Source organism: Marmota flaviventris, chromosome 14 (genome assembly GCF_047511675.1).
Source record: "Marmota flaviventris isolate mMarFla1 chromosome 14, mMarFla1.hap1, whole genome shotgun sequence".
In the NCBI taxonomy this organism is placed as follows: domain Eukaryota; kingdom Metazoa; phylum Chordata; class Mammalia; order Rodentia; family Sciuridae; genus Marmota; species Marmota flaviventris.
Genome location: NC_092511.1, coordinates 12,522,847 through 12,667,025, shown reverse-complemented (window position 1 = coordinate 12,667,025; position 144,179 = coordinate 12,522,847). Strand labels below are relative to the sequence as shown.

At 36.2% G+C, this 144,179-nt stretch overlaps 3 protein-coding genes across 4 annotated transcripts; 1 reads left to right on the top strand and 2 right to left on the bottom strand.

Annotated features, from left to right (window-relative positions):
* Nucleotides 1-12,967: 12,967 nt before the first annotated feature.
* Nucleotides 12,968-13,549, bottom strand: Msgn1 (mesogenin 1). The gene has a single exon (XM_027937753.1). It carries the CDS (start codon nt 13,547-13,549, stop codon nt 12,968-12,970), a length of 582 nt encoding a protein of 193 aa, XP_027793554.1.
* Nucleotides 13,550-37,230: 23,681 nt separating this feature from the next.
* Nucleotides 37,231-66,698, bottom strand: Gen1 (GEN1 Holliday junction 5' flap endonuclease). Its single transcript, XM_027937910.3, has 14 exons — nt 66,114-66,698; nt 60,687-60,862; nt 59,765-59,951; nt 55,977-56,153; nt 54,362-54,472; nt 51,845-51,918; nt 49,860-49,951; nt 48,327-48,477; nt 47,999-48,035; nt 47,833-47,913; nt 46,785-46,915; nt 43,847-43,908; nt 41,798-41,944; nt 37,231-41,304 (listed from the first exon to the last, which is right to left on the bottom strand). The coding sequence occupies exons 2-14, from the start codon at nt 60,845-60,847 to the stop codon at nt 39,974-39,976; spliced, it is 2,742 nt and encodes a 913-aa protein (XP_027793711.2). The 5' UTR covers nt 60,848-60,862; nt 66,114-66,698; the 3' UTR covers nt 37,231-39,973.
* A 14-nt stretch (nt 66,699-66,712) lies between these two features.
* On the top strand, nt 66,713-138,621 carry Smc6 (structural maintenance of chromosomes 6). 2 transcript variants are annotated; one of them, XM_027937780.2, is made up of 27 exons: nt 66,726-66,823; nt 74,686-74,828; nt 78,705-78,822; nt 81,285-81,390; nt 87,695-87,831; nt 88,650-88,711; nt 90,088-90,168; nt 90,906-91,007; nt 95,149-95,268; nt 95,368-95,466; nt 97,762-97,908; nt 98,225-98,313; nt 98,481-98,645; nt 99,062-99,240; nt 100,567-100,771; nt 106,915-107,029; nt 108,247-108,407; nt 111,276-111,411; nt 112,273-112,353; nt 113,431-113,601; nt 116,821-116,958; nt 118,138-118,283; nt 121,147-121,272; nt 124,381-124,486; nt 132,608-132,760; nt 135,745-135,842; nt 136,929-138,621. In XM_027937780.2, the coding sequence occupies exons 2-27, from the start codon at nt 74,691-74,693 to the stop codon at nt 137,035-137,037; spliced, it is 3,288 nt and encodes a 1,095-aa protein (XP_027793581.2). In that variant the 5' UTR covers nt 66,726-66,823; nt 74,686-74,690; the 3' UTR covers nt 137,038-138,621. The 2 variants fall into 2 exon arrangements, with proteins under 2 accessions (XP_071457455.1, XP_027793581.2); XM_071601354.1 differs by lacking the exons at nt 118,138-118,283; nt 124,381-124,486; nt 132,608-132,760; nt 135,745-135,842; nt 136,929-138,621 and having other exon boundaries at nt 66,713-66,823; nt 121,147-121,266.
* Nucleotides 138,622-144,179: the final 5,558 nt, after the last annotated feature.

The following is a 144,179-nucleotide window of genomic DNA, read 5'->3' as shown; positions in this document are numbered from 1 at the left end:
AGAAGTAAGTCTGTTTACATGTGTTACTACTGACATTGTTTGCATTCATTCCTATCCAATTTTTAAAAAACATTTTTTAGCTACACATGGGCACAATATCTTTACTTTATTTATTCATTTTTATGTGGTGCTGAGGATCGAACCCAGTGCCTTACATGTGCAAGGTAAGCGCTCTACCACTGAGCCTCAACCCCAGCCCCTATCCATTTTTGTATTGTTTGTTTTTGTGTGCTTTCTTCTCCTTCCCCTTCTTCCCTCTTTTGGGTTAATTGTGTTTTTATTCTGCAATCCCCTCTAGTGTTACACAGAGATATTCTTATACGTTAGTATTCACACTCTGATGTGCATGTTTCACTTTTAAGACTGAAAACACACAGAAACCTCAGAAGCTTTAACTACCCCATTCCTTCCTGCTGTTGCCACCACCAGTATCTTCATTCCTACTCGTACTGTACTGTGCTCACCCCACGAGGGATGGATTTACTCCCATGTCCACTACACTCCTGACTTACCATTCTTTCTTGGCTCTCAATTCATGGGGCATTGTTTTCCTTCTCCTGAAGTCTGTCCTGTAGAAATTCTTGCACTGAGAGACCATTAATAGCAGCCTGATGTTAATGGTGGTCTGAAAATGGTATTGTTAATTTAGTAATTTGAAAAAAAATCACTTAAAAATACTTATTTTTTAATGATAGTTTTTATGGTTGTCCAATAATACATTGATAATCATTTTCTGTCAGACTTGGGAGATATTAACCCAGCTTTGCTTCCTTTGCAGCAATTGAGAATTGCTGTTATTTTGTCATTCCTGTAAAGATAATCTGTCTTCTCTTTCTGGTTGTTGAGATCACCCTTCTTCCTTAATGTTTTATACACTTTCTAGAATGTGTCTAGGTGTGGATTCTTTTACCTAACTTAGGACCTACTATGTTTCACAAATCTGAAACTTTATCATTGTCATCAATTCTGAATGTCCTACACCATTAGAGTGTCTCTTTGTGGAAGTCTGGTAGATGTACAAGACATTCCTCTTGCCTTGTCCCTGCCTCTTTTTCTCTTTTCCTGATTTCCTCCCTATTACCCTTTGTGATTATTCTGTGTAATTTTCTCCCATCTGTCATCCAGCTTTTCTCTCTTTCTAGGGTTTGATCCACTCATTGCCTATGAACACTTGTATATGACTATTGTTTCAGTCAGCGTTTTTGCTGCTGGGACTAAATGACCCCACCAGAACAACTGTAGGGGAGGAAAAGTTTATTTGAGGGCTCACAGTTTCAGAGGTCTTAGTCCATAGAAGGCTGGCTCCAGATGAGGCTGAACATCATGACAGAAGAGTGTGGCAGAGGACAGCAGCTCATATCATATCAGAAAGCAGAGAGACTGATACACCAAAGACAAATATACACCCCAGAGCCACACCCCCCAATGAACCACTTCCCCGGGCCCACCCCACCTGCCTCCAGTTACTGCCCAGCTAATCCCATCGGGGATTAATTCACTGATTATGTTAGGGCAGTAACCCAATAATTTTCCTCCAAACCTTCCTAAATTGTCTCTCACGTGAGCTTTTGGGGCACATTTCACATACAAACCATACCAACTATATTTTTCACATTCAAAAGTTCTAATCAATTTTTCAATTTTTTTTATTGCTTGTGTTTCTGCTTTATGTTTTAAAATTTAAAATGTGGAATAGTTTGTTCAGTTATTGCTCTGGACCATCTAATCCCATTTTCTAATTCTATTGTTGATTCTTGCTCATGGTGTGCTTGTTTTCATTTATTATTTTGTTCTCCTATAGAACTTTGTATTGAGATTCTCATGAGACCTGGGTTGAGGCAGGTCCCTCCAGGCTGTTTGTATCTGCTTTCACTAAATAATCAAGGAATATTTGTTGGCCCAGAACCAATTTTAATGTCTGTTTCTGTGCTTGGATATCCCCAGGCCACTCACAGTTAAGCCCTAAAATTGTGCAAAATCAAACCCTCAATCTGTACGTTGTGCTAACTGATAGATACTCTGCTTTCATAAGGCTTTAAACACAGTCTCGATGAATTCTATCACGGAGAATTCACTGTAAAAAATTACTGAATGTTGTAAGTGCTATTTATCAGTTTTCAGTTTTTATTCTCAGCTGGTAACTATACAGAAGTAACTGTAATTAAAGGACAGATTCATTATAAATCATACCAATGTAAAAAAGTTAGAAATAATTAGGAGATGTAATGTCTGAAAGAAGTCCGATACCTCGTTGCTTCCTGCTTCCTTCGACTCCTCAGTGCAGAAAAGAAATTCATGTACTGCTCACTATCTTTGGCTAAGCTTACTGACTTAATATTTTGAGGGAAAAAATAAGATAATTTGCCCCAATTCCTTAATTTGAGAAGGAAATTGAATTTACTTCATCAAGAGCTGCTTAATACCACTTTCTCATATAATCGTCACATCTGGCCTGTGAGGTCTCTGTTTTGCAGAAAAGGACCCTTATCTAGAGTTAATGAACATTGTGATTTGGGTGATCTTGCTCAGTTAACTCCAAAAGCACCCTCTTCACCAAGGCACCCGAATTTCTTAGTATATCCAATTCTCTAACGTGAAATCGCAGAGCCCAGGAATGCCAGGCGCTTGAGCATCCTCTGTGTCCCTCCTGCGCTCAGATCTCTCCTTTCCGCAGTGCGCGGGGACCACCTGGAGATAGTTACCTGCTAGCCCAGAAGTGAGCCCTGGGTACAGGTTCTCAGGTTCCCAGGACCGAGCCTCCCTGGTCTCGAGTCCTCTGCAGTTGGATCGGAGGCCTGCAGGGGGCGCCTGAGGCCGCGCGGAAGCGCAGCTGAGCTGGTTGCAGGGTTGCAGCATCCCGGGCCCCTCTGCTCGGGGTAGAGCACCCAGGGACAGCGAGGCCTGGAGCCTGGCAGGGTGTGCCTGGTGGCCTCGGTTCTCGAATAGAACGAGACGGGGCATGGAAATAGCATCTGCTTCGGGGAACTGTGTCCCCAAAGACAATTCGGGGTGGGCACGCAATTGCTAAGGGGGCTTCAGGTTTATTAGACCAGACAGACTTGGGCTCAGAAGTGAGAACTTAGTTATTACTTCCCGGTGTGTAAAATACACAACAAACAAACAAAAACAAGGCTCTAGAGTTTCCTTGGCACATTTTGTGCCTTTTAAGTAGAGCCCTGTGTGAGGAAGGTTCCTCATTGCTCAGGCTCCCTGCTGCGCCCTGGGATTCCTCCTTCCTGTTCACACAGTTCAAAGCCGGGCCCTAGGTCACTCCCGATGCTCACCTGCCCCAGCAAGGGGTGGGCAGGGGAACACTGAGTAGGAAAAACTGCAAGGGCCTCCTTTTCAAGGGCTAGAGACTACAGGAAGTAATGGGAGCATTTTATTGGGTTGAAGGAAATTGTTGTTTCTTCCATATTTAAACCTCTGGGATCTTTAAAAGGGTCTCCAATCAAATGAGAAAGCCTGTCACAAGGAGGAAGCATTTGCCTTCCTGTGAAAGGAGAACTAAATTTGTCCCTCTCCAACTGCTGGGCTTTATCATTTTTCAGTGCTAATCACTGACAATACCTGTGCTCAGAAGCCTTCTAAGGAGTCATTTGTCATATGGAGTCATCAGTGGAGAGTTTCAGATTCTTTGAAATCCACTGCAGCTGATGAAGAAGCTCTGTCATCTAGCAGCCCCTGACTATGCACAGCCCCAGGAACCCTGGCACCTCTCTGAGCCTGTTTTCTCATATGTAAAGTGGGCTTATGATGCCTACCTCACAGACTTGCTGGAAATGTCAGATGGCAGCTAGGCGGGCCGTGAACACCCCAGAACACCAGTGCTCTGGGACCTATCAGAATTTGGAAATGGTGCCTTTGCACTAGTTTTACAGAGTTTTCAAAGGGCCTACCTTTCCCTTCTCAGCACTTGGCCTCTGATTCTCCCTGCTGTTCAGGTCCAGGAATGCTCTGCTTGCTGCTCCCTTCTCACCCCTCCAGCCTCAACTCTCTCCTTTTGTAACCCTAAAACCCCTTCTCCTTCACCTTCAGTCCCCAGAGAATTCCCCTCCAGAGTTTCCTAACAAACTGAGCCACATTGCTCTAATCAATTGCAGAATCGAACTCCCCCATCATTAGAGTATAAACTGTCCAGAGGGCAGGAGTTCAGCCAGGAACCAGGCAAAAGCTAAGAGACATGTTATCATTTTATGAATTTTCGGGGAAGAAATGCATCATCGTCACATATCCTGACAGAATGAGTTAAATAAAGGTGTCTGCTAAGTCCAACTCCCTAGTGCGATGTTCCAGTCCTTTATAAGCAGTACCCAACTCATTGCTTGTATCTCACCCCCACTGCACCATGTCTCCAGCTGATTCCTGGCTTTGTCCCTTTGTTCTTGTTCTGTTGCTTGAAATGCCTCTCCCCTATCAAGATCATTGCTCTAGATTCAGGCTCAGTTCCAACTCTTCCCTAATGCCAGCTTCTACACCAAACAGAATTCCTTTCCATATGTTTCAATTTGTTTCTGCTGCTATAGCAAAATATCTTACATTGGGTGCTTTGTAAACAGTGTAAATTTATTGCTCATGGTTACAGAGGCTGAGGAAATCCAAATAAAGGCAGCAGGAGTTTCAGTGTCTCGTGAGGCCCCATCTCATCTCTGCCTCCAAGATGGTACCTTGACCGTTGCATCCTCCAAGAGAACAAACTCTGTCCTCACATGATGAAAGGAACTAAAAAGGAGGCCAACAGCTCCCTTGTACATCCTTTACAAAGTCACTAATACTATCTATGAGAGCTCTATCCTCATGAATTAGTCATCTTCCAAAGTCCCCACCACTCAACGCTCTTACATCGACAAATTTCAACATATGAATTTTGGAATACACATACATGTGAACCAAAGCACCACTCCTTTTTCCCACTGCAGTTATAGATACATTTTAATTATTTTTGAGTCTTTTACTTTGGACCTCTATTATGATCATTTATGGTTGGATTTATCTCCTCCAATTTCATTTAAACTTTTGTGAACAGAGACTAGGCTTTGGCCTCACAAGTCATTATAAGGATTAAATGAGATTACATAGTTTTTTAAAAAAAAAAAAAAAAAACATAATGCTACTTGTTTTTAAATTTGAAGTATCCTGGTCACCCTCTGCCTCTTTGTCACTCCAAATCCTACTACTGATTTAGCCACCTATATGTAGTTGATAATCTGCAATGTATAAATGATTAAAAAAATGACAGAGACCCTCAAATGCCAGTGGAACAAGGAGCTCTTCTGTTTACAGCCAGCATGATAAGAAGAAACCTTGCATGCATGCATCTAGCCAACTAAAGAAGATTCTGGCCTTGTCTGCTTAATTTTTCCCACTTTGCTTCCTGGAAGAGTACTCTAGTGCTGGGCAGGTGCTATGGTCTGAATGTGTTCCACAAAATTCATAGGTTGAACTGTCACCACTAACATGATACTATTAAGAGGTGGAGGGCTGGGGTTATAGCTCAGTGGTAGAGCACTTGCCTAGCACGCGGTGAGCTACTGGGTTTGATCCTTAGCACCACATGATAAAATAAACTAAAAATAAAAGTGCTGTGTCCATCTACAAATAAAAATATTAAAAAGAAAAAGAGATGGAGCATTTAGGAGATGTTATAGTTTAGGTATGATACCTAAAAAAAAAAAAGCTCTGGATGAGACAATGACAAAAAGCTTAGAGGTAAAATAATGAAGTTACTAGAGCCTTTATCTAATCAGCACATTAGTAGACTTGAATGGATTAACTGGGTGGTAACCATATGCAGGTAGGGTGTGGCTGGAGGAATTGGGGCATTGGGGCATGCATGCCTTGGGGGAATATATTTTGTCCCTGGTAAGTGAGAACTCTCTGTTTCTGTATTGTCCCACGTCCTGAGCTGCTTTCCTCACCCACACCCTTCCACCATGAAGTTCCGCCTCACCTCAGGCACAAGCAATGGAGTTGACCATCTAAGGCTGATACCTCTGAAACTGTGAACATCAAATAAGCTTTTCCTCCTCTAAAATTGTTATGGTCAGGTCTTTTGGTCATAGCAGCAAAAAAGCTGACTAAAACAGGAGATGATTAAACCATGAGAGTTCTGACCTCATGCATGGATTTAGTGGCTGATAAAAGCATTCACAGCCTTTTATCCTTCACTTTTCACAGTGTGAAAGCAGCAAGAAGGCCCTCATCAGACACTGAATGCCAGTGTCTTCATCTTCGACTTCCCAGACTCCAAAACTGTTTGAAATACATTTCCATTATTTATAGGTTACCCAGTCTTGGGCATTTTGTTACAGCAGCAGGAATGGCCTAGGACTCCAGGTGTGGTGCAGAACAGAGCGGACACGTATGGGGGCCCTGAATGACAAGGGTCATGCAGATAGAACTGAGGAGGAACTGTTGGCAAAGTTTGGAAAAAAGATTTGAGAAAAAGCTGCAAGATACAGTGAAAGCAGGTGTGAAGAGAAAAACTGTTCTAAGAAGGAATGCTAAACACTGGGTTTCCCTTTTATAGAGATGAGAAAAAAATATAGGAAGGAAAAGTCAAGTATCTAGTAACTGAGCTATGTGGCTACAACTGCGATTGCTCATTGAACACGTCATGCTCTGAACAATGTGCTTTGATGGAGACCTGGATCAATAACCAGCTGAATGTGTGTGTTGGGTGGGGGTGGGGTTGTCTGTGGTCAAGAGTGAACTGTCCCTCCACTTGAAGAACATTCAAGCTCTTAGCCTCTCATTCCTGCTTGTTCGTTCTTTCTCATTTCTCTGTTCCTGCAGACTCACTCTGCTTCAGCCAAGCTAGCCCACTGTGATGGCCCTAAGCCCTACTGGTTTTCCAGATCTTTAGGCTTTTGCATATGTAGCTTCCTCAGTGGAGGAAGTACGCAAAAGACAACTTCTGGAGCCTTCTTCCTTGTGAAGTCTTCCCTGCATCCATTAAGGAGCACTGGCTCCTGTTCTGTCTCCTGTCTGTCTGGCTCTTGGCTGTGAGCATCTCTGCATCCCCATCATGCAGCTTGGCTGGTGCTGATGCTGGGCCCCGTGGCTGGGCCAAAGCTGACATCTGACTCTCCTCTTTCTCCCAGCCTCTCTCTTCTCCTCTGGCAGCTCCTACCCTTATGATGTTCTTCTACTCTTTTTTTCAGTGATTGGATCCTCAACCCACTGCCTGACTCACAGCTGCATGCAGAACATAAAATCGGGACTTTTGATGTTTGTTGGTATCCTTGGAACTTAAATTACTTAAATGTTTGCTTTCTTTGCTAGGAAACAATTAGGCATTCAGTAAAACTAGGCAAGAGGATCCCTAAGAATTTTTCATAATCCTTGAATTATGAAAAGGAATAGAATTATTTTCAGGGTTTAAATTTACCTTGCCTCAATGAAGGTGTTGATTGTTCTACCTATGCACACTGATTAGATCAAGAATTCATAAGGGCTTAAGGGCTTGAATTTCTACCACCCCTCCATACATGAAGATATTAGTTGTTTTATCTGTATGCTGATTAGATTCAAGAATTCAGAAAGACACCATGCAAAATCCACCTTGAAGAAATGCAGCATGGAGCACATTTTGAGGTTGCCTTTGGGAGTAAAGTTTAGGGCACAACTGGATTTCCTCAGGAGCTGGGGAGGGGGCAGATGAGTTTAAATATGAGTCCTGATGCCAACTCTGTCATGTATGAATAGTTAAGATATTTGACCATCGTAAGGCTTAATTTCCTCATCTGTGCAAATGAACCCAGCAATCCCTATTCAACCTCTTCTATAGTAAGTTTAGGTAAGAGTTAAATAGGATTATGTGTATGAAATGCTTTGTAATTGCTAAAGCAACAAAAACACACACCAGTGTAGGGAGATAACTAAAGAGAATGAAAGAATATTTATGCTCCACTCCACATGGGGAGAGAGGATAAAGAATATCACAATTTAAAATATGCTCTCACTTATAAAATCCCAATAAGGTGTCAGGATACCAAATGCAAATCTTCTTCACCAACTCATGGGAAAGGCTTGAACAGGTAATGTCAATAGTTTTGTTCTTTGCTGCATTTCAGCCACATAGACTTAGCGTTGTTGAAGAAATGGGTCAAGCAGACCTGGGTGGCTCTGCCCCAATTATGTGATCTTGGGCAAGGTAGCATGACCTTGGGCAAAGAAACGTGATCTCAAGCAAGGGACACATCAAAGGATAAATCTACCCCTGGTTTCCTGGGCTGAGAATAGCCAGGGCAGCCCTTTCTTTCTTTCTTTCTTTGAGGGGGGTCGTGTACCAGGGATTGAACTCAGGGGCACTCAACCACTGAGCCACATCCCCAACCCTATTTTGTATGTCATTTAGAGACAGGGTTACTTTGCACCTCACCAGGGCAGCCCTTTCTAAACACATCCTTCTCCCGTAGTCCCTGACCTCCAGCCCTGCCCAGTCTTCCACTTCACCTTGAAAAGAAGCAAAAGTCAGAGGAGACAGCATAACCAGAGGGGGAGGTCGACAATTTCCAAATCCCAGAGACAAACAAATAGCTGTCCATTTCCTGAACAATTCTCAGAAATCTTTGTGCTTTCTTCTTGTTCAGAGTTCAAGGGCCTTTCTGGGACCAGAATATTAAGATCCAGTCCTTCAGGCAGCTCAGGTATTTCCTTGGTAAGAGAGGCCTGTTCAGGCTCCCACCAGGGTAGGAGGGAGCAGCCAGCTCTGGTTCCTTTCAAAACAGCCAGGCTGAAGCTCACAGGGCTCAAGGCCACGGTGGGCCCAGGCCTGGATCCCTCCCACAAACTCAAGTATGTACAGAAATTGTCAGGGATCAAATGGTACCTCAACTTAGGCGATATAACACACTAAGCCTGTGTAATAGAAAATAGTGTAATAATAGTGTAACCCGGAAAGCACAAGCGTATTTGCATATGTTTTCTTTTGCTGTTTATAATTTTTTCTTTCTATTTTTTTGTGGTGCTGGGGATTAAACCTAGCAAGTACTCTACAACTGAGCTATATCCTCAGCCCTTGCTGTTTTAAAATATATATATATATATTTTAACATCAGAGTAATTCTGTCAACTTGTTGAGTTGCCCAGGATCCCCCGCCCCCTGCCTTGGCCTCACTCCTGATTAGCTCATGTGTCAGAAACTACAAGCAGAACAAAGAAACCTCAACCTGGTGTGAATTGTGGAACACTTTATTGAACACAAATGAACAGAAGTCAGATTTCCTCTGCAGATTAAGAAAGACTCTAGGTGCCAGCAGAGGAAGCAAAGGGAATTTCTGAGGAAACATTCAGGGCAGAGGCAGAAGTTCAAAGGGAAATAATTTAGAGGGTGAGATAAACAGCCCTTCCAAATGTTTCAGTTGGTGAAAGAAATTAGGTCCCCAGAGGGAAGGAGGGAGGGAGGGAGGGAGGGAGAGAGAGAGAGAGAGAGAGAGAGAAGGTCTGAGCCTCAGGACTGAGCTGTGCTGAAAGCGCTCTCTCAGGCCAAGCCCAGTGAACAGAGCGTCCTTGGAGCTAACCAGGCAGCACGTGCAGGTGAAGAATCCAAGTTTTGGAGAGCAGAACTCACTAGCAAACCATGTGGCTTTACTTTGCTCAACCATCCTAAACCTCAGTTTCCGCATCCTAAAAATAGGAATGATAATTCCCACCTCCCAGCATTATTATGAGGGCTATGAAAGAATAAATTGGAAATACTGACCACGACACAGTAGGCACATGGATTATGGTTCTGCCATTCTCTCCCCATCCAAACACCAGAAATACTTACTCCTATTCTTGAGCTTTGCCCAAGCCAAATGCTTTTAAGCACTCCCTAGAGGAATCAAGGCCTGGCCCGGCCCTCCTCCCTTACACAGGAAGCAGCTTCTTTGGGAATCATTGCTGTAGGGGTCAAATGCTTCTGTTCAGCCTCTGTCCAGGGGAGGGGCTGGGCTGCAGGCAGGCATCTGGGGAGGACTCAGTGGTATTAATGAGACAAGATTTCTGGGCAGATGTTTCCTCCCCAAAGCTGCCATCTTCTCCTGGTTTTCCAAATGCCCATCATCCAGTGTGTCCCATAGAAATTTTGTGGGCAAACCTAGCAACAGGTAAGTCTGTGACTTTGAGGGATTTTTTCAAAAAGTGAGAACAGTAGTTCCTAACTCATCCACAGTACTTGGTCCCCCCAGGACAATCAAAACTTCCCAAGCTATTTATAAACCATTCTTCAACCCGAGCTTGAAAAATCAAAGCCAAGATTATTTGGGTCTCACTTGTTTGAAAATGTCAAAGAAAATAGCATTTTAACTTCAAGTTAATTTTTGGACTAGCTGATTCTTCCTCACTCCCACATTACCATTCTCCCTACTCATCCTTCTCTAACACATAAAAGCACAGTATACACATAAACAAATGCATGTGTACACACACACACACACAAATACATGCACATGTGCATATACATACACTCACACAATATTATACATGCATAGGGTAGAGTCTCCTGGGAGAAAGTATCGACATTGCCCAATGTTTCCTCGTTTCTTCTCCACACCACCAAAAATGAATAGATGGAAAGCTAATGAAGTTTTTATAAGTAGTATGACATTAAAAACTATGACCCCTATTACCCCCTGATGACAAGATAAAATATTCTTCAATTATAAAAACACAGTCAGAAATAAAGTTAAATTCCTTCCACGCACTATAGAGAAAAGTAAATTACAGGTATATTAAAGATTTACATAAAATTATAAAAATAATTTGAAAAACTCAGGAGAACATTGAAAAGCTTTGGAATTGGGGAAAATAAAGCAAAAGGAAAAACCATACAAGTCATAAAACAAAACAGAGATTTGATGATAAAAAAAAATTAAATGCTTCAAAGAGCAAAAGATACCACCTCCTATGTATTACATCATAAGAAAGAATATGCTAAAGTGATAGACTGTAAGGAAGTACTTCAACATATATATTGTACAAAGAACTCTCCTAAATTAACAAGACGAGACTCCAGTAGGAAGACTGCAAAGAACATAAACTGCCAAATTATAAAAGAGGAGTCAAAATGAATAATAGTCACATAAACTTAAAAATATGTTCCATCTCAATTAATAAATAGGAAAATAAAAATGAACACAACAATGATGAAACCATTTTTTATCCATTAAAAATTCTTAAGATTGATAATATCTAATGGCAATGTGGGACAGATGGTCTGTCTCATGATATTAATAGGATATAATGTAAGTAACCACAAACTTCAGTGAAAGTGATCCAACAGTGTTTATTAAAAATTTTAAGTGTATATACCCTCTGATCTAGGAATTTTTCAGAGTAATTAAAATACCAGTGGACAAAGATAATTGTCTATAATATTCATTACAGCATTTGGGGGCAATAAAAAACATGAAAAAGACTTAAATGTCGTTCCAAAGATGCTTCATTAAAGAAATTATGAAGGCCTGGGCTGGGGAACATTGTTGGAGCCTCGGCTTTCCACAGTACTTTCCACATGTGAGATTCTGGAAAAGTCATGCTTCAACTTCCCCACATATAAAATAGATATAATAATGGTACTTACATCACAGATTTATTTGCCTTAACTTGGAATAATTTTTACTGCAAATTGCTGAGAAAAAAAATAATTCGCAGAATTAAAAGTACTCTAAAACGTATATATGTTTATATTTACTTGTACATATATATATCAGTCAAGAAAAAATGTAGGGGGAGTTATACATGAAATTGTGAACCTGAAAACAGATACTGATGGTTAATAATCATAGCAAAAAAAAAAAAGGCAGCCTTACAAAAGTCCAGTGGTTTGGGGGAACCTCTTTAAATCAAGGTCCCTTCTCATTGTCCTGTGCATTCAAATTAGCCTAACTGGGATGCTACAGACACCCCCAAGACATGGACCTCATAGAGTTGAACATTTGAGCATGGGTGCATGTGAGGTGGAGGAAGGGGTTGAGGAGGAAGGCAGGAGATTTTGGTGAACAAGTAACTTCCTCTGGAGGGATTCAACACAGGCTGGAGTTACCATTTCTGAGCTTTTCACTTATTACCTATGGGATTTTTTTTCCCAAGCCAATCTCTTCATTTGAGAAATAAGCAAATGAAGGGATAAACGGGTCATATGGGTCATATTCACACCAGGCCTGAGACCGGGAGCTTCTGCACTCTGAGTCCTGCTGCAGGACTCTCAGTGCTGGGCCTCCTCAGCCTTCTCCTTCTTTCTGTGCCCTCATTCCCTGGCACACAGGTGTCAGTGGGCACAGACTTCTTTTTCATGCCTCAAGACAGGGGCTCTGCTCTTTAAGATCTTCACTTTGTCTTAACTGGACCATTTGCCTCTGACTTCCTATTTACCATAACAGCACAGCAATTCCTTCTGCATTTAAGTGATTTTGATCCTATCAAAAGTAAAGGCATAACTTCTGTTGAACACACACACGCGCACACACACACACACACACACACAGAAACAGGAGAGTTCTACCTCTACTTCGCACAAAACTTTGTAAGCAAGAATCCAGGTGTCACACTGGACCCTGTACAACATTCGAGCTTAATTAACAACAGAAAGAAAGCTCCCAACACCAAATGGCAGAAGATTAATTGTAACTATTTTATCTTATTGGAAAAAAAAAAACTGCATTTAAAATGCAGTAACCATTTAGAATACCTTGAACAAACACAGAAGGACAAAACAGTCTGTCTCTTTGCAAAGGATGAGAATCCTGAGAGATGGTAGGAAAAACTGGAAGCAACAGTTTCTGTTGTGCGGCAGGTTGGTGTTCTGGCTGCGTCAGGGAGTCAGACGGGAATCCCTCAGAACTTCTCAGATGACAAGATTACCACACTAACTATACACAAATAATTCTATGCTGTTGTCCCAAGAGATACTCCAGGTCTTTAAAGCTCCTTTACTCTCCCCAGGGAGACTAAAACTGGCCAGATGCCCCAGGGGTAGAGCTCACACACTCTGGGGCCTGGGCTCTCGGCCGCCGTTGAGGAGGTCTGTGAGCTCGCTGATGTACTTGATGGTGTATTTGAGTGTCTGGATCTTGGTAAGCGGTTGGCCTCGCTGGCTGTAGACAGGTGGCAGGTAATTCCGAAGGGTGTGCAGGGCATCAGCCAAGGTCCTCATTCTGAGCTTCTCCCTCTCGCTGGCCTTCCGTCTCCGCTGCACGGACATCTTGACTTTGGGGCCCTTCTGGGCCTTGGGGCCACCAGGGCCCTGTAGGTAGGCAGGTTGGAAAGCTAACATATTGTAGTCCACCTCCACTAGGCCACCGGCCCCGTGGCTGCTACAGCCATTGCTGCTCCCATTGCTGGCCCCGCCATGGCCACAGGGCAGTCCAGCCCCAGCTGGACAGGGGGAAGAAGAATAGGACTCCAGTGATGGAGCTGGGGAAAGGCTCTGGGAGGGGGAGGCCCGGCTCGGCTCAAAGGGCCCGGCCCTGTTTTTCCAGTCCCAGGAGGACAGCAGGCTGGGGCTGTCCGAGGAGTCCAGGCCATCCTCGAGGCTGAGGAAGGTCTCTTGCAGGTCGTCCATGCCCCAAGACAGCTGCGCAGGGAACAACTCCTGGCGAGTGAGAAAGAAAGTTCTGCCGCCCAGCCAGAGAGGAGCTCTCTTTTATGGTGGTGGGGGAGAAGTGATGAAGTGGGAGAGAGGGCCGGGTGGAGGGAGTTCAAAGGAAAAACCAAGGACCAAGATGGAAAATGAACTCTTCAGGTGTCACTTTCTCCTCATTGATAATTAGCATCCTCCAGCTAAAATGTCTTTAAACAGAAAGGCCTCCAAGAGAAGAAAAAAGGAATTATCTTGTTGTAACTAAACCAATTAAGGCTGCATAACTAGACTTAGCATTGTCCTGTGGAACTCATTAATGAGGAGCCAAAGAAAACAAACCTGGGCATATGCAGCAAGTGGCTGAAGGCCCTGGTGGAGGAGAGGAGAGTGCCTGAGAGGGCCGCTGGGCCACTTCATCCAGACCTGGCTATTTCAGAATAGATGGGATATATTGCTAGAGAAGGGGCATGATTGTGGGACAGGCAGCTCCTCTGAGCCTTGATTCCCCCCATGTCAAAAGCCGACAATATCAACTCCTAGGGCTGCTGGGAGGCTAGCACACGGAAGACACGCAGCGGTTGCTTGCACTCTGGCAGGTTTTCCCTGGTTTTGTAGAATTCAGACGTGTCCTGAATAGTCTCTACTTGATGGCAAAGACCAGCAGCTCCAGTAAACCCAGAGACTTAGGAGAAGGAAAGATCCTTCAAGAAAGTATAAAGCTCTTCCTGCTTTAACTGAGCAGATTTGGAGTCTCCATAGCAAACAGATGCCAGAAAATGGAAAATTCTTGAAAGCCAGGGAGTATTGTAAGAATACCTGGCATTTAGCCCCCTGAAGATCTTTTTGAAATCCAGCTGTGGAGTCACACCTTGTTTTTTGAAATGTATAGGGGAAGTGTGAAATTAACAAGGGAGCCTGTTTTCCCCACCACAGCTCCAAATGCCACTGAATGTGTTAAGTTGGATGGCCCTGCTAGTTTGCTTCACTTCCTATATGCTCTGATAGACCCCGTATTTCAGAAAAGGAGCCTCAGATTCCCCATTTGTCCCACAAACATAACTTATTCTCCTTACAACTATTTCTACCAATTAGTACTAACCTCAGAGTCACAGTGAGTTACATTTTTGAAGTAATGTTAACATGTCCTTCAACATGGTTACTTAATATCCTTTGTAATTATTTAAAAGTAATGTCAGTGATCTAATTAGAACATTGATGGTATTTTTAATTAGCAAAGCTCAGGGAAGAAATTTGTAGAAGAATGCTCTTAATTTTACCATTTACTAAAGCATTGTAAACCCGAACCTGAAAAATAATACCAGGGAAATATAATAAGTGTAGTCAATGATTCTTCTTCCTTTTCCTTCTCCCTTCTCTCCTTCCTCAACCCTTGCTAAGACACCTAGAATGTGTATAAGTATTTAAGCAACATCACACATATTATAACTAGCATTCATATAATAAAAGCCCAGTATTTACAAATGAAGATGCATGAGGCTCTCAGAGGTTGAGACTTAGTCCCAACCTCCCTGATAGGAAATGCCAGGGTCATTAGAAAGTAGTATGACAAAATTCTCCTGGAAGACTACAAAACTTGCACTATTTTAAAATCTATTTTCTCTATTTTAGTTGATTGTGGTAGAGGCAGGTGATCTGAAGGTGACTCAAAGAGCGTGGATTCCCAGTAGATGTAAGGTGGCTGGGTTGGTCACTGCCACCAATAGGCAGGCTCTCAGTCCTTTTAATATAAATCTTACAGTTTACCTGGAACACTATCTCCATTCCCAGACTCTGCATTTTTTCCCCTTTTTACAGATTTTTTTCTGAAATTGCTATTTTCTTGAAGTTCTATTTTGGGGCATTTTATTTCCTAAATGAGACAATACCTGCCAAATCCTTGGTAAACTACATACACTTAGTAAGTATAGGGTTTGTTATTGTTGCCACTGTCTATTCATTGTCAAACCACCAGGACCAGAATGACTTACTGTGCTGTGACTCTACCACTCTTGACCTCTGGCCCAAATCTCCCAGTGCTGCTGGCCCCAAAAGTATTCTTAAAATATGGCAACTACATGGCTTATAAGCTTCTCAATGTACAGTCTCTCTCTGGTAATAATTGAAACACAGCCAGACTTGCATTCACCCCACTTGTCTCCCAAAAGTGTTCTATCTCAATCCTAGGAAAATAAAGGTGAAGGATAGTATCATACCATTGGCACTGAAAGGCCTAGGCTTAGGGACACAATAGCTGTTTTTTTTTTCTGTCTTCATTAAGAACAAAGAAGCACTGGAAAGCCTAGAGTTCAGCACACAATAACTGGGTTTTTCTGACTCTATTAATAACAAGTCTAGACTGGACTTGATAAACTCTTTTGGGAGAGGGTGGTATAGTAGAAAGAGGAACCAGTGGTCAGTCCTTTGGAGCAAATGGCCCACCCTCTCAGGGCCTGCATGTCTTAATTTGTAAAAGGGGACAATAATACCATTTTTGTCTTCTTTGTGAAGATCATCTGACAGCTGAAGGGAGTGTTGAGCATTCTGCTGCAGGGATGGGAACAGAAAATCCTAAATTGCTGACCTTCCAGAGCTTTTTCTTAATTTGAAACTAATACAAATTAAGTGCTAAGCTTTCATATTCAGCAGACTATATATTTCCCACATTACTGAGTTATTGGGATATTTAAATATTTAATTTAAATGACATTCACTCAACTAATATGTATAAGCTCTTATGACTATAATTATAACAGATTGTATAGAGGCCGCTAACCCAAGGCCTACTCCCAAGACACCTTGAAAAATTTCCTGTTCCTATTTTCCAAACAGTGGCATAGAGCAACAGGTTGTCTTAGCTCCTGACTCCTGGGCCTTCATTTTAACCTCTGTGCAAATTAGAAAATGCTGAGCTTGGTTTATTTCAGCCCTGCTCACCTCCTTGACCAGTCACCTTTGTGTAAGACAGGCCGCAACCTCCCCAAATGATGGCCTAGGGACCCCCTGGCTATGTTCTTCCTCTACAGTGTTAGCATTTTTAGTGTTTAGGGGCTATTCAAACATTGGTGGATAAATAGAAAGCAGTAGTGGTGGCAGGAGAGTAGCTCTTGGAGTCAGAATGAACCTGGGTCAAACTTTACATCTGCTGCTAAATAACTTTAATCTTGGACACTTTAATCCAATCTCTCTTAGTTTTAGCCCCATCTGTACAACTGATACCCCAATACTTGCCTCCTAGAAGATGTTCTTTTGCCAGGGCTATAAACTGTCAGTTTTAAGTATAGTAACTGCTGTTGCTGTAATTATCAACTATATGTTCAGGAAGTTCTTGGTCCCTTGAGTCAAGAGAAGTTAGAGCAACAATATACACATTGACCAACATATTGCTCCCGTTTTCTCTTGGTCTCAAGTCACCTCTGTTTGGAAATCCTCCTGTGAAAATTAGTATCATCCTACATACCATGTTACTATAGCTATGAAGTTATAAAAAAAATAAAAATTGAACCTGGCACAGTGGAGCACACCTGTAGTTCCAGCAAGCAGGGCTTCAGAAAACCCATAGACCAAATGAATAATCATCTTCTTAGTTCCTTGCACCATGCTTAAGACCTAGCAAAATAATTATCTGTACCTTCAAAGAATTTCCAAAGTAATTAGGGGAAATAAGTCATATCTATGGGTGATATTGTCACCACCAACCCTGTTTTGCTAATAAGAAATCAAGGCTCAAAACAGTTAAATAACCTGCCTGAAGTTCTGCACCCAAACACTTGGTAGCCCCAGGATTAGAAGGTGACTGGAGTTCAGGATGTTCACTGCCAGCTCTGCTGCCTCCTGAAGACAATTGGAGACATTAGCATGACCGTCCCTGCAGAACTGTTAAGGCTGGGACTCAAGCTTGGGCTGGAAGACTGGCCTATTCATTCATACAGCCAGTGTAGACAGAGCACCACAGATTAACCATGTGCTGGGCACTGTTGGTGCTAAAATGATGTCCAGCAGTACCCTCCTTATCTTCAGTTTCATTGTTGGAGGTTTTAGTCACCCCAGGTCAACCATGGTTTAAAATATTAAATGGAGAATTCTAGAAATAGACGTTAAGTTTTAAATTATACACTCTATATAGCAGTGTGATAAAGTCTATTCTGTCCCACTGTATCCTGCCAGGGACATGAATTGTCTCTCTGTCCAACATATCTGTGCTATATATGTGACCCACCTGCTGGACACTTAGCAACCATCATTGTTACCCGGTTGACTGCCGAGGTACAACAGTGCCTTGCTGAAGAGACCCTTGTTGTGGCCTTCTTCATTCACCTCGTCATTCACTTCATTTCATCCCATGGGGTCTTGGAATGGATTCCCTGAAGATAGCCTATATGGTAAGTTTGGACCTTCGTGCCCTCATTCCTAGATTAGATGACTGCATGAGACATGCACCCACACAACTACATTCTGTCCTGGACAGTGCACAGGCCCAATTCTTATAGTCCAGGTGTGCACACATGCAGTCTTCAGAGACACTGCTTCCTTGGCCACATACACAACCCTGCCAGTGATCAGAACAGTAAGAATATAATAGGAATAAATTTATTCAGTGCTAAGTGCTCACTTCCTGTAAATCTTGCAAAAATCTTTTTGTGTTCCTATTTTAAATAACAAAAAAACTGAGGCTTAGAGAAGCTGAAAATTTTGTTCCACATGACAAGAAAGAGGAAGTGGAGGAGCATGACTTAGACCCAGGGGTGCTGCTGACTTCAGTAGCTCCAGACAGTCAAGAGGGAATTACTCCCTTGGGAAGAGAGAGGTGAGAGAGGGTTTTGGAAGGCCCCTGTGCACGTTGCAAGGTTTGCATTTTCTTTACAACTCTGAGTTTACGATTCCAGAACCAAGGCATCTGTCTCCTGCCTGACATCACCACCATTTCCAGTATTTTCTGTAGCCTTGAGCACACATATTATCAAGCAGATGATAAAGATGGTATTTACGCTTTTTCCTATAATTGAAACTTTTAGAAAGAATATTTTATTCTTTTATAAATCAAACACATTATGCGTCAATATCAATAATAGTAATAACACTTTCAATTTTCCAGTACTTAGAGTATTTCTCTGTGCTGGGAAGTAAACCAAAGGGCCTTCCTTGTTCACACTCTTTCTTACACAATCATCAACACAGGCCTTACCCTCATCTTATAAAAGAGGAAGCAAAACTCAAATGCTGAGGATGTTGTTCAAGGTCATGGGGCACAATGACCACAATCTCACTGTACCACTGTGCCACTGAGACACCCATAGCCAACTGCGGGAATGTCATCAGTTCTTGCCCTCTGAGCCTCTCTCCCTTTGACATTCAGACTCCTGGCCATGAGTGTCTTGATTTCCAGCTGGTCTGGCCACTGCGGTTTTTGCCCACCCTGAGCACTACACATTCCACCACCTTTGCATCTTCCACAGTTCCTTCCTCCAGCCAGTCATGCAGAAGCTACTGGCCAGCCCAGTTCCTGGCCTTCCTGCCAGCCAAGGGACCAATGTTAAGACAGTCGGGAAAAAGTTAGAAACTTGGACTCCTTCACTCCATCAGGCAGTGTTAGCACCAACTAACATTCAACAAAAAAATAGATGTTTCTGTGGCAAATGGAGTACAGTAGTGTGTGTGTGTGTGTGTGTGTGTGTGTGAGAGAGAGAGAGAGAGAGAGAGACAGACAGAGAGAAAAGAAGAAGAAAATAGCTAAGTGCGATGTGATATCCTCCCTATGTCCTTGACCTGGTAAAGAGAAATGAAAGCAGCACTCCCCTGTGTGGTTACTGGTCACAAGCTCCCATGTTGTCAAAGCTGTGAGAGATTCAGCACATCCACTGTGAGGTCCTTTAGAGCGTGACTTTGTCACTGCCATCATGCTCACTATAAACCAAGGCAATAGCAAAACTGTTGGGAGCTCCTGATTTGAGTTTGTGGCTCATTGTAAAGGTTAAGAGTAATATTTTGGTTTCCCTCTCTTTAAAAATGACTTGTAGTACATCACACAGTATGTGAAGTAGATGATTTTTCATAATCCAAGCCTTCAACCTGTGGATAGGACCAAGCAGCAGACAATAAAGGAATGAAATAGACTCAGTTGATAGAACAGACAAAAGACAGAAGAGAAATATGCTAAAATGTGGAAATTCTTTAGCACAGAAAGGAAAAACCACTGTGGACTTCTCCAGCCATTCCTGAAAATCCTCTCACTGAGAGTTACGCTTAGTCTACCCGTTAGCAAAAGGTGTTCCTGAGGAAGAGCAGCGTCCTCCCTCTGGATCATCTGAGAGACTTCCTGTCTTGTGAGCACGTTTACAGTGTGCACTCCAGAGCAAATCTCATCAGCTCTGCACAGTCAGAATGTCGATTTTCTTTGCCCAATGAATGTAGACAGAGGCCAAGGCAGCATGACTTTCTCTAAAAAGAATCAACCCCCAGGTATCTATGTCCCTGCAGGGTCACTGGCCCCTGAATCAAAGCCTTTTTTTTTTTTTTTTTAATATCACTAAATATGTTCATTTGAGGAAAAAAAAATGCCCAGTCACCATGTCTGCCATAGTGGGCATTTATGTGGAAGACAGGGGGGTGGCAGAGAAACATCAGAGCAGAGGAAGGTGCAATAAAAAGAGGAAGCAGAAGCTAATTCTCCCCAGAGACCATCAGGGAAGGATGTTTTGGTTATTTTTATTACAAAGGAATAAGAAGCCGCTCATCTTGTTCAAAAATTTTAGAATGTCAACACGTATCCCATAAAGCTGAGGTTTTCCACCAACTGGAGATGGGCAGTATCTTTGAGTGAGTCACCAATAATTCTTCAGCAACTGGTTAGCAAGATTTAAAAAAAAAAACTCATGTGTTACATTTACACCTACTTCCCCTTTTAAGTCAGATTCTTTATTACCACTGGTATTTGGGGTGGCATTTTAATACCCATGTCAAAAAGTTGAAAGCAATTTGTGGGGAGGTTGTTCTTCAAGGATTACCCTCTGTTCTTGTCAGTCTAAGGATCAGAAAAGAGCAGTAACTTCTTCATTCTTCTCTAGTAATGCCCAAACTCCCATTATTAAAATGAATTTTAAAATATTTGGGTAGATATTTTCATTATGAGCATGCTTATTTTCACAAAGTTTGGCTTCCATTTTTGACCATTTATAAGTCAGATTTCTGTTCTTTCCAAGTGAACTTCTGCAAAGCAAATACAAGGCAAAGAACAATCTGGAAAAAAAATTCTCGATATTTTCATGTGAGATAAGCAAATATGATAGCCAAAAGGTTATTGCTATGAAGAATACACACAGATTAAAAAAAAACACACACACAAGCTTGCCATTGGGGAAATGAATAGGGGCATGAATAAACAGCTCACAAAAGAAGAAATACAAGTGGCTAATAAATGTAGAGAAGACGTTCACCTCACTGGTAATCAAAGACATGTAAATGGAAACTACAAGGAGAGGCCATTTTTCACCTCTCAAATTGGCAAAGTTGGCAAGAAGGTGAGGAACTGGTCCTTCCCACATACTGCCTGTGGGAGAATCAACTACTGCGAGTTTTAAAATACTATAAAGTCTCTAAAATACACTTTAGACTTTAAAAATACTTTTAAAGAACTTCATTCTATAGAACTAAACAAATTTGCAGTCAAATATTTATGGACAAGAATCACCATAGTTATGGGAGTAAAAAAAGTAGAACCAACTAAAATATTTAATAACAAAGAAGTAGCTACATAAATTATATCCTCTTCATATGAAGGAATGTTTTACAACTGATAAATAAATCATATTTATGAAGAACATTTAATATAGGAAACACAATCTCATATTAGAGTTTTTAAGCAGGATATAGAAAACTTCACTTTGATGCAATTTAAATTTTCTTTCTCAAAGAAAAGCCAGTAACTGTTAAGATGGTGATTTCTAGTAACAGAAATTGCAAGTAAGTTTTTCTTCATTCTTTGTATTACCGTCTTGAGAGGTAGTCTAATGTTGTGGTGGGGAGCCTAACTCTGGAGCCAGACTTCCCAGGCTCAGAGTTTGCTGCCTCCACTTAACAATAAGATCATAAGAAGGGGATCTCTACTTCTCAGTTTCCCTGTTTGTAATGTGGGGATAACACCCCTATCCATGTCACAGGGTCCTTGTGAAGATTAATATTCATGAATAAATTCTGGGTTAACTGGCCTGAGGCATAACAAGCACTGAACAGTTGGAGGTTGTTAGTATTATTCATAGTTATCAGTATTATGTAACCTTAGAAAAGCTATTAATTTTAAAATTACAATATTAAAAGCAGTGTCTAGGCAAGGCTGGCCTAAGTGGGTCCCTGTATAAGTGAAACAGTTAGGAATCACAGTCCTCAGAGTTGAATCAAAGCATCTGGGTAGTATACTTATTTAAAAATTAAAAGAACAATTAAAAAAAAAAGGAAAGAGGAAGAGAGGAAGGGAAAAAGGGGGTGGAGTAATTAAGTGAGTAGGTAGGTAGGCAGGAAGGGAAGGAAGGAGGAGGAAATGATAATAGGAAATGGACAGGCAGGACGTGGTAAGTCCTCACTGAGTCCTTGTTGGAGCTCCACACTCAGTGAGTAGAGATGAAACAAAAGGGGCAACAGAAAAGGTGGAAGAGGAATCACTATTCCTTATTCCCACTAAGAAAAGACTCCAGGCTTTCCCCTCCCCGGGTGCAGTTACTGAGCAGGTGAATGGCTCTCTCGGCTTCTGTAGGCCCAGTGATTGGGCTCATCTCCAGCAGCTCTAAAGGTCCGATGACCTCTCCCACAAGGAGTCACCAAGTCCACATTCACAGCATGCCCTCACTTCCCTGATGTCAAGCATCCCTGGGGGAGAAGGGAAGCACATTTTCAGGAGAATCTCCAGGTTCCTCTCCTGGATCGGATTGGTAAGTCTAGGCTGGGGCCTGGTAATCTCTCTCTTTTTTTTTTTTTTTATAAACAGTTGGGAACTAACAACTTGAATAGGTGGACGACCTCCCCAGATTCAAGAGCAACGGAGCCAAGCCAAGAGCACCTCCGGTATGGGCCATTTTGTCACAATTAATAAAATCACAGAATATAGGGAACAGGACTAGAGGATCTGTAGACTCTATAACTCCTTGACATTTTCTTGCTACTAAAACTTCCCCTTACCTCTTGTCCAGTAGGTTACCCATTCCTACTTCCACTGTCAGTCTCCTGGAAGGACCCATTATCTCCATTAGACCCAGGCACTTCTTTTTTTTGTGTCAATGACTCCTGCTTTCTTTTTCCAAGGCATGTGAAATGGGACATCTTGACACTCTTAGCAAGAAGGAAGTTCCTACTTGTAAGATCTTGGCCATGTGATACTAATTAATAAAATAACCAGGTAACGTAGCAAGGCTGAATGTGCAAGCATCACCCAACTATAGGCAATGATGTAAAACTGCCAGAGAAAATTTTGTTCTGTAAGACAGTGCTTCAGCACATGAAGCAAAAGGAAGTAAAATCTCCCTTGATAACTTCTCTGCCTGTCACTTAAGACTGTGCATGGTTTGGGTCATCGTGCCCTTCCAACTCTATGTAACTATGTATTCCAGAGGGCTCTGCACTGTCCTGAGACCACATTTCTTTTCTCAGTCTTTGTCTGGGCTATGTCCTTCACTCTATTGTCCCTTCCTCACCCTTGACTTCTCAGATTCTCCTAATCCTTCTAAGCTACGACCAACTGTCTCGTCCAGAATCCCTCTCTGCTTCCTCCAGTCCTCAGTGACCGTTTATCTGTGCAACCCAGGTCAGCAGTTTACTGTATTGTCCTATACTTTTCCCAAAACCTTTATTTGTTAAATTTAAAATCTAGAACCTTTATAATTACCACACAGAAATATTGTTTTAAGATTTGCACATGAGTTACATCTTTGGAGTATCACAACTCAGGAGGTGGGTAATGTCACTGGAGAGTTGGGAAAACCAGTGTGAAAAATGTTTTTTTTCTTTTCTTTTTGTTTTTGTTTTCTTATGTTTGTCTGTGGAAAAACTACCCAGTAAGTGGCACTATTAAAAGACTACCTCTGGAGAAAGGAATAACAGTTTCCCCCATAGGAAAACTTGGAAACTCAGAGTGTAATGAAGGGCTGTCTCTGTTGTCCAGACCCACCCAAGGGACAAGATATCACTTTAAAGAACAGCTGCATCATGGGGCTGAGACTGGCATCCTCATTCAAATGACAGGCTCCTTACTGCAGCTGTTGCTGCCTTTAGACGCTGGACAGCTGTTGCCAGGAGATGGATTCAAACAGAACAGAGGAAATAGAATCCTGCCATAATGACCAAGGCTGCATGTATGTGTATGATGTTCTCCCCACTCCTAGCTCAGTGTTCTAAAGATATAATCTAAGTTTCCCTTAAAGGAAGGCCAGGTGTGGCAGGTGTAAGGGGAAAAAACCAAGACAGAGAGAGTCTTGAGCTAGACTTTGTCTTGAGCTAGCCTTGCCCAGCAGTCTTAAGAATGAATCAGAGAGCCTCTGGGGGCTGCACAAGCCTTTTTAATCATTCACAACAGTGTTTGATTGTGATAGCCACTGTACTGCAGAAGTGTTCTTGGCAGAACTGGAGACAAGACAGTGGGGTGTGCTGAGGACCAGACAAGGGGATAAGAGATAAATTCTCCACTCCTCTCCCTTTCCTTCCCCATAAGAAAAGCTGTTGGTAGCATTCAGATCTGAGCATTATGCTCCAATACTGATGCCATGGGAACTGGGACTGTGATGGAGTCCCTAGCCTGTCTTTGATGCTCTTACTGCCCATTTTACTTGACACTAAAGCTCCTATTTCTCCCTCACCTTTCCCTTTCCTCTGTCTGAGTGTTCTCTTCATGCTCTCTCAGGAAGAAAGGCTGCACAGCCCCGTGGCTAGCACAGGCTTCTGCCTAGGGTGAGTGGTTGCATTCCACTGCCTATCCTGCTCTTTCTGGCATACTCTGCCCAGTCAACTCCTTGATGGCTCCTAGTCTGCCTGTAGTTGGTGCTTCATGGCCTAGCACAAGACTTTCCTGCTACAGGATAGTCCCCCAACTATAAACTGGGGACTGTCGGAACCTGCCCTCCTCTCGTTACACTCTGCTGTCCGACTCCAGCTGTACACCCACTTGCTTGAGAATGTCTATTTCTTTTTTGTAAATTTTTTTTTTAGTTGTAGATGGACACGATATCTTTATTTTATTTATTTTTTATTTGATGTGCTGCTGAGGATCGAACCCAGTGCTTCACACATGTGAGGCAAGTGCTCTACCACTGAGCTACAATCTCAGCCCCGAGAATGTGTATTTCTTTGCTCTTTTATACTCACATTCCTGCTTTAAATTATCCTATTTTGTGTTGGGTATCTTTTTCAAAGAGTTATGAGCCTTTGTGAGCACTTTCCATGCATTTTGATTTGTACTCTATCTCACAGCTTAATGAACAGGCAACCCTAGAGGACTGGGACTATTCCTGCCCATGTTTCACAGCTGAGACCCATGGCTTAAAGAGGTAGAGTAACTTGTTCTAGGTCACACACCTTAACTCTTTGCTGTGCTGCTTTGCATAAATCACCACAAATCCCTTTAAGAAGAATGCAAGTTGAGAATTCTAACATAATGTTTCAAGTAAATCATTGGGCTGGCATTTGGAAAATAGGGTACTCCTCTCCAAAGGCTGGGCTCTTGCCACCATCCCATGGTCTCATCTGGCAACAGTGGAGTCAACCATGGGTTTGGTGCCTGTTGGGTGCTTTACACTGCTGGTGACAACCAGCTTGAGGACTTCCAACTCCAGCCGGTTCTGCTGTGCATTCATTCATTCTTTGACCTCAGAGGACCTACAAATGAACTTAAACTTTGCTCTCCTTAGGTGTCTGCTTTCTGGAACACTGTGATCACATCTCTGTGGGCACTGCCTTGAAGGTAATTCTTTACTGATCAAAGTGATAGCCTCTATTCTTAGTGGAACCAATTATGGTTGAGTTGAGGTAAGCCAGTGAACTCTTGTCAGGAAGCCTGTGGCCAGAGCATGGACTGGCTCAACCTGTTTTCAGAAGAAATCTGTGCTGAGAACACATTTTTGCTACAGTTGTGTTTTAGAGATTTCAGTGATCACATTAAACCCCCAAATACTTTGGAAGCCAGTACAGTATGCAGGTGACCCAAGGTAACCAGCAAAAAGGAGGCTGAGTATGTGGTTCAGAGCCCCCACTGCCTCTCATCCACACTGTGCAATCTGCAGTGCAGGATGCAAATAATTGGTATCTGCTCAGGCTTAGCTGCCTTTTTCAGCTCCTTGTGATATCCTGGGTCCCAACTTCTTCCTACCCTTACTCTTCTCAAATGAAACCTGCTCTGGATGGCTTTCTGCTTCCTTAAAACTGATGTGTCAATTACCCACTCTTATCTTCCAAGATAATGTGCTTTAAAACATCTAGCCAAACAAAATCATTCTCTGGGAGAAACATGCATGTGAATTGGCTAAGATATTACCTATCTTGCACCTAGAAACTGTGCTCCTTCTGAGAACCCAGAGGAAAAAGTCCCAGACGTGCCTTCAAAGAGCCAGCACTGTGCTATCCAAGATGGCATCCACTGGCCACACAAGGCTACTGAGCCCTTGACATGTAGCCAGTCAAAGCCAACATGTGCTGTAAGTATAAAATACACACTGACTTCCAATTAATGGGAATAAAACAATGTGTAATATCTCACTAGTGATTTTTATATTCATTATATTTTGAGATAACAGTTTGAATATGTTATGTTAAATCAACGATATTGATGTATTGATGTAATTTCCCTTATATTTTTAAGAGTGGTTACTAGAAAATGATCATGTATATGGCTGGCATTGTATTTCTAATGCAGTGATGGTAGATAAATGAAGAGAGAGATGATGCTAGAAAGTATTGTAAAGACACTGAAAAATGAGTGTGAGAAGAAAAGGAGACATATATTTCAGTTTTCTGAAAACAGAGGCCTGAGAATGGGGTCTGGAGATAGGATTGTAGAGAAAAGTTTGGAGCATCCACACCTAGATCCAAGATGGGGATTTTGTCCTCAGGAGGTGGTGCTAGAGTCCGCCTCAGTTTTCAAGTCAAATTGCCCATCAGAATACCTGGGCTTGGTAGATTCTTGGGCTCACTGCCCTAAACCTCATGAGCCAGGATTCATGGATGTGGGGCCCAGACATCCCTGTTTCACAGAGTTCTTGGGTGACTATCCTGTAGCTCCTCTGATCCCAGAAAAACTGAGCTCAGAACTCCCACAGAAGTTCTGGTGGGTTTGCACATTTCCCCTTCTGGGGGAGCAGAAGGAGGATCTTATTAGCTGATACTTTCTTCTGTTACCACCTAAGGTACTCATTAAGTGGCCCTTCCTAGGTACACTGAAAAATGATTCTTGTCAGGAGTAGTACTGTAATTCCACAAAGAGAGAGAGAGAGAGAGAGAGAGAGAGAGAGAGAGAGAAATCTCTATAAGCTCGTATGTTATCAGTCTGAATAATGATCACAAGCTCTTCATACTTTCATATCAAATATAGCCATAGGAGATTAAAAGCAAGAAGAAAGAATGAGAGTTAAGAAGGAGAGAAAAGGAGAAAGATTTGTTATTCTGACTGTGCATGATTAATGGATCTGTGGATACATGCCATTATTTTCCTTCTCTCTTTTTTCCCTTTAGCTCTTCACTTCTCTCTCAGATCTACAGCAATATCTCTTGATCCAGAGAACCCCCAGAATCAGAATCTAGGCAGTGGGGCCCAAATTTGTTTTTATGAAAGACTCTTATATGAGTTCTGGGAAGGCTGCATTTGAGAGCCACTGGCTTAGAGGTTTATAATCCTCAGGATGACTTACCTGGCACCCGATCCAGTACTTGTTGTCCAAGGTATTTCCCTCTTCATTGCTGGTCAGTCTCCTGTGTCCTACCTTTCTTTATTCTCTCAGTACAATCTCAGGGCTCACCTTGGCATGGAATCACTCAATGCCATTCTTACTGGGGCAGAAGGGTACTACCTTCTTCACAGGGAACCATCAGGCTGACTTTGCTCGTGGAAATGTCTTGCTTCCGGATTGGTGGATTCACTTGACATTCAATGTGTATTTCCTAAGTACTGTATCTATGACATATCAAACACCTTACTATGCACTTACTATGCACCAGATGAGGTTCCCATGCCAGGGAGCTCACTGTTTAGAGCAGAGTCCTAAGTATAAGAAAGGTCAGGATGGGCTTCAGATGTGCCAGAAAAAAAAATGTGTCTATTTTATTGATAAGGAGATCTACACATATTATAAGGCCTTAAAGTTGTTTTGCACAACTCCAAAAAGGCTAAGAGCTACTGATGAATTGATAATAACGATGAGTGCTAATAATGGAAAGCTAATAAAAAATGCCAAGTAGGGATTCTTAGAAATGCTGTCAAAAGCACTTATTTGCTCCATAATGAATAAGGTGAAGATGCAGAATAGTTTCCTTAGGTAGAGAGGTCAGAAGTGACAATCTGTTATCATGGTAGTTATGTGAGGTTACATGGCATTTTTGAGGAGAATGGGATGTGTACAGCCAGTCAAGAAAAATATCTTGGTAGAAATGAGCTGAGTGTACCCTACAGAGCAATTGGGATTGGGCCAGGGCTTACTGATTAAGATTTGAAACCACAGACCAGTCTCCCCTCCTACCCCTGCTGTTCTGAATGCCAGACTTACAGCTGTGAGGTTGGACGGGGAATCAGAAGAGAGCTTTCTTCTGGAACAGCTCAGTCCACACCCAAATCTATACTGGGTGATAAGGAGGGGAGATTTCTGCTTCTGTGGTTATTCCTCCTGGAGAAGAATTTCCTGAACACTTCCTCTGTAGCTTGGAGTCCCAGACTCTCAATCTGCCCTCAGTGCACAGTCCAGAGGTTTCTACGAGGACTCTGATGGGGGAAGGGAAGGATCACTCTGGAGTGGAGGTGGGATAGGGTGGGGGAGCTACGGCTAGAGCTTTGAACCTGATCTCTCAACCTCAACGGGAACACACAGCAACCAGCAACAACTTTCTTATGGCTCCCAATTTGGCACTTCTGAAGCCTCCTCTTTGAGAGTGGGGGATGGATTTTCCAAGGAGGAAAGGAACTTGCAGAATCTCTTGACTTGTCATACACAAGCCTCAGAAAGTCTTAGGAGGGGCAATGGCCCTGTGAGTGTCCTTGTTTTTCAGGGAAGCTCTCTCGGTCGCAAAATAAGACTCGGGTCCTTGTGACTGCTAGATGATTTTCAGTTACAGACTTGGCCTACTTCAGTCCACAAAATGACTGAATTCATTTCTTGTGTTGGTTCTTTGCTCTTCAGCACAATGAGGGATTTCCCAGGCAAACCAGTCACCTCAGGCAGCCTATTGGTTTTGCCACTCAGGCCTTTGCTATCTATCAGTCACTGGAGTGCAGACCCTGGCCACACTGGCCACTCACTGTGGAACCTTGAGACGTTTGTTTCTACAAGCCAGAGATCATCTGGAACACAAGGATGATAGGTAATTGGGCCGCATTGACTTGAAGAATACATGAGACAAAGCCCCTACCACATTGAGGTATTCATTAATGTGACTTGCCTCTTTTGTCTTTCACTTTGACATAGCAAATCTGTATTCTAATAAATGTGACAACATTCTCTCAAACTCGGTTTCCCATATGGTTTTAGGATTCCCTCCAGCTGCAAAAAATATAAAGATCTGAGACCCTGTGCTTGTTTCTAATAGCCTCTCTTTGGAGGGACTCTGTTCCACGGATCCCATGGAGTTGCATAGGACAGTTTCAAACCCAGACATGCAGCTGTTCATGCAGAGGTCTGTGTGAAAGATGAGTAGGAGAGGAAAAAGGCAGGGCCCAGGAAGAGCTGCCAAGGAAAAGACAGCTGCAAGTTGGTCCTCAAGTAAATCAAATTGTGACGTTTATTGGGCTATTTCCAAAATAACCGGAGCAAGAAAACTGGAATGCAGGATTACCTTTTCCAAGAAGGATCTTAGCTAACAATAGCCAGTCTTGTGTGCTAAAATCAGCTTCACTTAAGGAAAAGGTCATATGGGTTCAGAGAGATCTGGGCTTTAGTTTTCTCTCTCCCACTTCTTACTAGTGATTTGGGACAATTGAGTTAACTTCTCTGAGCCTCATTTTCCTCTTCCCTTTAAAAGAAAGGTAAATGATAGAAACTTTGCAATGTAATTGTGAGGTTAGGAAGTAAGAATTGTTTGTGTTAGGAAGTAAGAAAAACACTCGCTCTATGGTTGGTATTGGATGAACAGGAGCTATGTGGCTATAGACACATCATGCCAGGAGGCCTAAGCTTCTGGACCTGGAGCCATTATTTCTTACATTTGTATCTGGTATAGAGTAGAGAACTGAGCAGGTGGGGGAGGAAGAGGCAACAAGGATGGCGTGGGTGGGTAGAGAGAAGAAAGGAGATCAAAAGGCCTATAAATATCTGTCAAACTTTAAAATGCAAATCCCCTGCCTGTGGCCCAGTTGGGACCAAATCTTTCATTATCACCTTCCTGGGAAGGGCTTGAGAGAAAGAAAAAGGTTAATTATAGTCCTTCCCTCTGCAGAATATTTTGCTTTTGTGGTCATTTATCACATTGCCTGGCTATGTGATAAATGTTTCGTTCAACCCAGACCAGGAATCATGGGTGGGCCTGCAATCTGCATGGCTCTTGACAGAGTACCTGCTTACTGACTGGCTGAATGTTGATTCTGGGCATAGAAAATCATCTTCACTATCTGAGGGCCTAATTCTCAGGGATCCCTGTGCTGTATATTTCATAGGGAATCGTGATAAGAGACGGCCCTCGAGAGGTGCAGTGGTGGCCCTCGGAGAAACTCTTGTATGGACTGGATAGTCCTTACCAATGGCCAGGGCTCTGTGCAGCCACACAACTTGGGCATATATGATGCTACAGGGCATCTCTGCCCTACTGGTTGTTCCCACAGAGATAACCTCTTCCTATGAGTTCCACTGTTCACCTGTAATTTCTATACAAAGTATGGAACTTTAGGTAAATGCCACAGACACCTTTGAAAGTAAGAAGACCACTAATCACTTGACACTTTGCAGGGCTCGGTCCATCTAGTCCCCACCACAACTAATGCTGTAAATAAAAAAGAAGGAATTTTTTTTGCCTTCCATTCTTCTTTTTCTCTTCTATTAATGGCCTCATTTTCTCATAAAAACATATTTGTATGTAATGTGTGGGTTGTTGTTGTTTTTTTTTTTTCCTGGACAAGACTCTAACAAATGTTCCTAGACTGGACAGCCCTAAAACACATGGATTCATTAAACCCTTACCTGCATAAATTCACCTAAGTCTTAATCTGACAGTCTTATGCTTCCCCTTTAAATGGTACCCACTGCTCAGGGCTCCTATGGAAGCCTGCAAGGACCACCTGTGTCCTCCCTGACTACTCTCATCTGCATGCTGATGCGCTGCAATACCACATTTCGCATCCAGCATTTACTATATTTGTTGTCCCAAGAACAAAGGAATTGGGCTGGGGCTGTAGCTCAGTGGCAGGGTGCTTGCCTAGCATGCATGAGGCACTGGGTTCGATCCTCAGTACCACACAAAAATAAACAAATAAAATAAAGGTATTGTGCCAAACTATAACGAAAAAAAGAGAGGAAGGAAGGAAGAAAGAAAGAAAGAAAGGAGTCTGGCATCACAACCAAGTTATAAATATCTTGAAAGGAGGGAGCAGATATTATTCCAGGCCTGTACTTTATACCAGGCCTGACTCAGCCCTGAATCCATCCTGAGATCACAGCATGTTGGTGGTCAAAGCCTGGGCTTTGGCTTTAGATAGATTTGGATTCAAAGGTTAATTCATGCTCCATCCATTTGTTCATTCATTCATCAAGTTTATATAAAATGTATGCTACTGTTAAAAGTTTTGGGGATATAAGCAAAACAAAGTTTATTCTGTGTTGTTAGAAGAGTGAACAACAACAACAAAGTCTAATAACTTGTGTAGAAATTAAAAGGGTGAGAAGTGAAGATTGGAGTGGGGAGTGGCTACTTAGCTGGTATGGTCACAAAAGTGCTAGCTGAAAAGCAGGGACTAGGAGTGATGACGAGGGACTTAGGTGAGGGAGCAGGAAGTGCCAGAGCCAAGGGTGGAATGAGCTTGGTGTGGTCAGGAGAAAGCAAGCAAGCTGTCGCTCCTGGAGCAAGGCGAGCAGGGGACAGAGGCAGAAGACACGATGCGGGAGGCAGGGAGCTGTGTAGAACCTCGGAGGCTCCATGAGGGAAGCAGGGACTCAGACTAGCCCGGGAAGGGGGAGGTTAGAATGTGATTTGTTTTCAACAGATTTATCTTGCTGGGATATGTGCAACAGAAGGATATGAACAGGAAGATCAATTCAAAGGTTATTTTAGTTGTCCCTGTAAGAGATGATGATACTTGCCCTGTGGAGGTAGCAATACAAATGTGACCTCAGGCATGTTGTTTTGATCTCTTGGATTGCTTTCAAGATGAGCAAAGTATACACTTAACACAGTTAGCAAAGGACCTGACTCATTGCAGGGACTGTGGAAAGGTGATTCAAGTAAGAAATGAACACTAAAGAGATGTTAACTAACATTCCACTAAGAATTTGCAGATGACCAAGACCTCAGGACTGTCTGTTCCAGGTGGATAGAGATTTGAAGGAGAGACACTTAACTTCTGGGAAATTTGGAGCTATGCCTTTCTCATCCTACTCCTTGCTCACACCAAAACCTCCTAGCATCCTCAAGTGTTGATTGTAGTATTTTTTTTTTTTTTGGTAGATGGACATAATACCTTTATTTTTATTTATTTTTTGTGTGTGCAGAGGATTGAACCATGCCTCATGATTGCTAGTGCTCTACCACTGAGCTACAACCCCAGCCCCAATTAGTTGCTTTTTAATTCTAAAAATCTTGAGTAAATTTTTTGATAATCTCTTAAGTGTTCACAAGACTGGTTTTCTGGGACTCTGAGCTACTCTGATTTAGTAGTCAGTGTTGGATGAATCAGACCAGTAGAGGTCATTGCATCTCTAGTGCTTGGTTTCTTTAAAAGTGCCCCAGACTTAGATGTGAAGTATATAAATGCCTTAATTCTTGCCAAAGCAGCAGGAAGGAGTGGGGAGACAACAAGTGGAATTTTAGAGTTATAGCAGGGTTCAAATCTTAGTCTTGCTGTTTACTGGATGTTGACTTTGGATAAGCCCTCTTATATGTAAATAGAGACTAAAAGTGCTACTTTCAGAGATTTTGTGGGGCACACATTAGGAATATGAAGAATTAGCAAAGCATTTGGTACACAGTGAACATGCAATATGTCTTCTTCCAGAATACCCAAGGATATTCTGTGTAACACAATTTCCAAATCATGTGAACCTACTCGTAGTCATTTGTGTCCAGTGATTTGTCTCTTTTCTCTTTATATGTGAACTAGGGACAATCATTATCTCAAAAGGTATAGATTATGACCTATTTTAAATACATCATTTTGATTCATGAGTGGACATGGCAAATAAAATCAATAACACTAACTTTGTATATTGACCCACATCTTTCAAAAGGGTGTTTTTCCTCAAAATGTCCTTGAGAGTAGGGGGAAGAGGTGGTATCATCACTGCTTACAGACAGAGGCTAGCTGAAGTCTAGAGAGGTTTGCCTGATGTCATTCCTTTCTATCAGAACTAGGATAATTACCCAGGCCACTGCTTCCCTGGCTTAAGAAAATGTCCTTTGTCTGTCTCACAGGATGTAGACCTGGTTGTACTAAGTCCTTTGACACCTCTCCTAAAACTATTCCAGCTGTGAAGCTGAGGGGCCCTCAGAGCCTGGACTGGAGACCTGTTTAAATAACCCTGTAAAATAAGCCTCCTGGCATATCAGGCATTCAGTCAGCATTTTCAGTTTACCAAAAATGTAAATCATCTTAACAATAATCACATTGAAGCAGTATCTGCAGCCAGTAGTGCTTGAAAATAAAAAGGCAAAGGACCTGGAGCTGAGGTTGTGGCTCAGCGGTAGAGTGCTCGCCTAGCACATGTGAAGTGCTGGGTTCGATGTTCAGCACCACATAAAAATAAAATAAAGGTATTGTGTCCAACTGCAACTAAATATATATATATATATATATTTTTTTTTTTAAAGGAAAAGGACCTATAATCTACCTTCATGTGGGTAGAGACTTACAGTCTACCTTCATTCTTACATTGATTCAAAGCATTAAAAGAACAGCCTTTCAGACTAGACTCCCAGTTGAAAGGCAGAGATCTATTAAACAGCAGATTTATTAGGATATTGGAATAGAAATCTTTGCATTTTTGATCTGATGATTCTAAATATACAAGCAGTTTTTGCCATTTTGGAAGGTCAACATTTCTTGTTTTGGCACAAAATAATACTGAGGAAACACAGACAACTTCTCTTAAATTAGTTCTACTTCGGTGCTTATATAAAGAAATTTTCCAGGGCCAGGGATATAGCAGTGGTAGACAGCTTGACTGGCCAGTGCTGGGCCCTGGATTCTGGTACTACGAAAATAAAATAATAAAAACAAAGCAAATAAACAAAAAATTAAAAAAAAAAAAGAATTCTTCCAAACCTGAGCAAAGGATTCAGTCATTCTGACCGCAGAGGGGTCAGCCTTCTTTGATGGTGACTCTCTCCTCCATTGCCAAACAGGCATTTTATCAGATTTATCTGGCTTGGGCCTAAATGAGCTATCCAGACAATCATCAGAAAAGGTCCATATTTTTTGGACAATCACTGGGGCATGCCTAACATGCTGACTCTGCAGCATGTCCCTTTAAGAGAATGTGGCAAGTCCTTAGAAGAAGCTAATGCAAGTTGTTAGCCGAGCCTGATAAAAGCTTTTTCTAGTTAAGGTGATAAACATTGCCACATTAATCTACAGATGAAAGGATGCCGCCTTAATGATATTATTTAAGCTGTTTTACCCTAAGTGCTTCAGCACAACAGGAACAGCAGTTGATTTAGTTCCTTCACCATCAGAAAGCATCTTAAACTGGCTAACAGGGACTAGTGATGGAGCTGATGGGAGGGCACATTCCAATTGGATTTGATGTTTCCTCTTGGGAACTGAAGAAATAAGACCTTGAATTCACCACCAGTTAATCAACATCCACTGTGTTCTGTGCCAGCCCTCTGCTACAGATTCAGAAATAGAAGATGGCTTCTCTTAGGATGTTGTCTAGGATAGGAGACAAAAATGGGAACCAACACAAAACCATTTAAAGGTAGTATTTTATAAGTCTACAAGGAATAGTAGGGATCCACAGAAGCATTAGCAATCTTTTTTCTAGAGAGGACTGTTTACATTGATTCTTTGATAAGTAAATAAGAATGTAAAGCTGAGAAGGTATAGTGTGTCAAATCCTGGGCAGAGTTCAGACAGATACACACATTTTAAGATTTAATCCCTGTGCTCAGAGATCTCAATCTTTTGTCTGAGAGGACAAGGACAAACCCTCAACTGTTTGTTGAATGAATGCATGAAAGTAATACTCTCATAGAAGCTTGTGCAGTTTCTCTGGGAACACAGAGCAACTAATCTACTTGGAAGGAGAGAAGCCATGCCATTTGTGTTGGTCTTTGACAGATAAAGAGGAATTTGTCTAGCTAAGAAGGAAGGAGCAGGCATTTCAGGCATAAACTTATGAGGAAACCCATTGATGTCCACTGAGGGAATAACAAGTGTTCTTAGGTGGCTAGAACTGAGGTTTATGGCTGTGAATGCCTGAAACTAAATCTAAAGAGAAGTTGGATGGAGGCAGGTTGCCCCACCCTTGTGAGCTATGTTGAGTTCCTAGACCATATTCTGCAAGGAAGTATAGCCATTCCTGGTACAGGCTTCATAGTGGGATGGGGGAAGTCATTTGTGTGGCTATCTGTTACCATGTCCAGCACTGTTCTGATACTCTGTGAATACAAAGAACTAAGTCCTTGCCTTCATTAAGTTTACATTCTAGTTCAGTAAAAAGATTAAATAAATAAATAATAAAACAAGCAAAAAATAAAAAATAAAACAAACCCAACATTTTATGTCAGATACAAGAAAAATTACAGTAGGGTCACAGGACAGTAATGGGAAATTAGATATAAGGTCAGGAAAGATTCTCTGAAGTGTTATATGAAGAAAGAACTGAATGAAATGTGGAAACATAAATGCACCAAATTGCTTTCACTAATGACTTAGGAAATGAATTCTAATTTCGGCTTTAGCCTTTTCTACTTGGATGGCCTGGAAAACTTGTTTTAAGCTCATAGAGCACCAATATAATTATTGAGATGCTCAATAAATGTTAGGTGACTAGAGTAGTTACCAAATTATATTTGAATAAGTGCTTCTTCTTTTTTCAATATTAGAACCTAAGTTCATGTTACAGGCTTTAGAATGCCTTTTGTCATGCTAACCTAGATAAAGAGCTTCTTTTCTCTGAAAACACCTCTCCAACACTTATACTGACCCCTTATAGAGTTATGATGTCTACATTTTTATACCAAGGGGAGTATTTGGCTGTATTCAGCTTAAATTCAAATCTGAAAGTTCTTCCAAATGGTAGTAACAGATGTATATATATCATTTACTGGGTGCCTATGTCAGTGATGGAAGATACTTTGTAGATATTCAAGCAGCTTTATAGGATACTACTCACCACTGTACCACCAGGGCCCAGCACAATGCTTGCTACATAATAGATCTTATATAAATATTTGAATAAATGAGTCTCAGAAAAGTTAGGAAATATCTCCAATGTCACAGAAACAACCTGTAGCAGAAAAGAAACTGAGCTACGCATGTCTGACAAAAAGGTTTTAGCCATGTCACCCAAAATACTAGCCATTCCCTCAAAGACTAATCTTACAAAGCCTCGAGTAGGTAGACAAGAACAAGCCTCCAAATATCGAGGTAAGAGGGAGAAACCAATTCCAAGATCCAAGTGGCAGACCTTAAGGGCAGAATTTCAGACACGTGATGGTCATAAAGCGATAACCAAACACATAAACAGTAAGCTGTTGTAAGTCTGTGTATCAACAACACAACCAGATCAGCAAAGAATCAGTGCAACATAGAATGCTTTAAAAATGATTGGCATAACTCAGGTTATGAAATAAGTCCTTGAGGAAGAGAAAGTAAAAACTCACATTAAAGTGCATAAAGTTAGGGCTTGGGGATATAGTTCAGTTGGTAGAGTGCTTGCCTTGCATGCACAAGGCCCTGGGTTCAATCCCCAGCGACACACACACACACACACACACACACACAAAGGGCATACAATTATAGCTAAATGAATACAGATAAGTCATTCCTTACACATTATTCATCTCAAAATCTCAAGAACAGCTCTGGAGAGGAACATCATTACCCTGGGTACATATGTGATTGCACAAATGGTGTGATTCTACATCAGGTACAACCAGATTGAAATGTTGTGCTCTATTTGTGTACAATGAATTGAAATGCATTCTGCTGTCGTGTATAATTAATTACAACAAAAAGAAAAAAGGCAGATCTAGATATTGTTATAAGTATTTGCCTGGATTAGATGGTCCTACTGATTATCATAGCTCAGAGTAATGCACAAATTAAGATAAGCAGACCATTGGGAGAACATTTAAATGGGATTTATTGGGGGGGGGGAGCAATACAGTCTTTATAGAATTACTGATAATAAAAATTTTGTGAAGAACTTAGGTAAGCACTCAGTATATGGTTGATAATTATATAATAAATGTCAGTTTTCCTCCTTCCTCAGCAATTTCTACTACTTCTAATTTTTATTATAAATAACAATGGACATTTGTGTACAAGTTTTTATGTGGACATTTTCTTTTTGCCTTGGGTATATGCCTAGGAGAATTGCATGGTAACTCTACATTTAACTATTTGAGTGAACATCAGACTTTTTCCAAAGTGGCTATCCCATTTTACACTACTGCTGGATTATGAAGGTACCAATTTCTCCATTGCCTTCATCCTTATTTTTTATATTTTAGCCATTCTATTGGATGTGAGGCAATAACAAGTTATGGTTTTGATTTGCATTTTGGTAGCTAATAATGTCAAGAATTTTTTCATGTGCTGATAATTTGTATATCTTCTTTGGAGAAATGTGTACTCTGCTCATTTTTAAGTTATCTTTTGATTATTGATTTGCAAGAATTCTTTATACAAGTCCCTTAGCACAGGATTTTCAAATATTTTTTTCCCATTTCATGGGTTGTCTCTTCACATTTTTCTTCTTCAGTGATGGGTATTGAATCTAGGGCCTTGTGCATACTAGACAAACACTCTACCACTGGGCTGCATCTTCAGCTCTTTTTACCTAGTTTGAGACAAGGTCTCACTAAGTTGCCCAGGCTGGACCCAAATTTGTAATCCTCTGCCTCACCCTCCTGAGTGGTGGTATGACAGGCGTGCACCACCATGGCAGCTCTCTTCATTCTCTTAATGCTGTCCTTCATAACACAAGTTTTGATGATGTCTACTTTATCTTTCTTTTGTGGTGTCATATCTAAGAAGCCCTTGCCTAAACCAAAGCCCTGAAGATTTATACCTATTTCCTCCTAAGAGTTTTATAGTTTTACTTCCTATATTCAAGGATTTGATCCACTTTACAGTAATTTTTAAGCAATATATAACATGAAATAGGGATTAAGCTTCATTTTCATATAAATATCCAATATTCTCAACAGCATCTACTGAAAGACTATTGTTTCCCCATTGAACTCTCTTGACTCTGGTTGAAAATCAACTTATCATAAATGTGAGGGCATATTTCTAGATTCTTGATTCTATCCCATTGATCTATACTGACCCACATGTCTATCTTTATGTTAGTACAATATTTTTTTCATTAACAAAGTTTTGTAGTGAGTTTTGAAATCAGTGAGTCCTCCAATTTTCTGTTCAAAATTGGCTGTTCGGAGTCTCTAGAATTTCCATGATGCTAGAATCAGTTGCTAGGTTCTGCTACAAAAGCAATCCAGCCAGCCAGCCAGTCAGAAAACAAGCCAGCCAGAATTGATGGGTTGTACTGAATCTGATCAGTTTGAATAGTGTTGCCATTTTAAGTCTTCTGATTCATGAACATGAGATCTCCATTTATTAATTTCTTTTACAATACTTGTTACTTTTAGAATGTTTTTCCATTTGTTTTGTTAAATTTATTCCAAGGTGTTTTCTTCTTTTTGATGCTACTGTAAATGGAACTATTTTCTTAATTTTCATTTAGAGAAATTTCATTTCTATTTTTATACTCTGTGAGTACACAGAAAAATAATTGATTTTTGCTGATCTGTATACTTCAACCTTGAGCTCATCAGTTTTAACAGATTTTTAATGGATTCCTTAGGAGTTTTCAATATACATTTGAAATATACATTCAATATATATTTTTCAATATTGTCATTTGCAAATAGAAGCAGTTTCACTATTTCTTTTCAAATCTGGATGCTCTCTAGAATTTTTCAGTACTAGATAAATTTATGAAAAACTTAATATGTGGATGTATTCAAATCAATAGTGCATAGATTAATTTTTAAAACAAAAGTAAGGGAAAGAAAAGTGCTATAGAAGAGAAAAAGCAGAAAACTCAATGAATTAGAAAGCAAGGAAACTGATTCCCACAGCACTACTACATTATTAACTAGCTGTTTTGCATTCTTAATGAGGTAATAATCCTCTTAATGAGTTTATAATCCTCTTTTGGTTACACAAGGGATTTTCAAAATCTTTTTCCACTTGATATACCATGAACTTTGGGGAATAAGGATAAATTTCCTTAGTTTATTCAACCATTACAACCATGATTTTACTACATATTAACCATCCTCTCTCCTTTACCCCTCACAAAGGAGAAAAAGGTTACCACAAGTAAAAGAGGACACTAAAGTATCTTCACATTGAGAGAAAATGTAACTATCAGGTAAGTATAGTCGATAACATTACAAGATATTTATAAAAAGTTACCCTCTTGGGAACAAGCTGGAATATAAATAAATGCTTCAGTGGCTTGTGGAAGAAAAAGTAAAAATCAACAAATGAACAAAGCATTTACTCTGTCAAATAATGCACTATTTAAAACTATAAGAACAATATGGATATTTTTTAAAAACAATAAAAATGTGTTCTAAAAATATATATTATCTGAAATTTTATCACAGAAAGTCATTTTTAAAACCCAAATTTTAGATTCCACTTTTTAATTATAATTTTGATTAAAATGGCAGAAACTTTTCACAATATATAAAAATTAAATTTTTCTACTAAACAATAACTATCTACCCTCCCTCAGCTTTGCTTATATTGATAGTAGTATAATAATAAATTATACTGAAGTATTTTATCTTTCATGTATTCTGGAATCTTACTTTTAATCTCTGGGATAAAGGAAGAGGACTATCCAAATAAGTACCAGGCTCCTTGTCTTTCTTATGACTTTGTAGACAACTCTCAGAACTTTTTGCTATATCTAGAAAACATTTTTCTTCATTTCCGGTTATTTTATAAGACTTGACAAACAGTTCAGTTTCTTTAACATGTATCTTAGGGTTACTCAATTTGCTGTGGTTGTGTCCTTTGAAGTGGGCTGGGCTATGGTTCTGAGAACTGTAACTCATTTTTTGAGTTGTGCACTTAGCTTTCCCAAATGTTGGGGTACTTTCTTCGTCAGAGGAATGTCTGTCAAAGAAAACACTATTCTTCATGACGATTTTTTGAATGCGTTGCCTATCAATTTTTCTACTACGATCTAAAGCAGGATGTAGTGGTCCAATTCTAATATCAGAGGTCTTTACTACTGGATTATTGACAGGATAAGGTATGGAAGTACTAACTTTATAGTTTTCTTGATGTAGCTGGTCTCCTTTTAGGAAATGAGACTTTCTAGATTCATTTTGCAAATGAATTTCTGGAAGATCTTTTGAAAGATGCAACAGACAATCAGAACTACTGTTATCAATACAAGATTCTTTGTCCCTTGTTAGGGACACAGTTTTCAGATGAATATCTGGTTGTATATTATCCTGAGGATATGATGATTTTATTTGTATTCGTTTCTTTAAAGGCAAATCCTGAAGATGTAAATCACTAATGCCAGAAAGTAGATGCTCTTCAGGACTAATCTTTTGAAGATTCCCATGCAACACTTTATTGATGTTTGTGGTACACCATTCTGATTCATATGACAACTGTTCTGGGATATTTCCAAAGTCTTCAGGGATGGCTGATAGGTCTGATTCAAGTTCTGATTGTTGTAAAACATGAGAGAGAGGGTTTATTTGAATAGCTGAAGAATTACTAAAAGAAGTATCTTCCCAGTCAATGGTACTCAAGTGTAGGTCACTAATTGCAGATATATTATAGGATGAAGTATTGGGCTGATTAGATTCTGAAATTAGAGACTTACTGACATCTTTAATATCCTGTATAGTCAAAGGTCTTGAAGAAGACATTTGCTGTTGTGTACTCAAATAAGGAGCATTTTCAGGTAAAAGCAAGCCATTGGATAAGGCAGAAATAGGTTTCTGTGGTAATGGAGGATCAGGAGAAATTTCCAAATTTAACTTGGCATTCTGCTTAAGAAAGATTTCACATGTGGGGTTTAAAGTCTTAAATGACTGAAAATTCATTACATCATCTGATTCTGGTGAACTGTTTCCTTTAGGTTTAATTTTCATATCTGAAAAAGAAAAAAAAATATAATAAACAAGTATTTTCTTTTCCTTAACTTGGGTAAAAATACATAGTTCAGATCAGAAATCTTCTATGTGAGCTGTTTTTTGCCTTTTCTCTTTTTCTTTATTCATTCCTAAAAATATTATAAAATATTTTCTTCTGGAAAAAAGTTATAATTGAGTTGTTTTTCTTAATGAGGTTTAAGAAATAGTAAAAAAAATATATTAATAACCCCAAATGTTATAGTTAGATGCTCTGAATTCAGTTAGTATAATTATTAATATCTGGTTAAGTTAGTAGACACAGAAGAGAATGATGTACTTCTGGTTTTTCAACTTTAAAAAAAAGTATATGAAGTTAAAGAGAAAAAGTATCATTCTTTCTTTTGATTTTACAGAACTTCCAACAAAATTTAGACAAGACATATTCAAATAGAATAGGTGGTTCTTATCTAACAGGAGTGTGTAGTATATACAGCTATCCAACACAGTACTTACTTTTTTTTGGTTTCTTCCCTTTAATTTCTAATTTTTGTTTTTGGTAGTCAGCTACAATCTCAGGATAGGCTGCTGTAAACAATGATTCTTCTTCGATTGTAAGTAGAAGCAATTCTCCATGTTGTTGTTCTTCTAAAGCATAATGTTCTAAAAGATTAAAAATGCAGTAAAGCAGTCTTAATTATAGATTTGAAAAATCATTTTTCCCAGGTAACAAAGTATACCCCAGATTGACAATTTATCAGAAATCTTGCTTTATAAGATCTCTATTCTAATAGTATAGAATTTATTTATTTATTTTTGGTCTGGAAAAAACTGAAAGGAGATTCCTCTGAAATTAGAACTTGAAAATTTTTTTGCTTCAGAGATGGTAGCAGCAGTTTAAAGAATAAAAAACTTTTGGGCTGGGATGGAATTCAGTGGTGGAGTGCTTACCTAGCATGTACACAGTCCTGGATTCAATCCCCAGTACCGGGAGGGAAAGAAAAAAAGAAAATAAGAGAACTTCAAGTTGGTTGGCTGGTTGGTTCTAATTTCTCCTAGTAATTGTTAAAATTCTGGATAAGAAATGGAATAGACAGTTTTCTATGACTTTAAAATTATTTTTCTTTAAAAGAGATGGCTTCTGAACAGAACAGAATTGAAAAGGTCATCAAAAATATTATTATGTCAGAGGTTATCTCTTCCTCTCTTTTGAAGTGCTAGGCATCGAACCCAGGACCTAACATTGCTAAACTAGTATTCTACCACTGACCTATACCCCAGGTCCCATTATAAATCTCTTGAGGATATTCCCAAGCAGTTGATAATTCCCATGAAGATGACAAATGAAAATGCATATATGTAAATTCATGATGTGATATAAAAATAGTAGACTAGATTCCCATGTTTATTCTATATGTGGGCAAAACTACATGCAAAGCCAAATTATAATGAAAACATCTATAACTTTATAGCAGAAGGAAACAGGTGATCTTAAGGTGTTTCTTGTTTAAAATCAGCTTGTAGTCCACTTCTTCCCTCAGGAATAGCTCCCTCAAGGACAAATAAAAGTTAGCTGTTCCTCAGTTCCAGACAGGAGAGATGCACTGCTAAACTGGGCTAATATTTTCTTTCCTGAAAATACATTAGTTGGTAGAACTGTTCCTACATAATTTCCAAATTCCTTAGCCTTCAATTTTCTTACTATTGCTTAGAATAGTTACCTATTTCTTTTTCTTTTCTTTCGGTACCAGGGATTGAACTCAGGGGCACTCAACCACTGAATCACATCCCCAGCCCTTTTTGCATTTTATTTAGAGACAGGATGTCTCACTGAGTTGCTTAGGTTCACGCTACATTGCTGAGGCTGATTTTGAACTCAAGATCCTCCTGCCTTAACCTCCCGAGCTGAGATTATAGGTATGTGCCACTGTACCCAGCTCTAGTTACCTAGTTCTTTATATAATTTTATTTTTCAAAGTTTCCTACAGCTTAAACTTCTGTTGAACAAATCCACTCTTTAATTCATGCAAATATAATCACACAATCTAACTTCAAGAGCAAATAGATATAAACTTGGGATCATTTTCTATTTTAAATTATGTGTACTTGTCTCTGAAGATAATTCAGAACTCACAAAATTTCTGTGTGTGGCAAAAATAAGAGTAATGTGACAATTATAAATTCTCATAAAACTAAACAGAATAATGGAAAGGAAGGGTACCCTGTGACTATTCAGCAATTTCAACTGTTTTAGAACTAGTTATATTTGAAATCCAATGATTGGAACTTTTGTAGAAGAATTTTTTAAAGAATACATTGATATTATTTTCTTAAACATTACAAAATAAATACCAACTAAAAATCACTTGAAGTTTATCATATTATTAATCAAAGTCTATTTAAAATAATACAAGTAAATCAGTTTACACAAATAAACTAAAAAATTAATGTATGATACATGCTTTATATGCATCTTATGTTATATGTAGATACACACACACACTTACTACACATGTATGGTCAAATATTTTATGTTAAAACATTTTTCTTATAATGAATACCTACCAGGCTTTTCCCATTCTACTTGAAAACAATGAACTCCATTTCTGATTCGAGGTTTAACAATTCTGAAAAATAAATTCATCTAATGAAGTCTAATTGTATGTGTCATAGAAATTTTCAATTTACAGACAGAATAATTCAATTGCTATTGATTTTTATTCTAAGTAAAAATAAGAAATTACTGCCTAGTTATTCCTTTGAGTAGTTAAAATAATAATTTTATATTTGGTGCACAAGATTTATAATTGTTATATTTTTCTTAGTAAACTGTTCCTTCTTTATTGGGCAGTGCTCCTTTTTTCCATGATTTTCACTTTGAAGTCTACTTTATTACATTATTTGGTAAGTATGTGCCTGATAAATCTTCTTAAATCTCTTTATTTTATACAAACTTGCTATTATTTTGTATGTTCTTAGTAAACACAGTATCCACTAAACTTGCAACAGATGAGTTTAATCCACTCACATTTATTGTGATTACTGATTAAATTGGATGCATTCATAAATGTTATTTTGTGTTTTCTGTTACCAGCTTGTTCTTTGCTACTTCCTCCTTCTTATATGATTTTGGTTTGATACTTTTATTTTCTTATTTTAATTTTGTTGGTAAGGATGACCAAGATCATACTTCTTGTGATTACTCTTTATATGTCTGAAAATACCTTTTCTGTGGAAAATGTTTTAATAATTTCTAGGTGACCAATTACTTCACTCAGTAATGAATATAAATATAAATAAAATATTTCACTTTGAAATATTAGTCCATCATTTCCTATCAGCATCTATTACTGTTATGAAAGGTATGTGCTATCAGATTGTCATTCCTTTGCCTTTTGTCATTTTTGATACTTCCCCCCAAACTTTTTATTTTGAAAAGTTTCAAAACATTAGAAAAGTTACAATAGTACAATAAATATTAACACGTTTATTGAAACTCGCCAGTCTTAATATTTTGCCAAATTTGTTTTTTCCCGTTTGAAAATTAGTTGCATACATGCCTTAGAACATCACCCCTACAAAGCCAAAATATGTGAAGATTTCTTCTCCCTAGCCACAAAGCAAGCTTCAGAAAATTAATACTATTATACAGTTAATTTTGATTTTCCCTCTCTGTACTTAAAAATGTACTTTGTAGCTTCAAGAAAACTCAGAATCTAGTCAGGATCACAATATTTTGCTTATATTTTCATATCTCTTTAATCTAGAAAAACTTTATAGCTTTAAAATTTTTATTATATTCATAAAGAAGAGTCCAGAATGGCAGTTCTGTGAAGTGTTCCTCACTTTGGATTCATTAGACTGTATTTTTCCTCATTAGATTGAGATGAAACTTCTTTTGGCTAAAACATTACATAGAACTGGGGCTATAGCTCAGTGGTTAAGCACTTGCCTAGAATGCATGAGGTCCTGCATTCAATTACCAGCATTGCCAAAAAATCAAAAATAAATAAGCACACACACACACACAGACACACACTCACATACATGCAGATGATATGATATCTTTATTAGTAGTCATTACTAACTTAATTAAGCTGATCTCTACTTCTGAAGGTACCATTTTTCCTTTGTAATTAATCTATGGAATGACAGTTGAAATCATACTTTTTTCCCAGCAATCTTTCATCAGTGTCTTCAATATTTGTTGATGATTCTTTCTTGTTTATTAGCACTTTTTAAGACATTCCTTTTATGCTCAATATCTAGATATGCTGGGTACAATATGCTGGATTTATTTATTGTACTTGGAATATAAATTTTAGAAAACTTTATCAAATGTTATCTCTTCAAAAACTACTTTTCAGCCGGGGACAGTGGCACATGCCTGTAATCCTAGTGGCTCTGGAGGCTGAGGCAAGATGATTGCAAGTTCAAAGCCAGCCTCAGCAATGGAGAGGTGCTAAGCAACTCAGTGAGACCGTATCTCTAAATAAAATAAAATAGGTCTAGGGATGTGGCTCAGTGATTGAGTACCTGAGTTCAATTCCTAGTACCAAACAAACAAAAACTACTATTACTTTCCCTCCTAGTTGGTTCTAGAAAACAGGTAGAAATTCTCAAAGTATTCTCAAGTTAAACTTAAATATTTTTCATTAGTGTTAAGTTGTCTTCTGTGTGACTTGATTAGTAGTCTTCTAATACTCCAATTCTCTGTGATCAAATTAAGCCTAGAGTCCCATGTTTAAATGACTTTTTCTTAAGACTTTATCTCTAATTTTTAAGACTTCTAGAAGTTCACTTTTTATATCCATTTATTTAAAATCATTTCTATCTACTTCGTTTTGTAATTTCACCTTTTCATCTTCTTACGGAAATATCCTTCATTTCCTTGAGACTTCCTAGTATTCAGAAAGACCAATAAATTCAAAATAAAAAATAAAAACCATCAGTATTAACTATTTAATAAAACTGACTTGGAGTGAATTCATGATGCAATTGTTTTTAAAAACTATTTTATTTCTTTATCTACAATGCATTTTTCTTCAATTCTCTCATATTTTATCTCTGTTCTCACTTCTACTTCTCCATTTCTTGCTGAGTATTTTTCAGCAGCAATTCCAGCCTAGTTACTGGGTTTTAAGAAACAAATCTGACCCTATCAGGCCTTGGTTTTAGTCCCTTATTCCCTCTATACTTTTGTTTCTTTCCTAGTCTACTGAAATTGTTATCTTGTTAAGTCTAGCTGTTTTTATATTTATTTCTTTTGATAACCTATTATTACTGTCTTTGAAGTAGGAGAATATGTCAAAGCATGAATTGACTGTGTTGTCTAAACTAAAAGCCCTGAATATGCTTTTCATGTCCCAGGAGGTTTTTCCTCCACCTTTGCAAAATAAAGAGCTACATATCCCACTTTTAGAGATATTAAGAATAGTTTAGATCATCACATATTCTAATGGAAACAAGGAGTCTTCATCACATAATTCTTAAGCTACATTACCGTATTGGCTGTAATTGTTTAGAGTTCCTTCTACCAAGTTTTCTTTCTTTCATGTCATAGCGGGTCAAAAGTACCAACAATTTCTCACATGCATAGGGATTGGGCCATTCCATTTTTTCAAGGGTAAATCTCTGTAAATATGATAAAAATAAGACAAGACTTTAAAAATTTCTTGGAAACAAATAATACTCTTAGGTGTTACCATTTTTTCCATTATAATTTAAATTAAAATTAATGAGAGTATTACTAGAAAGAACGATGAGCCTTCTAAGGAGGAAGCACTGGACAATGATGAAGTTCTAAGATTCTTGGTCTGAATGCCAGCATACTTCCTAGACTTTGGAAGTATGGTAACTTAACCCGTCTAATGGTTAGTTTACTCTGTGAAATGGAGACAATATAACCTAACTCACAGATTATGAAGATTGAGAATATATGTAAATTATTAAATGCAATAGTAAATTTTAAGTGGCCACTAAATGTTGGCTGCAATTATTAATACGGTTATTGAAAGGGGCAAGTAGCAAATAGTTACAATTTATTGAGCCATTTCTGTGCCCAGAGCCGCTATACTAAGGGATAATAAACATAATCTCATTTAATACTTATGGTAACAAGTAATGTTATTTTTGTTTTGAGGATAATGCATATTCCAGGTCACATAGTGATGACAGACTGTTCAAATTTATATCTAGATCACAGATTTCAAATCTCAATCCTTTTGTAACTTATATTGCCTTCCACAATCATGCATGCGATCCTGACATTCTTTGGTGGAGGCCCCCTCCCCACAAACATAGTCCCGGATACAATATGGATATATGGTAACTGGATATATGGTAATTAAGACATTTTCAAAAAAATAGCATTATTGTGATTTCTCTTATGGTATAGAAAGTATGTCCACTGTGTGGCAAAGGAGTAAAGTATAAAAGTAAATACTAAAAAATATATGAATAGTCAATAACTATCTGTTTTCATTTTTAAACCTCTTGAATAAATTCATTACTAACTTTGTACTATAAAGTAATAATTCATTTTAGGGTACCTGGAACAATAATAAATCAGGTCTTTGGTACCTGATTACCTTCATCAATTTATCTTTGTTCACAAGGAATTCTTGAATAACCTACCAGGGGGGAAAAAAAAAAGGAATTGGGACCATGAAACTTAAAAAGTTCATGAAATGAATATACAATTGAATTATTGGTTACCTCATGAAATGGGAATCCCTCACAACTGCAAGCTTTCCTGAAAATAAATTATATACATTATTACTATAATCAGACAATTATTGACAGAATCTGAAATGATCTTGTCCAATCTCCTGTCTTTTAAAGAAAAATATTACATGTAGTTCTTGAACATTCATCAAGTTTATAGCTGAATAACAACTATCTCCTAAGATGGCTGAATTTTGGAGTGGAATCAAGAAAAGTATATGTATGACTAATCTAGATGTGGGAGGTTATGTGAAAAGAGTTCAATCACAAGTCTATATACAGCTCATGATAGGAAAAAAAAAAGTCTTAAAAAAAATACCTCTTAATATTGTTCTCTACTCCATTTAGTTGCCTATCATGTTCTGTCTGGTGCCATTCACAAGGACAGGAGTATTCATAGTCATGCGGTTCACAGTATCTATCACTTTTACATAATTTGCATCCATTACGTTCATGATCCTTAGGTGAGCCTTTATGGAGAAAGTATATAAATATATATACAAGAAAGTATAATTTTCAGTGCTTATGAATTACTTTCTATTACATTTTTTTCATTATCTAAACTTTCAAAAGTTGGTACTGCCTAGCATAGGTTTTAGTAAATTTGAGTTGAATAGAGTAAAATTTGAGTTGAACAGAGTAAAAACTTTCTGGTTTATGTAGTAGCTATAGAAAAGCATAATGCAATTATTACCAAAATGATGATTTATTTAATAGAATAATTAATGGGTTAATAATTAATAATTAATAATAGGGTTTCTTTGATTAGCATATTAAAAGCATATGGCAGTTAATTACCTCTGTCAGCGCGTAGCTCTCAGTTACACAGTTATTTTTAAACTAGGCTTGAAACATAAATAGATTATGACTACAACATAGGTGTGGGGCCCAAGTTTCCTTAAACAGGAAAAGTGTGGTTACCTTCAACATTGTTTTGAGAGTATAGAAGAGCATGTATATATACTTAATTTGAGTTAAAGTTGTCATTTATAAAATATCAAGAAATTACAGAATATCATATTATTTGTAAAAACATTTATATTCTTCTATGATTTAATTTATAAATTAACAAAGTCAGTGAAAACTTACACTGAGATGAGCTAATAGGATCTCCTAATCTCGTTTGGGAGTGAAAGGCCTTTCTGACACAGCTGTGCTCAGTGATATATACATATTTTTTTTCTTTCCCTCCTCCTCCTCCTTTTTTTTTTAAAAAAAAACAAAAACAAAACTAAGACTAATGGAGATCCAAGTTATTTTCAATAAGAGTGACTATATATAGAAATTAGTTTGAAGTCATTATCTTTACACATAGTAAAAGTGCATTATGGGACAATAAATAATCATCTAAGTAAATAAATATAAATAATTACTACAGGGGGCTGGGGTAGTGGCTCAGTGGTAAAGCATTTGCCTAGTATGTGTGAGGCACTGGGTTCGATTCTCAGCACCAAATATAAATAAATAAAATAAAGATCCATTGACAATCAAAAAGTATTAAAAAAAAAAAAAAAAAACACCAAAAAGTAAAATGGTTTCAATTCCATTTTTCCCATTTTTAAAAAAAGGATTTATATATTGAAAACATGATAATTTTAAGACATAAGTAATTAGGTATCAGTTTGAAATTATACTTATTGTATATTTATCATCTGTTCACATCATTTCATTCAACAAATATTTACTGAGAGTCTATTATCTGTGTATAACAATTTGAATCTAAGGCATTCCCAACCTAGTGAGAAAAAGCCTTCAAAGTGTTATTAATAAAGGTATGAAAAAGTACAATAAGAACAGTAATGAAAGTGTGGATATCAGACTATCATGAGGATAGTCCCTCTTGTCTGCTTACCTGGATGGCAGCACACAGAGCAGTGAGCCAGTTTTTTAGCTACTAGTGGTTGCACAGCAGAATAACATGATTTTTCATTCCACTGATTAAATCTGCAATAGAAATTGGTTTTTTGGGGGGGGGGCAGGGGTCACAAAAATGCTGTTATCAAATGTCAATTTACTCTATTTCCTTTCACCTGACAAATTATCTTCCCTTTGGTGGGAGATAAATTTGATGACCTTGCCTGGAAAAACCCTTAGTCACAAGTTTTAAATGTGGCCTTAAGAAGAGCAGAATTGCCCTCTGGATGCTGTGGTACATGCCTGTAATCCCAGCGGCATGGGGGGCTGAGGCAGGAGTATGGCGAGCTCAAAGCCAGCTGCAGGAACTTAGCAAAGCCTTAAGCAACTTAGTGAGACCCTGGCTCTAAATAATGTGTAAAAAAGGACTGGGAATGTGGCTTATTTGTTAAGTGTCCCTGAATTCAATTCCCAGTTTAAAAAAAAAAAAAAAAAAGCACAATTACCAAAAAGGAGAGAGTATATACCTAAATGTGGGTATTGTAATCATATATTATATATTCACTCAGCATCTCTTTAGAAGGAGCTTGTTAGATAGCAATATATGGAGAGAATGATTTACATATCTTTGCTCTCTTCTCTATATGCCAGAGTTTAAAACAAACAGAATGTGTACATGAACATTTTTCTACATCAGAAATCAGAGCAAAGTGTAATATATAAACCAAATAAGAAATCTGCATTAGTTGAAATGAGCATTTCTTAATCTGTTATGCAAACAGAAAAACATTACTCATTTAATGAAAAAAATTTAAATATATATTACAGTGGAAATTTCTAATAAATAAAAGTTAATTTTGCTTTTGTCTAACATTCCATGTTAACATAAAACCACCAAAAAGCTAGGTAGTAAGCATAAAGCATTAAGTACCGTGAAATGTGTCCCTCTACTTACAGAAGTTAAGGTTTCAATAAAAAGCTAAATTACCTCTTAAGTTCTTTAGATAATATCTGGTACTTAGAATTATTTTTTAGCTGTTAGAATTTTACTCATTTACCACAAAGACAAAGTACAAGTTTGTTAAAAATTAGCATTAATCGCTTCTGGAGAAGCGATAAAGAACTAAAAATGATAGTGATAAAGTGATAAAGATATAAAAATCAAAAGTATTCAGGGAAAGCCAGCATAAATTTATGAAAATTAGAATAATAGATAATTATAAAAAGCAATATAACTTAAGTACTTTTAAGTGTTAAGAGAAACACTTATGAAACTGCCCAAAGTACGAATTTGCTGAAACTGTTTCAAGAATGCCCTGGAATTAGTCAACTAACATATTTGCTTGCTTTTCCTTCTTTTTACTATTCTTCAAAATTCCCAAATGATTCCTTCACACACCCCAATGCCAAAGTACACCTTTTCTTTCCTGTTTTGGCACAGTAATCACTGGTGTCAATAATGGGTTTTCTGAAGTCCTAGATGTATCAATAGTTTTTATGGCTAAAAAAGAAGCTTTACAGGAAAGAATACAGGAATGTGAATTATCTTTCATGGTCATTCCTTCTTTATTTCTATCACTTAGTATTTCTTTTCAGGCATTCACCACCTATCTCAACCTATTGGGGCCAAGACTGTTGAATTCTCCCTGTGTCCCAGTTCTTTTCCTCCTCATTTATTCTATAACTTAGTAGTAAACAGCCTGTAGCAAAATGTCCATGGTTATAAATAAAAGCATTTCAAATGGTACTAATAGTGTTTAGTGAGCTAATAATATATCTTTTAAAATATTTATATACTTAGGACATGTATTCTCATTTTCCCTTTGGAAAGTTTTAGAATAAATAAAAATAAATTATTTTAAATGAAAACAGCAATTTAAAAATACAAAGACCCTTTTTTTGGAAGGGATAGTCCTGTTTGTGATACTATTAAATTTGACAAGAATCAAAGTCCAATGTTGCAAGAAAGTTATTTTTAGTTACCTCTCAAGCAAACTTTGACCTTTCAAAATCTGTATGAGTTTCAATGCTTGCTCTTTTCCAACTCCAGGGACTCCCTTTCAGAAAGGGGAACAAAAAATTCAAATGTTAATAACCAGCTAAACAAAGTGTAGTGAGTTCTTCAATGGAAGACTGTGCAGCTGAAAGAAACAAAAAGAGAACTCTGTGTAATGATAGAAAAATATGTAAGATACATTGTTACATGTGAAACCTAACTGCAAAATAATGTATGATGTAGATTTGTTAGCAATTATATTATTAGACTATTAAACAAAAAAATTGAGATGATATTCCAAACCACTAATAGTATTGTTTTAAAGTTGTAGTTGGACACAATATCTTTATTTTATTTTTATGTGGTGCTGAGGATCAAACCCAGGGCCTCACACGTGCTAGGCGAGTGCTCTACTGCTGAGCCACAATCCCAGCCCTACTATTTCTTTTTTTTTTTTTTTTTTAAAGGGAAGAAAAGAACATAATTTTAGATGGCTTTCACTTTCTATGTTAATTGTTTCAGTAATTTTATTTTTTTTTAACTTAACATTCTATTTGTAATCAGGAAAATTAGTTTATTTAATTATATGAACATTTAATATTTAAAGACCCAGAAACATAAAAAAGAAGAAAAGTTTGAAGTTTATTAAAAACCTCATAAAATTAAAATGTGAATTTCAAATGCACAAAAATTATACACACAAACATATTCACATCACAAGTTCTGGTTTGAATCTATTGGTTCTTGGTTCCTATCAAAGTTTATGAATATATTCCTATTAGTAAGGCTGCTATTTGTCCATTATGCACTAAGATAGAACACCAGTTTCAAAATACTTACAAACTGGTTGGTAATGACCAATACCCGAGCACCCTGAATATCTGTCTGACTGCCAACCCACCTATACCCAAGATCCAGCTACTAAAAAGCTAGTCCATGCTATAGCAGAGGCTACCTCGAAGTCAGTTCCATCTCTATAATAGTCTATGACTTTGGCATGCTAGTTGTTAGATATTTTGAACTTCCTATATTAAATTATGGTAGTACATTGTCTTAAAAATCTTTAAGACACCATAAAGAGATAGCATCTTTGTTTACAAAGGATACAGAAAGTCAAACTAGCTAAGGCTTGCTGCATATTGTAAATACCATTGTAGCTAAAGCTGGTTTCTGGGAGTTTAAGTTTTAAGTTCAAACTTGTTGAATTCAACACTGAGCCATTTTTAGATTTTAATTATTACATATAAGAAAATAGGATCTTTTATTTAAGAAGATTTACAATAAAATAATGGTTTGTTGTATTTAAAGGTCTTTCCTTCTGCTTTCTTTTACCAGTTTAAAAAAAGTCATAGTGGCTGGGTGTGGTGGTGCATGCCTGCAATTCCAGTGGCTCAGGAGGTGGAGGCAGGAGGATTGGGAGTTCAAAACCAGCTTCAGCAATTTAGCGAAGTGCTAAGCAACTCTGTGAGAACTTGTCTCTAATAAGACACATAATAGGACTAGGGATGTGGCTCAGTGGTCAAGTGCCCAAGTTCAATCCTTGGTCCCCCCCACCCTAAAAAGGCATTGATTCCTATAGATAGCCACTGAAGACATGTTAGAAATCAAAGTTAATTATTTTATTCTCCTGTTTTTTCATTTCTCTTTGGTGCAAAAAAAAAAAAAAGGTCATTCTTCTTCGTACTTCTTTTAGGAATAGAGGTAATATGAGGGTTTTGTCAGGATAGAGATGATTTGTAGGGATACAATGATGTGAATATATAGTACCTACAGCGCCTGTCATTTTTATTTTTATGCACAGTATTTAAGAAAACGGGTTATTCTTATAATTCTTAATTTATCACTTACCTATCTATTATATTTATTTGTTACAGAGTACCATATTATACATCCTAAGATATAAATTAAATGTTTCAGTGAACAAAACCTAGTGCAATGCTGAGTGGCATGGAAATATGAATGGCTTACCTCAATAATCATGTTGCTTAGCAACATTAATAACACTGAGCATGTGTACAACTGGAAATCTACAATGGATATTGAAAACTAAAAAAACTGACAAAAACAATGACAGAAAGTAGCATTGGCATGATATAATAAAAGAGCAATTACTGTTTTTTTATAAGGGTTGTCAAACTTGAATGTGAATCTCTCCATCTAGAGTAATGGTTTAACTGAGATTCAAACTGTGATACCATTTATCATGCTATTATATTCTGGTTTCTAACAGTCAGTGTCATATGTCGGCTCTTTAACACTATCTGAAACCAAAGATGCTATCTCTTTATGGTGTTTGAAAGATTTTTAAGACAATTTACTACCATGGTTTAATATAGGAATGATGATGTTCAAAATATTTAACAACTATTTTAGTTATTGAATGGCTTGTTATGCCTAAATACTTCAAGTTAGATTCTTAATTATATAATTACATTGATATTAATACAGCACGTAAGGTACCAAAAAGATACACATAAAAGTAAGTAAACATAATTTCAGCTTGCCTTTGGAAGATAGTCACAGCCAAGAAGTATTGCTAGTCCAACCAGAGCATCTCTGTCCAAACCTAGTTTACTCTTGATAGATGACATTGTGTAACAGTCAATGTGAGGATCCTAAAGAAAATAGATTTAGTTCAATCTTCAAAAGGTAAATGTTTACACACTAAACAAGATTACAAAAACCAATTTGTCAGTTACCTTTCTTTCTTTCTTTTTTGGGGGTTCCAATCCTTTTTATTTTGAGACAGGGTCTCACTAAGTTGCTTAAATCCTTGCTAAGTTGCAGAGGCTGGTTTTGAACTGGTAATCCTCCTGCCTTAGCCTCCCAAGCTGCTGGGATTATAGCATGTGCCACCACACCCAGTAGTTTACCTTTAAAAATTTAACTATTCCTAAAATTTAAGTAGAAAAATTATTTGGATGACTAGAATCTTCATAGACTCTGACACTTCAATAGACAGAAATAAAGTCATAGCTGTTTCAAAAACAGTTTAAAAAATAAACCATAGTGAATTATGTTTTCTTCTTTATTGCTTTTGGTTTATAAAAATAGTGTATAATACATATTGTAGAAAATAAGCATTCCCTATAATTGTATTGCCTTAATTATTATTAGTACCTTGGTGCATATTCTTCCAAAAAACCATTTTGACACATATATGCTAACGTTTATTATTAACTACATTTTTATGCAAAAGTAGAATTCCATGAAATACTATTTTGTAACATTTTATCTCAACAATCTTCCTGGGTATCTTTTATGTCAATAATATATATCTTTTAAATGACTGCATGACATTTGATATGGATTCTGAGGCAGTGTTTCTCAGTGGCAATACTATTAGCACTTTGGGAGGGATAACAGGATTGTTTGGCAGGAGGTTTAGCTTCCATGGCCTTTATAGGCTCCCTTGCCTAATTCTGAATCATTGCAAACAAATTGCCTACTGGCAGTATTCTCTGCTGAGGACCATGACTGTTAAACCAGTCCCTTTCTATAAATGAACATTTGGGTTGTTGGCTAAATTTTTGTAATTATTAACAATGTTACAATGAACATCCTGCCTTATTTACTTATCTGCACATTTAGAGGTCATTTTGAGGATGAAATAATAAAATGGAAATGTGGGTCAAAGTGATGTATTTCGCATCTAATTCTGTGGTATTTTCTTGAAAGTGATTAAGAATTAAATCATGTGAAACAAAGTCTAGCCTTTAGTAGAAAAATCTACATTTTAAAGAAAAAGAATTATGTGGCCGTAATTTTTAAAATTTTTTGAAAATTTATTTTTAAGTTGATAAAAAGCAAAAATTGTACGTAAGTATGAGGTACTAAGAATCATTTCAATACATGTATATAATCTGTAATGTTTAAATTGAATTAATCATATCTACTTCCTCAAATTTTATCATCATTTATTTATGCCAAAAATTTTAAAACCTCTAACTCTTTGAAATGTATAGCAAAGATATTTTTAATAACAGTAAACATTTTATTTAGCAAATGCTATATGCCAGGCATTACATTAAGCATTTTACATATATTATTTCATTTAATCAGCCCTTTTAAAAAGGTAACGAACTTATAAAACAAACACTAAAGAAAGAAAACAAATACCTTTGTACTTATAGTGAAATTCCTGTAGACAGTCTGGGCTCCATAGAGGAAAGCATCACCATCGTTGGTAAGGCAGCCATCTACCTGGCCACTGGCATTGAGGTGAGCACACATGGCTTCTGCTTCTCCAGCAGCCTGAACCCAGGGGACTCCTAGACATTCTAGCATATCTAGGCACTGAAGCAAAAAACAGGTGCGAGAAATAAAAATATATTTTTACTGCTAGTTTCTTCAGTGTTTAATTTACTACATTACAAATACTAATAGTAGCAATTTAGGTATTTTAAAAATTAAATTGAAAAAAATGCTTGGGAATTTGAACATTGATACTTCCTCTTAAGGAACACTATAACTTTTCTAGGTGTGATAATAAAAAAATCATATTGTTACTGTTTTTTCATGTTTTAGGAGCTATCTTTTAGAAAATAGCACTGAAATACTGAGAATTACACAATATTATGGGTGGCATTTGCTTCAAAATAATGTGGGAATAAGACAGTGGGTAGAGACATAGATGACATAGACCAATTTTTAAGATTGGTGATAAGTTACTTTTGTCTTAATTTAAGATATTTTTGTGATAAAAATTAAGATTTTTTAATGTCAATTACAAAGTAATATGTATTTGTCTTTTGTTCAATGCTATCTTCAAATTCTGAAAATATTTTTGAATAAAAACGGATCACATGAAGATTCACACACGTAAACTATAGAACTATAATAACTTTTCTCACATGATAGTCAAACCAATATGAGCTTTAGTTTTTTTGGTGGTGTTGGGGATTGAACCCAGGACCTTGTGCATGTGAGGCAAGCACTCTACCAACTGAGCTATATCCCCAGCTCCCAGTATGAGCTTTTGGGACGAAGATCCTAGTGCACAACTTTAGCTTGAAGACTTAATAACGTTTTCATTTATGAAACTCTCATATTGTGGGGAAACCATAGAGTCATTTGTTGGTGTACTTCTAGAAAATCAAATGTCTGGGCAGCATGATTACATCATTTTGTGATACATAAATAACCCATTGTGAGTTTTCTTTGGATTATGGTTAAGCTACCCAACTGAGTAGTTTACAGTTAGCCATATGAACTAGGTCATCTTTTTTGTCCTATATTATTCTCTCTGTATTGGGGAATACTTAGAATGCTGGAAAAAAGAAGATTTTGACTTGTATTTTCCAGTGACTGACAGAATAAACACCTTTGGTTTAGACTTGTTGATCACTTTCATGTTATCATACATACCAAAAACTTCTGCCAGGTGTTACCTACGGTAGATAAGATTCAAAAAGACAAAATATTATGTTGAAAAAAAATTACTTCTCAGGTGGAGGATGGGAAAGGCAGCGGAGCACAACAGACACTAGTATGGCAATATGTAAATCAATGGATGTGTAACTGATGTGATTCTGCAATCTGTGTATGGGGTGAAGGTGGGAGTTTATAACCCACTTGAATCAAAGTGTGGAATATGATATGTCAAGAAATTTGTAATGTTTTGAACAACCAACAATAAAAAATTAAAAAAAAATTACTTCTCAGGAATCTGGACAGGTAATTTTAGGGAGAAAATTTTATTACAGGTGTTATTTCTCCTTAAACACTGATAAGAAGCCTCCTTTCCTAATAAGCAAAGTCACTGCAGCTTCTTGTACCATTTGTCATTACAACTTTTTTCAAAGAACCAGCACAGAGGAAGTAATGAGGCTGCCTGCAATTGTTTCCTACCCTGTTCTTCTATCATGTAGGGGAGTTGGTATAGGAGGATGAATTATTTGTGCTTTTCATGCTCATACCTAAATGTAGGCAGTGGATTAGAAAGATGTAGGGCCTGCCTACTAACTAGGAGTACAAAAATACAAAAATGAAAAGACAAGCAATACTGAACTGACACAAAATGCCTTGGAGCACCATGATATTTAAAATGCAGTACAAAACCTTTCTTCAATTACTGACAGTTGTTAAGATGGAATACTCACTAATTAAAAACTATTTTTAAAAAATCACATAATAGATAATAGACAAAATTTTAGAAGAGGAGAAAAATGACTTAGTTTATGCAATGTCTTTTAAAATAAATGAAATTTTTAACCAAAACTGAAAAGAAAAACAGGGAAATTAATCCAAAGCAAATATATAGTTTATATGCTTAATATATAAAGGACTTATACAAAAGTAAAATTAAAACCTCAAGAGGTAAGTAAGTAAAGGACATGATGACCTCACTTAAAGACAGACTCAAAATAGGTGGCCAGCTTAAGTTAACCATGAAAATATTGTGCTGACAGAAATAAGCCAGGCAGAAAGGACAATGTATCCTTCTTTTTAGATGAACTGGACAGAAGTGTCTATAACAGGCAAATTCATAGAGACAGTGTAATAGTGGTTACCACGGACCCGGGAAAGAAGGTCACAGTGAGTTATTGTTTGATGGGTTTCCGTTTAGGATTTCACAAAAAGTCCAATACATAATAAGTGTAACCTTTGCTTCTGCAGAGTACAAAGAAAAATCTGCCAACATCCATTGTTTTTGTTAGTGCACCAAAATGGTTTATCTTACATTTGTACAGGTAGAAAATATGTGACAAGAGCTACAAAATTATTCTAAAACTTTGGTTTATCAAATCATTTTGGGTAATTTTTATCTAAAATTCTAAATCACAAGAGAAAGCTACATACACAAAAAAATGCTCATCATAATTTCATGTATAATGGAGAACAACTAAAAAGCAACAATGGATACATCATGCAAACAATTCACAGGTTCACGTATGTTGTACAACCACTACAAATTATGATTTTTTAATAGAATATGGCAACAGGAAACTACGTGTATGATAAATGAAAAGCCCATGATAAAAATTATTTAATCTACTACTATGAATTTTTAAATTACACATTCAAAAAGAGACAAGGAGGCTAAAGTTGTGGCTCTGCGGTAGAGCACTTGCGTAAAATGTGTGAGGCATTGGGTTTTATTCTCAACACAGCATATAAATAAATCAATAAAATAAAGGTCCATCAACATCTAAAAATTTTTAAAAAAGAGACAAAGAAAATATTTTCCTTTTATTATATTTTAGAATATAACATAATATATTTTAGGCACATTCTTTATTTCTGTTTTTTGGGTACTAGGGTTTGAACCCAGGGATGCTTCATAAATGAGTTACATTCCCAACTTTTTTATTTTTTTCTTTGAGACAGGTCTCACTAAATTTCTGAAGCTGGCTTAGAATGTGTGATATTCCACCTCAGCCCTCTGAGTTTCTGGAATTAGAGTCATGCATCACCACACCAAACCCTTCTTAACTTTTATAAAAATATAAATTATAACAATGTTAGGAGTAATGTATAAATAATACATTATAATAACAATAATTACTTTATAAAATTACAAGCCCTAAGGGAAGCCAAATATATGAACTATCTATATATGAACTATGATGAATTTTGAATGAAAGAAGTATGAATTAACAAGACCTCATGTATTTGGGAATTCTTTAAATGCTGAAGATATTATAAAAGATACTCAAGATCCTACCTACCATGTATTTGTTACTTTAGATATATTTTTCTCTAATTTCTCAGAATTTCTAAATGCCAATGCCAGGACTTGGGTTCAGATCAGTTTTACTCTAAAATATACACTCTTTTTTTTTTTTTGTATATAAAGGTCTTCTCTTCACAGTATAGCTAATGATTACTCAAGTTTACAAAGTTTATTAGAGTAAAATGTACTCTTTAATTAAAGTCAGATTATTTAGTCGAATCTGAATGCCTACCTCTCTTAAGACTGACTTAAAATGTGATCTCCCTGTTTTCTGAGACCATGCTTTTCCAGAAGGTCCATACCGAATCTGATTCCTCTTATTCATGACGTCAGCTTTCAGCTTTGGTGGTTCCCCTTCCGTAACAAACACCAGTTTTACATCCATTTGTGTTAAATATGAGATACGAAAAAATAAGTTCCTGAGACACATAAATTAGTAATATATTAACCATAAGTGTATAATGACAGTGTAAGTCAAAATTGTATGAACACAAAGGCAAAACCACTAAGACTAGTAACAAAAATATTAAGTGCAGTAACATTTTCATTACTAAGAGTTAGTTTACATGTAGTGGAGAAAACTGAATGTTTTTATGTGAGGGAGATTAACTACTATTCTCATTGCTATGTGAAAAATGATTAGGAGGAGGAGACCAAGAGCAGAGGAAGGGAAACGAGTGAAGGTGTTATTTCAGCTGTACAGATAAGAGAATTTGGCATGAACTGAAGTGGTGTATATGGACACTGAGCGAAGTTTGTGAAAACGAAACATATTTTAAAATAGAACTGTCAAGACTTATTCATGCACTGATGTGAGAGGTAAGACGGGGAGATAATGGTTCCCCAAATTCTGGCTTTTAGCAACTGATACATCCTACAGTATAGATTACGTGGGAGATAGATGTGAGTCTGAAGCTCAAAGAATAAGAGGTACAAATCTGTGAGTCGTTAGTATAAAAATGGCATATTTAGAACTACTATATTTTAAAATCTCAAAAATCATCAGTATAAAAATGGCAGATTTAGATATGCTAAATATATTTTAAATTCTTAAAATATAAAAGAACAACAAAAAATTAAGTTTAAATAAAGCCAAGATACCAAGAAGACACTTTATACAAATATACATTCACATTTAAGAACTCTGATTTTACCTGAGGTGTGGCTTCATGACGGTTCCAATCATTTTTTTGACCGACTGGGCCTCACACACCCAGAGACTCAAATCAACTGCAATGGTTTTCCCACTAAGACTCTGCAAGTCGATGTGTTGCTTAACAGGCTCCAAAATTTGCCACAAGTCATTCACTCCCATTCTGTTGATTATCTACTGTTATTTGAAATATATTTTACAAAAAAATTTGTTAAAGGAAACAGAAGTTCAGAACATAAATTCAAACAGTATATTTTGAGTGAGTTCTGGAAAATGTGTAGAAGATTATTTTCATTTCTTTCACTTGTCAGCCTCAGCCTTTTATGAATTAAGAACACCTCAAACATTAAAAATATTTAAAAGTTGTTTTAACTATCTTTGTTCTAGAAGCTTACAAATGAAGAGATGGGAATAAAATGCAGAGATCCTGTAAAAAGAGGATGGGACCAGTCCTCTATCAAAATGAAAAACAAACAAAAAGAAAAAAGGAAGCAAGTGTGGAAAAAGATAACAACAGAAGGACAGAAAAACCAAAGGGGGTTAATGAAAGAAAATTTTGGTGGAAAATGGGGGGAGAACAAACAAGATGGAGAGTTGGAGGAATATGGAGTTATCTTTTTAAAAACTGCACTCCCCCCCCCCCCCCCCCCAGTACTGGGGACTAAATTCAGCTGTGTTCTACCACTGAACTACCCATCTAGTCCTTTTTATTTTGGACAGGTTCTCACTAAGTTGAAGGTTGGCCTCAAACTTGCAATCCTGCCTCAGCCTCCCAAATTGCTGGGATAACAGGCATGTGACACATGCCCAGCTAAAGGATAATATCTTTTAAATTGCATGGTGATACATGTTTATTGAGGAGAATTGAAAACTTAAAAGTTTAAATCACCTATAGTTCTACTATTCAAAGTAAATAATGCTGAACAACTTTCCACGTATAGTATAGGACATTTTAAAAACAAAATTGTTTTAACCTCTAATGTTCTTCTGTGCTTTGTTGTTTTTTATAGGCCAACCTTTCCTTTTTAAACACATTTTTCTTTTCCTTTGTTATTATCTGATGAAGATATTATATAGCACTCACAATGAGGATTAAGTCTGACTCTGCAAATTCAATCCAGATTATTATCTTCCCTCCAGAAAAAAAAAAAAAAGGCAGAAGGCAAAAACACATAAGTCTAAAGGTCAGACTTCACCTGTATGTGGAAACTTTGTGAATAAAGATCACTGTATTATCTTTAACAGAGTGCATCTTAAAAGTAGATTTTCTCAAATTGCTCATGGGTGCAAAGAAAATAAATATTGTTAAGTGTTGCTATCAGTAACTTAGCCTGTTTTTCCGCATCTTTATTTTATGATGTGGCCATATTACCACTGAGTATTAGCCTGTGCATTCATATTCATGAAAAGTGCACAAATATATGCAGATTTGTCAATTTACAAAGAAAAATATACAGAAACACAAAAAAGCATTTAGTAGTTAATGATGATCTAATGCTAATATTCTCTACATCAAAAAACTCCACTGGTCATAGACATTCTACTGTGACATAGATTCAGAGTTAATTGGGAAAATTTCAGGAAAGAATGGGGACTAATATATTTTTTAAAGTATTATGATGAAGTGAAATAATACTTTCAAAGTACTAACCATCAGAACACATAAAACTAAGAAAGTCTGAGGGGGAAATTCTTGCTGATAAATTTTGTTATCATTTTTGATTCACATTGAATACTGGAATATACTGGCTCTGAAGGAAATGGTAATTCCTTCATAAAGCAATGTTATCATAAGTGATCCTATTTCTTTTAAATGTGATCTTGATTCTAGTAGTCAAAATTTCAATGCAAGTTATCTTCTGATTTAGCCATACCTCTCTACATATCTACTTTAAGATATGCTTAGATGTATACAGAATTATATACAGCAATATTCACTGTAGTACTGCTCATAAAAATGACAGAATTACATTGGTTTCCAGAAAGTAAAATTTGAGCTACTATCTGTGCTAAAAAGTGTTCTCTTCTCCATTTTCCCTTAGTTATTTGACATTTTCTAGAAAAATGTCTTTCATTGTCACTCTTCCTGATTACTATGTTCTTTAATCCATCTCAAAGCCTTTAAACCACTTTGGTTCCTTATCCCACAGTTTCCATGTATCTACAGAAATGGATTTGAAAATTTCTAAAGCCCATTTCTTTCATAAGCAAAGAATTCCTATGGAATATGCCAGTTTTTCACTTTTTTCTCTAAATGATAGGAATCAAGGAGACATTTTTAAAGAAGCTAACTTCTTTATATGACTGACCCATTCCAATAAATCCTTTTTTTCCCTTAGAAGTTTATCACTAGTGAATTTCTATTGGATCTTCTTGATTTATTGTAAGATTTAATAGCATTCACTACTTTCAACTAAAAACTATAGATTAGGACCATGCCAAGGAACAATATCTAAAGGATTGGGGGTTGGACAAAAATTAGAACTTTTCTTTAACGTCTTCATCTTCTCTAATATAATCCCACATCCTCTGACATGTCCCCTGAGCTCCTGACTAGCCTCTAATTGCCTACTTGTTCACATGGATGCATAGATCTAGATTCCACCATAAGTTTGTCTCCATACAACTGTATGCCTTCTGACTAGTCTCTCTGCTTCCATTTTTCACTATCCTCTATGCCCACACAATCCTTCTTCTCACATTAGCTAGTCTGATCCTGATTAAAAACCTAAATCATCATCTTTCTGGCAACGAACAGTGACTTTCCTCATGAGTAAGACCTTGCATCACAAGTTAATTTTCTTCATTTAATGGTGGCTATCTTTAGACAGTTATAAAATGCAAAAGGGATTAATGTAAAACTACACGAGTACTACTCAATACATTTTTAAAAAACACTATTTTAGAATTAGCTTCAAAATATCTACAACTGAAGTTTAAAAATACATGATCTTTTTAAAGACCATTCATAAAAGTAGGATATTAAAAGAACATTTCAATTTTGAAAGGGAAAAATGGCATGAAATTTATGTAAAAGTACACCTTGTTTTAAGCAGTTAATCCAAAATTTCTATCATCTATTGTTTCTACTCATCACATGTTCTCTTTATCAGTCATTTCTCCCAAGTGACATTAAATAGCAATGATCAAGAAACTAAAAAAGCATATAAAATTCCAAAAAGAGACAGGAAGCAACAGCTTTTAAGATACTGAACTACACTAAAGAAACCGATGGTTCTTGTAGGAGGTGATAATCAACACAAGGTTACTTAAAAGTAGATCAGTATCAAGTAAAATTTAAAATTACTACATCTTGATCCATTAAAGACTGTGTAATTTTTCCATGCTTTTTATTTTTTAATTGGATAAAATTTGAAATTTTTGTGGTGTGGGATTTGGTGAGTGTCTACTTAAAACTTTCACTTTGTAATAACTTGATTGATGCCAACCTGACCATACAGTGCATACTACAAAAATGAGCCTTCTAACATATTTATAGTTCTTAGGAACAGGTGTGATACAAAAATAAGCGAACCAAGAAAGTTAGAATGATAATATAGCAAATAACTTTATAACCTACTAATGGCTTCACTTTATTTAGCTCACCTTGTGTGTATCAAAATCAGAACACTCAGCAAACAGCTACACATCTTACGAATCTCTTCAGTTTATTTAGTTTAGTGAAAAGAGCACTGAACTTGGAATACAAAAAGCCTAAGATTTTGGCCTTGGATATACCACAATTACTTGTATGACCTTGGAAAGACATTTAGTTTTTCTCCAAAATGAGAGTTACTCAACTAGATTAATTTCACGTTTCTAATATCCTTTGAATCTCATAACCAATTTTGGTAGCTTGGAATAAAAATTATTCTACTTCAGAAATTATTGTTTGGTAAAGCATAAACTTTTACTTAAATAAATAAAGGGATTAAGAATCCACTTCAGTTAAAACAAAAACCAACCCTTTGATGTAACCATATGGTACCAATAAATCAATTTATGCTCCTAAAACTTCCTTAAAAGCTAATGTTTTTATTGGTTAATTATAAAACTGAATGAGGTGAGAAATACACAGTACCTTGCTAATTCTATTAATGAACCAAATTTAAAGACAAAAAGAAGTCAGTGGTCTGATTTATGCAAAAACATGCATTTTATTAAAGCAAGTTTTCTAATTTATTTCAACTTGATGCAAAAAATTAGAAAGTTTAACAAAAAAGCAGCAGGGAATAATTCCTCAAATCCATTCAAATGACTATATTTTCACAAAAAAAATTATTAAATGGCTTAAACTTTATTTCAGTGCAAGATTGTGTTGTATGGGACTTACCATATTTCACTAATGCTCATTTTTAAAATATTTTTTTTCACCTTTTTTATGAAGAAAAAGCCAAGCTTTAAGGCTTACTCTAACTCAGATTTGTTATCAACAAAAATTTAATGTATCCACTATTTACCAGGAATGCTTCTGGGTGGCATAGATACAACTTTAACTTCAGGTTCTGCATTAAGCATTTAATGATCTTGGTAGAGTGAGACAGCAGACAAAAAGGGCAATACCACAATGTGACCAGTACAGGCACAGAGGTAAGGCGAGCAAGCCATTTGTGTCTATAGGAAATAGGTGCCCTACCTAGTCCTGGACATCATGGTTTCCTGAAGAAAGTGACACCTAAGCAGGGGATTCCATGAATGTTTCACATGAGTTACCAACCAGGGCCGATTTGTCCCCACATTTTAGTTTGTTGATTATACGATACTTTTCATTGATCCATGGCAAAGGCCACAACACATATTTACTTTCACAAGTACAAGGTTCTTTAGAAACCGGAGGTTGGACATCAGATGGGGACGGGTAAATGCCATCTTTTTCCCCATCTGGAAGGAAAGATTTTGGGTGTTGCAAAGTAGGTTACTTGTTTAGGTCTGCGTATTCACGGGGAAGGTGTCATACTGAAGGGGTGGATAAGCTTCGGGTTGAGAAGTGAGCGGAAAGCTAAGCCGAGGAAACCATCGGTGCCTTATCTGTTGACGTGATTTACACTCCAGGGGGCGCGGGGGTGGGGGACTGTACCCACACAACCCCAATGCCCTGTGTGAATCCTATAGAATTATTTTCAAGATAACGTAGGAGAACAAGCGTGCATTATAGGCAGGCGGGTAGTCTCGCCCACAGAGAGCCTTGAACTCCTTGGAGGCAGGAGGAGGGCACAGGGGACCCAGCAGCTCGGTGGCGCGGGCCCAGAGCCCACTCGCCGGCACAAAGTAAAGGCAGGATCGCGCTCGGGGGCTCGGCTCGCGCCTTCCACCTCCTTCAAGGCGCGCCGCAGAAGGCGTTTTGGAGGAGGCGCGGCTCCGGGCCCAGATTTTCAAAAGAGCCGGAGAAAGAATCAGGTCAGCCTCTCCTCAGTCCCAAGGGACTTACCCGGACAACCCTTCCACCTGGGTTCTGGAAGAAGCCCTTCGTCATTTACCAGTATGGATCCAAGCCTAACTACGGCGGCTTCCACCTTTCTGATTTTCTCAAAGGGAAAAACACAAAGTCTTCATTCGTTTCCAAAGTAAACAGCAGCGCCGCGGCCCGCGGAAAGCCCCAGCGAGCACTTTCGAATTCAGCGCCTCGCCCGCCGGCCCGCCTCTTCCGGAAAATGGCTAGTCCCTCCCCAGGGCCCGAGTCGCCCGGGGCGGCTTCTTCCTGCCCTTAGCCGGCTCGCGGACGCATGCGTGGACCTGCGGCGTGCGGCGCCCAGCTATCTTCTTTTTTTTTCCAGGCAAACCTCCCGCTGCGCCGCTGCCGCCGCTTCTGCCTCCGAGTGGCGCGTGCGGACCAGCTTCCTCCGCCCGCCCGCTTATACTTCCGGCCCTCTCCCCTTGGACTCAAGTGGCGCGAAACGCCCAAAGCGCGCAGGCGCGGGAGGAGTCCTAGGGGGTGGTGGGCGGGCGCAGGCGCGGACCGTCCCGCGGTGGGCGCCGGGGCGGCGGAGCGACTGTCTTCTCCCGCGGCCGGCGTGCGGTTTTCGGCGGCCCAACAGCGGCCAGCCGAGGCCGCGGCGCTCTCACGGTGGCATTCGCGCCCAGTCGCGCCGCGACAACCCCGGTGGTTGGGTCCCTTTGAGAGATTTCGACTTGTTGGAGGTAGGGTACGGGCGCGCGCTTCTCCGTTCCTGGCTCCGGGACCCGTCCCCCGCCCCTGGCCCCTCGGTGGGCCCCCGGTCCACGGGGGCACCGCGGGGCCGCAGTTCCCGGGCCGCTCCGTGGGCGCAGACGGCGCCTGCGACCCCCTGCGCGCAGTGGATTGTGGCGCCCTGTCCTCAGGGCGCAGGTCGCCGCCGCGGGAAACTTGGCTGTCTGCGCCGGGCCCGCCCTCCGCGTCCCCGGGCGGCCGGGCGTCGGCGGTCACGGGTGAGGTCCCGCAGGGAACTGGACTCGCGCCTCGAATCCGTGGGACCCCGCAGGCTGCAGCTTGCAGCTTGAGTGTGTTTAAAGGACGTGAGCAAGCTTCGCGGCTGCGGGAGCTGCCGTTGATGCCCGGTCTCGTGGAAAACGCCGGGTGTATCCCAGTCAAATTGTGGTGTTGGAAGGTTTTGTGGTGGCATTTCTTTTTCCTTAATGTCTTGTGGGATTTAAATAGAAAAGAATCCCGGTTGGGAATTGCAGAAAACAAGACCTGAGGGTACAGGAAGGGCTGTCGGAGTTTTAGGGCTTGAGATGATTCTGTGATGATTTCTAGAAAGAGCAACTGTTTGACGCTTAAAGCCTGAAAACAGAAGTTGTGTGAGTTTTTTTTTTTTTATATATGTAATTCTGGGTATATTTAAAGAGTAGGAGATTAAGAGCCACTGTTAAAGGACAAGCTATTCCGCAAGGTGTAGTCAAAAGAAATAGACGGCCGCTGTGTAGCTTTAATAATGGACAGTAGCATGTGCAGAATGGTCTGCAGAGAGTTCCAAGGAGGTGGGAGGGAACATATTAGAACTTTTACTTAGATTTACTCTATTTCATTCTCTTACTATGTGAAGTGTACAGACTAACATAATTGTGTTATTATGAGTTTTGGAATGCATATTCAGAATTTCTTTTGATGAGTGAGTGCAAGTACAAAATTTTGGAGACGACTGGTATATTGCTTAAAAATATGTTTTTGTTTGAGACAAACAGTTGTGTGACTTTGAGCAGATCAATACCACCTTAAGTTTCAGTTTGTAACTCAATTCTTAAATATGGGGAGAGGGGTGGGAGAAAAACAGTGAAAGTTGTATTTACATATGGGGGAGAAACAACTTTATATATGGTTATCTATTATTAGTATAAAAACATTTAGTATTGACTCTGGCAAAAAGTAATTTCAAACGGAATGTTAAAATTGTTACAGTAAAAAGTAAGTTTTAGTCCTCAGAAGTTTATTTTACTGAGTGCCTAGTCTGTGGAATTTTATGTAAAACTTGACTAAACCTTGACTGGTTTTTAAAAGAAAGTTTTAAAATCAAAGATGCACTTGGCTACCTGGGGATGTAGCTCATGGGTTGTGTTTGCCTAGCATGTCTGAGGTTCTAGGTTTAATCTACAGCACATTGCCCCCCCCCCCCCCCCAATCTGCTCACAAGTACTTGACTATCAGGAATTAACAAGTAACTCAAAATTTTACCATAAAAGCAAATTTAGGATGGCATCAAATGCCACAGTTTTATGTACACAAACCCTGAAGTTCAGCTAGCAGAGGGTCAAGAATAGTTACTTTGTCTATATTAATGTTCACATTTTTGATTGACTACTTGAATGAATTACATCTTTTCTCAGCATGCTTTCCTTCCTCACCAAATTCAGGCTACTTTCTATAGTTTCTTCCGTACACTCCCAAATCCACCTGCTGAATATATTTTATGACCTGCAGAACTCTCAATATCCTAGGAGCTCTTCGAACTCCGTTTTCAAACAAAACAAATCTATTATTTATGCTCCCTCCTTGACAAACCTTCTATCTACTTATAATGGTTTTTAGCATTAAATGAGAAGATGAAAGACAAACTGAAATCTTATAAAGCAAGCCCAAAATTTGATTCACTTTAATTAGAACATGATTGGCACATCATAATGAAATTATTTTGGTAGTTTTAATGAAGGATAAACAAGTAGATAAAGAACAGATTAATAGTGTTTCATTGCCTGTGAATAAGCTGTCAAACTCTTTTGTTTATTCTAGTAAGGAACTTGCCATTGAAGAGATTGGACTTCAGGTTTGACAAACCTGGATTTGGACCTCTGCTAAGTTTAGCTATATGTTAACCTTTTATGAGTTGTAACTATGTTGTAGCTACTTAAGTTCAGGTCTTTTGTTTCGAATCTTAACTTCCCCTTTTGTAAAAATAAGAGCAATATTTATAAGAATGTAAAAAGTTAAATAGATAAAGTATCTCAAAAACTGAGGCGTAGTTATTCAACAAATGTTAATTCTACTCATCTGGAATTATAACCAGTTTTCTAAATCTTTTGGTTGCATCTCCTTTCATCCTGATATTGGCCAAAGTTTTTGTTCAGCCGCTTATGATAATATTAGAAAGTAGTCTCTTCTCACTGTTATTCTCACTAAATCTAGTTATTTTTACCGTTCCTCTGTCCCATATTGAGACCATAGGGATATTTCCAAAATACAAATCTGAGTATTTACATTTTTATTACCTAAAATGTGGACAGTACTTCCCAGTTTTGCTGATCTTGCATTTTTGGTGAATGGACTTAACAAAGTTTTACAGTTGCATACTTATTTATTATCTAGTGAATCTCATATTCCAAACAATATACTTACTTAATTCTTTACATTAAAGATGAGATTATGAGGCTGATGATGTGTAGATCAAGATTAGAGTGTTTGCCTAGCATGAACAAGGTTCTGGGTTCAATCCCCAGCAACACACACACACACAAATGTGAGGTTGTTTAGTATAGAATGAATGTGTCTTTTGTGGTGGGAAGAGTGGAATTGGGGATAAGGTAAACACAAGCTGGGGCAGATTCAAAAATAGTAGTAACTTGTCTTTAATAAAAATTTGATAATTCTGTCTGGTGCAGTGGTGCATGCCTGTAATCCCAGTGACTCAGGAGGATTTCAAGTGTGAGGCCAACCTCAGCAATTTAGCGAGACCCTGTCTCAAAATAAAAAATAAAAAGATCTGGGAATGTAGCTCAGTTGTAAAGCACCCCCAGGTTCAATCCCCAGTACAAAACAAAACTCCCAATAATTCTAAATCTCCTTACAGAACTAGACAGAAGTATGAATTATTAGTTAACTAAAATTAGAAAGTTAGATTTTTATAACTCTGTTAAAAATTCAAGTGATAGCTTTCAAATTTCTTATGTATCTACATGTTATAATAAACCTTTAGTTATTGATTTTTGTTTTGAACTTATTTTTTAATCAATCTTCAGTGTCTCTACTTTGGTGGTACTTGCTTCCTGTAAAGGAGAAATAATGTGCCCCTTAATTCAGATTTTTTTTAATTGTAAGTGTAAATAAATACTTAAAATGAGCTTTATCTACATATTGAAAATCCCCAGAGGAGCTTTTTTCTTTTTTGAGTGTATATTTTAGGATTTTCTTTTCAGTTATGTTTCTTTATCCCATTGGGAACAATTTTACAATTTTAACCTCTATGTAACTCTCAGAACATCAGGATGTTCATATCTGTTTTTGAAAATCCATCATTATTAAATTACGAAGTGATCCCTATTTTAAAAGGAAGGATCCTCAGTGTCTGTTAGATTTCAGGTTACCTTGGCAACCTAACTGCAAACTGCAAATCCCAGTTTATGCCCAGCAAATAAAAACATACCTCATGGGGGTGGGGGGATGCTGAGGTTGTGGCTCTGTAGTAGAGCGCTCGCTTAGCCCTTGCAGGGTGCTGGGTTCAATCCTCAGCACCACATAAAAATAAAATGAAGGTATTATGTCCAACTACAACTAAAACAACAACAGCAACTAAAAAAAAATTGTCACGTAGTGTTTGTATGATCTTCCATATGGTATGGATTCTCACATTTATTATAAGAAGTTTCATCATACTTAACCTAGTACATCTCTCTCCTTCGATTTGGCTTGCAAAACCACTGTTCTCTAATGATAAAATACTAAAATCAGTCAACTGATGTCAGATAATATATTAAATGTTATTAAAAACTATCTAAATGTTGGGAAAATCAAAAAGTAATGGTATCTTTTTGTTGTTCTGTAATAAATAAATTACTGTTCAGTGTTTGAAAAGGGAGTAGAGAATGGGCAAGAGAAAAGAAAGTGTTGCTAAGAATAATAATCTGGTAGTATTTTGAGAAATGTAAATTAGCAAGAAGTTGAAGCTAATGTACATTGATTCTTATTATTAAATAACTTGAAAAATATGTTTGATTTTTGAAATTTTGGCTTCTATGAGAGATTCAAAATAAATTATCTGCAAAGAATGATGCTGAGTATTATATAGATGTGGCTTTAATGGTAATTTTGTCTCAAAATTTTTGTTTGGGTTGTGTGTGTTTAATTGGCATTTGATTCATTATAATGTATTAGGTTTTTACATTGCTTTCAAAATAGAATAAAGCCCAGGTTCTTACACATGATTACTCACAGTCCTTCTCAAACTTTATAAAAATGTTCTATATAAACCACCTAAAGTCTTTTGAAGATTCTGATTCACTTGCTTTAGGGTGGGGCCTGAGATTTTGGTTATCTACCCAGTTCCCAGGAAGCATCTGGATGATGCTTGTTGGTCGTTGGATCACTCTCTGCAATATCAAGACTGCAGGTCTTTCTGTGATCCCTTTTATCCCAACCACTCTTAACTTTATTGCTTTCTAGCTATACTTTATCATATATGGCACTATAACATGGATTTGCCTGTAGTATCCTCTGCAGCAGCAGTTTGCAAAATATGGTGCAGCGATCCATGGAAACTCTTTCTTGAGGTCTACAGAGTCAAAAATATTTTCATAATAATGGTAAAGCATCATTTGTCTTTTTCACTCTCATTTACTTTGGAGTGTATTCTGGAGGTTTCCAGAGGTAATATAACATGCGATGGATGCCATTGCTTTGGCTGATAGAATGTGTACTTTTGTGTTCTTTGTTGTATAGATTTCTCAGTTGTAATTTCTAATATGATAAATGTTGATAGATCTAAATAAAAACCCTTTAAGGTTTTTAGTACCTTTTAGGAGATCATAGCCTTTGTCATCCTAGGTATTGGGCCACAGAGAAAGAGTCAGATCTAGAACTTAACCAGAACTATTTCCTTAGCTGGTTGACTTGTAGGCTAGGGTAGCATTCCCCCTATGGTCCCCAATGAAACTGCAGTGAGGATGGTTTCGCCACATCTGTGCAAGTCCTACTTTTTCACTAGGCCTCTTCTAACAGCAGTCAACAGGAAGAAGAGTAAACAGTACCTTGTTATTGCCTGCTATCTGTGGAAGTCTAGACCCTTTAAATGGTCTCTTACACCATTATCCTGGCCCCCCAATTTGTCTGCTTGCTTGCTCTGCTTATCCTTCTCTGACTCTATGTCCCTTGGGGTGCAGAGATGCTGCTTTTTATTTAGCATTTCAAGGATCAGAGTTCAGGCTTGAGCTTTGCTGACATCAGTGGAGAGGGAGTCTTGTCTTTTTCAGTGGTATCTGACAAGAGTAAGGCGGTTTTTGCCTAAGAGTGTTCTGTCTTATTACACTATCCTTTTTATTGAGAAAGGGTAAAGAGGACCAGCTTTTGTTTAGGGCTATTTTTTTTTTTTTTTCCTGGCACCTGTACATGTTTCCCGGTTAGTAATCCCTCAAAGTCTGGGATATTTAAGGCATGACACAAGCTCAGAACTCACTGCTGTGTTGTTCTTGGGTCCCTGGTCTAGATATATGCTTTCTTTTCATCTTTCAGAACGTTCTTAAGTTTGTTTTATATATTAACATTCAAAGTTTTTAATTGCATTTAGTAGGAAAAAAAAGAAAAACCTCTATTCTATATTCCTGAAAGCGGAAGTCTCCAGTTGCTTTTTAAAATTGTGCTTTGGAAGGAGGATTTAGAGATTAAACTTGAGCACCAGCATATCCCTTATATTTAGTTGTATAAAAATATGTGAATTATCATTAAACATCTCCTTAAAGAAAAGTTTGATAACACAAAGAACTAGTTTAGAGAAAAAATGTTCAAGACAGCTCTCAAACAGTAAAATTTGCATGAAGTAGTGACTACAGATGAGAATTTTATAAGATGTAAGGTAAGTAATAATTTTGAGTCTTTGTTATCAATGTTTTAAAAATCAAATTATAAAATAGCAGTTCAGGAGGATATTGTGAACCTGTAAAAACCAAAATACAAGAAAAAAATTGGAATGATTTCATAAAATTAGCTTTAAAAAGGCCTTCACTATTGAATAAGCTTACATGAAGTTCTTTCTCATTTTCTTAAAACATTAAAATGTGATGCATTAGAAGACAATATAGAGCTTGAAAAAGAGGGACAAGCTACCCATTTTGCTTAATGAAGCATTCATTATCATAGTGTCAAGACTTGACAAAGGTAATTCTCCAAAACAGGTACTCCAAAATATGTATACATCTTTGTTATTTCTGCAGAATTGAGTCTGTCATTATATAACTTTGAAAAGTAGTGTACTAAAAAGTGAAATAAACACTGCATAGGAATGTCTTTTGCTTCTTCTTCTCTCTCTTGCATTCTCCCTCCAGAATCTCCTGTTTCTTCATATCTACTTTGTGTTCTTTTTGTAATGCCACTCTAGGAGCCCCCTTCCTTCCCAGCACATTTGTACCCTTTTAAGACTGGGTTTCTTGGTCTATCATTAAATAGAGCTATCATCTCTTAGTGAGGACTGACTAGAATTTTTCAGACCAAATGCATGAGAGAGAAAATTTTACTTAGTTTACTGTTGCTGGGGGTGAGAAGGAAGTCAAGTACATGGTACAGGCAAGACTGCTGTGGTCTAGTATTGGACGACCAAAATGAATTGATCCTAGAACCATTCCTCTTATTCTTTTATTACATCTTAAGAGATTTTTGATTATACATATTGTTTTTTTTCCTCTATTTACTCAGCAAACAACAATTATTATGTGCTTATCATCTTAAGTCTTTAAAGAGACTTAATTTTAAAGAGAAAAATGAGAGTAATAGAGTAGTAATAAAGTTTAATTTCAGTCACAGACTATCAGCTTGGATTAGCTGGTCACTTCATATTTTCTGCAAAAATCTTGTATTTATTTAAAAACATTAATTTTTTAGGTTTACATTTTATAGTATATTGACAAAGAAGAGAACCAAAATGGACTACTTAGGTAATGGTTAAGGAAACTTCTAATGCTGCGCAACATTGCTTTAAAATAAGCTTCTTTGGGAAAATAGTATAAAAATCAAAAGTTTTATCTGATTTGCTATTACTCTATAACTTGTTAAGAATTGGATGTTTGCTCTGGAATAATTTAAGAAGGACTATGCCATCCCCATTTTCTACATAGCAGATGTAGAAAACCAGAAACTGTAGTTTCACAAATAAAATGTTTTTACCTTTTGTAAGTTAAGAGTAAAAACGTTCAGATGGGCATATGTTGATAAAATCTTGCCATAAGTAATTCTGTAGTAACATTCTAATGGAGAGGATGCAAGTAATGGTTTTTAAGGCACCAGAAATTTATTGTCTCACCCATCTGGAGATCATAAGTCCCACTCAGGGTTTTTCAGGCTATAAGTGTCAGCAGAGCTGTGTTTCTTTCTGGACGCTATACAGGAAAATGTTTCCTGCCTTTTCCAGCTTTTCTTTTTTTGATTCAGTGACCCCTTTCCTCCACATAAAGTATGGAAGACTTTAATGTACTTAATTTTAAAAGTAAAATGGGTGGATATAGTACTTAAAATTTAGTAAGCTTTGTGTATTTATTTTAAGTTTAATGTTTATCAATCACATGGATGCTGTACTTGATTTATCTCATTGTTACTATGAATATTTGTTCAGACCTGATGGCCAAAAGAAAGGAAGAAAATTTCTTCTCTCCTGAAAATGCCAAAAGACCAAGACAAGAAGAACTGGAGGATTTTGATAAAGATGGTGATGAAGATGAATGTACAGTTTCTTTCACTAATGGTACCTCTACTTTGGTAAGTGCAAAATTATAAAATTATGTTTTTTTTTGTGGGGGTTTACCAGGGATTGGAATTCGGGGACATTCAACCACTGAGCCACATTCCCACTTTATTTTGTATTTTATTTAGATACAGAGTCTTATGAGTTTTTTAGCACCTCACTTTTGCTGAGGCTGGCTTTGAACTCCTGATCCTCCTGTCTCAGCCTCCCAAGCTGCTGGGATTACAAGGCGTGTGCCACCACCCCCAGCTTAAATTGTTTTTTTAAGTTTGTTATTAGAAAAATTAATAGAGAAAATATTGAAACAAGATGAATAAAATTAACAAACTTCATTAGATCAACAAAAGAAAAAAGATATAAATTACCAATATCAGGGATGGAATAGGGCTTATGACTGCAGGTCCTGTAGACATGAAAAGGATTGAAAGAATAAGCAAATAACTTTTTTTTTATAACAGTTTTAATATACAATTCTATATATGTAAATATGAAAATTTAGGTAAAGTGGACTAGTTTCTTGGAAAGGAAAAATGACGACAACCCAGCTGATGTAGAAGAGAGAATTTGCATAACATAATATTTATTTCGAAACTTTAATTCATATTTTAATATCCTACTTAAGCAAAGAAATCTCCATGCTCAGTTGGTTTCACTCAAGAATTGTAGCAAATATTTTAGGTAGGAATTAACATGGATTCTGCATATTCTTTTCAAGAACGCAGAAGAGAAGGCAACACTTCACTTCATTATCTTGATACCAAAACCAGACAAAGAAGAACTAAAAAACAAAAGCAAGAACAAAAAAACAACATATGCATTTACCTCATGTATATGAATGCAGAAATCTTTAACAATTACTAGAAAATAGAACTTAACAGTAAATATGAAAAATACATTATGAAATACATTCTAAGCATGCAAGCCTGGATCAGTATCTGAAAATCAGTCCTTGTGATTCAGCATATTATAGATTAAAGAAGACAAAGCATATGATCAAAGCAGTGGATGGGGCCAAAAGTGTTTGACATAATTTGACATTCCTAATGCATGATTAAAACTTAGAAAAACAGGGATAGAAGGAAGTTACTTAACGTCATAAGTAGTCATGAGAGAAAAAGTTGCAGCTAACAACATACTTACTGGTGAAACATTGAATGCTGAAGATCAGCAGTAAAACAGGAATATCAGGGTTAGGGGTTGTAGCTTAGTGGTAGGGCACTTGCCTGGCATGTATGAGGCACTGGGTTCAAATAAATAAAGGTTAAAAAAAAAAAGAGTACATATTTAAGAGAAAAAAAGAGTATCTGTTTTCATCACTTTTATTCAACATTGTGCTGGGAGATTTATACAGTGCCTGATAAAGCAAGAAAAGGAAACAAGATATGGAAGTTGGAGAGGAGAAAAATAATATAAATAACACTGTCCCTATGACTGTCTACATAGATAATCTCAAGGAATTTACAAATTTACAAAAAGAAAAAAAAGAGATTAGAACTAATAAGCTCATTCAACAAAATTAGAAGGTGCATATTTTCAAAAATTGTATTTTTATATATAGTAGCATTGAATACATGGTTATTGAAATTCAAAATACAATATCATTTGAAATCACTTAAAAAGAAAAAAGAAATCTTTTGGGGAAATGCAAATTAAAATGAGGTACCAATGTATACATTTTGGAATGATGAAAATTTGGACTACTACCACCCCCCCAAATGCTGACAAGAACATAAGAGCAACAGGAGCTTTCCTTCATTGCTTGGGAATGCAAAATAGTAGAGCCACTTTGGAAAACAGTTTGGCAGTTTTTACAAAATAAATATGCCTTTATTATACAATCCAGTTATCATACACCCTAGTATTTACCCAGAGGAGTTGAAAACTGATATCCACACAAAAACATGCTCACAGTTTTTTGTAGAAAATTTATTGATAATTGCCAAAACGTGGAAGTAAAGAAGATGGCCTTCAGAAGATGAGTGGATCAGTAAGCCATACTACATTCAGGTGGTTGAGTAATTTTTAACACTAAAAACAAATGAGCAATCAAGCCAAGAAAAGACATGGAGGAAATGAAAATGCATATTTCAACTTAAAAGAAGCCAATCTGGCAAGGCTGCATACTATATGATTAACTTTCCATTCTGGAAAAGGCAGAACAAAAGGTATGTGGTTGCTGGGGGTTAAGAGAAGGATGAGAGCACAGAGGATATTTAGAGCAGGGAAAACACTTCTATGATACTATAATTGTCAGTACATATAATGTTTCCAAACTCAAAGAATATACAACACCAAGAATGAACCCTGATGTAAACTATGAAATGGAGTGATCGAGATTTGTGAGTGTAGGTTTATTAACTGTAACAAATGTACCGATGGAGTGGGAAATGTTGATAATGGGGGAAGCTATGCATGTCCAGGGGAAGGGACATGTGGGAAATCGCTGTATCTTTCTCTCAGTTTTACTGTGTTTCTAGAACTGCTCTAAAAATTGTCTTTAATAATGAATATGTGGGTCTAAAGCTAATGTTTTAGTCATCTTTTTCACCACTGAGACTAAAAGAGTCAACCAGAACAATTATAGAGGGGGAAAAATTTATTTGGGGGTTCAGAGGTCTCAATCCACAGACAGTAGGCTCCATTCCTCAGGGCTTAAGGTGAAGCAGGACATCATGGCAGAAGAATGTGGCAGAGGGAAGCAGCTCACATGATGATCAGTAAGGAGAGAGAGAGAGAGAGAGAGAGAGAGAGAGAGATCTCTACTTGCCAGATATAGTTATATACCCCAAAGCTATGCCTCCAATGTTCTACCTCCTCCAGTCACATGCTACCCACCTTCAATTACCACTCACCACTCAATTAATCCCATCAGGGGATTATTCCACTGGTTAGGTTAAGGCTCTCACAACCCAATCCTTTCCCCTCTCTCATTGACGCATGTGAGCTTTTGGGGGACGCCTCACATCCAAACCGTAACAGCAAATATAATATGTATAGGACTTAAGTGACAAAAACTATGCAGTGCTGATGAAATCAAAGATTTAAGTAAACAGACATATTTATAGGTTGGAAGGCTCAATATAGACAAATATCAGTTCTTTCCCAAAATTATATACAAGTTTAATGCAGTTCCTATCAAAATCCCAACAAGGGTTTTTGTAGATGTAGACAAGTTTATTTTTTAAGTTTTATGTGAAAGGTCAAAGGAACTAGAGAAATGATTTTGAAAAAGAATGAAGTGGAATGATCAGTCTGGTCACTCTCAAGACACTATGTAGCTTAAGATCATGTGGTGTTGGTATTGGGAAAGACACATTAATCATTGGAACAGAAGAGGATCTATTCTAAACAGAGAAATAGACCAATGCAAATCATGGTGAATTTATTTTACATAAAGATGCAAAAGCAGTTCGATGGAAGGGAAGGTACAGTAACAACTGTACTGTAGCAGTTGTACATTGATAAAAATTAGCATCAGAGGGTAGTAGATGTAAATACAAACATGAAACTATAAAATTTTTAGAAATAAACTGTGGGAGAACTCTTTGGGATATGGACAACGTAAAGTTCTTAGAGACTTAATGCCAGCTGTATGAACCATAAAATAAAAACAATGTGTTGAACAGATTCCCCCCACCAACAAAATTTATCTGACCAAATAAATAAATATGACAATATTAACTTTGTGATAAAATTATTATATTCTTTAAAAATTCTATAATTAATGGTGGCTCAAAAGATTCACATTTAATTTCGTCTTTTTTTATTGACATTACCATTATTCACTTCTAGTAGCTTTTTTCATTGATAATACTGCTGGTCTTTCAACAAAAGTTTGAATGATTATAATGAGTGAATTAGACTTTTTTCCCCCCTTTTTAAATTAACAGACTGCAGCAGAAGTTGGAATAATTGAGAGTATTCATCTAAGAAACTTCATGTGCCATTCAATGCTTGGACCCTTTAAATTTGGTTCTAATGTCAACTTTGTTGTTGGCAACAATGGAAGTAAGTGCTTTTACCCTCCTCTTTTGACTGAATAGTACTTTGAGAATGCATTCACTTTTTGAAACTGATAACTCTTACTACTGATAAATATTTGTTTATGGGTCTTTAACTTGTGGTTATGAATATTCTTAGTAGATACTGTCATTCTACACTTCAAGAATATATTGAGTTAATTTTAAATACATTATTTAAGCTTTAGGACTAAATATTTCTTTTTTTTTCCTGAGATGAGTCTCTCACTATGTCCAGGCCTGTTTGGAACTCCTGGGTTTAAGGGATCCTCCTACTTCAGTCTCCTGAGTAGCTGGGATTTAATGCATGTGGGCCACTGCACCCAACAGTTTCCTGCATATTTTAAAAATCTCTTTACCTTGAAATCAGCACCATAGAAGAGTGGACAAGCTATCCTCAATGAAATTGAGGCAGCCTTGTATCTTACCTTGTCTAAATATTATAAGAGCATAAAGAAGTGCTTTGGGAATCTAAACATGAAAAAATAATTCTTACTTTTGTAACCAATGAAAACTTTTATGTGGCAGTGGTATATGTATGTGCTGGTTCTTGAATGAAAATTATAGATTCTTTATGTCTCATTTGGGAAGAAGAAATGTTCCAGGCAAAGATTGCTCATCCTCAGATGTTTGGAGGAATAGCTAAGATGTGTATGGGGAATGGTGAATAACCTTATATGGTGGTATGTATAGTGAGTATCAAAAGCTGGTTCTGACATGTAGAGTATGCTAAAAAGGATCTTGAATGTCACAATTAAGATTTTGGAGTTTTTCAGATGTTAGAGCCAGTTAAACTTTGAGTAAAGGAATGACACAGCCACGAATTTTGAGACAAACTGGCCACATTGTGGAGGATAGATTAGAAATGGGGAAACATAGGAGACAGAAAGACCACTTACTTTGGCAGCTCTTGTGTTAGGCCAGCAAGGTACCAGGTGTTGATAGCTCCACCAAAATAGTGCGTAAGGAGAGGAGGCATGCCATAGTCTACAACCTGGGGACAATGCTGGCTGGCATAGGAGATGACATGTGTAGCTCCAATGTCTGTTTTGTTCTTTTTTCTCTCTTCTCCAGTTAGTCAAGAAGTCACTGGTTTTTAGTTTTTAGGTTTTTTTTTATGTTTATTTTTTAGTTATAGGTGGGCACAATATCTTTATTTATTTATTTTTTTACTTTTATGTGGTGCTGAGGATCGAACCCAGTGCCTCATGCATGCTAGGTGAGCGCTCTACCACTGAGCCACCGCCCCAGCCCTAAGTCAGTGGTTTTTAGGAAGAGGGCATGGGCAGAGAAAGGGAGCAGTGCTAGAGAGATCACATGAGACAAGAAATAAAGATTCCTGGGTTCTGAACTTAGGTGTTTTTTTTTTTTAACCTTTGGAACAATTATTTTATTAAACATAATAGAAAGGTGAAATAATGCAAGTGGTAGAGGTAGTACATTTGGTAATAAGAGAAAAGGAAGCAAGAGAGAGTTAGAATAGGAACTTAAAAGTCATTCCAGGAAGTAAATTGGATTAATCATTGGTATATATGTTGGCTAATTTTGGGTATAGCTTTGTTGATCATGGAGTTCAGAAAAGATTGCCATATTCTGAGTAATTTTTAGAGATTTTGAAATTGGAGCTTTTGATATTTTATATCTGTTAGGATAGAAGTAAGACTTTTCAGAAAGCTAGAAAATGAATACTCAAGTTGGGAATAATATCAAAATGTTATATAAAAACATCTTTATGGTTTTGCTAGGTTTTTTTTTCCTATTTAATAAGTCCATTCATTCAACAGATTTGTGGGTAATCTATTTTGTGCTGAAACTGAGGGTACAACATTTTTTTTATTTTTTAAATTTTATTTACATTTAAGTTTTCGGCAGACACAACATCTTTGTTTGTATGCGGTGCTGAGGATCGAACCCGGGACGCACGCATGCCAGGCGAGCGCGGCTACCGCTTGAGCCACATCCCCAGCCCCCTGAGGGTACAACATTGAATGAAAGAGACAATTCCTGTACATATGGAACTTATATTTGAAAGATGTTAAAATAGTTTTGATGTCTGAGAATTTGTGGAAAAAGCAATAATTGTACTTAAAATGTAGTTAAAGTTACATAAAGCATATTTATTTAAGTAGAGGGATAAGTTCATGTACAGGGCTGATGAGCCAAGACAATATAGTGAGTTTCAGATTGGAAAGGTATCATAGTTATTCTTTGTGCTTCCTTATTAGTGACAGAAACTTAATTCCTGAAATAAACTAATTTTTTCTTAATAGTAGCAGCTAAATATTTCATGAATTTTACAAATCTTTTTAAAGTTTGCTGCTTTGATACTGGAAGAAAATTAAGATTGAATTATAACATTTCTGAATGAGACTAATTCATTTTGTAGTCTTGTATCAATTTGTAGAAGTCAACTTTTAATGAATGTGATTTCTTCAACACCTGTTTCTTTAGGTGGAAAGAGTGCGGTACTCACAGCTCTTATAGTTGGTCTTGGTGGAAAAGCAGTCGCTACTAATAGAGGATCCTCTTTAAAAGGATTTGTGAAAGATGGACAGAAGTAAGTGTTTGTTTTCTTTGTGTTTTCATTCCTTCAGTAAGAAAGAGCTGCTTTTGATTCCCAGTTCATGTAGACATGGATGGGCATAAAGTGCCTTCCCAGAATGGGAACAGAGGTTCCATATCTTCATTCCTTTCTCTTCCCCTTTTGCCAACGTGGCCCACTGTTGCCTGTTGTCTTCAGGTTTCAGATAGTTTGTGTAACTTCCTGCCATTTGCCTGTCCTCCTACAGTCATGCTTCTGTTACCTCTTTGGAAGCAGTAGCAATGATAGATCTATGTATTCTGTTAATAAAGGGATATTTATAAACATTACACCTTCCTGGCTATAGAGCCAACCCCCAGCATCAGCAAGGCCATGTTAATATGATAGGGGTAAGAGCAAAGTCAGTGACTGGTCAAGTGTTTCTGCACAAAGTTTCTATCTAGCTTTTTAAGAATTTCTGGGAAGTATTCTACTCTGATTCTGCTTTTATTTCCTTTGTCCAGTGAGTTTGATTTGAGGACATTAATCACCATAAGTCTCTTTGTAGATTTGTCCAGACCCATACACAGTGGTCATATCACAGTAATGACTGTCTTTTTTGTTTTATGTTCATATTACTTTTTGTCCTGTATTGCCCTTGTAGTATATAACCATATATTATGTCAGGTTTGTATCATTATGCACTTGTTGCCTTTTGCCACTAGCAGCTATCTCTCCAGGGTGATCTCTTTATTCTCTTTCATACTACCCCAGAAATCTCTGAGGGAATTCTTATTTCTCATAACAGTTAAAATGTCCCAAACTGTTATGTTCTTGTCTAGCCTGAGGCTCTTCATTTTTCTCTCATGCACTCGATACCCAGAACTTTGGAAGCTTTGATAATTAACACTGATATCTTTTTGTCCTGTATTAGATTTTCCTTCTCTTTGTTGTTGGTATGGATTTAAATTCTTATTTTATTACTCAAAAATAAAATGAGTATAGGATATGAATCTGGATTGCCAGCTTTTGTATGCTCAAAAGCCTTAGAGGAATCTTAACTTTAAGCTAGGATTCCAAATTGATGAAAGAGAATAAAAGATATACAAAAAAATCATTTCCCATGTTATGTGGCCTTGAAGAGAACTATTTGATGTCAATTCTCTAATATAGTTTCTTCCATTTCCACTTACCTTATTTGGGTCCCAGCCCAATAAAGTCTTCTGATTTCCTCCTCCCTCTAAATAAAATCATGTCTGAAGTAAAAAATTCATTATTTTTTAACCCTTTTAAGTAAATGGTCCCAACTCTTTAATTATACTTAACTTGGTTTCTTAGGTGTCCAGTCACCTCATTTACTTAGCCAGATAATAGGTGACTCTTTTAAATAAAAGTTTCAGGAAGAAATGATGTTTTTATGTATCGTTCAATGTTTTATGTCTCAAATACTTCAGATTTTAGTTTTTCCTTTGGTAAGTACTTGGATTAAAGCAGAAACTTCTTACTGAGAGCTGTCCTGAATACTATTTTAAAAAATACATATACTAGCTTACACAAATTATTGGCTTTAAAGGACATGACTGCCTGTAGTGGGGAACATTAATATATTTGAAAACAGACTTAATAACAGCAAAAAAATCTTTAACCTGAGCTTAGTCTTCTTTTTACTGACTTTATCTTAAAATGGAACTAAAAGCAGAGCTTTTCCAAACCCATTTCTGTTCTTTTTAATCATCCTTTCTTTGAAATGTTTGGTATCTGTAAAAGTTCCTTTGCTTAATAGACTCTGATTCTGTCATCACTGTTTTGGAGAATGGACTAATTGAGATTCTCAACTCTGTGCATATTTCTGTGTTCCACATCTAGAGCCTCTGCAGCTGTCCGTGTTGCCTGGAGCTTGTCAGTCTGGCACAAGCTTGAGGTTGTCCTGAAGACTCTCCCTCCATCTCAAACACTGTGCCCCTTCCAGGCTGTAGGCTCCCTTTTCATGGGTATTTTAATTCTTCTTGGAGCTACTTGGTTAACATGGTTAGGAGATGCCAGAGAATTCTGCTTAGAGACACTTCCTGGAATTCAGTCCTCTGATTGTCCACCAACCTTTTACAGTGGTTTGGGGTCAGTGAATGAATTCTCCTAATGTAGTTTGTCACATGAAAATGTCTCTATGTGTAACAAGGCCTTAGGTCACTTGCTTGAATATGTTCAGTTCCTTCTTTCCACTCTTAGCCTTTCTAATACTAGCTTCACTAGCCCTGGGATATTTGCAGTTGTTATGTTTTTGATATCAGCTATGCCATGGTTATGGAGGGACAAAAACTCATGCTCTGTTTTTTTGCTATTAATTTACTTAGTTAAGGATATGGAATTTATTGTAAGGAACTCAGTACCCAGAGAGCAGATGCATCATATTTTTACATTAACTTTGTCTTGTTGCTGTTTCCATTGGAGTATGCTGCTACTGGCTCTCATTGGGTAGTCAGATTCTTATGTAATTGAGAAAGAAACCAAATTTTTACTGTGGTACTGCTTATGTTGTTAATGGGGGCAATGGCCAGCATCTCATTGTGGGGTTCTTCTTGCCAAGGAGGGTAGAAGCCACCTGGAAACTTACGTTAATTAAGTTTAAGTTAATTAGTGAAGAACAAAACACAAATAGTCAGAAATATATTTACATAAAGCAGAGCCCCTGATAGATCTAGTTCACATGGGGGCTGGAACTAGACAAAGGAAAGATGGCTCTCGTGGTTTATTTATGGGGGTACATCAAAGGCAGGGATAAGGCTTCAAGGGTGGAGTCTTGCTTCTTGATGTCTTGGAGTCAGCAGGTTGATTGGCATCTTAACAGTTCACACCCATCTCAGGTGCTGTGTGGGCCACGGCAGAGCAGGATAGAAATTTACACTGTCCCAGGGCAGTTGACCAGAAAAAGTGTCCACTGGTCATTCCCAGACACCAGATGTTTCTATCCACTAGGCTTTAATGCCCGGTGACCCATACTCAACCCATGGATGGCTCGTGACATGTTGTCATTCTGGAAGAACTTTCATTTATAGTATCTATTTTTACTTCGGAGTCTCCTGTATTTATAGACATTGGGTATAGTTCTTGGCCCAAATTCAGCCTCAGCAAAGTCCACAAAGGGGGAGATAGTAAAGTTATTGCCCTGATAACTTGCTTTTTCCTGTTTCCTTGTGCAGAATTTTTTTGAGCATTTATTAGGAGGCTTATTTCATAAAAGTTAAGTTTTCAAAAAAAACTTTTCTTGTATTTATTAAACTTAAGAGTAGGAGCATAAAGTTCCAAATATATTAAAAATAGCTTTCAAATGGAAGGAGTAGCTAGGAATGAACATAATAAAGTAGATGTTTGTTAATCAAGAGAGATGTAGATAGAGCAAATATATGTAGTTATTTTGAAAATGTTTTCATGAGGTGTATTAACTTAATTCTTAGTAGTAATGGTCATTAATGAAATAAAATAATTATTTTCTCCATATCTCAGGCTATTGGCCATTCCTCTGTCCTGTTTCTGTTAGTGGTTCTTCTGTTTGTGTATAATCAATCGGGGAAATAAAAATCTCATTAGTTATAGTTTTTCAGGAACATATCTTCCCCCCCCCCCCCCCCCCCCCCGGGTACTGGGGATTGAACTCAGGAGCACGCAACTATTGACTCACATCCCCAGCCCTATTTTGTATTTTTTATTTAGAGACAGGGTCTCACTGAGTTGCTTATTTGCACCTTGCTTTTGCTGAGGCTGACTTTGAATTGCTATCCTTCTGTCTCAGCCTCCCCCCACCCCCAGCTGCTGGGATTACAGGTGTACACATATCACTTTTTGTGTGTTTTGTTTGTTGTTTTTTTTGGTACTGGGGATTGAACCCCGCGTAGAGCTTTACCCGGAGCTATCCCCAGTTCTTTTAATTTTGAAACAAGATCCTGCTAAGTTGCCGAGGCTGATCTCCAACTTGTACTCCTCCTGACTCAGCCTCCAGAGTCTCAGATCACAGGCATGTGTCACTGGACCTGACTCTGTTTAAATTAGGTAATTTGGCTAAAACATAAATAAATAATATAATTATTAACAATTTACTCAGGTGGCTCTAGTAAAGGATGTTTACCATAAAGATGTAGGAACATATTTCTGGGAAGCTGAAGGGAGAAAGTATAGCTGGGTCTCATGAGGAATCAGTCTAAGGAACCGCAGCCTCTTTTGTTTTTGTCTTGTTGTCTCTGTGTGTATCTTTGTCTCTGGGCCTCTGTTTCCCTCTCCTTTCCTTGGGTCTGCTCTGCAGCACTTCTCGCACTCTTCTTTCTTTGCTGGCTGTACTTCTCTATGTGTGCTCTCCTCCTTCCTTCTCTCCTTGTGACCCACGTGGGTATGTAACTGTTCTTTCTCATTGTCTCTGGAGGAGTTTGTGAGTGCTTTCTTCCTCTTCAGTTTAGTTTTGTCACTGTGTCTTCATGTGTACGAGTTTCTGTTTGTGTATGTGTGTGTGAGAGAGAGAGAGGGAGAGAGAGAGATAATATTGTATTCTCTACATCTGAGATTCACTGCCAGTATCTGTGGGTATGTGGTTCTTTCTGTCAGCCTGTCTAGGTGATTTCCTAAAGATCTTATCTTTATGTTCTTTGTTTTCTCGTAAGAGAAATAATAATGTACTAAATTGGTTTCTGTACTTACAGAGTCCTCATACTTTATAGCTCCAAGGAATCACTCTCTCTTGATGTCTAAATTTGAATTTTAAAAAACTATTTTGAAAAAATTTAGACAGAAGTGTTGCAAAGATAGTACAATAATTTTCTGTATATTTTTCACCCATTTTCCTTAATGTTGGCGTCTTACATAACTAAAGCTATATAGTGGTCTTTAGTATGATGTTAACTAAAATAAAGGCTATTTTGGGATTTAAACAATTCTTCTCAAGTTGAATTTTGAAAGAGAAGAGAATCTGATTGCTCCCTTAGTACAGAGTTCTAGATTTAGCTCAGTCCATGCAGGAGGGGATGTGGAATGATAGGAATGCTAAGCCCTTTCTTTCTGTGGGGGGAACTTTTAAAGAGGAAGGGAAAGCAAGAGAGCAGCAGACACTTCCTGTCATGTCAGTAGTTTATAGTGAAGCTCATCCTGAGTATTTTTCTTACATTTCCTGTAAATGGGAAGTTTTGGAATATGTTTGCAAATTCATGAAAACAAGTTTGTTAAAGGTTTCATTTAATTGCTAATTAAAAGGGTTTTGTATCAAGACTTTAGTATTTGGGCAGATGTTCATATGAATCAGAGAAAATATTGTCTGCTTTTGTATATAAGCAAATTATTAAGTGTTCATTAATGAGTTTTTCCCAGGCAAATGATTGATTCCCCCCCCACCCATGGTATCTTAAGATATTCATGGCTATAAATGCTTTAAACTTGTTAAAAACTTTAAAAACAATAACAGGCTGCCAGGCAGATTTATACTTTTAATATTCACATGTATTAGGCTGCATTATAACTCTTTCAAAGTAATTCTTTTTTTAATGATAATGAAGCTTAGTTGTAGTTGGACACAATACCTTTATTTTATTTATTTATTCTTACGTGGTGCTGAGGATCAAACCCAGGCCTCACATGTATAGGCGAGTGTTCTACCACGGAGTCACACCCCAGCCTAAGATTCACAATCTTTTAGCTTTTTGAAATGTATGGTACCTTGTCATCTATAGTTTTCCTGCCACATGCAGTAGCATACCAGAGTTTCATGTCCTAACTGTAATCTAATATTCATTAATTAATCTTTCACCATTTATCCACTCCCACTCTCCCCAGTTTATGTCTCTTGATATCAGACATTTTAATTTCTCATTGGCAACTAATTAAAAAATTATCATTGCCTCTCTTAATTATAATCCTTTTAGAAACTGTTATTACTTTAAGTACTATGATTCTTAATCTATCATTCTTAAAGGCAGCTGTTGGTATGATTCTTTATTATGTAATTTATAGTAGGCAGTATAATGTTAAAAATGAATAACTTATGTGTATGACTTGATTACATGGTCCTTATAGGAAAATGCCTAAATTCAAGGTGTGGAACAACCAATACTTAAGAGTGATTGCACAAATTTGGTATTTTTATTATGCATACAATAGTGAATTATTTTTTATCAAGCTTCTGTTCTCAACTTTTTTGTCAGGCACAATATTTTTAACATTCTGTTATAGACCACTGTCATCAGCTGTTGATGTAGTTTTCAGTGAATTAGCTGTTATTTGGGGGGTGTTGAAAATATTTGAAAATCTGGTATCCTACTATTGTAATAGAACTGTATCTTTATGTGACTTATCTTCATTGTTTTAGCTCAGCAGATATCACAATAACATTAAGGAACAGAGGAGATGATGCCTATAGAGCAAATGTGTATGGTGATTCCATAGTTGTACAACAACACATCAGCATGGATGGAAGTCGATCCTATAAACTAAAAAGTGAAACAGGTTTGGTTTGATTTTTCTTTTTTTCCACATGAAATATTAGTAAATAAATAAGTACATTGAAAGGACACTTCTTCCCAGTCTCTTGAAACCTCTTACACTGTGGTTGATTTGTATGTATGCATACATACACACATATAGGTACTTGCATGTATTATATGCATGTTTTATCACAGGACATTCTAGTGGCAAGATCATGATTAGAAAAATTGGGCAGTTTGAAATTAGAAAAATTGGCCAGGTGCAGTAGCACACACCTATAATCCCAGCAGCTCTGGAGGCTAAGACAGGAGGATTGCGAGTTCAAAGACAGCCTCAGCAAAAGGGAGGCACTAAGCAACTCAGTGAGGCTCTGTCTCTAAATAAAATATAAAATAGGGCTGGGGATGTGGCTCAGTGGTTGAGTGCCCCTGAATTCAATCCCTGATACCCCCTATGCACCCACTGCCAAAAAAGAAAGAGAGAGAGAGAGAGAAAGAAAGAAAGAAAGAAACAGAATGTGCCATTTTGTTCTCAACTACAGATCTCCTTTCATTTCTATAGTTTCTATAGCCTATGGAAAGAAATAGTTAAGGTAGAAAAGGACATAAAGAAAGAGATGAAAGTTTAAAGTTTACTGCACATGGGCACATTTTCCTCTTCTGTATTCCTGAGTCATAACTAGACTTTTATCCCCAGTTCACTCAGACTTACACATATTTAATGATACTTTTCTTGATGATACAATGAAAGGTCATTAATATTTATATTTAATAGATAGTTATACTTTTTTCTGTATTGCCCTAGAAGCAGTATGATTATTTTATGTTTCTCATAATTAGGTACTGTGGTTTCTACTAGGAAAGAAGAACTGATTGCAATTCTGGATCATTTTAATATCCAGGTAATTGCTAAATTTGTGTTTTGAATTAATGCAACTAGTAGTTTTTGGTGAGGTTTCACTTGTGTTATATAGATAACTAACATGTTCTAATAGGAGTGATATAAACACAGGAAGTACACACTATAACTGTTGCTAGTGAAGTTCTTTAAAATTTGCTAATTCAACATGATTTATTTTAAGTGCATGACATCTTACTTTGGTGCAGCAGTAAGGAGCATCTAATCCAAATTAGTATATGCTGAAATTTAAAATTGATAAGGCTATAATATTTTTTTTGCTTTCAACTATAATCAAAGTAGCACCTTTGTTTCCTATACTCAGTTGCTTAATTTTTGAGGAGGAAAAAAACTCTTTTTCTAGAAAGAACAAATTTTTTGTATGTATTCTGAAGTTATTGGTCATGTTTGTAGGAACGAAGGATTGAATCTTTTTGGCTGAGATACTTTAGCGGACTTAATTGAAAATGGGACACACATGGTATTATAATATTAGCACTGAAATTGTCTTTAGAGATCCTCTGCTTCAGACCCTTTTGTTTGCAGGTTAGAAACTGGGAGCCAGAGAAAGTAAATTTGTACTTCAGGTTGTCTAGATGTGATTGGTGGTAGAGCCTGGATTGGAATCAGGCATCACTGTTTGATTCTAGTTCTTTATCTTTTGTTCCCTATCCCAAGATTAAGATCGCCAAAACTTATCATCAAATGGAAAGAACAGTTAATAGTTTGTGTCTCTTCCCCAGTTTGGTTTAATCACAGTTATCCAGAATAACATTGTGTTGTGGTAGGAATGTCCTGTATCTCTTCTGTCTGGTTTGGTAGTCCCTAGCTACATGGGCTCTTGATCACTCGAAGTATATGATCGAGAAATTGAACCATCCACATATTTGACAGCTGTGATCCCAGGGACATAGGAATGGTCATCTATAAAAAAAGATGAGAGCCAGGGATATATATATAGCTCAGTTGGTAGAGTGCTTGCCTCGCTTGGGCAAGGCCCTGGGCTCAATCCGTAGCACCACAAAAAAAAAAAAAAAAAAAAAAAAAGACGAAAGTAAAAACATTGTAATACCAGCACCTCAGAGGGTTCTTGAGCTTGTATCCTCTTATTATGGAAAAATGTTTAATTTTGACTATAGTGGGTTTTTTTTCTTTCTTTCTTTCTTTATTTGGTATTATGAAATTTTGAAACATTTTTCCCTGTGTTAAAAAATTTGTGACATTTTCTCTGTATTTTTACCCTGATGTTGTAACCATTAGCAACTGTCTGTTAGCCATTTTGATGATATCCTGAGTCAATTATAATGTATATTTCACTTTATTTTTAAGGCATCAAAGTGAAATTTTTAAAAGTGAACTTTTGTTTTTTGTTTATTTTAGGTGGATAATCCAGTTTCTATTTTAACACAAGAGATGAGTAAGCAGTTCTTGCAGTCTAAAAATGAGGGAGACAAATACAAAGTAAGAGTTACCAAAGTAAATACAAACTTAACCCCCCAGTACACCTAGATGTATGCCAAGCATTATTCTTGTTAATGTAGATACTGATTCTTTTTCCTCAAAGGCACTTACTTAAAGTAATATTAGATTATAAAATTATTGAATAAGGTCTAAGTATAATATTCTTGGTAAATTCTTGCTTTATTGGTTTTTATTTTGAAAAAATAGATTTTTTATTTTTTGAAAGAAAATATAAGGCAACAATTGACTATACATAATAACTTGTAAACTTTAATTTGTTTAAAACTTAAAAAAGGCATCAACCAACTAGTACTAAAACTTACTGTAGCCTTTTGAATGAGTTTGTATTTCATAGTCTAAAAGTTGAAGATGAACTAAGATCAAAGATAAGAATATTTCCTGTCATTTTTGCTTCAAGAATGGAACAGTTGGTGAAAATGAGCTTTCAGAATATTATTATCATCATACTTTAAGGTGTTTTTCTCCCCTTCATGGGGTTAAGAGCTTTTGCAAATAAATGTACACATGTGAACTTATAGCAAGTTCAGTAAATTCAAGTATAAAATTAGATGTATTCTTTTGTATTTATGTATACGTGCTGTGCTTTTAATAAAATCTTTGCATAATTGGTCTAAAATTTTTTATGGACAAAATTTTTCTTTGTATTTTTTACATTTTTCTATGAAAGTTTATTAATTCTCAATTATGTTTTTCTTTTTTTTTTTTTTTTGATAAAGTTCTTCATGAAAGCAACCCAACTTGAACAGATGAAGGAAGATTATTCATACATTATGGAAACAAAAGAAAGAACAAAGGAGCAGATAAATCAAGGGGAAGAGGTTTGTAGATAGTGTAAATCTTTTTGAAATTAGCCAAATTTCTATAGTACTTAAGATAAATGGTATGGTAAAATTATATACCTATGTACTGATATATATCTGAACAAAACTACTAATATTTTTATAGCACTATGTGAAGTATGTGATGTGTTGTGGTTTTTATGTGTAGGATATTTTTAGCCTCTACTTTTTGCTTTGTAATAATGGATCTTTACCTGTCTTCTGCATTAGGCCATAAACTAGAGAACATGACACCATCTTGTTTTCTTATTCTTTGATACATGACTAATTAGTTTCATAATAAAATATCCCTAAGTCCCACTATAAATAATTTTAAAACTAACATTTATTGTACTGGACTAATAAGCAAGTCTCAAGTTGATATTAAACAATATTAATTTATAATTACATAGGGTAGATGATCATTGTATTCTAATGTTAACATTCTTTAAGCTACTGATAACTCAGTAGTAGATGTCATATCAGTACTCTTCAACTTGTCAATCATGAAGATTGCTAGAATTTTAAGTCACTTCCTGTATTAACTTTTCATCACTGTAACCAAAATACCTGACGAGAACAACTCAAAGGTGAAAAAGTTTATTTTGGCTCAGTTTCAATCCATGGTCAGCAGACTCCATCACTCTGGTCCTGATGTGAGGCAGAACATTATGGTGGAAGAATGTGGCAAGGGAAAACTGTTTACCTCATGACATTCAGTAGGAAGAACCAGGGACAAAATATATAATACTCAAAGCACACATCCAGTGACCTACTTCTTTCAGTTACAGTTTGTTCATACCTGTAGTTAAAACCTAGTAATTCATTAAAATTATTCATCAAGTGGATTCACCTGCTGTTCATGTTAGAGTGCTCAGAAAGTAATCAATTCATCTCCTGAGTTAGCACAGGATTTTGGGGAGGGATACCTCATATCCAAACACAGCACTTCTGTCAACCATCACTTCAGTTTATTTTTACATCAGCTATATTTTGCTCTTATACTTTCTTTATATTTCTGAATATACTTCTGTCTAATAATAACACACCTCACAGTCATATAAGATTAAAACATTTTAGCTATTTAAATACTACATTGAATCCCACCTGTTTTACATGATTCCATATCTTGTTCTTTTGTTTAGTTTTAAAAACTAGTTGAGCTTTCAGCATCTTTTTAGCTTGAACTTGTGAGACAGAATTTTACTAATGACTGACTTATGCTTCTAAAAAAATTTTAAGAAATGCATATTTTAACTTAGGTTTATAATTGTAATTGTGTGGTTCAAGAAGTAAAAACTAAGAAATCAAGTTTACTTTTTTCCATATCATTCTTTCACACCTAGATTATGTGGTGTGCAAGGGTCTACTATAACCCATAGAATTAATACAGCACATTCTCCTAGACTATGTATCATTATTGGGGAAGGAAAATATTTGCATTTTTTTAAAAAAACACATAGGATACACTACAATAATTATTGTAAAAAATTATAAATTGATACTTTGAAGGAATTTGTTTCTTGAGATACTTAGGATTAAAGACCCACTTTCTTCATGGTATATTTTGTCTTCAGTAGTTAAAAATATTTCTTCCCTAGGGCTGGGGTTGTGGCTAAGTTGTAGAACACTCCCCTAGCATGTGTGAGGCCTTGAGTTCGATCCTCAGTACCACTTAAAAATAAATTAAAAAATAAAGATATTGTGTCTAACTAAAAAATAAATATTTAAAAAAAAAATTCTTCCCTATATCTTGTAGCAGAATTCTGCCTGCATAAAATTAATAAGAAATGTTTTTCTAATTGAGTAAATGCCCCTTAATCGCAAACTCTAGATTTGAATAGTTAAATCTTCAAGAAATAGTACATGAAAGTTGGAACTAGGAATGATTCTATCAGCAAATATTATATATATACATAGCATTGTGTTTTGTCCATAGGCATATAGTGACAAAACTAATATCAATGTTTTTGAGGTCCTAGACTTAACCATTCAGTAGGAAATATAGACAGTAAATGATATGATTAAGATGAGCACTACCAAAGGAGCTATAGACTTTGGCAGTTTGTAAAAAGCACTTAGTAGGGTGCTGTCAGTGGGTGTTGGTAGCAATAGGGAGGAATTATTGAGGAAGTGATATGTAAAATGAGAACCGCAGAATGAATAATACCAGGCAAAAGATGGTGAGAGTAAGGAAGGGTGTTTTAAGAAATAACATGGTAGTGGTGGGCTAGAAAGCCTTTGATGCTTTCCTTACAGTTTGAAAAACTGCAAGAATTATAGAATAGCTAGGATGAAGGATACAGGAGTTAGAGATAAGAGGTCAAGATTATGTGGGGCCTTGTACAACTCACCGGTAGTGGAAGACATGAAAGTGGATGAATTGATTAAATTTCTGTTTTCTCTAGATTCTGCTATAGAAGAGAGTGAGTTACAATAAGGAAAGAACAGATGTAGGGAGATCAACAAAGAAGGTATCATTGTTCGTAGAGAGGAAGAAGAACTTTGAAATGATTTGGGTGGATGTGTGGGGCATGGAGGGGAAAGATGAGACAGGAAGTATCAGGGATGATTGACTTTCAGATTAATCGTTTCAGCAGTAGAGTATATTGAATCAGGAAACTTGGAAAGAGGAGCTGGTTTTCTTTTGCTTTTTGTTTTGTTTTTAAGACAATATCATTTTGAATGCATTGATTTTGAAGTGCTAATGTGACATCCAAGTGAAATTGTAAAATGGAAAGTTGCATATTATGTGAAGAATACAGATATCAACTCTGGCCTTTATTTGGCAGTTATCAATATACTATTTAAGTCATAGGAATAATTTAGATTGCTGAGGGGGAGAGGAAAGGCAGATCCAAGTCTCAGCCATGGAAATGGTCATGGAATCCATATAAGCCAAGGGAAGAGAGAATTGAGATTGACTAAGTCACGATTATGCAATATATGGTCAGATACTATGAGTATTGACAAAAACGAGCTGTATTCAATGACAATAATCTTTATAGATGACTGTGGCAAGACAGGTTTCATTACTAGGGGGAAAACAGTTTCCAGACTTGTGGAGCTGGAAAATGTGAGAAAATGGAAAAGATGGAGATAATTTTGATGAAATTTGGTTGAAAAAGGAAGAATTTTAGAGGAAGAGGTAGGGATAGGGATGGGTAGTGGTGGTTTTGTTTGTTTCTCAAAAAATAAGTATATAAAGTTTAAAGCAAAGTAATGGAAAGGAGTTAATGAAGAGGGTCAAGTGGAAAGAAGAATAAAAAGATAAAATTGAAAATCAGTGGATTTAGACCATTGAGAGTCAAAGGGGATGAAGTCCAATCTGTGCAGGGATAGAGGCTGGATTTAGGTGTAATGAAGCCCCCTGTCTTTTGCAGTAGGGCTGCTTTACATTAATAGATTAGGTTATTGGAAGTAGGAGGGAGTTCCTGTCTGTCTTTTATATTCTCTAAAGCTGGAGGCAGGGAGAATGAGTGAGGGAGCTAGATGACAGTTGTGTATGAGATTTGAAAAGAGTGATAATGGATTAAAATTATCCTAGAGAAAGGGAAAGTGAATTGAATGGGGGGAAGTAAGGTCTACAATGTTAAGGCTCTTGTAGGGTATGGAAAGCATGAATGAAGGGGAAAGACTATATCAGGTACACAGAATATGAAGTCTGGAAGCCCTTCACAAGCTGATCTGATGACTTGATACTTGATATTTGGTGATTTTATTTATGAAAAATATTTTGAGGAATAAATCGCTTCTAATTTTTCAATTATCTTTGGAATGGGTACTGATTATGTTTTAAGGATAAATCAGCCTATCTTTCATATATGGAATAAAGAGAGAAAATGGGACAGTGAATTTTGGCACTTATCTATACTTGTGTAGTTTTGACCTTTAATTCCTGTGCTTGTCTTCATCTGAAGAATATTTGGCCCAAGTTTTAGTGCAGAAATTAGCAAAACTATTGCACCTAGCAAACATATGCCAAAGAACCAAAAATACATTTATTTTCAATTTAGTAATTTTCTAACAAATCTTTATGTAGTATTTGTATAGGCATTGTTTTCAAAATAAATAAATTTGTAAAAAAATTTTTGTTTAATGTTATTAAGAAATATATCCTTTTTTCCCCTCTCATTTTAAGCGACTTACTGAACTAAAGCGCCAGTGTTTGGAGAAAGAAGAACGTTTTCAGAGTATCGCTGGCTTAAGTACAATGAAGACTAATTTAGAGTATTTGAAACATGAAATGGCTTGGGCAGTGGTAATTTTCACCTAATTAATTATTCACATATATTTGTAACATATGCAGTATATTTGGGGACTGCTAGTCTCAGTGATTTGCTGTATAATTTCTTTTTAGGTCAATGAAATTGAAAAACAATTGAATGCTATCAGAGATAATATCAAAATTGGAGAAGATCGTGCTGCTAGACTTGATAGGAAAATGGAAGAACAACAGGTTGTTAAATCTTTTTATATAGGTGTATTAGGTTAAATCCTGTGAGATTGCTGATATTAGATAACTTATGGCCTACAAAAGTGGCAGTTTAAACCTATATTTTATCTATACTTGAATTTCTTGTTCAGTTGAAGTAGACCTACACTCATTCCAAGGACTATGGTGATAACCATCTTTTGAAAAAAAAAAATACTGTGTTTGGCTATCTCAACCTGTTTGAGGCTAGGGTTGCATATCTTTCAGGCATGTGGACATGACAGAGAGATATTAGAACATGAAGCTTTCACTCTTGGGTTCATTTTAAGGAGTTGAAACACAAAAGACCTGAGAAATGAGAGGTACCAAGATGATAGAGTGATATCAAAGCTAACTCAAGAAGTATAAGAACTGAGAACTGAAAATAATGCCCAGAGATTGCTAATGGAACTTTAAGGGAACTGATTTTTAGATCTTAGAACCCAGATTTCCTGTCAGGATTTCATATAGCTAGAAACATGTTAGATAACTTATTAGGCTAGATTAATTTTAACCTGAAATTTAAAAGCTCATGTAAAAAGTATTCTGTCTAAAATCTAAGAAGACCATAAATATATTCCCCATGGGCCTAGAGATCGAAGTTGGTTGAAACACTGAGCAATATCCCCAGTAATTTATATTTTTATTTTGAGATGGATTCTCACTAAATCCCAAGGCTGGCCTCAAACTTGCAATCCACCTGCCTTAGTCTCCCAAGTTGCTGGGATTACAGAATTGTGCCACCACACTTGGCTTTCCTTTTAAGGATTATGGCATTAATCCATCAAAGGTAATAATTGAGTATTCAAAAACAATAGAAATGGTGAAGATAGTACATTTACTTAGTGATCTCTGGAATGAGGTTCTTTTACCCTCTTCAGATAATAAATGGAAGTTCGACCATACCCACATCTCTCACCTCAGATTTTCTGAGAGAATATTCTGAAATTTTCTCTGTAAGTATTTTTCTCCTTAGACATCTCTCAATGTAACTATGGAACCCAGTCAGAGAAATAGTTGGATACCTCTTTTTCTCATGATGATATTTAGTTTTGGTAAACCTTGCTCCACTTAATAATTTCAGCACTCTTCAAAAATCTTCACAGTAAATGACAAATTTTTGAAGGGTAAGGACTATCTTGTTTTATCTATATCTTTCCCAGCCTTTACATAAAGCCTTTCACAAAGTGTACACCTGATTTTCACTTGTAGAATTGAGGTTTGTTTTTCCTTTCTTTCTTTCTTTATTTTAATTAGGTGTATATGACAGACTGCATTTTGATTCATTGAACACAATTGCAGCACAACTTTACGTTTCTATGGTTGTACACAGTGTAGTAGAATGAGTTTTGAATTGAAGGTTTCTGCAGTATTTCATGGCCAGGTATGGTGGCACATGCCTATAATCCTAGTGACTTGGGAGGCTGAGTCAGGAGGATTGCAAGTGAAACCTTGAGCAACTTAGCAAGACACTGTCTCAAAAGTAAAAAAAAAAAGGATTGGGAATGTGAATCAGTGGTTAAGTGCCTCTTGATTCGATCCTGTCTTCAAATAAAAAGTGTCTAAATCAGACTTTAAACTTTTTGTTTAGAACCTAACTTAAAATGATTTGAATGAATGTTCATATCATGAATCATGTTTAGTTCATGTAACACCTAAGTCTTTTTAAAATTTTTATTAAACCATAATTCTTCAGCATATTGCCTTTGGGTGGTTTCATGTTACAATGACAGAGTTTAATAGTTGTGACAGAGACCCTATGGCCCATAACGTCTGAAGTACAGAAGTATGGCCCTTACCACCTAAAGTCTGCCTTTCATAGAGAATATTGGTGACTCCTGTGTAAATAGTTCACCAGTTTTTTCTCTTTAGTCCATGCCTATTATCAGTATCTCATTTTGGTCCCTTAAGATTTCCTTTTCCTTTATTTTTTTAAATACCATTGTGCTTTCCACTTGCTTTCAGAGTGATCTGACATGCAGATTTGTTCATATCTTGTCCTTTGTAGTCTAGAAGATTCCATTTTAAGCTGTTTATCATGAATTGTTTTATTTGAAGACAATTGTTTTATACTTGTATCCCCAGGTGATTAGCATATTTGTTGGATAACTGTGAGTTAAAATTAAGTTACATTTTAGTATTTTATATAATTACGTTTGTTTACCTAGTGTCTCGTGAAGTTAAATTTATTTTTGGTATGTAAACTGTATAACTTTTTGAGTTTTTCCTCTTTATTGATGAAAAATGAGATATACTCAAATTATGTCATTTTTGTTAAAGGTCAGACTTAATGAAGCAGAGAAAAAATACAAGGATATTCAAGATAAACTAGAAAAGATTAGTCAGGAGACAAATGCACGAGCACCAGAATGTATGGCATTGAAAGCAGATGTCACTGCTAAGAAAAGGGCCTATAATGAAGCTGAGGTGAGAAAATGTTCTGACCCGGAAAAGTAAAGCTGCATAGTGAATATAAAGATTGTTCATCTATTTTTTTGAATTGTTCATCTGTTTTTTAAGAGTGGGTGTATATCTGCATTAAAATCTGTGTTGCTTCTATGCTTTAAAAATATAGTTATTTCAAGTGGCTGTGAATACTTTTATTATAAAAATGTTTTTTGGTGCATAGTTAGCCTCTGATTTGAAAATCTGACAGCAGTAGACTTGAATGGAATACTTGTTTTTTCGTTTTACTAAAGAATGTTTAGTTTTTGTTGTTGTTTTTTTTTTTTTTTTTTTTTAGGTTTTATATAACCGTTCTCTAAATGAATATAAAGCATTAAAGAAAGATGATGAGCAGCTGTGTAAAAGAATTGAAGAACTGAAAAAAAGGTAAGGTAGTTGTTTTGTAGTTTTCATGAATACTTTTGTGACAAAGTAATCTAGGTGCAATGGAGTATTATGTTTTCTGTATTATTGTTAGTGTAACTAATACATTGGCTTATGCCTTTAAAATGTTTTTTATGTAACAGTTTTCACTTTTCTTTCTTTATTGTTAGCACTGATCAGTCTTTGGAACCTGAGAGGTTGGAAAGGCAAAAAAAAATTTGTTGGTTAAAAGACAGAGTAAAGGCCTTACAGGACCAGGAAAATTCAATCAATCAAGAGATTGAACAGTTTCAACAAGCCATAGAAAAGGATAAAGAAGAATATACTAAAATTAGGTAAGCTGCAACATCCTTAAAATAATTTTTTTCAACTACTTCAATTTTTATATAGCTTTAATCTGTATTTGAAGAGAAATCCTGGGGTGTTTGTTTGTTTTTCAAATAAGGGATCTTTTAAAATAACTTTTCCAAGACTTTTCTTAAATTTGTACATTTGGACAGTTTTTTAGATTCCTGGTTCATTACTTTTGCAACATTTTCTTCATAGTAAGTTTTGAGGACTGCCAACAACTTTTGTCTTGTAGTGTAATTTATTTTCAAATAAAAAACTCTGCCTTTCATTTTTAGGGTATCTGGGTTATTCAATGGTATATAAGAATTAAGGGCATACCAATAACTGTTTCTATGTAACTGTCACATATTTATACAGTATGTATAACTGTCTCTTCTGGTTTTCTACTTTTATTTTTTAGGGGCGAAGAACTAGATGTGAAGCATGCACTGAACTATAATCAGAGGCAATTGAAAGAACTGAAGGATAGTAAAACTGATAGACTGAAAAGATTTGGCTCTCATGTTCCAGCTCTTTTGGAGGCAATTGATGAAGCTTACAGACGGGGACACTTTACCCATAAACCTGTAGGCCCTTTAGGTATTTGTCATGATTTAGTGAGGATATAATAAACATTAGGAATGAGTTTCTGTCTTCACCAAGGGTGGGGGTCTATTGAATCTAGGTATATGGAGACAGGGTCTCACTGAGTTGCTTAGCACCTCAGTTTTGCTGAGGCTGTCTTTGAACTTACAACCCTCCTTCCTCAGCCTCCCAAGCTGCTTGGATTATAGGCTAGGTATATAGTTTTGTGTGGACTTTTAATTGTACTAGTTTTTAAAATAATGATAAAATCACTTTAAATTTTATAGCTTTCTTTTTGTACCTGTAAAGCATAAAACATTAAACATTCTTTCGAGAAAGAAAACTTAAGGAATCTTAATAGTTTAATAGTCTGGTTCTTTTATTTTTCCTTCCCAAAATGAATAGCTGGATAAAATAATTTGGATGTAATTGATTAATGAGATAATCCAGTGGCATCAAGATATAGTGAAAAGAACACTCACCTGAATTTTATGTAGCCCTGATAAAAAGACTTATCTTAGGTTTTTATTTGTATTTATTTATTTGTTTTTATTGATTTTTTTTAAATGACAGTGGAATGCATTACAATTCTTATTACACATATACAGCACAATTTTTTTCATATCTCTGGTTGTTTATAAAGTATGTGTCTTCCTACATGTACTTTGGATAATGATGTTCATCACATTCCACCATCCTTGCTAACCCCTGCCCCCTCCTTTTCTCTCCCACCCCTTTATCTTAGTTTTCTGTTTAGGCTGGACATCATAATTTCTAAATTTTCTTTCAATTTTAAAATCTTCATAAATACCTGACATTTGAATTTTTCTAAATCAAGTTCTCCTGGGAGTTATCTCGGATTCTGTATACCATTAGGTAAAAATGATGCTATAAACATAAATACATTTTAATACTAAGCTGCTGCATTTAACCATGGCAGTAATGTCTCTTCATTTAAATATGTACTTATATAATAGCATCCATTTTAGTGGATGAGACTTTTTTTTCCCAGTGAAATCTAAAAATCAAAGCAGTTTTATAGAAAATAATAAAGGCTTAAATTCAAAACACCAATGAGGGTTGCAGAAATGTAAACTTACATAGAAAAGCCACTGTTGACGTACATTAGCGTGGGATGGTTTTATTCAAAGGATTTGGTGTGTTTCCTCCCTAGGGTATCCAGTGGGTATGTGGGTATTTTCAGCTGAGATAAAATAAGATCTGCAATATCATTTAAGCAGCTTTATATGAAAATATTAAGTCATTTATGAATTATAAAAAAATTATATTAATATTTCAAAATAAGTATCTTGAGCCCCTCTATGATTTTCTCACTTTTAGGAGCTTGCATTCATCTTCGGGACCCCGAGCATGCTTTGGCTATTGAATCCTGTTTAAAAGGACTACTCCAAGCCTATTGTTGCCATAACCATGCTGATGAAAGAGTACTTCAGGCACTGATGAAAAGGTTTTATCCACCAGGGACTTCACGGCCACAGATAATAGTTTCTGAATTTCGGAATGAGATGTATGATGTAAGACACAGGTAATCAAATTAAATCCTGTTTCTCTTTTTACTTAATCATGTGCAATGTAAGAAAGAGTTAATGCTTTTAATGTTAACCATATGGATTTATAAAATTCCATCAAACCACTCTACTTTCAGTGTAGGCATTGGAGAAACATAAATAAGAGGTTCTTTAAGAAGGTTGAGGTTTTTACTGAAGTCTGTTGTGGGGAGAGTTCAAGGACACAGAAGTTGTATGGTGTAGAAACTATACCAAGGAGGGAACTAGTATAGACCTAGCCAAATTAAGAGGGGATCCTAGAGAAGGAACATTGGCATTCCTTACCCACAATTAAACTCTGAAAGTGATTTACAGAATTTATAAAAAGCTTTGTTTTCCTTCGATGACCCTAACAAACCTCAAAAGCACAATACCTGAACTGACTTATTTGTTAACTACTGGCCAGTCAGTGAGCCAGCCACAGTGGTGTTCACCTGTAGGCCCACCTACTTAGTAGACTGAAGAAGAATCCCTTGAGTCTAGTGGTTTAAGGCCAGTATAGGCAACTTAGCCAAACCCGTCTCGAAAAAGAAAAAAGATTTATCTGTATATTCTCAGATCCCATTTTAAAATTCATTTCCCATCTCCATGTTTTCTTATAAACCCTTTGTGTGTGAGTGTGTGTTTTAATAAGCTTAATGCCATGTTCTGCACATTTGAGTAAATTTGCATGTCTTTTTAAAAATTCTTTATGGGCTTTGATGAAATTGGATAAGATACATATGTAGTTTAAATGAAGAAGTCATCAAGTCATATGATGTAAGTTGGTCAGGGAAGAATTCAGAAAAGAGATGATAACTGCTCAGTTTTTTAACTGGTGAGTTTGTCAAGTGACAGAAAAAGCTAATTGCCTTCTAGGTAAATAAAATACTATGTGAAAGATGCATGAAGGCATGACATTGTAAATTATTTTCCTAAAAAATAGCATTTGGAATTTTTATAGGAGGGAATAGATTAAAAGAGAGATAAGGCACAAAATCAGTAAGACTTATTAATTAGAAGAGAAGGAAAAATCAAGAATGACTTTTAGGTTTCTTGCTAGAATAACTAACTGAATGATATGCTATCAAGTGATTTAGAGAGAAGTATGAGGGGAAAAAGTAAATTTGTCAAAAGTACATAAAGTCCTGTTTTGAAGTGTTGATTTTGAACTATAGGCTATAGATAAGTATTTGGGAGTGAGGAGTAAAGTGTTTTCTCCTTCTTCCTGAAAATTTGACCTATGTTTATCTCCAGCTCTGATCCCAGGTTTCTAAAACCTGATAAAAATGAAATTTCATTTGTGCTACCAGACAACATTATTTAATGATAAAAATGACCCATGACAGGTTAGTGTGACTGGACTGGGAGAATTTGGCACACCTGGTATGCATGACGACTCCTATAATCAGCTATTTTCCTTATGAAGAACTTATGAAGTTGTTATGAGAGATAGTGACTTCTGTGAGGAATATTCTTCAACTTGCACTGTCATTTTGGAACCAAGAAAGAATAGTCCGGAAGAGCTGTACCAATTGCTCTATGAACTGCCACAGGGACCCCTGTGAAGGGGAATGCCTGGAATTGCCCTGCTCGCACACTGTGTTTTCTGGCCTATGTGATTTCCAGTTGCTTATAACGTGTTGGATTTGAGGGGTGCAAATGTGAGCTAAGTTTATGTTGTACGATATCCCTTGTTTTGGAAGTTGGTGAGTTCATATGCTGAGAACTGGATCTCAGGAGTTGGGTGGAAGGCTTGGGGATTTTCTGATTAAGGGTTTAGACTAGTTACCACAAATCTGAGAGGGAGCTGAATCAAAGTCCTCCAGAGGCTGCAGGATTTTTCACTATTAATGTGTGTTTATTTATAGATGTCAAAGGAGAATGTGTCCTGATGGATTAATACTATAATAAAGGTTTTTAGGACAGAAGAAGAGGAAGGAAGGAGTGAAGATGCTATTGAGAAAATAGTTCAAAGAAAGCGAGGTCCGGGGAAAATGTTTAGGTCAGCCTGCATAAGACTAGGCAGCAGGTTTGACATCAGTCTGGCAGGATGGGATAGAAAGCTGTGGTAAGACAGAAATTTAGAGTTTAATGAAAAGAGGTACTGGTGGTACTAAATCCATGTTTTGACTTCAAGAGTAGGTTGCTGAAGCACAGAGTTGTTGAAATTAGTGGAAGAAGTTAGATTCTAGTTCTTTTTATTGACAGGATATTGACAAGAGTCCTGAATATATTTAATATTATCAACTCTAGTTGCCTCATGCACACATTTTGAAGGATTTATTTTTGTATGTGTAAATAACTTTGGCAGTGTAAATTGTGATTCAAATGCTAAATTTAAAACTTGGACATGTTATATTAATGTAAAAAAGAATAGTGAAATACTAGTAGAATATCTGCATGCATCAGATAATTAAGACTCATTTCATTCATTTAAGCTTACATTAGATAATGAAGGTACCTAGCAATATGCCTAGCTCCCAGGGAAGCAGATAGTCAGGAACTATATAGTTCCCCTTTTTATCAAGAGAGACACTTCTTTTTAGCAATAGTAAAAGCTGCTGGGCTACATATCCTTCCAGTACTCACCCATAACCATGTCTGCATGTATTCTCTTACCTCTTTCTCAATAAAAGACGTGTTTTTTTCTCTCTAATGCTGTTCTGTTTGTGCTCAGAATCACATACTTTCTTGCTTGACTTGTGAACTCTTTTTAAAAAATAACTCCTCAGCCACACACTTTCCATTGACTTCTTATCTCTTTAAACATAGGTCAGACTCTTCCTAAGGTATACTTTGCACTCAGTATTTTGAGGCACTACTCTCTGCTCCTAAAATATTCATTATATTCTCCAGTTATTTTTTTGTTGCCATCTCTAAAGGAAATACATATATATTTTTGTATATATATTTACTTAGGCATTAGATACTATTAGATACACCTTACTTAAATCTTTTACCCCTTTTGTTATTATGACACCATTTTCTTGATTGGTCTACCTAGTAGATGCTTCTTGACCTATTTTGTAGGCTTTTCTTCATCTACTCCTTTCATTAAGGTGCTTCTGCCATCTATGTTCATGGTCTCCTCTCTTATTCTCACTATGTATTCTTAATATATTCTTACATTTGTAGACATTAAAAATGTGCCAGGTTTTAAGCATGTTTTTTCCTGTACTTTAAATTTGATTATGGTATTTTTCCTTTTACTCAGCTATTAGAAATGACATTATTAAGTGATTTTATAAAGCCTAATTAGGATCATAAAATTATTTTGTCCTGGAACTTCTTTTACCAGTGAAGCCCATATGCTACCTTCAATTTTATGCATAGTTTTCCTCTGCCTTTTGTGTCTTCTTCAGGCTTTCTACCTAGCTTGGTGTGGTCAGCCCGTTTCATAGTATCCTTTCCTTGTTGCCTTCCACTGACATCTCATTGCTAATGTCTTTTCTGCTTTGACTTCTGAACTAATTTTATAACATCTTTCAACCTCCTCCAATTGATAGTAATGTAATTAGTTGTAACATAATTAATTATGAAGTAAATCCCTCATAAGGATAGCAAAAGGAAAGCATGGTGGCAAGTTGGTGCCGTAGAGCAAACTGTTATAGCAGCTCCATCTAATGATGGTATGTGCTTGCTCAGATTTCACCAGAATCTCCTACTGCCTCCTCCTCTCATAGTCTCCTCTTCCCTTTCCGTTATCTCCTTGGTTTCTACTTTGTTCCATTGATATTGCTTCGCATTTTCTAGAGCATCCACTCCTTGTTCTTTGCTTCCACTTGTTTCTCCTTCCACTTGAATTCTCTCCTAATAAGGCCATTTAGCTCTCAGTATCTCATTTCTGTTTTCCTTCATTAGGAAAACTCTGCAAAAGCAGATGTCTGTATCTCCATATTCTTTCTTCCCCTTTAATCTTGAACCTATTCCAGTCCTTTTGTCTTTATTTTTTGTACTAGGGATTGAACTCGGGGGTACTTTACCACTGAGCTACATCACTAGCCCTTTTTATATTTTTATTTTGAGACAGGGACTCACTAAGTTGCTGAGGTTGGCCTAAAACTTTTGATCTTTTGCCCCAGCCTCACATGTCGCTGGGATTACAGGTACTCGCCAAAGTGCCAGGCTTCAGCAAACCTTACAGTGCTGAATTTGATAATCAGCTTTTACTATATTTACTGACTTGAATTATTAGCAGTATTTGGATTTGTTGATCATTTCATTCTTCCTAAAACACATTTTTCACTTGGTGCCCAGGACTATGCACTTCTGATTTTCCTAATTCCCCAAGTGTTCTGTTTTAGTATTTTTGCTTTTTCCTCCTCACCTCTGACTATATCAGCATTCCATACCTCTCCTTAGAGTATGTATTATTTCTCCTGAAGTGAACTCACCCATTTTGATGGCTTTAAATACATACGATTACCGAACGACATCTCTACTTGGCTCTTTTTTCTGAATTTTCCACTTAGATGTCCCTAGGCATTCCAAATGTAACAGGTCTAAAAGTCAAACTCCTGATTTCCACCCTGAAACCTACTCCTATAATCCCTTCCTTTTCATTTTTCCATTCCCAAGCCAAATATCCATCATTTTTGACTCAGCTATGCCACACCTTGTTGGCTGAACATTAAAAATCTATGCAGAGTCTGAATACTTGTAGCTTCCATTCTTGTTCATGCCATCCTCATGTTTCACTTGAATATTGCAGTCAATTCTGGTTATCTGACACAACAGTCTTAGGACAGCAGTCAGATCCTGTCATTTTTCTGTACAAAGCACCATAAAACTTCATCTCTTTCCTTTATCAAGGGCCCATGTGATTTGCCTTCCCACCGTGTTTCCTCTCTTGAATCTATAAGGGTTCTCCTTGACTGTTTAGTCTGCCACTGCGCACTGGCTACATGGTCTTTCCTATGTACTTTTCAGAGCCTTTGCAATTGTTCTTCCCCATGAATCTCTCATTTGCTCAGATGTCTGCCCAGTGAGGTTTTTATTGCCTGTTTTTGTGTGTGAGCAAGCATTATGTTGCAACCTTTGCCTCCTTTTTTCCTTATATTTTCCTTTAACAAAATGTAAGCTATGCTCCATGAGAAGCTTTTTTGTTTTTTGTTTTTGTTTTTAAGGATCGTGTTTTAGAAACCAGGGATCAGAGATGGAAATAAACAAGTAAGCATAGGTTAGATTCTTATGCAGAGAGAAAACACTTTATCCCTAACTCCCAAATACTTATGTCTAGCCTAAAGGTTCTCTACTGTCTGGAATAGCACCTTGCACATAGTTAGGTGCTCAGCAAATACATGTTGAATTAATGCATGAAGACGTATAAAACATATAAAGGTGTTGACTTGTTTTGAAATCCTAGGACTGACTAAAAACTCTTAAGAATACTATAGTTGCTTCCCTTCAGTAACTTATTGATTCAGTACCTACTGTTCTTAGTATGTTCATCTTTCAATGCTCTTAATAGCTCATGTGTTTCAAATTTAATTGAAAGATTGAATGTCTCTTACGGATCCCAAATTTCAATTTGTAAGAATATCTTTTCTCTGTTGATAATAAACTTTACTTCATTTTTTTATTGTTTTGTATCAGTAGAACAATTGTGTAACTATTAAAGATGTATTTTAATTCACTGTGCTCCATCATCCTATATAGAATTGAGAACTTGGGACTTAATGGATCTTAATTAATTAACTTATGTTTACGTATGATTACAGTGGGAGATTTAAGGAAATTTTAACCATTATAATAAGCAAAAGGGCTTAAAGGTTAAGAATACAAATTCTAAAATCTATACTGCCTAGTTAAAGTCCTTGCACAGTCTTATTCGCTAGTGTTATGACAATAGGGAACTTAAACTCTGAAACATCCTCATCTGGGAAAAAAAATGGAGAGAATGATTAAGTAATAAGCTTAGCACAGTGCTTAGCACATAGCATTATATAGATATTAACTAAGTAAATTTTTAGATTTAGATTTTTAAATTTAACTAAGCAGGTATGTTTACAGATGTTATCAGATATTTTTTCATCTGATTATCTTTCCCATTAAATATATACAATTTTTACATATATAAAATTTACACACATATTTATAATTATAAAGTTTGTTAAGTTTTGTCTCTTTTATCTCCTAGAGCTGCTCATCATCCAGAGTTCCCAACAGTTCTGACAGCTTTAGAAATAGATAATGCAGTTGTTGCTAATAGCCTAATCGACATGAGGGGCATAGAGACAGTGCTGCTAATCAAAGTAAGACCAGATGCTTGTTGTATTTTATGTTACTTTAAAATTTTCAAAACTCAAGGTGGTTTTATAAACTCCTTTCTTTATCATGAAAAATTTTATGTTTCACCATTTTACTTTACGCTAGAAAAACCTATAGGGTAATATAGAACTAATTGGCTTGTATGTTTTTTTGCCTCGGGTAACTTTATAACTTTGGACTATTCTTTGTGAAATAATGTCACAAATAAATATTGTTCTTTTGGTACACAGTACTATAACATTTTTGGTTCATTTTTTTCTTGATTTGCTGCCAAGTTCATTTTTTATTTGCTTATATATATTTACCTATACAAGTGTGTGTATACATGTATACATCTATATACATACATATATATATATATATATATATATATATATATATATATAACTCTACCTTTTAAATAAAGTACTTGATATTTTGTAAATTTTTTCCTATACCTTTGTGCTCTGTGAAAATTAAATGATACTTACTTTCCAACTGTACATGTATTTTTGTATACTTGTTAGATTAGATCATCATATTTTGTCTTATCTATTGACAAGTTGCTGAGCAGCGGGCAGGAAATTTAAAACAGAAATCTGTAATTGAGACAACCTAATTGTTTCTCATTAATGGAAATTTAAAAATAAAGGTTTTGATATCCCAGATATGTACCCATGAACATTTCTACTATAATTGTGAGTTTGGCTCTCAGGTTTTAGAAATATACTTGAAAATAAATAACGAAGCCTTGCTCAGAAAGTCTGTCCCTAGAGAGGTTTATGAGGCCTTGAGTAAGCCTCATCTTCTTTTTATTTCCTCGAGGGCTTAAGTATTTCCAGGCTTTCTCTATATAATTTCATATGCTGATCTTTTCTTAAATTTTGCTAGCCATTCATAGCATTTAGAAAAACTTATTGTATGAACTTTTCTAAAGTAAATGTATTTATGTGAAAAGTTACTTAAAATAACTTAATTTGAAGTCTACCAATTTATCATAAAGCATTTTTTCAGTTGTTTAGTGACTATATATAGTTTTAATTCCTTGAATCTGGAACTTGTTTTTGAAATTTTTATGTTAACTTCATGACATTGCATTTGAACGTTCAAAAAAACTTGAATTATATTAAAATAATAAAGACAGGTAATATTTTAAAATTGTGCCTATTGGAAATTCTTTGACATTGTTTTAAAAATGTATTTTCCCCCTCTATTGTTCTAGAATAATTCTGTAGCTCGTGCAGTTATGCAGTTTCAAAAGCCACCCAAAAATTGTAGAGAAGCTTTTACTGCTGATGGTGACCAAGTTTTTGCAGGACGTTATTATTCATCTGAAAATACACGACCTAAGTTCCTAAGCAGAGATGTGGATTCTGAAATAAGGTTAGAGTCAAGTTTATCTTTATTGCATTATTCCCACTTCCTTTGAGCTTCAGTTTCATTCATTAAAGTTATTTAAACAACGAACTGTAACTTATCTTGGTGTTAGCTTCTTATAAGATCCTTTAAGTAGATGTGAAATTATGGGTTGACTGTGATCCCAGTGGCTCTGGAGGCTAAGACAGGAGGATGGTGAGTTGAAAACCAGTCTCAGCAATGGCGAGACACTAAGTAACTCAGTGAGACCCTGTCTCAAAATAAAATATAAAATAGGGCTGGGGATGTGGATCCGAGGTTGAGTACCCCTGAGTTCAATCCCTGGTTACTCCCCACCAAAAAAAAGAAAGAAAGAATAAAAATGTAAATGAGCTATATCACTGTGTCTACCATTTCGTTCTGCTGATTTTTCTCAGGGTCATTTGCTGGTTTCACTGTGGCTAATGCTCCTTATCATGTCTCTGACTGGTACTCTGAGTTGTACCATTCTAGAAAGAACATCAATCAACACAGTTAGAACATATGCCTAGAAAACTAGAGCTATTAAAGGAGACAAACTGAGAAATTATATAAAAAACTAATAATGTACTTAATGAGATTTAAGAGCATGCATGAAGAATTTTTGTACTATAAATAATCATGATTTCTGACCTGAATTAATTCAGTTGATAAATGGATAGGTTGTGCCTGTATTGATGACTTAAGAATATAAATAAAAGAAAACACAGAATATAAATAAAAGAAATATTTAAGAAAATGGAGCAACGTATTCTAAATGACTTGTATGTTTAGGGAAAATGAGAGTTTAGTTGCAATAGTTGAGTATTATTTTCAACTAATACTCATCATTTTAATGTGAAAGCAGCATAAAATAACAAGTACTGAAAGGTTTAGTAAAACTTATTATTTAGCAACAGAAAAAAGTTGAAGGACCAGCAGCTTGACTGCTGTGACATTGGTTTTATTCATTATCCCAATGTGGTTTTGAGTTATAAAAGTACATATAATACGTAAGCAAGCTTTCAGAATAATTACTAGTATAATTACTAATTTTATAAAAATATTGTCTACCTGGGCTTGGGAGTCTGATGCAAGAGCTGCAAGATCAAGATTAGCCTGGGTGACTAAATAGAAACAGAACTCAGTGGTACAACACCCCTGGGTTCAATCCCCAGTACCCATCCCCCCCCCCCCCCAAAAAAAGTTACTTCTTCCATTTTTTTAAGTTTTCAAAATAATAACATTTTTATAGACTTTTAAAAGTCTGTTTTTCAAATTTTTTTCTTTCATTTGTTCAGACAACAAATATTTAGTGATCACCCAACGTGACCTACCATGCCATGTGCTAATCTAGGCACAAAGTTCATCTGAAAACAGAGTACACAGAAATTCTTTCTTGGAGCTTGAATTAAGCAAGGGGAAGTAAACTACTTGAAAGCCAGGTCAGGTTAGATGGTTATCTGCTGTGGAAAGAGACAAAGCAGAGTAGGAATTGGGAATGAGGTACATACTCAGGGAGCGTGCTGGTCCCACACATACAACTCACATACGTAGCTTGGGTTTAGTATATCTTTCAGTAGGTAGCAAATGTTCTTTCTCCACGTAAGACTGAATTAAAAACTAAAGAGCAGCACTGTACAAAAATGGTAATAATTAGTCCTATCTAGAAAGAATGAAATTGTCATATTCAGCAGTTTTTTGAATGAGTTATGTTGGTTTCTTGAATTTTTGCTGATGCTCAGAACATTGTATAACATTAGTCTTTGATCATTTTGTTTTTATTTTTTGTTTAGTCTCAAGGTTCCATATTTGTTTACTTAGTAAATTTTGGTTTTAGCAAAATATCTGTTAGTTAATAATGATATAGATTTGTTTATGATGAAGTAAATATTTTATATTAGATGCTTAGGAGCCATATTAAAGCTTTGCATCTGGCTCCATTTTTATCATTCATCATTTATTCGGCTGACATTTAGTGAGTTTTCTTTTAATTTGAAATTGTACCAAGGTAGGATTTTATATACCAGTATATAGTTTATGTACTGTTTTACCTAGCAACTGAAAGGAACAAAGGGCTGGTGATATTGAAGCATGGACTGAAAAATTGTTTCAAATTTCAGAGGTATTAAAATGTGGGAAAATATGCATTTCAGTGTAATTCGGCCAACTCTCTCAACCAGGAAAAAGTTGTTCATAACTGCAAAGATGGTTTTCTGTCTCTAGGCACACAGGTTTCAGACAGAAGATTGGATCAGTCAGGCAGGGAAAGATTGCTTCCAAAGCCACTTGACTCTGTTGCCTCCTTATGCATTCTTGGCATATTTCTTTTTTCCCACAAACTGAAAATGTTGAGCTGTTACATCCGTTTTCATCACTCTGCCTTTGTGTATTTTTTGTTGTTGTTGTTGTTTAATTCTCCCCTAGTTGACAGAGCTTATAAAAGCTTTAAAGAATGCAATAAAGTTGTCTCTTCTCTCACACACACTTTTGTGTTTCCATAGTTCTATGGATATGTAGTACTAGTACTCTCACATTTACATTTTCGTGTGACAGTTTTTTCCTGGTTTTATTGCTTTTGAGGAATCATGTCTTAATTCTGTTTCTACCTCTTCCTATTACTGTGCCCACATTCATAGCACATGTGAGACATATTGTTAAGGAAATAAGTAAAACTTGACTCCAGTTTAGGAGATAATCACATTTCTGTTATAATAGATTTGTATTTTATTAATAATTTGTTCAAATTATAAACTGGTTTAGTGGAAGAGGATTTTGTAAACAAGTTATTACAAATAAGCTTTTCTGTAACAATCTAAAATATTTATTATATTGAGAAATAGATTGAAAGTACTTTTTCATCTTCTCTTGATCAAGTGACTTGGAAAATGAGGTTGAAAATAAGAAGGCCCAGATAGTAAATCTTCAGCAGCATCTATCTGCCCTTGAAAAGGATACTAAACACAATGAAGATCTTCTTAAAAGATGCCAACTACATTATAAAGAGTTAAAGGTAAAAAGCAAAACATAATTTTGTTTTTCTCATTTTAACACTTTAAAGTTTATTTTGGAATTTTGTCACTTCAGGTAGTTCTTAAACGCTTTGGCCCCCAAGCCCTTACATTCTTAAATGAGCTTTCATTTATGTGGATTATATCTATCAACTTTTATACCTTTAAAAATTAAAGTAAAATTTTTGGCTAAGTGTAAAACTAAGAATATTTAATAATGAATTTAAAATAATATGAAAAATATATTCTTCAAAACCAAAAAGATTTAGTGAGAAGATTGGCATTTTTAGATTTTTGTAATTTCTAATGTCTGTTTTTATAAAATTCACTTGATTTATGTCAATTTTTGCATTCAGACCCTTGTGATATTATAAATCACAACCATCTGTACAATTATGAGAAAATGCTCACAAGAGTGATAAATTATGCTTTAGTGTTTTTATGAAAGTAATTTTGACCATGAAGACTTTCTTAAAGGGTCTGGGGATGCCTGAGGGTTACTTGAATCTTAGTTTGAGAATCACTAGGTTAGAGTAATTGAGAGTTTGTGTGTTTCAGAAAAATACTTAGTGTACTCAAAAATGTCATCATTTTAAAATTCTAAGATGGATTAATTTTATGTTTATTGTGTGTGGGAACGGATTAGCAATGAGAATGATGATGGAAGAATTTATTTCTTTCTAACTTCCTTTGGTTTGTTTATTACTAAGGTACCCCTTTTGTCAATTATGGGATCTTTCTGGGTCATATAGCTTTATGGATTAATGCATTCATTATCTTTTCCAAGTGTTTTCTCTCTTTCTTCTTCCTCTTCCTCTTCTTCTTCTTCTTATGTTATTAAATTCTGAATGCTTTCCTTTCAGATGAAAATAAGAAAAAGTATTTCCGAAATTCGGGAACTTGAGAATATAGAAGAACACCAGTCTGTAGATATTGCAACCTTGGTAAAATTCATCTCTTCAGTTGAATATAATGTTAATCAATAAAATTGTCATATAGGTTAATGGCCATCAAATCTCAGCTTTTTTTTAATCCTTTAGTTAAAGCTACTTTTTATGATTGATATCTCCACTCATAATTATGTTAGAAACTAACTGAACTTCAGGCATGTTTTGTGTAGATAACTTTTATGCATAGTTGATTTTGTCTTCTGCTACATGAAATAAAAACTTCATCACAAACTTAATTATGCTTCTGTACAGTGGCCCATTTTGGCACTCTCAGTTAAACAGCATCAGTACAAGTGGACAGAGATGGCAGTACCACCTTTGAGTCAGTCATATTTTCTCTCTGCCTTTCCTTCCTTGTTTTCTTTTTTCCTAAGTTAATGGCTCCCATTTTAATTCTCCATGTATTCATTATTCTGTATTTATCTTGTTCCAGCATCCATTTATGACATTCAGCTTATTTTTTTCTGAGCTGCAGTAAACAGTAAGATAAATTTTGCATCTTGTTAAAAAATAGCCACTGTTTGTCAAGTGTCTGTCTGCCTATCTGGCAGGATATTAAATGTTGAAAAATAAGCAGTGAACAAAGCAGCAAAGTCCCATGCTGACAGAACTTCATTCTCATGGCACTTGCTATGGCTTTTTACTAGAAATGTTTCCACTTTTTATTTTTCTGCTTTTAATACCTTTTATTGATAGATTAAATTTCATGAAGGCATGGACTATGTCTTCAGTTTGGTAACACCTAACACATTGTGTGGCATGAGGTAAATATATTTATATGTACCCCCTTTTTAAAAAAAGGTTAGTAGACAAAAGTTAGTCCTTTTGATTATGATCTCAAGCAGAATATCATTTGACTTATCTACTAAATATCTTTCCTTCTTATTTTTGAACTTCTTCTTTTTTTTTTTTACTTTCTAATTTACCATTAAGGATATGAAAAAATTCTCATGTGTTTATCTTTGATACAATTTGTCTATAGTCTGTAGTTTCGTCTCACAGAATTGTTTCTTTTTTTTCCCCCCTGTTTGATAAAAGTCTATTAACTCTGTAATCTTTAAATGTTATCAGGAAGATGAAGCTCAAGAAAATAAAATAAAAATGAAAATGGTTGAGAAAAACATGGAGCAACAAAAAGAAAATTTGGAACATCATAAAAGTCTTAAAGTAGAAGCAGAAAACAAGTATGATGCAATTAAACTAAAAATTAATCAGCTGTCAGAGCTAGCAGATCCACTTAAGGTATTTATCACTGTTATCCTGTTTTTTCTATACTTTATGTTTTAGTTTTATATCCAAAGTGTTCTTATGGATATTACCCTGTCAGAATTATTGATTAAATGTAAATATAACCAGATTATGAATATATATAATTTATTGTATAAACATAAACACGTTATAAGTGGTAGGAACCAGATTGTCATCATTTTTCAATTACTATAAAACACCTTTGCCTGTAGGAGAATAAACCACTAGATTTCTCTCTATTTCCTCCCCACAATTTTTGCTTTTGTTGCCTCTTTATTTTGTGATATATTTTTTTTTCCAGGACCAAAAGTTAGGGACATTTTACACATTTATACCGTTACTTGTGCTCACCTGCTCTTTTGTCGCTCCTTTCCTTTAATAATGGATTAATTGCTGTAAAACACAAATTGAAATAAAGTCCTACCCAACTCCTGTTTATCAGCATATCAGTACATACCAGGCTAAAGTCAGTTAATTTTTTGTTTTTAGCATAAGCTCTTTGAGACTACATTTAAGGAAATGTAAGTATTTAACAAGTAAAGTTTCCATCTTGCTAAATAGCTTAGTTCTCAAGTAGCTTATTGTCATTATATTTATGAATAACTCATTTCAGAACCTCAAATTTGATTTATGAGACTCTGAGAAGAGATAATAATGTATTTTTAAGGGAGAAATTTATATTGATATCACCCTAATTTTCAGGGAAATTGCCCCTTGAATCAAAATGTATTTAGATATTTTTAAAATTTAAAAGAATTTACAGTATAGGAACTTTACTTGTCTTCATTGAAAATTTTAGGAACGTAATTTGGAGAATTGAGAAAAGATGTGAGGGAGTTGGAGGAGAACTGCCCAGAACAGCTCTTCCCTGTGGTGTTGGTGGTTTTCCTGCAGCTGTCTTATGTTTAACTGGGATTCCTACCTGCCTCTATAACCTAAGGAGACTGAACTTCTTTCTTTTTAGGCTGAGAAGAATAAAAAGAGAAAGGAGGCTGATAAATGAGTGAAGAGGATTATAAAATTTAACTGCAGAGTAGAAAGAAAGAAAAATATTCAAAATAATATTGAGAAAGATAAATGAGAAAATAGTTACTATAAGAAGCAAGAATTAAAAAGACTAAATATTTAAGAATAGAGAATAATGTAAGCTTAGTTTTTAAAAGAAAATAAATAGAATAAATAAACATTAAGAATTTCAATAATAGGGACTGGGGATGTAGCTCAGTTGGTAAAGTCCTTGCCTCACATGCACAAGGCCCTGGGTTCAATCCCCAGTACCAGTAAAAAGAAAAAAAAATAGAATTTCAATATTAGGAAAAGTTAAATTAATTCAGGACTCCAGAGTTAACAGTGAAATTATTTTAAAAAGAAAAATTGAACATTATACCCATAGATAATTAAAATAGGGTTACTTAATCAAAATGATGTACTCAATACAGAAAAGAGCAAACTTAGCATGTAAATTATTTGTTTCAGGTAAAGTAAAAATGAGAAATGATGAGGAATAGCTATTTTTCTGTGTGTTGTCTTGTTTTGTGTTTGTTTTTTTGCAATGCTGGGGATGAAACTGAGGACCTCATGCCTGCTAGGCAAGCACTCCATCACAGGGTTACATACCCCAGCTGTATTCTGTTCTTTTAGGGATTTCTAGCTTAAAGCAGTTCTTGGATCTAGGAGTAGTCCTTAAATAAGTTCAAGAGCAGAAACTGGGCAGAAGGCAATAAGAATTCTTGATCTTAGCTCTTAACCTTGGCTGCAGATCATTGAAGGTAGGAGGTGGGTCCTTCAGTAAACTTGCATGTAATTAGCCAGGAGACTTTTTCCTTCTCTATGTCAGGACACACTAGCTGTCAAGAACAGTCTGACCAAGAGGATTTAGGTAATAAAATAATGTGATTCCTCAGAATATTCCATCACAATATATTAGCACCTTCCAGATATAATCATCTTTTTGCGATTAGGATTTTCATTTTATGATGAGGGGTAGTACAGATGTAGAGTGCTGTACTTAAATATGTAGTCATTGAAGTCTTAGCCTAGGGACTGCCCCCCTACACACACACACACACTTTGAACAGTTAGTTATTTTGATGTACACTTGCGAACATAGTGCTTTTGTTATAAATTAAATCCTTTGTACAGGAAATGGCATCTGCATTCAGCCTGTGAACATACATTGTCTGTAGGAGGGTCTCTTGATTTCTGATGTGGATAGTTATTTCCTTTTCTGAATATCTGTTTTCTTTTATGATATCCTTTGGGATTGTTTATTTCTGTCTGTATAGCTATGATTCTTGACACTAAACATGATGATTATGGTATATTTGACCAATATCAGCTGAAGTATAAATACAAGTGAACTGATTAAACTAACTAAAATTTATTTGGTGGTTCTTATCAGTAGCCTTTAAAAAGTCATTTTATTGAGATAACTGATGTACAATAAATACACATATGTAAATGTACAATTTGGTAAGTTTTGACATCTATAAACCTGTGAAACTTTCCCCACAATCAGAAAAAAGGACATAATCTTTCATGCCCTTAAATTTCTTATGTTCCTTTTTAATCTCTCCCTCCCTGTTTCCTGACCCTTATATTTAGATAGCCACCATTTCATTTCTATTACCGTAGTTTGTGCATTTTCTAGGATTATTTTCACTAGTCCCCACTAAACCACAATTTCACTTACTTTGGTTTCAGTTACCCTGGTCAACTGCAGTCCAAAATACTACTTGTATTGACTCAAGAAAGAGACCACATTGACATTATGTATATTGTTATAATTATTCTTTTGTTATTATTAATCTCTTGTGCCTAGTGTGTAGTAAAAACATAGCAATATAAGGTTAATTAATGTCCATGGGGTTTTGGAATATATCCCCACAAATTAAGAGGGCACCACTGTATCCAGCATTTACATTATTTTAAGTTTTTTTAAGGCAAATGATTCTCTATAAACTACCTTATTTACAAAAAATATAATTGAATGTATCATAACGTATGGAGACTTCTTATAAAAAATTGGATATAAAGTGATTTCTTAATTTTGGGAAACACCTTACTTCAGACATGTTGTGAACATAAACTCTTAATCCTTTATTCTTCATGCAGCATAATCCTACCCATTTTACTGAGTTGTTAATTTTATATCTGGACTGGAAAATTTTTTAAAAGTAATCTTTATAGATTGTTTTGTTTTTATTCAAACAGGATGAATTAAACCTTGCTGATGCTGAAGTGGATAATCAAAAACGAGGGAAGCGGCATTATGAAGAAAAACAAAAAGAACACTTGGATACCTTAAATAAAAAGAAACGAGAACTGGACATGAAAGTAAAGGAGCTGGAGGTTAACCATAACTTTTTAAATTTCATGTTTATCTTTTTATTGTAGCCTTACTCATGATTATTAAAGTGTATTTTCTCTAATGTCATGTTTCTGAAAACAGACAAATGTTGAATTTCTGTCTTTTATAGTTAAACAGGTGTTTGGATGAATCACCACAAGAAGAGGCTTAGGGACCCTCAAAGTGTGAGGACTGAATAGATAAGACTCCTTCTATCCCATAGCAGTATACATGGCTGATAAAATGGCACTCACCTGGCTAATATAGCTGCCTACTTGGCCAGCATACTATCAGAAAAAGGCACCCCTTCATTTGAGACTCTGGGGTGTGGGTTGGGCTCCACTTTAGCTCCTGTCAGTCACACTTGTTGACAACTAAGCAGCAACCTTGACTTTAGGGAATAAATTGAAGCTAGTCTTGTAACTAGATGGATTCCAGTTTTGCTTTTATAATCTTAAGGAAAACAATTTAATCATTTCCCTATTTGTACTTGTAATAGAGAAGGTTTTGAGTATAAAATAAGTGTTGTATGTAAAAGTTCTTCTTATTTTTGCATTATTTACAAATAATAGGGTCTTTTGGTGTGTGTGCTTTTAATACCATTGGTGTTCAGATTGCATCGTAAAGCACATGGAAAGTTGTGTCAGACCTCAGGTCCTTGGGTGCTGACTTTTTGTCATTGCTCTTTTAAGTTTATATATAGTGAATGTAATACTCTGTTTTTTTTTTTTTGTTATTAGTTATAGGTGAACACAATGTCTTTATTTTACTTTATGTGGTTCTGAGGATCGAACCCAGTGCTAGGCGAGTGCTCTACCTCTGAGCTACAACCCCAGCCCTGTAATATTCTCTTGAAGATTTATAACAGCTCTGAACTATGTCCTTAATATCAAGTTTACTTATATAACGTTGATATTAAATGTAATTAAAATACAAATATTGAACGTAAGTTCAGAATTTTATTTTTCATATTTTGGCAAAAATGGTATAATGAATTATCTTATAAAAGAAGAATTTTAAAGATACTGAAGTTTAGTTTAATTGCACACACTATAATCCCAGCTACAAAAGAGGCCCAGGCAGGAAGATCATGAGTTCAATCCCAGCTTGTTCAGGCAACACAATGAGATCCTGTCTCAAAAACAAAACAATAAAAAGATGTTAAACTCCTGTATTCTTAGGAGAAAATGTCACAAGCAAGACAGATCTGCCCAGAGAGAATAGAAGTAAAAAAGTCTGCATCAATTCTAGACAAGGAAATTAATCGATTAAGACAAAAGATACAGGCAGAACATGCTAGTCATGGAGATCGAGAGGAAATAATGAGGTAAGAGTGGTTGATAGCTTTTCTGGTTTATTATATAATCCAGACATATTATCAAGACATTAAAAAAATGTTTATAGGTCTTTCATTTTTGGATGAAGTGTTGCTAAGGCATATAGTTGTAGCTGAACTAGTTTGTGTGTGTGTGTGTAGACTAGGAAATGGATTCTGGGACCTCATGCATGCTATGCTTTGCCACTGAGCTATACCCCAACCCTGAACTAGTGAGATAATCCTTAGTAAACAAAATAGGTAGGAAAGATGTATATTAGTTATTATTACTGTCTTTCAAAGAAGCATTTAAGCAACGTGTGTCTAAATGTTGAAATTTCAACAGAGCCAAGTTATTTTGTTGCTATAACAAAGTATAAAATAGAACAAAGATTGTGTTTAGATGTTTATTATATTATTTATTAACACCGGAAAATTAAAAATAGTGTGCAACTGTTGAAGAATGGTTAAATTACAGAAAATTGCAGCTGTTACACCATGAAACACTTCTCATGTTAAAAAAAAAAAAAAAAGATTGAGAAAACAGGAGCAATTTGTCAGATGTCACTAAATCCCCTCCGTAGGTTGGGAACTATTTTTGCATTTGCGCCAACATTGCATGGGAGGATGCTTTCCTACGACCTTGCCAACAGAATATATATAAAGTTTATAAGTTGTTTTCCTGACCTTTGACTAAAAAATAGTATGTTTATGTAGTTTTAATCACCCTCCATCATTATGAATAAAATCAAAATATTTTTCATATATTTAAAAACTATTTTTATACCTTGATTTATCTGTTCTTTCCCACTTTTTTAAGCATTTTAAAAATCTTTTTCCCTTAAATTTTAATAGCATATTTAGATAATATGGATGAGAAATACTAGCTATGTGTTGCTAGTATTTTTCTCAGTTCATCATTTGTCTTTGAGTTTTTTAAATTGGGATGGTTTCTTTTTTTTTTTTTTTTATTGCCATAAAAAGATCATTTAGTTCATTTTGTTATTATTTTATTGTATCTGGATTTGGTGTAATTTTATTTTACTTTTTTGTTATCAGAGTGAACCCAGGAACACTTAACCATAAGTGTTAACTAAGCCATATCCCCAACACTTTTTATTTTTTATTTTGAAACAATGCCTCAATAAGTTGCTGAGGGTAGCTTGGAACTTAGGGATTCTCTTCAGCCTCTTAAGTCACTGGGATTACAGGCTTGCGGCACCGCTCCTAGCTTGGTGTCAAATATTTTAAAAGCCTTTCTCTACATCTAAATTATGGAAGCATCCACCTATGTATTTTTATAACTTACATATATTCTTTTTTTTAATATTTAGATTTTTGCTCTATTTGGAGTTTATTCTTGTGTTTAGTGTGAGGAATGGATTTTTTGTTTTTCAAATGCATCCATTTGAAAAGTTGTTCTGTTTCCTACAAAATGGCACATATGAATATCGCCTGTTTTTGCAGATTCATAAGAATTTTCCTCTAGCTTTTATATCTTAAAGGATAATTTTGTATAATGTAAATTCTTTGGCTTTGACTTTCTCTTGAGTATCTTATTTATGATTGCACTTTTCCTTAAAGCCCTGCAGTTTGTCTGGAATGTAAAATTCTGTGATTGCTTTTCCTTTTCTGTATGCATTGTGTAAATTTAAGTCTTTTAGATTTTCCTTTATCTTTTGAATGTTTTCTATTTTATTGTTTTGAGGTCTTCAGTTATACAAATTTTAGATATTTTTGTCTTTATCATTTTGGCAAACCATTTTATGTTTGTGATATTTTGAGGGTTTTTTTTAAATTTTTTTAAGCTGTCAATGGGCCTTTTATTTTTATTTATTTATTTATATATGGTGCTGAGAATTGAACCCAGTGCCTCACACATGCCAGGCAAGTACTCCACCACTGAGCTACAACCCCAGCCCTTGAGGTATTTTATTTCTGCTTTGAGGAGGTATTCTCTCCTGCCAGCACTTATATCATTTTTCCCTTTAATTTACAGTGTTTAATTAAAATTTTTATCTGTCTTATGGTAGTATTGTTATAGTAAGTTTTTGTTATTGTTGTTTATAGAATTTTGCTGTACTTTTACAGGCTTTTTTTTCCCATAAATATCTTTGTCTATATATTTTTTTGTAACTCATTTCTCAATCAGGTGAATTTACCTGGACTGGTTATTTGAAGGCTGTGAAGAGTAACTGTGGGAGCCTAGGCCAGGGTTGCCTTTTATACGTAGTTAGGATCTATGTCTTTCTTATTGCAGTATCAGGCTGTCAGTACTGCCTTCTCTAATAGCATTTCTGAGTAGCCATGCCTTCCTTCTCTGACTCTTTGATCTTATCTTGTTCAGGGTAGAGAGATTTAATATTGCCCTTTGTTCTTCTGTTCCCTTGTTGACATCTGTCACTAAGGGAAACATTTTTTTTCCACTGATCTTTTTTTTATATTATAATAACTAAAGCACATTAATTATACAAATTAGTGGGTTTTGACTATGATCTTTCCATACATGTACATGTGCTTTGAATTGTATCCATCCTCCCTGAGCCCCTCATTTTTTCCCCAAAGAAACTCTTCTTTCTGGTGACTCCTTCACTTTGAGAAGGTGTGTATTTGCTGATATCTCTGAGACCTGCCACCTGTATGCTCCTCGTATTCTACTTTCTTTGTAGCTTGAATTCTTATTCAGTGTAACACATTCGTTGTATGGAACCTGTTCATTCTAGAGGTGTCTTTTGACTGGGAATTAGGAGATAAGCTGCTGCTTTGTACTCACCATACTTTCTGCCTTCCTATTCTCCCAGCTAAATGCTTTTGAGATTTATTTACTTTTCTTGTGAATGATGGTTACTTACTTAATGTTTTGTTCATAAAATAGGCAGTACCAGGAAGCAAGAGAAACATACCTTGATCTGGATAATAAAGTAAGGACTTTAAAAAGATTTATTAAATTACTAGAAGAAATAATGACTCATAGATACAAAACATATCAACAGTTTAGAAGGTGAGTATATTTAAAAAATATTACTTGCATATATTACATATTTGTGTTTTCTTTTTTCACATTATGCTTTATAGATAATAAAGTTAAAAGAACGTTACGTGATTCATTTGTAACAGAAATAGTACTTAACTTGTCATTTAGGATTCTGTAATCAAAGAATTCTGATTTGAAGGAACCTTTAATAGCAAGCAAGTTATCCAACTGTGCTAGGTATCCTTCACTCTTAGATGACTTTCATTGCTTGAATAGGTTCTTTGAATGAGAACTCATTGGTTCTGAAACAGCTTATTTCACTGTTGGACATGGTTTGGTCTTAAGAGGATACAAGAGTTTGGTGGGGCCTGCTAAGGCAGTATCCCATTTGATTTACCATGGTCTACTAGAATGACATAGTTCTGTAAATGCAGAAACTCTGTTTAATTCATTTTTGTTTCTTCAGTGTCAACTGTGTCCAAATATATTAGGCACTTGGTATACATTGGTTGAATAAATAAATATGGATATGAACAACATATTCAGAGATGCATGCACACAGATTCATAGCAATGGATGGACTCCAGCTAATGTCACAGATGGCAGAATTAAACAAGGGGACAGTTGATAGGGAGGAATGACTCTGGATATATTTGGATCCAAGGCAGCCCTAGTCCTCCCACTTATTTCTCTCAGTGGCATTGCCTCAGTAACATGCTTTTTAACTATCTTTATATCCAAAATTCTATAATCTTAAGGTCATAAAATAAATAAAAATATATCTAGCTGTATTACTTATGGAGAAATTTAGATAAACCCCTAAAGAAAAATATAATTGATTATATTTCTTAACATATGTTAGTTTCGAAGTGTATTTTCAGTTTTCTTTAATTTACACAATAGTAATATATTTTTATAGGTTATAGTGTGACATTTTAATTTATGTAGACAATGTGTAATGATCTGATTAGGGCAATTAACATATCCATCACACGAGACATTTATCATTTCTTTTGTGTTGGCATTATTCATAATTGTGTTTTTCATTTTATAGATGTATTATTAAAACTTGAATTAAATGGGATTTTTATCCCATTGGGGCTGCTTTTAATAAAGGTGGGACTAAATGCAACCTTTAATTGAGGTTAATACCTCAAGGCAGTACTCTTTCTGAATACTCTGTCTTGTGAATTATGAGGTTATTCACTCCTGCTAGTGGGAACATGAACTCTTCCTGGCTCTGTGGAAGCCAGGATGCTTCTGCTTTCTTTTCCCAGGGTCACTAGTGTCTTCACACCTGTGCACTGATAGTAATCAACCCACGACTGGAGCAAAACCATGGTAGATCTCTGTAGTTCTCCCTGTGAGCCATCCTCTCCTCTCTAGTCCTCTGTTCCCCAGACTCCCAGCTCTGTCTCCTAACAAGAAGATACCAGGCTTTACTCTTTCAGTGAGTAGGAGTTTGGGATATTCACAGGGCTTAATCAGTTTGTGTCTTTCAGAGATTATTTTTGACTCTAGCTGCCTGTGCTATCTGGTATTCAGAGTCTGAAAACTATTGTTTCATATATTTTATCTAGGTTGTTAGTTTTAGACAAAAGTCTAAACCCAATCTCTATTACTACCTATGTGTTTCCAGGTGGAGTATTTTATTTTTATATCATTATCCAGAAATTTACATTTACATTTATTTTTAAAAAGTATTGCTGTTATGGTTTATTACCTTGATGACATGATTGATATTGTTTACCTAGTCTTAGGAGGAGAATAAAAATTATCAAAATTTTCTAAGTTGTTTGTGGATAACCTTGTCATTTCATGACAATAGTCTGTAGACATCCTGTAAGTGGAAGCAATTGAAGAATACATATTATAACTGCAAGAAAAAAAAGTGAACAGGGAATTCTGAAAACCAACTAGTAGTGGTTGCTGTGGTAGCAAAAGAAAATGCAAACTGTCAGTATTTCCTTGTATGGGAAGTTAAGCAGTTTAGGGAAGGAATAGGATGGAAAAGGAAAAAAAATCAAGTTATTCTGAAGAAATAAACCTTACACTAATCAATGAGTAAAGATAGTTAAAAAAAAAAAAAAAGCCAGTTACTTACTACCTAGACCTTATTTTCTAAATACCGTTCTGTGCTAAAAAGAATCAGGGTTTCATGGAAAAATGCCTAGTTACAGACCTGGGCAGGGAAGGTACAAGAGAACCTCTTACTGTGCTAGAAAGGAAAGAAAGCATTTAAAATCATGTGTGTGTGTGTGTGTGTGTGTGTGTGTGAGAGAGAGAGAGAGAGAGAATAAATTTAACGACATAGGAGCCAATTTGAAGGGGCTTTCATTGGCAAAATCTGAGACAAAGGTGAGGATCAAAATAAGGACAATAAGGAGTGGTATGGGTAAAATAAATCAATGAAAATAATAATTTCTAATTCCAACCTGCTAAATAAAAAAGGTAGATAAGTAAATAAGAAATTAAAGAAGGAAAGTTCTTCCTTATAGTACGTTGTCACCTACTATATAGAGAAGGAATCAGAGTTTGTGTTGTGCCAGGCATTGTATAAAGCATTATTATAGCAATAAAGAGATTGCCCTGACCCTTTTTGATACTGTGAAGTTGGGAGGAAATAGGCAAATCTATAGTTTAATCTGTTAACCAACCCCTCTAGAGCTTAATTCTTTTAAGGACAATAATTATGTCTGATGTGTTAGGGTAATAATGTCTCCATAAATTAGTCAAATGATTGACATTCATATGAACTAACTTTTGTATAATGGGGTATATTAAATGTAGGATGACATCTTCATTACATAGATGTTTATTATAAAAGTAAATGGACTGATTAAAATGTGGAAACACAAATGAATATAAAAACACAGAAGGAAAGAAACCACCTAAAACTCACCTACTAAAAGGACAACCTATGTCAGCATTTTGATGTATTTCTCTTTGCTTAAATCTGTGGAAACACAAATGAGTATAAAAACACAGGAGGAAAGAAACCACCTAAAACTCACCTATTAAAAGGACAACCAAGATTAACATTTTGGTGTATTTCTCTTTGTTTAAATCATGCTGAAAATATAGTTCTATATATCTTTTTCCTCTTTTTAATTTGCTCAATTTCTTCATTTTAAGGTGTTTGACTTTACGATGCAAATTGTACTTTGACAACTTACTATCTCAGCGAGCTTATTGTGGAAAAATGAATTTTGACCATAAGAATGAAACTCTTACTATATCAGTAAGTATCTTAATTTGTTGCATCCTGATCATTAGGAAAGTTAGCTGCTTTTCTTTTGATTAAACATTCATGGGCTTTAAGCTATTGTCTTTGGAAAACAGAAGAATGTATTTCTAAGTTAAGGATAATCTTTTTTCTATTGTGATAAAAATTAAATGTATTTTACTGAATAAAGCTGCTAACTTAGTTTTGCTTTTTTTTCCCCCAGACAAGCACATTATTTTCTTAGGCAGATAATTACGAACTTTATTTTCATTGACAAGTGACTATCTTGTCTTTCTACTTCATTAGTTTCTTTTAAAAAATTTTACACAGCATTTTAAATTATATGAGACATTGTGTAAAGTCCATAGTCTCTAGTTACTTTGTTGGAAACCAAGAAGGTTCTGCTTCATGTAATTGTCTTTGCATTATTTACTTCTGAAGTAGTTCCTAGCTCTGGCCTCTTTTGAATACACAAAGCACATTCAACTTTGTGGGTTCTGTGGCTATGGATTCATTCATAGGTATATGTATTAAAGGTGGGGTATAGGGATATGGCAATAAAAATTGTATAGTCAGTTCAAGAACAACTACTCTAATCTGGGGAAAATTTTTCAAATAGTTTATTACTCTTAGTACCATAAATTTTATCCCTTCATTTGAATACTTAGAAGATATGTTATGTGTTTGGAACATCTTTGTCATTTGGAACCTCTGCATTTTAACCAAATTAGGAAGTTAATTTTTACTCTTTCTTTATTTAAATTTCCACTGAAGAATCATTGGTAGCTTCTCACCTACCATTTTTTAAAATTTTGTTTTAATTAGTTATACATGACAGTAGAATGCATTTTGACACATCATACCTAAATTATTTTTTATTAAGCAGCGGGGAGTGAAGGAAAGAGAAGGGATATGGTGGTAGGCTAGTAGAATGAATCGAACATTATTACCCTATGTGCGTATATGACTACACAACCAGTGTGATTCTACATCACGTACAACCAGAAGAATGAGAAGTTATATTGCATTTTGATATGTGGATCCTACCATTTGTTTTTAAGAGATCCCATCATTAAAGATAGAAATATAAAAGTATTGTGAGGAATTGTACTCTGGGTAGAGAAGTGATACATCATGACAGCTCATTGCTTTCACTGCACACTACAAAAAAGCCAGGGAAATAACAAAAATTTGTTTTTGAAGACATTGGAAAGCTACATAGAAGCAACAGTTAACTTGGAATTTCAAGAGATAGGAGAGCCTGCCTAAAGTAAACTGACCCAGCTGTCTCCCAGCCTTACCGTGCCTTACCATGCCTCTGACCTAATAAAAGGATACGTCTACTCTTTGGTGGAATATTATATCATCTGGAGCCTCTATTATTGTTTTACACAGAATATCAAGCTACATCCTGTGGTTAGGAAGAAGACAAGTGTATCTGTGCTCACCATATCTGTTCAACATTGTAGTAGAGGTTTTGACCAAGGCTAAAAGTCAAGAAAAAGAACTAAAAGACATGCATTAGAAAAGAAGAAGCCAGATTTTCTTTATTCACAAATAATATGATCATCTGTGTCAGAAATCTGATGGAATCTGCAGAAAATCCACTAGAACTAGTAAGTGCAACTAACTACCAAAGTTGGAGGCACAATCAATATACAGACAGAATGAATTGTATTTCTATATACTAGCAACAAATGATCAGAAATTGAATTTTCTTTTTTTTTTTGGTGGTGCTGGGAATTGAACTCAGAGCCTTGTGCATGCAAGGCAAACATCTACCAACTGAGCTATGAGCTAAATCCCCAGCACCAGAAATTGAAATTTTACTAATACCATTTATAATAGCATCAAAAGATAAAACTTAGATAAAAATCTGACAAAAAGTAAGCAAGACCTATAAAATGGAAACCAAAGAGAAATATGGTGTTCATGGATCAAGACTTCAGTATCAAGGTTTCAGTTCTCCCCAAGTTGATCTGTAGATTCTACACAATTTCTATCAAAATATCAGCATGCTTTTTGTAGATATTGATAAGCTGATTTGTACATGGAAATGCAAAGGACTTAAAATAGCCAAAACAACTTTGAAAAGGAAGAACAAAAGTAAAGGTCTTTAAAACTTTCTATTAGCTACAGTAATAAAGACAGCAGGATACTGGTATAGAGACCTTAAAAGAGAGTAGTAAAACAGGATACATATTACAAAGGAGCAAAAGGAAATACATCCTTTGGAAAGGATGAATATATTCTTTATCTTCAGTTGTGGTTTCATAGATGTGTGTATTTGCTAAAATTTAATCAAATTGTTTATTTTAAATATGCCCATCAGTATTTTACACCTCAAAGCTGTAAAAGTTACCAGATAAATGAAGAAGCATGGAAATGTGACTGATACAGTTTTTTTAAAGTGGAAAATAGAAAGACTTACAGATAATAAGTTACAAGAAAGAGCAGATTGATTTTTCTAATTATAATTAACAGGTTAAAGAAAATAGAGTTCGTAATAAACAAAATGAACAAAAACTGCAGAGTTTCAACATAGCATTGAAGTTTACAGAAAGAATTAACAGATATTCTAAAGCAAAAAAAATGCATTTTCTGAAATTAAGAATTCATTGAATGATTTAACAGCCAACTATAGAACAAAGGATAAAATTAGCAGAACTCAAAGGAGGTCAGAGGGAATATCTAAAGTAAAGAACATAAAAACTGAGCAAGGAATACTGAACAGACATTAAGAGATATGCGGGGCACAATCAACAGGTTTAATATAAGTGTAAGAGGAGTCCCTATAGAATAGAACTAAGAATAAGCAAAGAAAATACGTTAACCCAAATTCAGAAACCCTAGCAAACACCAAGTTAGATAACTATAAAGAAAGTCTCACCTAAACACACAGTATACTATCAAGTAGCTAAAAACCAGAAGCAGAGAGATAATATTAAAAATTATAGGAAGAGAAAAAGTAAATATTACTTTCCACATAGCAAGAATAAAACAAGTCAGACTTTTTAACAGGACTTATGGAAGAACAATATCGTCTGACTTAAAATTCTAAATTTTAAAAAACCCTGTGACTTAGAATACTATAACTAACAAAATAATCTATTTAAAATGAGGATGAAATGTCTTAGTTTTCAGACAAAAGCTGAAGAAATTCTCCAGCACACTTGGTCCACAAGAAGTACTACTAAAGAATGTCTTCAGGTGAAAGAAAAGTGATCCTAGATGGAAACATGTAACTTCTGAAGGAACAGAGATCCCTAAGAAAGGCACATCTATGGGTTGATATAAAATAGCTTTGGCTGTCTAAAACAGCAACAAGATAGTGTCGTGATAGTAACACTAAAGGGGGATAAGAGCATATGGAGTTAAGCTTTTGTAAGGTTCTTTACATTTTGGAAAGTAATAACATTACTAATTTAAGATCAATTAATACATCAGAGATATGTGTTACAATCTCTAGAGCAACCACTAGAAGAATGTTAAAATAATACATAATAGAGTCCAAATAAAAGAATAGAAAATAAATATACTCAAATAAGGGCAAAATGTGAGGAGGAATAAAGAAGATATGGGACAAATAAATAGATAAATTACTTAAAGCTAGATTTACCAATAATTACATTAATTGTACATGGAACTAAAAGGAAAAGATTGTTAGTCTAGATAGAAGCATGTAAGAGCCAACTTTATTCTGTTAGGAAAAGACACTTAATTTTAACTTACATGGGACAGAGAACAATTCTAAGTAAAATATGGGGGAAACGGTGCAATATTAGCCAAAAGAAATGAGGTAAAGCAATATTAATAGCAAACAAAATAGGTTTTGCACAAGAAGAGACCAAAAAAAGCATTTCACAATATTAAAAATTACTTTAAAAATACTGTAATTTTTATATACCTAGTAAGATAACTTCAAAATATTCCATGATCCCAGCAACTTGGGAGGCTGAAGCAGGAGGATTGCAGGTTGAAAGCCAGCCTCAGCAACTTAACAAAGCCCTAAAAAACTGCAAGACCCTCTCTCAAAAAAAAAAACAAAAACCAGTGCTGGAGCTGTAGCTCAGCAGAAGAAGAGCATTTGCCTCACATGTGAGGCACTGGGTTCAATTCTCAGCACCACATATAAATAAGTAAATAAGGGGCTGGGGATATAGCTCAGTTTGTAGAGTGCTTGCCTCGCACACAAGTCCCTGGGTTCAATCCCTAACACCTCCAAAAAAAAAAGTAAAATAAAGGTCCATCAACAACTTAAAAAAAGAGAGCTGGGGATGTGGCTCAGTGATTAAGCACCCATGGGTTCAATTCCTGGTTCAATAAAAAGCCATAAAAGTTAAGAGAACCAAGGCAAAGTACAAGATTTAAATAATGTAATTAACCAAATCAACCTCAATAGCCTACTATAGAACACTGTACAAAACTACTCGATCGTGAGTTGTTTTGAAGTACATAAAACATATTAATCAAAATCTGTGGGAGACTGCCATAGGATTTCCCAAGAGAGGGATTTATATCTGTAAATACCTTAGTGGGAAAGGAAGGCCAAGCATTAATGATCTCAGTTTTATCTCAGGAAACTAGAAAAAGAAAAACCAATTATAAACTAAAGTAGAAAAAAAGAATATTTAATGAAGATCTAGCATAGAAGTTAAAGAATAGAAAACAAAACTATACAATAGCAACAAAATAGAATAAAGAGATAGGCCAAACATACATGGTTTCCTAATTAAGGGCAGACTCTCCTATAGGCCTATGGGGAAAAGGTGGTCATCTCATGAATTGTGTTATATTCAAATTGTTGGTTATATTTTTGGTAAAATAAATAGCAAACCTTGACCCTTTACCTCATGTAAAGTACAGAAAGTGATTAGAGATTTAGAGTCTAGTGGGGTGGTGCATACCTGTAATACCAGCAACGTGGAAGGCTGAGGCAGGAGAATTGCAAGTTCATATCCAGCCTCAGCAGCTTGGAGAGACCCTGAGCAACTTATGGACCCTGTTTCAAAATTAACTATAAAACCACTGGGCAGGTAACTCAGTGGTTTAGCACTCCTGGGTTCAGTTCCTGGAACAACAACAACAAAAAAAATTTGATCATAGACCTACATGTGAAATGTAAAGCAGTAAAGCTAAAAGAAGAGAATGTCTTCTCTTTCCTCTGCATCTTTAATAGCCATTTAAACTAGAACCAGATAATCGCAGTTTCCTGATTGACTGATGTGGTATTTTTTCATATAAATGATACCATTTTTTTGTATATTTGTTGGCAGTTTTTATTTCTTCCTTTGGGAAAAGTCTATTCAGATTGCTTACTCATTTTTTTAATTGGGATTTTGTTGGGTTTTGGGGGTTTTTTTGAGCTTTTTATTTTATATTCTGGGTATTAATTCTTTGTCAGGTGAGCAGTTTGCAAATATTTTCTCCCATTTTACAGGGTATCTCTCTTCCCTCTGTTAATTGCTTCTTAGTTTGATATAATTCCAGTTTTCTATTTTTATTTTGTTGCCTATGCTTTTGGGGTCTTGTCCAAAAAATTATCGACTATACTATTGTTTTAAATGATTTCCCCTGTGTCTTCATATACATTCTTGGTGACAATGTGAATTAGTATACTCATATGGAAAACAGAATGGAGGTTCCTCAAACAATTTTTTTCTTCTGGGTACCAGGGATTAAACTCAGGGGCACTTGAGGACTGAACCACATCCAGCTGTATTTTGTATTTAAGAGACAGGGTCTCACTGAGTTGTTTAGTGCCTCACTTTTGCTAAGGTTGGCTTTGAACTTGTGATCCTCCTGCCTCAGCCTCCAGAGTTGCTGGAATTACAGGCATGTGCCACCTCACCTGGTTCAAACAATTATTTTTAATTTTTGAGTTAAATGAATCTTAATTTAATGAATGACTGAATGACCCAGCAATCCTACTTCTGGGTAGATATCCAAAAGAACTGAAATTTGAATATTAAAGAGATAGCTACACTGCCATGTTTATTGAAGTCCTGTTCACATTAGTCAAAACATGAAGTTAGCCTCAGTGCTCATCAGTAGGTGAATAGATAAGCAAAACACATATATAAAATACTTAATCTATATATATGTGTATATATACATACACACACTCTTAAGCTAGTATTATTATTAAGCTATATCTTAAGTTCAGCTGTTGAAACAGTGAAATAGATGGAAATAGAGGACATTATGTTAAGTTAAATGAGCCAGGCACAGAAAAACAAGTACCTTCATGTTATCTTTCATATGTGAAAGCTCAGAAATTTTGATATAAACATAAAATGGTGATTAACTAGCAGATCAGAAGGTCAAGGGAGAGGGGGGATAGAAGGTTGGATAATCGGTTCTTTTTTTTTTGCCTTTATTTTATTTATTTTTATGTGGTGCTGAGGATCTAACCCAGGGCCTCGCACATGCTAGACGAGTGCTTTACCGCTGAGCCACAATCCCAGCCCAGGATAATGGGTTCTTAAACACAGAAGGTATAAGTTCTTGTGTTTCACTGCACAGCAGGGTGACTATAGTTTATAACATATCTTTTATTTTATGAAGATCTGGAAGAGAGGAATTCAGAGGCTCCAAACAAAAGAAATAAGAACATGGAAATGTTGATTACTCTTACTTGATCAATACTTTCTGTATATATGTCTTGAAATATAACACTGTACTTCCTAAATATGTATAATTGTTATATATTAAGTCAAATTAATAGAGTATCTTTATGTTTTTTATGAAGATTTATAAAGTGGGACACAAGCAGTAATCAAGATTGACAATTTATTACAATAAAGAATTACTCCATCAAAAAAGTAACATTAAAAGTGTAATAATGGAAGCTCTGAGCAGGGAAGATATTTGCACTACATATGTAAAATAAAGGACTGAGAATTTTAAAGAATAAGAAATATTAAGAAAAAACTTATATATCAAAAAGCTTAAATAGGAACCTCATAAATTAAGATATCCAAAGAATGAATAAACACATGGAACAGTGCTCAGCATTGTCAGTCATTAAAGAAATACAAATTTATACCTCAGTAAGTTACTGTCCCACCCCTATTAGGATGACTGAAATGAACAAAACTGTAAATCTTGCGTTGGTAAGGATGTGGATTTAGAACTCTGATATGTTGCTGGTGGGAGTGTAATTTTGTAGAATTCATTTGAAAACCTGTCAAGAGTCTCTTAAAGCAGTTCCATTCTTGGGCATAAGCCTAAGAAAAATGAGTTCTTATATCCTCAAAAACATTGAATATATGCTTAAATTTTAAAATTTTTGAAACTTTTATAATATTAAAGATTGCTTATTTGAGAGCAACATTTTTTCAAATAGTGAATTGGAAAATATTGACAACTAAATGTCTGCTATTTTATAAACTGGATAGTGCTCTGTTTTTTTCACCTTGTTTGGATATGTATGTATCTGAAATTCTGTCACAATGAAATAGAATCCCTCTTAATGGATTTTATATTATAGGGAAATTGTGTTAAGAGGTTTTTTAAATTTCATTAATTACTTTTTTATTGTTCCTATGGATTTATCCAGTAAAAAAGAATTATTTAAATATATATTTTAATCCATTTCTGCTGTGATTCCTTGGCCATTTTTTTAAGCATCTTCGTAGGTCCTGTCTCCTTTTACACTGAATAATTAATTGTACTTCTAAAGCAGTGTAACCACTAGATGTCAGTGTAATTCCAGTAACAAAAAATTATCTCAGCACTTTTAAATGTTTGAGACAGAAAGTGTCAGGACTAGTTTAAATTCTCTATTTTGATAAATGTTTGGCTTAACATTGAAACTTTATTAAATCTTTGAAATTTTGGTGTGTTAGATTCAGTTACGGTGAGAAAGTTTCCAATTTGATTCTTTTGAAAGTTAAAAAATAAAAGTACCATTATATAGCTCACTGTTTTACTATAAAATATTTCGAATGGAATAGGTACTTTCACACCACCAAATCAATTTATTTCCATCCCCTCCCATTCACTTCCCCCCACCCTTTAACTGCACATTCCTTCCTTCTGATTCTGGAAATCCCTGCTTTCTTTACCTGTGTTATAAAGAGTTGACTTTTCCCACACTTAGTTTTTGTTTCTTGTCACCTCATTCTCTTCAAGGTTCAGCCTGGAGAGGGAAATAAAGCTGCCTTCAATGATATGCGAGCCTTGTCTGGTGGTGAGCGTTCTTTCTCAACAGTCTGCTTCATTCTTTCCCTGTGGTCCATCGCTGAATCACCTTTCAGATGCCTGGATGAGTTTGATGTTTACATGGTACTGTTAAATTTTAAATCATGTAATTTTTGTTAATTTAAAATGTATACTTAGAAAGCAAAAAATGCTTCAATTTTTTTTATAATAGAAAAGAGTGTGCCCTGACTAGCAGTCTTTGTGGTGGGGTGGGGAGGGGGGGGACCCTAGAGTTGGAGTTCTGTCCCTTGCTATCATGCTGTACATCCAGGGACCCTGTCCCAAATTTCAGTTCTTCTCTCCCAGAATGAACATCCTGTCTGTCCATCCAATGGAATTTTCTTCAGCTTCTTCCCTAGCTTATTTCCATTAACTCAGAAATATGTTCAGGCTGTTATTATCTAACAAAATTGTCACCAGGTCATCACTCTTGCTTTTACTATTTGCTGTTGGCTGTCCTGTGGCAAAGTATATATTTTAAGGGTGTAAGAGCATTTGACTTTGAGCTTAAAAAAAACCTAGGATTTGAGACCTGCCTCTGCCACTGATTACCTAAGTTGAAGCCAGGTATTTAGTTTTTGGCAGCTCAGTTTCTTCATGAATGGAAAAGTTATGAATGCTTCCTAGGGTTATAGTGAGGCTCAAGTGAGGTCCTGCATGTGATGGGCTCACATGGCCCAGATAAATCAGCAATTACTCTCTTTAATACTTCTTTCCTAAGCCCATGGTAGTCTGGGTTTAGGCTGCCCTACTGCAGGAAAACTTGTTTAACAGAAATCCTACATGAGCTTATACCTACTCTATTTCTTCAAGTACATGGCACCACAGACCTGTCCTCCATCCCTTAGCATGTGTCATCTTGCCAGCTTGCACACTCTGCTTCCTGGTTTTACTGTATTCTACTGTTTACAGTCTGCTAGGCTGCCTTCCCTAATTCTAGTGTTCTTAAATGTTTTCTTTGTTTGCTTGTTACACTATTATTGATTTTCTTGGACTCTCTACCCTCTTTTCTACTCTCTACCATCTCAGGAGTGTGCGTGCATTCACACAGAATCCCCAAAGCTGTTAACTGCACATGGGCACTTACCAGATAGAAGCCTCTCATCCTGACATCTCTCTTACATTCTAGATCTGTGTGCTCCACTGTCTGTTGGTTATCACCTAGTAAACAGCCAGTCTCTCAAATGCAGTTTGTCTGAGACATTGTGTGTCTTCCTCTGAAAGCCTTTTGCTTTTCCTAAATTCCCTACCTTGTGTAGTGCCAAACTGTCATTACCACCACTAACACCTAGCTTCAAACCCTGCAGTTTATCTATGACTCTTCCTTTCCTTTTACTTATACACTAAGTCTGACCTCCCTCTGCTCCTCTGGAAGCTGTGCTAGTCTTTGCCTCTTCTCCCTTCTCACCACAATTCTGGTGCCTCTCATCCCTCTCTGTTTGTCTTGCCTGCCATAAGAGCCTCCTGTCCCTACTCCCAGATTTCTGCCTTGCTCCTCCATCTGTGTGTCCTCTACCTTTTTAGCAGGTTTATATTTTCTAAAATAGATCTGATCTCACCTATTTAAAGCCCCTCAGTGGTTAATTATTATATTGGGGATGTATGTTTAATTCTGTAGGGTAATTTTGAGACCTTCACGTTGTAGTATTTGTGTGCATTTTCAGATGTACTAAACTATTTGTAATTTTCCAAATATGGCATCTCTGCCTATTGTGCCCTCTTTAGCTATGCATCAGACCCTGCTTATCTTTTAAGACTTGGCTCACATGTCACCCTTATGACACCTTCTGTGACCACCGTATCCTCTCAAAAGAACTTCTAAGAGTTTCCTTGACACTGCCTTAAAATATTATTTTTATATTATGAAGATACATAAATTTTATGTTATATATTATTAATTACTATAGTGTTTTTCATTGTTACCGTCACCTCTTTTAATGTGTGAATCTCCCACCAGATTGTAACCTTTTTAAGATTATCTATGTCTTAATCATGTTTATGTCTTCTAGTGCTTAGCCCATAGTAAATAGTTAGTAAATAATTATTCACAAATCAGAATTTATATTTGTTAGTACTCGATAATTATTCACTGTCAATTTTTTCCTTTTATGTAATTGCTAAAGATGGGTTGGAACTCCTTTGAGAATTGTCTTCAAGCTAATTTACAAGTCAGAGATGATAATTATTCTTTTCATGCAGTGTTTTTGTCTAAAATGTCATTATGTAGTCTTATTGCCCATATTGTATGTCAAATGGAATTCTGAGCAGTTTCTTTCTCTTTTAGAAAATATAGCAAAACTTGGAGCCCCATTTGATTCCAAAACCCATGTTCTAAACCGTGCATACTGTCACATACAGTGTCAAATAAGACCTTTATTTGTCTATTTTCAATTTTCAGGAATTTTTAAGTGAGGGATTAAATGATACTTTGATTTTTTTTTCTCTATTTAACTCAAATTATAAGCAGGGTCTATTCATTTAGTTTCAAATTCTAGCTCGAATGAAGCATTTTTCTTTTTGTATACATTGATGTGCTCTTTAACTTATTTTAAAGATTCAAGGAATTGACCTGTAAATTCAAATTGGTTTATAATTGTACAGGCTATATAAGGTAATGAGGAAGGATTTTAAAACATTTAAAAAATATTATCTCTTAATCATTGAGGGACAATTTGAGAGACTTGATAAATATGAGATCAGACACTTTTGTTTTTATTCTGAGTGATTAAACCATTACTGAACTAATTAAATTTACACTGTTAGCATTTAGTTGTATCATTTGCACATTTTCTGATTATTTTAATTGCTACTTGAATTTGAGTTAGGGGGCCATACATGCAAATATTTTGACTATTATATAGGAATATTTTTAGTATAGGAGTAAACTGGAAGATATATTTATTTAGTTATTTTCCCCTAATAGTTTCTGATACTGTCTTTCCAGGTATAAATTCCTCGGCATCATAGAAAAAGTAAATCTGGGAGTTTCTATCAGCCAGTAGAATGCTGATTTTATAGAAATGGGATAAAATATAGTACCAATCCTAACCTTTGTCTTTGTTCTCCAGGATATGGTTAACAGGAGAATTGCAATGGATATGATACTTAAGATGGCAGATTCCCAGCGTTTTAGACAATTTATCTTGCTTACCCCTCAAAGCATGAGGTAACTTCTTAAAACTTTCTGCAGGTGTATATGTATGTTAAGGGGGAAAGAAATCTTCTTTTTCTTTGAAAACTTAATTTATCTTAGCCTTTAAATGCAAATGTGTAAGTGACCAATGAAGAGAAAACCCCTGTATTGGTTCAGGATGTTTAGAATAATTTCTCCTTTTTTAGCTCTTTAAAATTTTGTTTGTGTGATCTCCCTTCCATAACTAATTAAAATATGATTATTGACTTTTTAGTATTTCTATTTTTAATTTGTTTCTTTGTGATTACTCTGACCAACTAATAATAATATAATTTTAGTATTATATGTAGTACAGAGAAACAATGCATGGTTTCCCTAGTCTTGACTCTTTTCTTGGGGATTTGCAAATACTAGTCTTTCTAAATAAAGAACTCTGTTATGCTGTTAATCTATATTTGTTGGGTATCTACAGTGTGTCAGGCACTGTGTCACGAGTTGATATTCGGCCTCTGAAATGGCCCTATGATCATTTGGGATTTAAACTTCTGATTAAGAATATTCATGTAACTCCTTCCTGGCTAGACAAGAGTAAGAGTTTAAAATAGTTGAGCTGGGCACGGTGGCACATGCCTGTAATCCTAGCAACTTGGGAGGCTGATTGCAAATTCAAAGCAACTCAGCCTAAGCAACTTAGCAAGATCTGTCTTGGAATAAAAAGGGCTGAGGATGTGGCTCAGCAGTTAAGCATCCTTGGGTTCAATCCCTGAAATAAAATATCCTCCTTCATTTTCTTTTCCTCTATGCTGAAAACCCATGGGATCTAAGTAGTAAGTTAATTTTTAAAAATGAAAACAAATATTTCCTTATTGCAAATTGTATTTCTCCTAGAACTCTTCATATTAGATGTATCCTGATCTTAGCAAATAACAATCATGTAGGTTTGTATTTTCATGAAGTAGTATTAGGCTTTGGTGTTTTGGTTTTTTTGTTTTCCCCCAAGGTGCTAGTAATAGAATGTAGGACCTTGCACATGGTAGGCAAGTGCTTTACCCTATATTTTTGTTTTCAAGGGACAAAAACTTTCTTGGAAATTTGAGTAATGAATTTTGCTTTCTCTAGCTCACTTCCTTCAAGTAAACTGATTAGAATTCTTCGAATGTCTGATCCTGAAAGAGGACAAACTACTTTGCCTTTCCGACCTGTGACTCAAGAAGATGATGACAACTGAACTAAATTTTTAATTTAATATGCTTTGTCCTCATGCTGAAAGATTCGTGAGGGGAAAAAATATGGACAATTTGAATAACACGAGACTGGAGATATTCTAAAATAAAACAATCTCCTTTTATCTGACTATAATAAAATATTTAAATAAGCCTAGGAAACCAGCTATACAACCAGCAATTGAAAATTACTTTTACTTTCCTTTGAGAAAATCAGTTACATTGTACTGGTTTAAATTGCTTTGAGTTCTTTGTTTTTGTTTGTTTATTTTTAGCCATCTACTTTTGTAGATTGTTTTTCAGAAGTAAAATTTTATACATATGCATATGTACATATCTGTTTAATTTGATTTATTTCTATAGTATTTTTTAAAAATTAAAATAAAAATTTGAGTACCTCATTATTTAGTTTTGCTTTTCCAGAATATTACATTCTACCATTAAATTATCAAAAGTAGGTGAAGGGAGGGATTTCACATTGTAGAAGGGGTACAAGTGTGGGCTATGGATACATACAATAGACCTATTTTTTTTTTTTTTTTTTTTTTTTTTACAAAATCTATTAGTTATGAGGACCCTACACAGGACTAGAATTACAAAATCTCTGCCTACAGGCAATTTTTAACCCCAGAGGTTCAATTGTAGATTTGGGTTGTGGCTTTTTATTATTGTATATCATCAAATGTAAGATGCTGTCTGTTTATAAGACACTTGTGAAGTACTGAAGCACTGCCAACTGACAGAATGCTTTTTTCCTCAGATCTTTACCTGTGCCCTATATAATAAGAACTTGTAACCAGTATAACCAGTATCAAATAGATAATGATGCAGTTATTTATCCTGACTAGATGCCTGCTGACTTGGTTTAAAAGCCCTCAGTTTGCAATCGAGGTTCTCTCAGCTGAGAGGATACAGGACAGAGGGTCTGTGCACACAGGGCTGGGAGAAAAGCTAGGGAAATGGTGGTTGCTTGTGGAGCAGGAGAGTAGTTAGTAGCTGCAATGAGCCAAAAGCTGCACCTTTGATGGTGAGCTATCATTCAATTATAAGAAATATCCTAGTTTTTAGAAATGTTAAAAAGTGTGCCCCTAGGAATGATCAAACATAGTTTATTGTAAAAAAAAAGAAAAAGTGATTTATGACTTTTTAAAGAAAACATGAATAGAACTGTTGCCCATATTTTCTGTTTGATACTAGTTTTAGTGCAAAACTGTTTAAAAAAACACATTATCAATAAGCATTCCTTTTATTACTAGCAATAAATATTAGAATATGTATTTATGAAACTGAAAAGGAAATATTTTAAGAAAAGCAGTATTTTAAGAACAAGGACATTTCTATAAGAAAAACTGGATTTTGGTTTTGGTGGTGGAGGAGTCTAATTTTGATTTAAATTGAAATAAGCTGCCAATAAAAATCCAAAAACTTGTTTTCTAATCTGCAACTATAGAAAGAGGAAAATGTGTGCTGTTCTAAACATTTGCTGCTGACCACATAAAATCTGATTTTTAAGTTACATTTATAACTCATTTGTATCAAAACTATTTTAACGTGTGCTTTTTCAAATAAACGGAGTAGAATTTACCAAATGCATTAATTTTTTATTAGCTAAGGAATCTCAGTAAATTTTTGTGACAGTTTTCAATATTATGCTTCTTAATACAAAATGGGAAATATAATGCTCAGGTATCTGAAAGTCTCCTGTTGAACTGAAGGTCATTCGTTGCTTTGGTTTCACAAAATTTTGGTTTCAGCCATCCTTAAGTTAACATATCTTCCTTCATCTGTGTTCCAAGTAGTAGTAATATTAGAGTAAAAGAATAAAAAGAAATTATTCTTTTAAAATACATGTAACATCTAAAAATAAAATTATATGCATTAAAGTCATGGTTTTGTGAGTTGGGAAAAGCAGTAATTGACCAGCTTCAGTCTCTTTATTATTAGTAGTCACTTAAATGTGTCATATGGTGATCTTGAACTTCTAGAATAAAGTCCCAGGAAACAAGGAAGAAAGGCTTCCTTGATCTTCAATCCTACCTTCTCAAATCTTTGCACTGGAAATGATTAAAATCATTTTCAAACTGACAAATATGGTGTTATAGTAAGCCAAGATGTAAATATGGCTTATGCTCCCACCATGATGTGCTGCCTCACCACAGCCATGATCATGGACTGGAACCTCTGAAACTCAGTGAACTTGCAGGGGGGCTTAGGTGACCAACATTTTACTTAGAAGATATAATTGACTATCCTTTGCTTGCTAGACCCCTGTACGTCCTTTGCTATCAACTCCTCCAAAGATATCTGTTTAAGTCTATGCTTTACTTGTGACATGACTTAAAACTGGAATAAGTGTCTGGCCTCTTTAAGAAGGTAGTTTGCTGGGTGTGGTGGCACATGCCTGTGAGAGTCTTGGGAGACTGAGGCAATAGGATCACAGGTTCAAAGCTGGCCTCAGCAACTTATCGAGGGCCTAAGCACTCAACAAGACCCTGTTTCTAAATTTTAAAAAAGGGGGGACTGGGGATGTGGTTAAGCACCCCTGGATTTGATCCCCCTGTATTCCCCCCCAAAAAAAAATGGTAGTTTATTCAGAAATTGTGATCCTGAGTGACAGGGAAAATGAGGCCTTAAAGCAATGGTGTTGCCCTTTAAGAAATAGTTATTAAAATTAAGAAATATAGAAACTTGGGACTGCTAAGTGCAGAAAGTTGGGCCTAGAAAACAAGAATCTTAGGGCATTTTACTTTTGCAACAGCAGCAGGGGGTTAAATTAGCATGGGAATGACACTGGCAGGGATGTTAAGCTAGACCCAGTAGAATTTAAGCCTACTTGAATGACCTACCTATAGTTGGTCCTTTCTTAAGGAACCACTTTTGGTTGGGATAGCAAGGAAGATGGTGAGGATTCTGTTTGCTAGATCTGAGTGTGTCTAAATGCAACCTGACTGCAGAATGCTGAGTTAAGCATGGACCTCAGTTCAGGGATTTGCCTTCAGCTTTGATCCAACAGTATTTTTTCCCCTCTGTTCTTCATTCTCCATGACATTTTATTGTCCAAAAATGCAACAACAGAACCCTTCCATGTTCTTACAGATCCTTACTTTGTGAAGTCTTTTCTAGATCTGTGCAGATTTGTGACTCACTTATTCAGTGGAACACAGTAGAAATGACCTTGTATGACTTCCTAAGGCTCAATCTGAAAAGACAATGAAAAGAAGTGAAACTCCTGCTTTGGTCTTTGAAATACTCATGGGCTCTGAAATGGACTCTTTTGTTCATGGAAGGAGCCAAAGTACTGTGTGGAGAAACCATGCAGGGAAGACCTCAGATTATAAGAAGAGGAGAGACACCCAGTTACTCCTCACTGCTTCAAGTCCCTGTGTTCCACTGTCTCACTATAACTATCTGGGATACCCTAAGCCAGAACTACCCCATTGAGTTTTTGTAGAAGTAGTGGCTCACAAAAACCATGAGACATGATATAATTGTTTTAAGCCACTAAACTGGAGTGATTTGTTGTATAGCAATAGTAACTAAAAAAGATTTGGGTAGCTGAAAGAAGTTCCAAAATAAATCTAAGCCACATGGTACTGGCTGAAAGGTCTCATGAATCTAAAGTGTGACTATAAAGATGTTAACAGAAGCCTGGATGCTTTCAGTGAGGGCATGACAGGAAGTGGACCCTTGTTAGGTGGTGGTCGGAAGTTTGGCAATACTGAAGCTGTGGTAAGATAGGAAATACACGTAGCCAATTACTCTAGCCAAGATTTCCTGATAGAATGTGAAAAGTACCCTGTGTCCACTGCCTATAAGGACATGTGAGAGGAACAAGTAATGCCATTAAGGAGCCAAGGTGATTCTTCATTCCCATAGTTCTCTAGGTGGCAACTGATTTTCAAATTATAAAAAGGTTGCAGTACAAAAATCAACTCCAGGGTAGTATTGTAAGATCCTTTGTGAGGACCTCAGAAAGATCTAAGGCAGCAGTTTTAGAACTTTTCAGACCAAAGGCTGACTTCTAAAAGGGTGTCTTTCAGGCCCTCTCCATTAAGCAATAGGACTTCTAAGGGTATTAAGAAGAGCAATCTCATAAGAAGTGTCTTTTAATGCAGTGGATCTTTATAAGAAACTCATAAAGCTTTTAAAACAATTGTGTCATCTTTAACTGAAAGAGTAAGACACAGTACAAATGAAGACTTTGTACACCTGAACTTTTATGAGTAGGCAATCCATAGACAGAAAACTACTATATACAGACTGATTTTTTTGTTAAGAGGGAAAGACAGCTCAGGATAGCACTAAGCACAAAAGGCAGAGCCAAGAGCCATGGAGAATAATCTCCAGAGAATAGTTCTGAGCCCTAATCAGGAAAATGGAGCTCAGAATTGCTGTGGATCAGAGACAGGTGCTTTTCATTTCCTTCATCTTATGAAATATATGCCTGGCAGTTTCTCCAAGCCTATACCATTTCACGCTGTGGGAAGAGAGGGGAGCAGATAGATATCCATTTGGCTCACAGGTCCTTGTATCAAGAAGCTCAGGAGGCTGAGGCAGGAGGATTTAAGGCCAGCCTCAGCAAAAGCGAGACCAAGCAACTCAGTGAGACCTTGTCTCTAAATAAAATGCAAAATAGGGCTGGGGATGTGGTTCAGTGGTTGAGTAACCCTGAGTTCAAGCCCTGGTACCAAAATAAGAAGAAAGGAGAAGGAGTGGGGGAGAGGGGGAGGAGGAGGGGAAGGGGGACAGGAGGAGAAGGAGGAGGACGAGGAAGACAAGGAAGAGGAGAAGGAGGAGGGGAAGGAGGAGGAGGAGAAGAAGGAAGAGAAGGAGAATAATAATAATAATAAATAATGGGATTCAGTATGGTGTACTCAAGCCTTGACATGATAAGACCCTGGGCCTCAAGCTTGATTCTGAGTCATGATAGGAGGCTTTTGTGGTTTCTTGGGAAAACATATCTTGTATGGGAAGAAATGTGAACTGCAGCTATGAGGTAGACTATGGCAGCTTGTTTAACAAAGATGACAATATCTTTCATACTTCATGTTCTTCTAGAATCTTTCCTCACTCCATCAAGAGATAGTCTAATTCCCTTCTGGACTATGAATAGTATATGCCTTTCTTATAACTGATATAATGCTATGGAAGTGATACTTTGTGTTCATGTTTTTCTGAAGTGAGATCAAAAGGACAGTGAAACTTCCAACTGCACCAGATACTTGTCCTGGAACTCTGAACTGCCATATAAGTAGTATGACTGCTCTGAGGCAGCCATGCTATGAGGTAGCACAACTAGCCCTTGGTAATGATTTGAGAACAGAGATCCCCACCAGCTTCCTGCTGCTTCAACCCATTTCAGCTCCAGTTACCAGCTGACTGGAGCTGCACCAGAGTCTTAATAAAATGATTGTTTCTATTTTAAGCCACTGGGTTTGGGGTTGAATTTTTGTGGAGCAATAGTAACTAAACCAGCCCAATTGCTGTCCACCCCCATAGAAACCAGTAAAATGTGATATTTCCTTTATCTTATGTGATTTGGGGGTTCTTTTGTGAAAATGTATATTTTTGTTTGTATGTATACTATTCTGTGAAGCAGATCATATTCCCCCTCCACTCAGTCTTTAAAAAATACGTCCATGTTGCCATGGGTACATCAACCTATTGTTTCCAGCTCATGTGAAGTATACCGTAGGGTCATCCACCATATTTTACTTACCTGTTAGTTTAGTGATGAAGCATGAGATTGCTTTCAATACTCACACTGCAGCCACCACAGAGGTCCTGGAACATATTTCTGAGTGGCCCTTTGTGAGTGTTTCTTGGGGCAATATACTCAGGAATGGGGATGCTGGGTGAGAGGGCATATGTACACTTGTAAGTACTGCCAGCTCTTCTTCAGGATTCCTGCCAGGCAGTCTGCACAGTAGCAGCAGTGAGCTCCAGAACAACATTCTTATCTGCTGCTCCAGTTTCTACATTTTACTTATGAAAAGAACTGGCTAGTCTGCTGGAGGGAACATTTTCCATAAGTGCCCCAGATAGTGACATGTTTCCCTCCCTTTCTTCAGAAGGTCTTATTTCAAACATCACAACACCACACCGTGCAAAGAGCCACCACTGTGTCCTGTCACTTGCCTTTCTTCCCACCTTGCTGTATTTTTCTTCATAATTTTTACAATTTGATATCTGCATATGTCTGTTTTTGATGGTTGTCTCCTAGACACACACAAAAGGTAGCATTGGGGTGCATAGTAGATGATCAAAACTTGTCGTGATGAAATGACCCAGAGCCTACTTAACCAGATGCCATCCAAAGGAAGCGTCCCTCCTCATCCACCTCATCCTCACTCAGTGTAGGCAAAGAGTATTGGAGGCACTGAACCTCCCTGATCTCTCTGTACAATTTGGCTCACCATGCACAGGAGGTAAGGACACTAGGACATTCTATTAACACATGCATCTATAATTTCTCTGGGTAGAATTTGAGTTCCATCCATGTTTAAGTTACCGTGGTATACTAAGTGTTTGTAGAAAGGTTTCCTTGGTCACAGTTTTCTGTTGAGTGGGTGAATGAAATCTATGCCTGGTCTCTACTATCATTTAATGATCCAAAGACAAAGGAAAAATATTTGGAAACAAGGCACTGAATAAAAAGTGCTTGTGCTATGCGTGGTGATGTGTGCCTAAAATCCCAGCAACTCAGGAATTGAGGCACTAGGATTGAAAATTCAAGTCCAGCATGGGCAATTTAGCCAAATCTTGTCTCAAAAATTTAAAAAGGGCTATAAATGTAGCTCAGCGGTAAAGCATCTCTGTATTCAATCCCCTGTAGTAGGAGAAAAAAGTGCTTGAATGAATAATATAATGCTGCAGCATCTGATATAGGAGTCACTAGCTATACCTAGCAAATTAGGCTTAAATTAATTAAAGTTTAAAATTCTAGCCATGCTGGAAGTGCTAATAGCCACATATAGCTTCTGTACAGCTACAGATACAGATGCTTCACCATCAGTGAAAGTACCATTGAGACAGCACTGTATGAAGAAATTGAACTTTAGGTAAGTTCTGAAAATGCAAAACTGCTTTTAGAATTCTTTGCTTGTTTGTTTCTGTGGTGCTGGGGATCGAATCCAGGTCCTTGATA

Excerpts from the sequence above, each read along its gene's own strand:
- Gen1 (XM_027937910.3), bottom strand. The coding sequence starts at position 60,847 with ATGGGAGTGAATGACTTGTGGCAAATTTTGGAGCCTGTTAAGCAACAC. Across the intron at positions 49,952-51,844 it reads GGTCAAAGTTTGCTTGAGAG|ATTTAATCAGTGGAATGAAA; the intron begins GTAACTAAAAAT and ends TTTCTATTGCAG. Across the intron at positions 41,305-41,797 it reads AGGGAAGAAACCAAAAAAAA|ATATGAAAATTAAACCTAAA; the intron begins GTAAGTACTGTG and ends TTTCTTTTTCAG.
- Smc6 (XM_027937780.2), top strand. The coding sequence starts at position 74,691 with ATGGCCAAAAGAAAGGAAGAAAATTTCTTCTCTCCTGAAAATGCCAAA. Across the intron at positions 78,823-81,284 it reads TGTTGTTGGCAACAATGGAA|GTGGAAAGAGTGCGGTACTC; the intron begins GTAAGTGCTTTT and ends CTGTTTCTTTAG. Across the intron at positions 100,772-106,914 it reads ATGTATGATGTAAGACACAG|AGCTGCTCATCATCCAGAGT; the intron begins GTAATCAAATTA and ends TTTATCTCCTAG.
- Msgn1 (XM_027937753.1), bottom strand. The coding sequence starts at position 13,549 with ATGGACGACCTGCAAGAGACCTTCCTCAGCCTCGAGGATGGCCTGGAC.